Source organism: Pteronotus mesoamericanus, unplaced genomic scaffold (assembly GCF_021234165.1).
Source record: "Pteronotus mesoamericanus isolate MK-2021 breed Mesoamerican mustached bat unplaced genomic scaffold, CSHL_Meso_final contig_163, whole genome shotgun sequence".
Lineage (NCBI taxonomy): Eukaryota > Metazoa > Chordata > Mammalia > Chiroptera > Mormoopidae > Pteronotus > Pteronotus mesoamericanus.
This window is the reverse complement of record NW_026555064.1, coordinates 10,886,372-11,030,550: the sequence shown is the minus strand read 5'-3', so window position 1 is coordinate 11,030,550 and position 144,179 is coordinate 10,886,372. Positions and strand designations below refer to the sequence as shown.

The 144,179-nt window shown below is 40.4% G+C and overlaps 1 protein-coding gene across 1 annotated transcript; it reads right to left on the bottom strand.

Annotated features, from left to right (window-relative positions):
* Nucleotides 1-73,779: 73,779 nt before the first annotated feature.
* On the bottom strand, nt 73,780-139,749 carry SLC7A11 (solute carrier family 7 member 11). Its single transcript, XM_054561834.1, has 12 exons — nt 139,294-139,749; nt 135,589-135,715; nt 131,423-131,538; nt 123,239-123,364; nt 119,665-119,764; nt 113,088-113,132; nt 90,031-90,154; nt 88,084-88,187; nt 86,782-86,878; nt 85,141-85,290; nt 83,756-83,933; nt 73,780-74,626 (listed from the first exon to the last, which is right to left on the bottom strand). The coding sequence occupies exons 1-12, from the start codon at nt 139,568-139,570 to the stop codon at nt 74,559-74,561; spliced, it is 1,512 nt and encodes a 503-aa protein (XP_054417809.1). The 5' UTR covers nt 139,571-139,749; the 3' UTR covers nt 73,780-74,558.
* Between the last annotated feature and the right edge of the window lie 4,430 nt (nt 139,750-144,179).

The window sequence follows — 144,179 nt, the reverse complement described above, 5'->3', positions numbered from 1 at the left end:
TCATGTTTAGAAAGCTCTTCAGCGTAAACAAGAAAAAGGGGTGCTGGCGTTTATATCATTTAGGGTTCAAAGAAATGGGAACACAAGGGTCACATGCCTGGCTAACGATTGTCAGGCAGGAATTTGACGGAAGATAAGTGTGGGAGCAGGTTAAGCCGTCTCTGTTGACTGCTGCCTTCCTGTCTGGTGCTAGAACTTAGAGATGGGTGGGACGGCAAGATGGGTGTCACGTTAGAGACAGCAAGAGAACACTGAACCCCAAAACGCAAGCGGGAGCCCGTGCGGACAAAGGGACACCCAGGACTTGCTGCCTCGGAACCTGGTTGACGTAGAGAAGCTGAGACGTGCGAACCGTGCACGTCCGGCCTGGGGCTCAGAGAAACTGCCGGAGGCTCCAGCGGAAGGTGGAGCGGTCGCAGGCCCGGCTGCTGCCTCCCGGCACGGCGTGAACCAGTAAATAAGGAGCCGTGCGTGAGAGTGCAAAGTGGCTGTGGCTAGAGTTCTCCCCTCCAACACCCCAGAAGGTTCTCTCATGGGGCCCACCCTACCCAGGGACAGACAGGAAAGAGTTCTGGGAACTGTGGTCCAGCCCAGCTGAACTGTCACAATATGAAGCAACCTCCATCACCCCCTTTTCAATTTGACATTCGGACACATCTCCTTAAACCATACTGAATCTCCGCATAAGATCGTGACAAATCCATGTCTCTGCCTCACCGGGTGCAACGTCCCCAGTGTGAGCAAAAGCAAACTAAGCTGGGGACACATGCCCAGAGGGGCAATGTGGCAACTCTGCAGCCTGGCTCCCCAGTGAAGCGACTGTGGTTGGTAAAAATTATTTTTAGAAATTTGAAGTCTCAGGAACTGCCCTAAGGACATACATCAAGCAAACTTGTATTTAAGAAGCTCTATTACCACTTGGTAAGAATAGCAAGAGTCGACGGCAATTGAGCGATGACCTGCTTGCTCAGCCCTGTCCCCTCCACAGCTCCGCTAAGGAAGAGCCACTCCAGGGGGACGGGGCCAAGGAGAGGGAGCTTGCTGGCCCCTCAGTTGCAGAGCTGCTACGGTGCATCCCCCGCTTCCCTGCCCCGGGATGAGACACCAATATGTCCCATCCCCCACGGCCTATGCAGGGCAGGTTTTGCATGGGATTCTGGAGCATGAAGCCCACAGAGAAAGCCGGGACACGGACAGACAGACATCAGGTGGTAGTCAGTTCTTAATGCCTGTCTGACCCCGATGATAGGGGTGTCCTACAGAGGTTGACTCTTCGTCATGATGCTAAGAGCACACACGTGGCCCAGCAGTCAGAGGCATTGAGAAAGACATCTGGCAAGGGCAGGGGGGTGTCGGGGGCCCATGGCAGCCCCACAAGGATGAGACCAGACAGCAGAGGGGTGACCCGCATGCAACAGAGTGCTGGCCGCTTCCCTTCCTGCCTCCAAGTCTCCCGCAAGAAGCGCTCTTGTTCTCACCTTAACCAGAAACAAACAGGAAATAAAATTTTAGGAAACGAATCCAATCTTGCCCAGTTGACACATGACGAAGCCACCACAGGATCCTTAAAACTCCACTCTGAAAAGAGTGACAGAAAACGAGATCGCCCGTGCTGTTGCTAGGGGAGACACCCAAACTGAGGCCCACTAATGCCATGGCAAGGAGCGAAGGATGGAACTGGCAGTTCAGGCAGGGAGACAGAATAAAGCAACAAGAAGGGTTCAGGGGAAGATGCTGCACCACTGACTCAAAGTGGTCTCTGCAGTGACTAAATATGATCCAGGAGGAAGAATCACGAATTGTCTGCACTCTAGACACCAAATACGCTTCTAATCAGCCGAAGACAGGTTCTTACAGGGGATGAGCTCAATTTATATACCTTTTCCAGCCTTCATGGGCTCTAATGGCAAATCTACATTCTGGGCACAAAATGTTCTTCGCTTACCTGCAGGCATACCCTCAGAGGATTTTCTGCAGACTGGCTTGGTGCAAAAACCTTCAACACTTAATCAGAGGACTTCATCCCTGTACTAGTAATCCTGCTAAGGTTAGGGCCCATGAGACAGTGAGGGAACCAAGCTAAAGCAGTCAGTGCACAGAGCCATTAGTGCTGGGGTAACGCTGCCGGATCGCTGCAGGAGGTGCGCCAGGAAGAGAGGGGCCAGCCAGTGCGGGGGGCGGGGGGGGGCGGCGGGGGGGCGGGTCCCAAAACAGCATTTCTGAGCCTGGTGCTTTGACCCACTTTTAATACCTCGTTACCAACTTGGAGGAGACAGCCTGTATGATCAGTGTGGAAGGGGAAGACATTAATGAGTAAATGGTATTCTCCACAAAGTCACAGAAGCAAAAGTCAGTTAGGCATGCCACTTAGAAAATGTGGAGCCCAGGGTCTGAAAGCTTTACAACAGAAGTCCAGTTCCAAGGCTAGAAATATTGACATTCTGCAGGAGGGCTAAAACAGCAAGTCAGAAAATACACATTTTGTCAGAGCGTTTCAATGACCCCCAAAATTTGACTATGGAAATGACATTTTTCACTCACATATAGTTACATATCCTCATGCCTTAGACGTAGGCAGAACAGTGGCAATTTGGTGAGGTACGTTTACGTCCATTTAAGGAGTGAGTTATGGGTCTCATCCCAGTCTTTCATTCTGCATTGAACGTGCAAAAGAAAAACAGGCACTACCAACGGAGAGCCGACCAGTCCAGCCGCTGAACCACGTCACCTTGGTCAACGGCTACCCAACAGACTTTACACTCATCAAGGTGATTTGCAAAGTAAAGACACTGCTTTGGAGGGGTCAATATTCTTCTTGAAACTCATCAAAGTGATTTAAAAGACAGTTTCAAGTCCAGCTTGTCCTTCCCTGTCACCCCACTGGAGCGCCTTGCTAAACAGCCAGTAACAGTAAAAGAGCATTTAATAACCTGCTTCCCGTACACCTCTCTTCCAGCCAAATTGCACCCATAAAGTTAAAAACAGAACCTCTTTGGAGCCTCAACAAACACAAACTGAATATTTTATGATTTGTGCAGTAGTTACAGTGTGTTGCCTTTTCTTAATTAGCATATATATGGATGCCTTTCTTTCCTGGCATGTTGTTATTGTTGCAGTAATTCAATAAAAGTATCTTAAACATTTACATTGTGGAGCATTTTTATGATTTACACCAACAGAACAGCATACATGGTGTTGTACATCTGCTTTCAAAGTCATAACTTTATTTCATATTTCCATATCCCTTTTAAGAATGAGAAATATTGTAGTTTTGAAGCATGTCGTTATTTCTTATCTTTTCTCCTTCTCTATGAATTTCATTCTTTTACGCATACTTCGCCACAATGATCAAATCAATTCATTCAATGGGAGCAATTATTTTTTTCCCCAAAGTCCCTCATGACAGAGTAAAGAATTATTCTCTTAATCCACTCCATTGGATTTTTGTTATTTACAAAAATAAACATTTTCCTCTGTTTGGTCACTAACTAGACTCACACTCAGTCTTTTGAAAGTGAGCCACGTGCAATCAAAAGCACAGCTCCTCCACAGAGAAGCTAAACAAACATACAAAGGGAAACCACCGTAACTTCTCACATCATGTCCTCCTCCAACCTCAAGGGTCAATGGCAAAGGTGTCAGCTGAACAAAATGATTCAGTAAAATATCTCATTAGGTCTCTGAGTTGTTTCCCTGTGTATTAGCACACCTATCGCGTCTGTCTGGCACGAAAGAGTCACAGCCGTCTGCTTTAGTTCCAAACTTAGGGCTCTGAGGCTGCGTCATTGGTAGTAGCTGTTACATGCCTGGGCTTTGAATCTGCCTTCATCTCCCCTTTGTCTCCTTCACATATAGGAGAAGCAAGTAGCAACTTTACAGAAATTAAAAAGAGACCTCTTAAAATTATACTTCGAGCTTATAGCATCAAAATCATGAACTTCAAATAAGAGGTGTGGGAGAGACAGTCTGAAACGTTAAGAAGTGGTCTGAGTGAGCTGCAAACATACCTGAAGGGGAATTCGGTGGACGGTGAGGCTGAGGCCGGCGGGGGACCCTGGGCTGCCAGCCGAGCGAGCGGCGCGGGGGCCACAGCATCACCAGCATCTACACGTGTTGTTTGCCAGTTGATTCCGAGGGCGTTTTGCAGAAATAGCTAGAAAAGAAAAGGAAAAAATCATAAGCATTATTTTAATATCAAGGTATTGTAAGACACTAAGAAAGCATGTGAGAGCTGAGAAAGGCATGGATGAAGGGGAGTGGGAACAGGGACTTCCTTTCCCGCAGCTAGAAATGTCAGAAAGAAAAAACGCCAGGGACCACACAGGGAGTAGAAGAGGGACAGCAGAGCTGGAACCGGGGAACCCCAGTGCGGTTCAGGTCGGCGCAATTGTCCGCGTAGCATGGACGGAGGAGAAGAACCCGAGAGATGCGAGGTGTACACGGCAAACATCAGAAAGGTACTTTTAGAGGCTACACAAGCGTGTGGATGATACATTCAGGATTTCACAGGTGGAATAACAATAACAACAACTGCTGACACTGGACAGTGCTTCAAATTTGTCAAAACCTGTTCTAAGTAGTTTATAAAATTTAGTTCATTTAAGACACAAGCCATCTCTACTTGATAGGGACAATTATTATCCTCTTTTTAAGATGAGAAACCTCAGGGAGGGTAGGCTTGAGTTATTTACCTATGGTTTCCATAGCAAAAAAGTGGCATCCCAAGCTTTGGGGAGGTGGGGGGAGGGGGAGGGATTCTAAGATGCAGCCTGTGTCCTCGATCACTGTGAAGCCTGGCAGGGAAGCAGGGAGGCTTGAGTTCCTACTTCCAGGGCCCCCACCACAAGTGTTCGAACACCGATTTTAATATTATTGCTATTGGTACTTAGATAGTCCTCCACTGCATCTTTCTAGCCTGCTATGAGAACGTATGGTTGGATAACAGAAGACACAACTTGATCCCAGGGGTCAACGGTTGTACTGGCTGTTCTTTCATTTCGTCATTCATTCACTCATTCATTGAGCAAGATGCCCTCCCCTTTGCCCAACGCACCCTGGTCATACCCTGGATGGAGACTATATAACCCACAAGTAAGTTCAGGTCCAAATGCCCAAATCCTTTCACAGAAGCAGCTGTGGTCTCGTCAGCCCGTGACAGCACATGCCTCTGCTTCCCAACCCCCACTCAGTAAGACAGAAAGAAACTGAGGGCAGAACTCTTCTGCCACCATGATATTGCTATATTGTCAGTAGTTCTGTGTGTTCGTAGTGAAAATATTTCAACACAAAAGTAAGTGGCACAGTTCGATTGGAAGGGATATATTACTAACAAGTATTTAAGAAAAAAAAATTCATAACATTGCTGGAGTACCAAATTGATTCACATAAACATACATGCTCAGAAAAATTGAATTTTCATCATATACTTCAAATAAAGTTCAAGGAAATAAATATTAGTGTTTAAAGAGGAAAAATTGTAATTCTCTAAATGAACTGACAATTCCGCAACTGTTAAATGCCATTCACACTTAACTCTATATAAAATGCATTCTCTTAAGAGATAAGAAATACCCCTTCCTTTAGTATATACATATCCTACAAAGCTCCACCTCCTAAAATTTACTGATCAGTGACCAAAATGAATGTAGTTATAAGAATGTGAAATTTTTATGGTGTTTTACCAGCAGGTAACTTGGTTGATCTGAAATGGAAATAAATCTACAATCTACCTCCTCATTTTCTTCACACCACCTAATTGTGAAGATGCAGAGAAAATGAAAGGTTATTCAGTGATTCGTGTGGCAAATCTGCATGGTTAATCCTGAACACCTATCGTCTGATAGATTCAACCAATTTCACTCTGGGCTCCAGGATCATTAAAATGTCCCGGAGCCTTGAATCTATTGAAGGGTTTTAAAATTCAGGCAGTAGAACCCCTGCTGCGAGCGTTCCATGCTTTCCTCCAACGTGTTAGCTCTCTGGGGAGCTGATACAAAGTAGCTGTTCCACATTTCAGAGAGGGAGTACCAGTTGCCAGACTTGAAATTGCTGCTGGGACTCCAACAAATTCCCAAACCACCTCGCAGCAGAAACAAACAGCTCCTCTCATATATTAAGATAGCAAAATGAGGTTGAAGAGATCAAAACTTTTACACTGCAGATTCCTTCGCAACAACTGTTGGGTGATGTTGATAAGACAAAATATTAAAGGGATTTAGCTATAATAGTGACTGGGGAGAATGGTAAGGACCAGTAAGGAGGACAAAGAGAATGAGATGGCTGATAATTTTGGAAACTTCCGTAAAGAGATTTAACTAGAAAGTCATTCTTTATTACAGCACGCATTGCCGACTGCCATATGGTTTAGTTATTTCTGCAATGTTTGTGTTTAAAATAGGCTGTATGTGCACAGAGGCGGCCACTCCCAACTGTTTTGTTCATCTTTGTGTACCTACAGATCCTAATGAAGCGTTTGATACTTAAACTGGTAACAGTGTAAGTCATCATCTTGAGCGTAGTCATGTGTGAAATCAGACAGTGGCCACGTGGCTATTTTAAACATTACAAGTTCATATTTCTGACATTCTATAGGGACTAATCAGTCACAGATAGTATTGGATGAGCCCTTGAAAGGCATTTCCCCATCCTCCGACCTTCGAGTTGGCATTCAGCACCATTGCAAAAAAGGAAAATCTATTCTTTGTCTGCAGTGTGCCAGGGAGGTATATGGCACAGCCCTCCTCTGTAAGCCATGCCATTAATGATATTACCTTGTATTGAACTTGTATGAATGAATGTATTGACTAATTGACAATATGTCAATGGAAGAATTTAATCTTAAATGTATTCAAAATGCAGCAGACTTCGAAGATTTGATCAAAAGCCAGACATCTTTTGGATATGTTAAAAATGCAAACCAAAACTTTACAAAATTAATAGAAAAAGTCCAACCCCCACCCCCGCCGATGGATTATCTGAGGGTTGCTATTACAATACTTGAAAATCAGGAATAGTGTTGAAAAATTAAACTCTGGTTAAGATCCATTAATCATAATGCCATGCCTCAGCCAAACAACAGCTTGGCCTTAAATCAATACTCAATTAAATACTTCCTGCACTTCTTGCCATTAATTGCTCTGCAGCTTAGAAGATAACATTCTAACTGCTCATAGAAAGGTAATCAAAACTGCTGTGTGAAATTTAAGTTTGGTTCCTTTGTGATTATCTTTCCTCAACAAGAAAAATTAACTTCTTCCGTGGATACCTTTTAAATAATCCATTCAAAACTATTGAACGTTGAGTACAACAACAAACAATATATTTTTGCTTGTGAGATAGATGAGGGCTGTCCAGAAAGTACCCATCCATGTGCGATGAAAGAGAGACATTTATTTAAAGAGATACAAGATACAAAAAACATTGTACACAAGACAATGGTGCCTCTATCCCCTTTGAAGTTATGACCTGTTTGAGGAAATCTGGTTCATTGGTGGGGGTTCGAATCAAGTCATTAGCAACTGCAGCCGGATGTTCCTTCTGCCCTGGAGCAGAAGCTGCGTGATGACTTTTGCCACAACACGTTTCATGTCAAGGTCCCATGTCAAAATCTCGGACACAGTAGTTTTCGGAATCCCCAGATCAGCTCCTAGTTCTCGCACTGTCGGTCGCTGATCTGTGTTGATTGCAGCCCGCGCCGCCCGTTCAGCATTCTCAGGTGTATTGCCTGCTGCAGAACGTCCAGAATGTGGGTCGCTTCCAACAGATTCTCAACCATCTTTGAAGTGTTTGAGCCACACTTTTATTTGCACTGGGCTCGTTGCATTGTCCCTGAAAAAGCCTTCTGAATAGTTTCTGTGAAGGAATGTTCAAGCTTAATGCAAAATTCGATGCAAATTCACTACTCTACTCACTCAGTCATTTTGAATGTGACAGTCACACAGTGCACATGCTCACTCAATGGCATCTACTGCCCCCACTGACTAGTACAGTGAAGTGACCATTGTTCACACGTGTGCATTCCAGCCCACTCTCCTTGGTTGCCAGGTTATATCACTGTCCACAAACTGTTCTCCTTACATTAACAATGGCTGGACATTTTCCTGGACAGACCTCATATGCTAAGTTTGTTTTAAAGAACAAATACCACAAAATAGCGTTCTCCATGTTCCTACTGAAAGGTATCATCATTTCTATTAGACCTTTGTGGAGGACATACAAACTGGAAACTTTTGCTGCCTATACACTATTGGATGGAAAATGTTTAAGGGATAACATCTCCTAGCTGCTGCTGGCAAGGGAATGTTTAATGTTGAAATAGGAAATGTTATCTTGCTGTGCAATGAGGAATCACCTTTCAGCTCAACTCTTAAGCACAGCGACTCAGCCTGACAAAGGTGATTTACAATGACCCTGCCATGGATGCATCATCCAGAATGCTGATCGTGTAGCAGGACACACACAGAAATAGAGAAGGGAGAGGTGAGGTTTAGGATGTTTGCTTCAGAACCCAGACGCTCAGAGAAACGGCCACCATGTTGAAACAAGAGGGATGAGAGAGTATAACTGAGGGAACCACCACCAATATAAACATCATGCAGGCAGGCATATCAAAGGTTGGCAGATGTGATGATCAAGGATGTAGAAAGCAAGGTGTGAAATGAAGGGACCAGCTCAGCCCTACACAGTGGAGTGAACTGGGTGGTAGAGACAAACAGATGGAAGAGGCGCCCTGCCCTTCCCCACTCCCGCCCCCCAGGGGCGCCCGTCTTAGTGCGGATGGTTTGCAAGTATGTTGTTCACAGGGCCTGCAATTTTTTTTTTAATAATAATTTTGATATTTATGCATTAAGACTCAGGAGTGCAGAAACATCATTTTCGGTATTTCTCCTCAGTGCTGTCAACTTATTCTCTGAGTTTCCTTTTAAAAATGTAATGTGGGATAGAAAACTAAAAGCAACAAATACACAAGGCAAACAAAAAACCAAAACTCATAGGCACAGGCAACACTGTGGTGGCCACCAGAGGGAAGGGGCCGGGGGAAGTAAGGGATAAAGGGGGTCAAATATACGGTGACAGAAAGAGATTTGACTTTGGGAGGTGAGCACACAGAGCAATGATGATGTATCATAGAATTGTACCCTTGAAATTTATTTAATCTTGTTAACCAATGTCACCTCAAGAAATTTAATAAAAACTTAAAAACAAAAGAAATTATCCTATGACAAGTTTTCATGTAATACCAAAGAAGAATATCCACAATTATCAGAAAAGACTCTTACAGCTTTAAAGGCTTAAATCCCTTTTAAACATGTCTTCTTTTGCATCACCCAAAACAGCAAATCACAGCAAAATAAATGCAGAAAAACATATGACAATCCAACCATTAAGGCAGATGTTAGACAGATTTGAAAAGTGTAAAAACGGTATCATTCTTCTCAAAAAATTTTTTTGTTTTGGAAAAGTTATTTTTTTGTAAACTACATTGTTTATGCTGACATATACTAGGATGGTTATTTTAAAGTAAATGAGCAAATATCCTTTTAAAAATGTAGTGCACGTTTCCAGTTTCACATGTTTGGAAGCCGCAACTCCGCCCTAACAAGAGGTGAAAAGCCGAACGCTCGGGTTGGGGGTGGGGGGATCAGCAGCTGGTCTTCCGTCTCTGAGAGAAGGGGTGTCACAGGGCGAACTGATGACAGGGGAACACAGAGACTCAGGACTCAGGGCGCAGGCACGCGGGAGCGGAGACCTCTGCGGGCGCAGTCCCCGTAGAAGTAGAACCCGTGAGCAGCGAACCGTGAGCTATGCAGCTGGGGACCTGCAGGAGGCCTCGGTGCGGCACGTCTCCCAGAGCGCACCTCCAGGGGGACCCAGTCGCGGCGGGACCCCACACTTGTGCGGGCCTTACCTCCTGGAGCTCTCACAGTGGACATCGGAGAAAAGCCTTCCCGTTTCCTGAGAGGAGAAGCTGTTTGGAAACATGCCAGGGCACTCTGTCCTTACTAAGGCCAGCCCGCAGGGGAAACTGCTTAACCAGATCCTCACCTGCCGGGGCTCCTCGGAGCTTACCTGACCTGGGCAAAGGGAGGTAGCGCAGGCCCGCCCACGCCAGCCATCACGCCCCACCTGGGGGCCTGGAGCGAGGGGGCTGCGGCCAGAAGCACAGGTGAAGCTCGTAGCCCGGAGGCGGAGGCTCGGGAAGAGACTGAGACCTAATCAGAGGACTAGAATGCTTCCCCTCCCCCACTCCTCCCGCCCCTTGCTGAAGGCCTTTTACCTGGTGCGTCGTGCTTAGCTACCCTCAAATAAAAATTAAAAATACAAGATACACGGCAAGGCAAAAGCGCACTTTGAAGAGACAGAGCAAGCATTAGCGGCAGACACAGCAGCGGTAGTGGAATGATCCCAGTACTCGTTTGTGACCACCGTTGTTCCCCATCCTCAGCTGATGTAAGTGGTCCCACCTGGTTCTCGCACACAGTGGAGCAGCCTGGCCCATAGCCAAGCCGGGAGCGTGGCCTTCGTACCTGAGCACAGTCCTCACTTCTCACCCAACCCCAGGCCTCCTGCGACCCACCAGCCTTTGCAATCCCGCCTTACTCTATGGGGACCTGAAGCAACTCCAGTTCTTCTCCACACCTGCTCTTTCAGAGCCCTGGCCACAGCAAGGTGCTCCCCAAGCCCTCCTTCTGCCAGAAAAGGCAAACCCTTCACATAAAATCCTGTGGCCATCCTGTTAGGGGGCACTACGAAGCCCTGCCTTGAAGATGGGAGTGGGGCGATGCCCCCCTCTTCCTGACGGTACTAGGGATAGGAGAGCGGGCTGCCCTTGGGGGCTCAGTGCACCCTTATCTCTCTTGCTCCAATGTGTTCACCTGGTGCAAGTCATCCTTCCTATTTCATACTTTGTAGTAAAAATCTCATGATCCGACCTCCACACTTTTGTTCCTCATGTTTAAAGAGAAGATTTTAGAGTTTAGCAACAGTTTTCAATTGTTTGTTTTTTGTGATTAAAAACCTCGTTTTATAACATATGAGTCGGACTTCCAAAGCCCATTTTAAAGTGCAAAGGGTTGACCTTGATTATTCCACCCCCTGCCGTTCCAGCTACAACAATCCTTAAGTGGTAATGTACCAAGGCTGTAGCAGGTTATCTTGCTAAGTACAGGTGTGTCTTATCCATTTTACACGCATGACATTTAACAAATGACGTTACTGAACCCCCCCAAGACCCCAGTTAGTGATTAAACCAGGAATTGGAGGCAGACAGTTCGCAGCCCGGACACGCACAGCTTTGCCCTCTAAGGTCTACCATCTACAGACAGTAGGAGTGTACTAATAAGGGATCGGCCACATACAAGGAGGTATAAAAAAAGAAACAGTAATCCCAAATCAAAATATCATCTACAGATGGGCAAATACATTTACCAGTGCCAAACTTCATGCGTGTGAAAGTTTACGGTTCTAATCCCGACTGAGGTTTCAATCATTCTCAACAAATGTTTTAGTCATCCTCAGAAAATTCTGCCTTCAAGACCTTTCCTGTACAACTATCTATTATTTGTGGATATGGAGACCTTTCCTACATATAGAATTGTACCAGAACGCACAATACCAGGTAAGTACATAGTATTATATCATGTTGTCTTCACCTGGTATATTTCTCTCTTGGTGGGCCAGGTGTTTCAGTAGAGGTAAGAGTTAAGCTTTTCTTATGGCTAAAGTTGTTTTCACTTTTATATGTATTGTTTTTCTCTGTAATTATCTGAACGACTCATAAGGACACATAATGCATGATCCTTGAAACTCAATGGAGAAATAAGCCATCACAGTCCAAACATAACCTGGAAATACTATACCTGTTAATAGTTCCATTATGACAAGTAATTAAAAAATCCAAAATTTGAAACTTGGATTCTAGCGAACAATATTATAAGAGATTTCTAGTCTAAAAATATGTGCCAAAAAAAAAAACTTTCAGGAAAAAGATGTATTTGCTTATTATATGATTACCATCATGTTATTTATACTTCATGTATTAAATTCCAGAAAGATTTAATATACTTTAAATTGTTAAGTTACATAGTTTAACATTTTCTTGATTTAATATCCTCATCTCTATTTGAGATATATCTTAGTATGTAATTATTCACTTGCATACCGTGCGATAAATCAATGAGAGGATTTAGTATACACGTGTAATATTTTTAAATACATAACACTAAAATTATCTATGTGTAAATGTGGGAGAAAAGACTAAGGGAACACTGGTTTGGGGTCTGCCGGACTGTACTCCCACCACGTACCCAGTATCACTGTCCTCTCTGGAAAACTGAAAATGCAACCGGTATTTCCACGAAAGCAATGTAACACGTGCGGGAAGCTACGCCCGAGGAAAAGGGCCGGAGCACCCCAAGGGCTAAAGAGGACGGTCCTGGGCGGCTGGCGCGGGCTGTGAGCTCGCAGGCCCGGGCTGCAGGAGCAGAAGGGGAAAGGGCGGTGCCTGCAGGCTGAGCGGGCCTGGCCCTCAGGCAGGTGCCGAGGAAGCTCTCACTACCAGGGGTGCCTGTGAATCCAGGCACATCGTGTTGCTGGTGAGGCTGCCCTGGGGCCCCAAATCCCCGGAGGTCTGTCCCCGGGACACACGGAGGAAGAGCATCGTGCTGCCAAGGCCCGCTACCGCAGCTTAATTTATAACCCAGAAGGCTTGTGCTGCTGCTGGAACCCGCCGGCCTCGGCCGGACCCCGGGGGCGTGCCCTCCCCGCTGGGACCCAGCTCAAGGCTTTGCCAAAGCTCTGCTCTCCCTCCACCTAAAGAAGGTGCGGCTGTGGGCTTTCTCCTTCCTCTCGCCTTCCCATCACCTGCTATTGCCTCCCATTGTCAGAGCCTCATAGAAGCCAGCTGCCAAAGAAATCCCAGGAAGCGTTGTTTGCAGGCCTCCAGCCCTCCGCAACACAGGGCCGCGGGCAGAGGATGAGACCTGGCTGAGAGCAAACCTGTAGTGACCCTGTCTGACCGCCAAAGTCATTGCAAGTCTGCAGCCTCCTTTTCCAGACATCAGTCTTTGGTCGTCTTCAAAGATCCGTTACGTTGTTTCCTGTTATTTCTCTCCTGCTCATTTTGAAAGTAGAAAATGTATTTCTATTCTTTCAGTCGTTTCTATAAAATTTAAAAAATTTTTATTATATAAAATTTATAAACGTAAAGTTCTCCTCAGCAATCTTGCTCAGTTCATTTGGCCTAATAATTTATTAATAGATTCTTCTGGATGTCTATATATACAATAAAAATATCCATGAGTAAATGGCAATTTGTTTTCTACTTTCCAACATTAAAAACTTTTATGTAAGTATGTGTTTGTTTCTATATTTACTTTTGCTTTATTGCTCTGGCTTGTATCTCAAGCACAACCATCCTACAGAGTCCAGCAGAAATAAGACCTGCTTGAGTGTGGTTGCTTGGGTAATAATATGGGTGTAATACCTTATAGTTTTAATCTGAACATTTCACCCAAAATGTCATATGGTGTGCTTGATATTGTTATGTTACAGAATTACATGCTTATGATTTTGTAATGAAAGATTTTGGCGGGGGAGGGGGAGGGCGTTATTTGTATTACATCATGTTGTCTTCACCTGGTGTCTTTCTCTCTTAGTAGGTCAGGTGTTTCAGGAGAGTTAATGTTCCTAAAAGCTAAGCTTTTCTCTTATGGCTAAAGTTATGTTTTCATTTTTATATGTATTGTTTCTCTCTGTAATTACCGGAAGAACTCATAAGGACACATAATGAATCACATCATGATCCTTGAAACCCAATGGAGAAATAAGCCACCGTAGTCCAAACATAACCCGGAAATGCTAAACCTGTTAATAGGCTCACTATGACAAGTAATTTAAAAAATTCAAAATTTGAAACTTGGATTCTAGTGAACAATATTAGAAGAGATTTCTTTCTAGTCTAAAAATATAATCCTATTTTCTTCTCTATATGTGCTTCTGTCAAATCTGAACAAAATGAGGGAGGAGAGGAAGTAGCATGTGGCTCAAATGTCACAGATTATCAGTATCTCTCTGTGTCTTAGTGGAATATGTTGAATAAATGTTTCTTTCTTTACTACTTTGCTGTACACTCTTAGGACTATTTCCAGAGACTTTAAATGCGGGGGTTATTTTTTTTATAGTTTTCGCTAGCGTTGCTCATTTCACTGGAGACTAACTTCATAGAGCTCTTCCTGCTGCCACCTTGGAAGAGGAGTTCTTCGGAGCCTCAATCATAAAGGAAGATAATGCAATGATGGTCCAAAACTAGTTAAAGTCTTTACATCAGTGGCTTTTGTTTTTTGTATCCCACTAATTTATTGTCATATTCCTGGTATTGAGGGCAATATGACTAAGAGTACTCATATTTTTCTGCTACCTGTTTAAGGGGAAAAAAAACACTTTCACAAAACTTTTAGCTTTAACCCTCTGCCATACATTTCCAACTTGATGACAACATATATTGGTATCAGAAATGAAAGAGAAACTTCAGATTGCCACAAATGGCCAAAAAAAAGGGACGTTTGTGCTAATAAATAGCTGTATGATATCTTGGGTTTATGATGGGAATTACATAGTTTTAAATAGCATCAATCCAGTTCTCAGCAGCCAAGCAATTATTTTCATTAATTAAAATAATCCCGAGGAAGCTTTGGACAGGGCAGAATTATATAATTCTCAAGTTAGATGTGATCTTACTGTGCATTTGGCCCAACCACTTCATTTATAGCAGCAGATCTAGGAGGTCCTTGTTAGTGTCAGACATGAGACCAAATTCACATTTTTTGATCAAAGATCATTATGATTTCTTCCACTGTGCTGCTTTTTCTAACTATCTGTTATTCTTGATTTAATGGCTGTTTGAGGCAAAATTGACGACAGTTGCCAGGAGGCAAAATTTCAAGGGCTTCGACCAATTTTTTTGAATTCTCATCTATGTGTTGGGAACTGTTCTAATTTTAGGGACAGAGCAATGAACAATAGGCCAAATTACTATTCTGTAATTTACAGGACACAAGAATGGACTTGGGACTCAATGGTTTTCAAAATGGGGTAAATTATTTTGGAAAGAGAGGGAGATAGGACATAGATATAAAGACCATTTAAAAAATTTAAAACTGAAAAACAAGAGTGACATGAGGAAAGAGAGAAGTGGAACTAACAGGGTTTATTCACATGGAAAATCCTGGAAGCTTATATGTCATACCTGTGGGGTTCCCTTTAAAGATCTAGGCCACAATTGTGAACTACAGCAGCTGCTTGGCACATGAGGTCACCAAGCACTTGAAATGTGGCTAATATGGCTTAGCTCTAGGTAGTGAGGGCCAGGAATACTAATATATGAGTCATGTGATCAATAACTCATTCCCATTGGGCACAGGTTTAACACTGAAAGTCAAAACAGCTTCCCAGGATTGCAAAAGCCATTGCTTTTACGAGGGAATGAAATACGACAGTGCCTGGAACACGTGTGGCAACCTCCCTTCTGTCCACCATTGATTACACCATCAAACACATTAAAACTTTAAAAAGTCCAAAACTATGTTGGCCTAATTAAAAGGATGCTATAATCATGCAGGCGTGCACACGGCGACTTCTGGTTTAACGCTTCTCACAATATAAACACGTTCATGTTTGTAGATGAGGAGCCGCCAACACAGGGCCTGAAATAGACAAGTACCCAAGAGCCTCCCTCGTCCAACACCCACCGGCAGCAACAGATCCACTGTCAGCCTGAAATAAGGAAGGGGCAACACAGGGAACTTCTTTCTGTAAAATCCAAGTTGAGCAAATAATATGATTGACAAGTCCTCACCCCGTAACTATGGTCACTTTGTCACCTTATTTCAGAAGATACCCCAAAATACCATCATTTGAAACAGGAGAAAGGAATCCATCAAACTGTTTTAACCTAAACAAAAGCGTCTTAATGGGTGAGTTAGTCAAGTTCCCAACCAAAACAGGGAACTGCCTGTCATTATCCTTAACAGGTGGTTACATGACAGTTCACTGTCAGGCTGCAGAGCTCCGGGTCTCACAAGTCAGACAAATCCACTTTGGAAAATGGCATATTGCTAACATTCGCCTCATGCTGAGCTCCAGTGTCTCAACCTGAAACTTCCACACTTCGCTCCATTTTTTTTCTCTTAGTCCCTTTGAAACTGCATTGAATAAACCTAACTTATCTCTGACAAGAGAGTGCTTCAAATATGTCAAATTATAAACTCTCTCCTTACCCTTTTCCTATCTACAAGAATCATCTTCTCCAAGTTTAATATTCTTTATTCTGCCAATACCTCATCTGACTTTAACTTAGAAGTATTCAGCAAGAAGGTTTGGGTCTATTAGTAGCTTCTGATCAACTCTGAATCTAAAAATATAGATTTGAATTCCTATTGCTTTTACCCCATTTAGGATTTAAAAACCTCTTCCAAATTGTTTAGTATTTCATTTTTGAATAGTTTTTATCACCCAAAATGACAACAGCCAACAGAACAATAACTGTCCAGTGTGAATGAATCAAAATTGTATCTATTTTTTGCCAGATTGGCAAAAAATATATACTTTTTGGTGTACTCCAGGATTTTAATAATTAGCTTATGTGTGCATAACAAGAAAATGGTTAAAAATTGCTGTTCTAAGCTGTTATAACTTGTCAAATAAGTTAATGACTAAAAACTTAAATATATCATATCACTAGAAATCTTTAAAGATTCTGATTAGCAAAGATACATTATTCTCTCCAAATACACTATGAAAACTTAGAAGATAACGCATTTAACAAATATTTGTTGAATGTGTATTACATGTTGGGTACTCATCTAAGAATATGATGCTAAGATGACTAAGAAAGAATAAGGCAAAAAATTCATAAACCTTTCCTATATGGAGTTTATGCATAGGAGAGGTATAAAATTAAATAACCATTGGTCCTATTTTCAGTGTTGTCATCTATAATAGATATGTATAAAAGTACATTTCTTTTAGGATCTTACTAGGCTGCAGGTAACAAAACCCAACCATAATAGCTTAAACAATGAAAGGTTAATTTTTGTTTTGTTTAAGCCATACATTCAGCTTTCAGCTTCCTGACAGATAATATAAAAAGGAAATGCATGCATTTACCTAATTCATATTGTATAACTATACCATTAATATTTCTTGTTCACATAAGCAGCAATAGTTGAATGTGCATCAAAGGACCCCTGTATTCCTATTGTACGAGCACCTGCCTGTTAAGGCCAGAACTCTGGTGAAGTCTGGGCTGGAGCAGATGCTCTAAAATCTCTGAGTAGAACCACATTATTCTATGAATCTCAAGTCTTAAGAACAGTGCACTCATGCATGGCTGAGAAGGGGTGAGGAGAGGCTCAAAGAGAAAGAAACAGAGCCGTGGAAAGTATCATGTCCCAGGAAGAGCCTTCACGCAAATAGACCCACACCACTGTGGGAAACCAGGAAGTGGAAGAGAGATAAGAGGCTAGACTTGGACTTGAACTCGTTTCCTCACACAGTAAGCAACTCCACCCACAGTCACCAGGGCCTGGCTACCTGCTCTGCACCCTGACGGATCCAACCAGTAGCTCTCTCCCCGCTGGAGGCTCTATGAACGGTATTGCCAGACGTGAGTGTGGCCTGAGGGGAGCCCAGCATCCCTGCCTCTCCTTCATGTCCTCACATTTTCATTTATTTTAACCTATACCCAGTAGTAGCTAAGTCAAGCTTCAACCAGGAAAATGGTGCCTCTCTTAGAAGAGTTTTTGTAGCCTCCAAGACCTAATGGATTGGGAAATTAGGATTTTTCCCACTAAGTCTCTGAAGTAGGCCAGAAGAGACATCAGACAAAAACTCTGAGACACAGTTAATACTGGATTCAATTCCCTCCCCATCCTACGGGTTCAGCTACCTGGCTTAACATGGCTCACAAAAAAGAGCTGGACAATGAGCACCATAGAGTAGTCGGAACTCCTCTATTACACATAACAGAATACCACCCCAGACGACCTCTGAGCAAAGAAAGGAATCCGCTGTTTCGCCAAACTGAAGAATCCAGAGGCGGCCCAGCTTCAGACGTGTGTGCAACGTGTGACCTCAGGACGTGATTGTTGTCCATCTCTCACTCCTCCGCCTTTGTGTTGGCTTAATTCCCAGGCAGGTGCTTTCCAGGCCATTGGAAAGAGAAGCCACGCTGTCCCAGCATGTATGTCCTCCCACCCCACTCCTCCTGCGATGAGGTGACCTGAGGCTGCGTCACACGCCTACCCCTGTGACTCCCGCAACCCAGGACTTGAAGCTGCCTCCACCCTGGAGTCGGAGAGGTCAGCCAAGCCTGATCACATGGCCTGGGCATCAGAGACGGGTGATGGTTCCGTAATGCAAAACAGGCATGTTTTGTTAGCAGAGGGGGGACGGATACCCCACAGGACCAAAGTAACAGATGTCTCAGCCACATAACTGGCCGTAATATTCCAAATATAAAAATGGAACACTTTCCCAAATTTGACCATAATGAAAAATATTGTGTTATGGTTTTACCACACAGAAAATAAAGTGCCAAATAAAAATCCTATCTCCTTGTACAGTGAAGTCAAAAAATATTCAAGTGTGATAGTCTACCCTTTGCAATTTTCTTTTGCAACTTAGTTCAGCGCCATGGATTTCACTGAGAAGCCAGGGATAATCAAGGGTTTTTAATCTGGCATTATGAGGCTTGGAAACAACATCCTCCACTGAAATAACTGTGACTCTTTAAACATGTCCCAAAGTTTAACTAATCTATGCAAGTCTCCTGTTTATCAAGAGAGAAGTTAATATATGGTAGTTCCTACTCCTTAAAAATATTTAGAAAGCAGAGACAATTCCTAGCTGACTAGGCACATTGCTGCGTTGAATCAAGTTGGAGATCTGTTACTAGGTAAAAAAGAGAATGGATATTATGGGAAAGTAGCAATCTCTGCCACAGGCCAGTAGGAGAAAAAGAAAACTAGACCCCATTGTCCAGGGTATGCTTCCGACTAACAAGAAAATTTATACAGTTTTTATATTGCTAGGTTAAACAACAGCAAGACCATGAGGTCATAGCCCATGGGTTAATCACCACGAGGTCAGTGAGAAAATTCAATCGCCAATGACAAATACAGTCTATAAATGAAGGGGAAAAATACAATTTCCTAGCATATATATTTTATAAGACTTGCTTGCAATCATAGTTTGCAGGTCAAAGGTCACATCTTAAGGGAGAGCAACAGAACCTTTGCAGCTAACAGCGGAGCCTGCGGGGAGAGTTTCTGCCCTTCTCGGTAAAAGATTTAGGAACGCAAATCCATAATGACAAATTGCAGAATCCATAAGGATCTGATCTGAACCAGGCCTTTCTGCTTCTTGGGCAATTTTCTGACAAATCTGTGGTTGACTTTTGGAAAATATGTACAAATCCACTCTCATTCCCTCTAAGATTATATCATCAATTATTATAACATATATTTTAATTTTAACCAGGCAGGAATTAAAGTTTCTTTATATTATGATTTTTATTTCCATTAGCAGTCAGCTGCACTGTCATTTTCTTTTCTATAAACCTTGAAGCAGCTCCCAGGTATCTTTACTCTCTGTGCCAGTCCCTTGGACACCTCCCAGACCCGAGCAATTAGAGACCCAATGAGAAGGAAGTTTGCTGGCCAGATGCTCTGCCCTGATCTTGTCTTCCTCAGCATTTAATTCCTCAGCTCTTGGATAACCTCCACTACCCTGGTGTCAGCATAAAAGTCCCTTCCCATCTTTGATTGTATGGCTCCAGCAGGACCTGACTTCACCACTCTCCCAGCCAAGGTGAAGAAACTGGATATGTGTAAAAGGTTAACACAATTCTTGTCAATGAGATGAAGATGGGAGGGACTGTTAGCCACCAATCTGGTGCTGCCTGCCAAGGTTCAGCGCTAATGATCCCAATCCCTAAATCTTCCCACAGCAGAAATCGGTCAGCATTTATGCTGTCCTCTGTGGCTTGCAGCTACAGTTGAAGACAAGCTTATTCTGTGATAAAATCTTCCCGTCTCTAGCTAGGGGTTTTCCATGTCCAAGTGGACCTCTGGGCTCTTGGAGCCATGGTCGATGAGAGAGCTGTTCTCTGACCCCCACAGGGAAGCTCTCTAAGATTGGCCTCCTTATTCTGTTTGAATTACCCACCTCGCCTTCCACCACCAATACGCAGGCTATGCTCTCTAGCAACACCGCCATCATGCACGGTAAAAACCACCCACATTAGCCAACTCTGTTAAATCCTCCAGCACACCAATGTCTCCCCCCAGAAACATGGTCCCCAGTGACTGCCTCTCTTCTGAGACCCTCAGGACACCCTGTGGAATGCTATTATCTTAGGGATGATATGCATGCCTTGGGTTAAACCAAAGTGTTACCTAGGCTAGTAGCCTAGAACAAGGAAATGGAAGAGAAAAACATGTTTGCATCTCTTTAGCTGAATAAATCCAACAATTAAATACACTTCTATAACAATGTACCTTCCTTTTAGATTGCTTATCAGAAACAGATTTTTACACTTTCGTGCTATCACTTGCCTATGTGCTTATCTCTTCCACTAGATCCTTTACTTTTAAGGGCAAGAAAAACGCCTGGTTTACTCACCACTGAATTAGCAGGACTTAGTACCATGCTTAGCATATAGAAGGCATTTAATACTTATTTGCTTCATGAATCCATGCATAACAGTCCAGTAATATCTGAGCCTGGACTAGCAAGATAAACAACTCGCTCTTGTTCGTAGGTGAGATGTGTTGAATCTTAAAAAATAACTTGTAAAAGAGGGCCTTTTCTACAAAGAGTATGATCCTTCACATGGCTTTTCAAATAGAGAATACTAAATAGAAAATGTTCCAAAAAAAACCCTGAAGAGAATGCGATATTAAGTTTGATATTAATATTTTAAAGCATCTCTAAATTTAAGGCAGGGCATTATTTATAATCATCTCGATTAGACGATTCTTCTATAAGTCAAGACACTGTGACTCATATACTCAGGTATGTGATGACCCCACTCAGCTAAAAACAAACCGAAAGACAAGCTAAAAACAAAGGAGCAAATGAAACGTAAACCACAACCTGGAATGTCTAAACGAGATCTTAGGATATAAAATTCTGTCCCATATAGACTTTTGACAGGAGTTGGATTCTAAGACAAGGCACTGGATTATGAGCACAGTATTCCGTGGTACAAGAAATGGCAGAGTAAGTTAGTCGATGGTAGTGTGAACATCTTTTTTCAAAAAATCTACAGCCAGATGAATACCTTAATTTTATAAAGCAGGCATAAAAGTTTTCCTTTAGGGAAAAATGAATCTTTCTGAATACATATTACAGATTTGCTATAATATAAGAATAACCTATTGATCAACTCCCCAAAGTTTTACACAATAGACAGTCGCCTCCATCAGTGCCATTCTAAATGTGGTCCATGGTGGTCTACAAACTGCTACTGGTCCACATAAGGACAAAAATTGGGAATAAGCACTAAGAAATGTACGTAATAATTTGATATGGTCATGCCATCCAAGCACACGATCAGTGCATTCTATGAAAGCATTGGTATGTGATTGTGTAAAAGTTAAACAAACTAACAATAATAACCACAACAAAACCATTGTTTAGTACAGATGGTTGAAGAGTCTTTGGCCTAAATGGTTTAGCTTGAAATGTTTTCAAGAAGTTTTAAACAGTTGCTTAAAATAACCTTAGAAGATTCTCATTTATGAAATTATATAATTGTTTTGAATAAGGAGCTTATTTGAGTATCTTCTAGGGTTCATTATTTGCACAACATGTCTAAAAGTAGCCCACAAATAGGTCTAAATAATTCACCTATTTTAGAGATTATCAAATACAATGATGTTAATTCTACAATAGATGAATTCATATTAAGAAATACTTTCTGATAATATAGCAGAAAAACAGGAGAAATTGTCCATTCAAGCCAAGAAAAACAATAACTTAGCATACTATAATGAATAAAATTTATTTGCAGTTGGAAAAATAACATCTTATTTTTACAACTGTAACTATTCTCATATACAAACTACATTCTAAGAAGGGTGAGGGATGTTTTGAGAAATACGGGAGAGAATTTGGGAAGAGATGTCTAAGCATGATTTTTTTAATGAAATTTGGGAGTACGACATCTGTTATGTGATAAAAATCTATACCTTTCAATAATGACTTGTAGAGTGAAAGGTAAAAGAATCGTAGTTGTGGGGAATGCAGGGTAGTACTAAATTTGCTTCCAGGTTGACCAAGGCCAAAAACAGAGAACAGAAGGGAGAAATTCTGAAAATGGGACAAGTTCTATCAAGCTTATGTAGAGGAAGATGGTTGTCAGTCTCTTCTCAAAAATACGCATAAAGTGAGGTCAGAAGTTCACAAAGTCTTCAAATATAATTTAAAATGAGATGGAGTCAGACATCTCAAGAATGTTACTTAATTTGGCCTAAAAGCATTTCTACTGACCTAACTCTTCTCGTGGTTCTGGCTGGTGGTTGACAGAAACAACAGTGACCAGGAGTTCACACTGAGTTCTTAGAAGTTGAGCACCAGAAAGTCCCCATGCACACAGCATTCATTGTAGATAAAGAGGGTCATGCCATGGACTTGTCACAAATTCTCTGTGGACTGATAGATTAATGAGAGTCAATACTGGAATAGATTTAGTAGCCTAAAATTCTTTTCTCTTTGTACAATATAATACTGAAGGTGCCCACACTTGTAATTTATCTGAGGGACTCACAGACTTTACATTCAATGCTTAAACATTTAGTAAAGTTAGGATTCAGCAAAGTTTGCATGAACAGGGCATAAAACATACTGTTTCTCAGGAGAGAAAGTGACTTCAAAGGGGTTTAAATCATATTATTCTCAGGGTTACATTTTTAAAATCTTCAGTAAACAGATAACTGAAGATCCAAATCCTTGAGTTACCTAACTAATTATAATTTTTTTATTCGACTGCATTATTTAAGTAGTTGAAGTGTTCCAAACAAAGATGGACATAAAGTGTACAAAATTTTGACAGTTGGTCTGTCACTATTGAGATGGAAAATTAACTACCAAGTTAAATGTAGCTCAGTGATGATTTGAAAGAAAAAAAACTCAGTCCCTGCCACCTGAGCTTATTGTATTTTTAGTATTTGGAAGCAGTATGGCAAAGGTTAAAATAGGATGAGAACTTGAGTAGCCCATCATGATTGTCTCCCCAATTTTCTATTTTGGGGTTGGTTTTCTTTCCTCCTTTTTATACAGCACCTGTCAAACCAGGAACTTTAAGGCCCACATTTTCCAAAAATAATATAGACTGAACTTTATCTCTGTTGATAAGAGAAGAAGGATCTTCACTTTCAAAGCAGTCAAGGCAGTCTGACTTTCTAAAAAACATAGAATGGAATAAAAATTTCCCTCTTTCTCGCTCTTTTCAAAATTGCCATCTTAATAGTCTACATAAGGATAAGGGGTGACTCAAGAACAACTACATCCATGTGAGATAAGGCAAGATATGTAGTCTAAGTCCAGAACAAAGCAAACAATGAGTTCGCTGCAACACAATCATTAATGTTGTTCCAGGTGTTAAAATACATATATTTGAATATTTCCTAAGTATAAGGGATTTATTTCCCAAATTTGTCCCATAGGCTGCAGTTTAATGATATAATATTTTACGTGTAAATAAATACACTTAGAAATGTTTTCCATTACATCAACGCAGCACTTTGTCAAGAAATGTAGCATCTTGGAATAGTCTTTCCCAGAGAGGCCTTCTCCCCCAACCCTGGCATCCACAAAAGTCTTCACAAATAATTATCTCTGGTATGTACTAATATATAATAATGCATAATATGTAATCAAGTTAAGGGGGTTTCAGAATTTAATTACAAACTTAACAGGCATTGCCTACCTTGGTGGGAGGGATAGATGTTAAAAATAAAGCCTACAGAAAACCAAATCAGAGGGGAAACTTCTGGATCAGAGAGTCCAATAGTTTTATCTTTACCATTCTCCCCACACTTTCCAGTGGAAAAAAATAAAAGCTTAAAACTTGGCACTTGAGGAAACCTATTTTATAAAATTCTAAGTTGCCTCAAGACTGAGAGTATAAAAATCTACAAAAAAAAAAAACCAAAAACAACAACAACAAAAAAAAAAACCCTACACCTGAAGATTGTACATTACTTTTCCTGCCAAGTCACAATTCCAAGCCAAAATCTTGGAATTTGGAAGGTAATCTCTGTAGAACCTGCCAAATATATATATTAAAAAAAAAACCCATAATCCTTATCCTTATGCAGCTTCAAGTTAAATCCGTTGGCACCCACTGGATGATGAAACTCCCTCAAACCAAGGACTTAACGAATCTAGCTGGGCTTCTGAGGCAAGGGAGGATTTCTCTGGAAGAGTCACGTGCGTAGGCCCTGGCCTGGCGGGAAGAAAGCCAGCAAGAGTGACTTCAACTGCCTCTGAGAACTGTGGAGCAGGATGTTGATGGGGGACAGCTAGAGGGCTCAATTACCTATCATGTTATATCATTCTAATTAATTGATGTTGATCAGTTCGTTTTCCAAAACAAAATCCTGTAAACCTCCAAGAGGGTTTTAATTTATCCTTTAAAAAAAATTTCTTTTTCTAAATCGAATCCTCTGCTTAGCATGGTGCTATTTATAGAGCACACCCTGTTGAATGACAGTTGAAGTGAATTGTACGCGTGCTGATCTTTCTCAAAGACCAGGTTTTGCAAATATAAACATCAATCATGCTGAAGACCATTAAATCGAGATCACTTTACACAATAAAGGAGTTTTAAATCAAACTTCTATTTGAGGAACCACCATTAATACTTTTCTACAGCCTCACTTCTACAAAGGTATTCTTCCGTTTATACTGGAGCCCAGTCAGTTTACGGAGCGTATGTTGGAGCCGAGTCAAATTCTTCCACGCTCTTCCTGCATTTCTTTGTATAATGACCCCCATTCCCCAAACTCAATCTCTGTTGTTCATTTCCTGAGGATTGTATAGAATGCTGCCTAAATGAGAAACATCAGTTCTAAGGATGCAGGCAATTCCTTAATTGATCAGATAAACATGGTCCATTTAGTTTTGCTTTAACTCAGACTTCAAAGTACCAAGCTGTATGTTTGCTTGGTTTTGGCAAAAGCAAAAAGCCTGAAACTCTTCAGGAGGGAAGGGAGCAGTGGAAATTAGGCATGTGCCCAAAATCTGGGATGAAGAATAAACACTTAAAGCCCATTTTCATTTCTACTTTGAACTGAAAAGAGAAGGGCTCATGAGGACATCTGAAGACAAGAAAAGGACAATTCTCAAGATCTTGAACTTGAACCCATTGGACAGCAGAGCATGTGGTCCCAGGACCACAAGAGTGTGGGTCCCTGTTTAAGTCCCATCCCATCCAGATAAAAGCCAGGTTCTAAGATCTCCTCCACTCCCCCACCCGCAGTGGGTCGGCCCTGTGGCGTGTTGCCCAGGGAGGATTTAGAAAATGCCCTCCTGACCTTCTAATAGAGTCTCTCTTTTGAGGAACCATTTAAAAGAAGATTAAATTTAATTAGACTGTATCTACTTCCCGTGACACGCTGCCTTCAAAGTCCGCTTTATTACCTTCGTCTACCCCAGCAGCGTACTAATGCTTGTTGGCACGGGGCACCTTCAGAGGCAGGAGGAAGGGAAGGAAGGGCAGGACGTATATTTATAGACTCACCTGATCGACTGGGAGCGTTTTGGGAAAGGCTGACATCTGACAGGCCGGCCTGCCGGGACCAGCTGGAGCCTGTGACCCAGGAGGAGTGTGACCTGAGCCCTCCACCCACCTGCCCCGCGCCGGCTCCGAGCCCCTTGGGTCCTATCATCTCCTTCCACCTTACTTAGATTTATTTCCTTTCTTAAAATATTCTCTTGTTCTCTGAATTTATTGATAACAATTACTACTTGATAGTTATCGGTCCCAACCTACTTATAGAGAAGCATTTATTTTCTCTTGAAACGTAGGCATGATTTCATGCTCACTTCAGCCTAATTTGCTCTTAAAACTATGTTCACACATTGACCATAAATACTATTTATTCAAACAAAATCAGTATCGATGGCATTAATTGGGAAGCAAGCCTCTCAATCTCTGTTCAACACTCAGATCATGGAGGAAAGCCCTGGAGGGCAGAGACGGTCGTTTTTATTTTTATTGGTGGACTTGTGAGAGAAGGAAAAGAAATGTGACAAAAAGAAGGAGACATTAAACAAACAAACGAACAAGAGGAAAAACTCAGCATTTTCAACCTGGAACTGAAGACTCCTTCTTCTCACAGGGGGAAGACACGCAGCTGCTTCTCACAGCCTCCGCTGCCCCAGCGCGGCTGCGGGCCGCGGCCAACCGGGGCCTCCCCGCGTCGCTGTGCGGGTGCCGTCGCCCGCGTGCTATGGCGCTGGCCACCCTCTCCTTTTAGGGTCCCATTTTTTTTTTTTTTACAGAGAGGAAGAAGAAAGAAGGCGAACCATTTTTAAAGCGATTCCTTCTTCACGTTGCTGGGTTGCTCGGCCCCGCAGGAGGGTCCCGGGACCTGGCCGCGCGCTCCCCTGCGCCTGGCGGCCTCCCCGCTGCTGGACAGGGCGAGGCAGGAGGGCTGCTGGCGACTTTTTAGGTTTTGCGTTTTCACTGGCATGATAGCACACAGCATTCTGGTCCCTTTGTGTCTCTCTCTCTCTCTCTCTCTCTCTCTCTTTGTTTTCTTTTTTTTCTTGCTGGTGCGGAAGGACGCCGTCACTTAGCCACAGAAACCGCCGGGGCCTGCAGGGAGCGAGGAGGAGCCACGGAGCAGGGCGGCCTGGTCTTTCTTTGGGGCCCGAAGCTGCCTGAAGTTAATTGCTCGCCTAAGAAGAATAACTGGTGGTGCCGTAATTGAATTTTTATGGAAATAAACAGGTGGCAGATTTACTATAGCTGTGGGGATAGTAGGGGGCGAAATGCTGCGGCCACATTAACCTGTTTAATTTAATAGCTTCGGTACGCGCAGACAAAAAAAGGCAGTGTTGCTCGTTGAGTCAGTTGGATGCCAAATGTAAATAACTACAATTACCCTCGCATGCCCGTGTGGTTGAGCAAAAGAAGGGCACGGTGCCAGCTTCGGCTAGGTTTCATGTTTATTAATTAAGCTCTGGAAAGTTTCAAAATAAAAGTTTTAACTCACAAAGGGCCCTTGAAAAAAAGGGAAAGGAAAGAATTTGACAAAGAGGAAACAGACAGACAAACAGTCACATTATCAGACAGACAAAGGCTGTGCTTACATTAAAAGCAGAGCACAGTCCTTGACAGAGAGGCTTTTGGGAAATTCTGTTTATACCGGGCACTGGAAGGATGAAATAAATGCTAGCTTTGCACGATGCTTCCCCCCAGTGGCCAAGGTTGGGAAATGCATTTTTCTATTAAGGAAGGAAAAATGGGGGACCATTTGGTGAAACATACACAAAACAACGTTAGCTTTATCAATATACCCGATGTTTACTTGTAAGCCAAAGAGTAAAAATGAAAGTCTGTGTTTACATTTTTGCTGGTTTGCTTCAGGCAAAAACAATATGAAATATACATCAGGGACTGAATTCACATTTAAAAGAAAAAAAACTGTTTAGAGACAGAAGCATTTACTTTCTAGGAGGAACCACACCAGCCTTGTGAACACAAGCGTATAAAACGTGGGGTCCTCTGTCTAATTTCACCGACGTGAAGGGTGGACAGATTCCCAGGCAAGTAATGTAGATACAAAGCAGAGTGTGCTGAGTACTGAATAGGGGGCACAAAGAGAAACGGGAATGAGGGGGCCCCCGAGAGTACGAGAAAGTCACTGTATAAAGGGCAACTGTTTTACACCGGATTTGAATCTTCAGAGCAAGTACCTAAGAGCCGGCACCATCTGAACCGGAGGAGTCGAGTTTGGGTGCTGTGCCTGTGTACATTGTTGGAGAGGCATTGTTGGAGCCAGTGAGGGGTGGGAGGGCCTGAGAGGGTGCCATCAGCTTGGGGTTTTGTAAACCCATGAGCCTTTGACAAATTCTTGCTGGGTGTATCGTGCCGGACGGACCACATCCCCGGGGGACGTGGACGCCGTCTGCTGGGGCCCTCCAGTGCACAGCCTCGGGCTCTGCTCACTCTGCCTTTCCTCCTCGTCACTGGCCTCGCCTCCCACCTATGGACCAGTGACCCCATAGCTATTATTTATTTCATAACCAAACGGGTTCTCATCCCTCACCCTTGTGTGTGATTTTCCCCCCCAGCATCTTCACATAAATGTCAGGCCCCTCGATCCCTATAGGTCCAAGAATGAATGTCTGACCGTTGCTGCAATTTTATTCTCATTTAGTGATGTAGGCAAGAACCAGACGCACTCCAGCCAGCTCAGATTATATATATCTATAGCTATATCGATTCCCCTACAGATGCAATGGTACTTTGGATTTAAGCTCTTTGGGAGGTAGGGCCACCTCCAGAAGCTGTAATAGCCCTGTTCATGGGAGAGGCAGCAAGGGAGGATTTTGCCAATTACTTAGGAAACCTATTTGAGTTAGGTACTCAGAAGATTAACCACAAGACTGGACCACCTAGAGGCAGCCGCGAATCAAAACAGTTTATGACCTGAAGTACCATTTGCTCTCCTGAGGATACCACAGTGGTAGCTGAGTCTCTGGGAAGTGGGTAGCTCAGAACCAGTGTTTTACAATATCCCAAACCTCTGGGTCCCTCCCTTTCTGTGTGTAGTTTTGCCATGTGGCATTTTATACTTCCTTTGTATTCTATTCACATATAGATAACACTTGGCATGAAATGTCTGTGTAGCCAGATTCTAGGAAGTGTTGGTATCAGCAGGACCTGAAATGCAAGCAGTCTATTTTTGTCACAAAGTCAAAACAATCTGGCACCTAAAAATGTGTGTGTGAATGTTGACCCCTAAAAGTACATTACCCTTAAAACATAATTGCTGTTCTCGATGCTTGCTACATCATTGGTATAAAAGAGCAATAGTCCTTCAGAATTCCTTCTCCAAAACACCACCATTTCCCAGCCATTCTGAAGAAACCTAGAACACAGGATAGGCTACCCAGGCGAAGGGCTCTGTATCTGCAGTACATAGTAAATGACCCCAGATCCTTGGCAAAGGCCAGGGCAGAGAGTCACTGCACATACAAGTGATATTATTACGTAGTCTGGCATCAAGTAACCCTGGATTACAGAGCCAACTCGCATCTGAGAGTCAGTCTCATGCTTCCCAGCTGTGGCATGTTTTCCATAACACAAATCAGGAAGGACTCATGCGCTATGCCCTGTCTCCATGGAAGGACCGGATGATCGGCCACCACCATCAAAGATCCTGTGATTCATAACATGCTGACCGCTGAGCGTGCCTCGCTGCCGACGACAGTAGCCACGACCACTGTGTCTCTCACCTTCAACGCTCCCCCGTGGCCTCTGCTGCCCTACAATAATCGTTTCCCCCACTTTTCACCCGGGGAAGCTATTTCCATGGAAGCACCTGCCTCCAGCATCCTCCCCCCCACCGCCACGTTTCTTCGGACCTTGGTAATGATCTAGGCGTCCTGGGGGACAAATGAGGTGGGGATGATGTGTGTGTGACAGTATCACCCCTGAGTCGTTGCTGTGCTTCTCTGTGTTATCTAAGGGATTTGGGGAATCTCACCTGCACTATCTAGGCTACAGTCAAGGAGATGAGCCAAGAATCGGACCGACTGCAGCCAGCTCAGGCTGATACAGTTATCACTTTGAAAATTATTCTTATAGAGGATCAATCACTCTTATTAGTCATTATCGTTCTTGCACATAGTTCTGTCATCATAAAAGGAAAAACTTCTCCGCCCAGCTGTTACAATGCATTTGACTCCCTTGGGAGAGGCCAGTATCAGGCCAGTGACTGGAAGTCTGGGCACAAGTGGGGGGCTGTGGGCTTCACGTGGGGATTAGCTCTCCCTTGCAAAGCTAGCCCCTGAGAAAAAAAGAGTAGTCTCCAAACAAGAAGAGACCACCCCAAATAAGGAAGGTAGTGCTTCTCCAAGCCCAAGACAGGAAGGTGCTGATGAGTGTTTAACAACCCACTGTCCAGCAAGAGGGGGAGGGGGAAACCTGCTTTGTAGCACTTAAAATACTTCTGCACTGGCTGACTTCAAGTTGTCAGCACGCCTCACTGAGCAGAGCTGGGAAAAGATAAATGCAGTTGCCCCTTACAAGGCATCAAGAGGCAGCGCACCCTGCAGGGTGGGGGGACTTGGGGTGAGGGCGGAGCATGAGGTTAGCAGGTCAGGGTGTTGCAAGTCCTTGGAACCCACTCACATGTTCAAATTCTAGTGCTTAGGCCCCTACATCTTTCTGATCAGTACTCTCACTTACACATAAAAAGATCAGCAAGACTTTAAAGTTCATTGATATTATAATTCAGCAACCATATCAAACCCTGAGTTTCATTTTAAGTACATGAAAGTTGAAAGAAACTGAGAGAATTAAGAGACTCTTGCAGCATTGTTAGAGTTCCTGAAATTCAATCTATGCCATAATCAAGAATTTAAGGAGAGAAACTTATCATTTCACTTTGTCAGCTATTCAATGCTCTCAAAACATTCCTGCATCCCTATAGTATTTTATTTTATCTGTTTAATGACAGTGGCAACTTGGTTCCCCCAAAGCCTTACCTTGAATAGGCATTCCATTCCAAGGGAGTCTTTCATGCCAGAGATCAGAGGCTGTGTTTAATTAGCTCTCTCACCGCTGCATGTGATGGCCTGTCCCCTAGAGAAACAGGATTTCACTGTTGCAGCCCCGTCCAGAACGCAGCCCACGTCCTCTCTCCCTGCCCTGCCTTCTCAGACGCCACCACCTTAGACCATCCCCAAGTACCATTTTCTGTATCCACATGGTCCTTAATTCAAAGGGACGTAAACCAAATATATTTCAATCAAGGGATGAAAGACACGTATGGCAAAAATGTCAGCTCACAGAATAACTTGAAACTTGGAAAACCAGTGTCAGAAAGTAGGAAGGAACCAAAAGGGATTAGTCATCCGGCAACACTGCAGAGAAGACGTTGAGTTGGAGACACCACAGACGCACTAGCTGCCACCGTCCCCTATTCTGGGCTCTACTGCTGACCCTGAGAGTGACCTCTCCTCTGTCCCTAGGAAGGACGGCAAAGGCTCGAGGCCGGCCCCGGGCAGCCCGGTGCAGACGGACAGAGCATCTGACCTCTTCGCCCTTACACCTCCCTCCTGCCAATGTGGAAACTGGGGGATTCAGCCCCCGCAGAACGAGTGCTCAGCTGCTGAGTGGTCTAAAACTGTGACAGTTGCCCTCAGTGGGTCAGAATGGGGCACATTCAGAGACCAGTTCCAGGGAACGGGGGGCAGAAGATGAGAGGGCAACAAAGGGAAGAGGGAATGACGGTAGCCAGGGGCAGGCGCTATGGTCTGCCGGGGCGTCCAGCCTGCGGCCCGCAGCCCGGGCTTAAGATCTCTTTTGCTCATTCGTTCATGTTTGTGTATTTAACACGTGGCCCAAGACAACTCTTCTTTTTCCAATGTGGCCCAGGGATGCCAAAATTTGGATGCAACCTTTCAAGAAATTTTGTGGAAATAGAAGGGACAGCAGTGTTGGGAGCAATGCTTTGTTTCTTTTCCTCTGTAAGGGGGTAAATGCAGGTCAGTTGGAGGAGGCACTGGAGAGAAAAAGGCTGACTGTTTCGGTGAGTAATGAAACAATGGGAGGATGAATGAAATAGGGCAAAATGAGGAACACACATGTCCGAGTTAGCTTTATGAAGGAGGAAGTCACTTTGTCCCTGAAATCGGAGAAAAGGAGAGGGTTAATGAAGCAGCGACTTTGGGAGTTGGAGGGGCAGGTGGCGGTGGCTTATTAAAGGTGTTCTCTCAGGCACCCTCGTTCTTTTAAATAGGAGTAAAGAGGCTTTTCAATATTGAAGGAATGAGGGAGAGGGGTGAGTGGGAAGTTTTAGAAAAGCGACTATGAAGAGTAATTGTGAACTAGGCATGACCCAATGGTGTGCTAGTGGAATTGGGAACCACTTCCTGTCTGAGCGCCTAAAATGCTGTTCCATTATGGTCACTGAAGTTGGGCTGATAGTTTTTTCCATTAGGAAAAAAAAAGTATATGCTAAATCCAGCTCTCCAGCCCCAGAAGAGCCTTCAATGTGATTATACAAACAACAGATGCAGATTTTAGCCACACACCCCCACACATAAAATGCACAACTACGTACTTATAGTAAGTAGAATAAAATACTGCGAGAGGATGAAATGATTGTGACAGATGGTAAACGAGGACCCAATTTCCGTGTCTGCGAAGCTTTATCTTTGGCTTTGTGGTGTCTTTGATGACTATTTAAAGGAACTAGAATTTAACCACCCATTAAGAGTACAGATCAGGCCTCAGATGCACCTTAATCTTCTGAGGTTTGTCCCTTTTCCACAGAATGTTCCAGATGCATTCTGTAATGACACTCTATCAAGCCACTAAGATCAGCTGCCAAAGCCCAATCTGCTCTCGAATCTTCCAAGAAGAAGGGGACATTTCATCAGAGCAGGCGTTCATCCTAACCCACACTTCGCCTCCTTCTGATCTTCCACCGTTAAAAACGTACCGCACTGAGGGAAGATTGCGTTATATTTCACGAGCGCTCTGGGCCGCCACCAAGGGACAGTTCCATCTGTTATTTGCTCTCGGCTTTGCTTACTGATAAAACAGGAAGGACAGCTTGCTGATGGGCTCTGGGAAGCACACGGCTCCTCTCTTTCCTGCAATTAATGTTCATAAATTATTTCTACCGTAGACAGTAGATAGGGTGCCATGATTTCACAATTAGTTTCAATAAATGAAAGGCCTGCATTCATTACTGAAGGAGATCAATTCACAAGGCAATGCTCAGAGGTTAGCCTGGCGAGCTACCCTGTATGAAAACTGCCGCATGAAATCAAATGTTGTCATTAGTTCGGTCGCTCATAAGATCTTAAGATGGTATGTTCCGTTGTTGAAATTTCATTTTATGTATAGTATATGGGAGAATTTTAGTTGTTCACAGGAAACAGGGTTCGGGGCACCTCAGAATTTCCAAGACTAGGTTAAATAACCTTCTGGCTGTAGGAAAGGAAAATGGATGATGTCAACAAGTCACAAAAATCACAAAAGTGATTTGTTTTCCCCCCAAATTATTCTGTTGTTCCAATCATATGACATTCTTAGGATAGAGAAATCGCTGTATTTTCTGGCCTGTGCACTGGTTTAAGAGGGATTTCCACAAACCTAGAATATGAATTGCTTTTTCTAAATTGGAAAACATTCTTTTACCTCAACTTGTCATGTTTTCTTTATTTTCTTGGCTCAATACCTATGACCACATTTGTCTGTTTCCTTTATAAATGAAATATATCCATGTTCTATACAAGCATATCTTCTAGGAAATAGTGGCTAGGACATTTATCTGAAGCTTGACACTCTTAGTTTTACACTAGGAATTTTGACTTTCCAAGCAACACCTATGAGTTCAAAGTACAAACAGCAACAGCAAAATGGAATCATAATTTCTTAAAACTACAGGTTAGGGAGAGAAGGCTTTGAGCAACGTAGGAATCATGAAAGGGCTCCTAGAAGCCCAGGCAAGCTGACCTCTCTCCTTCCTAGCATGAGGCCATCCAAGAGACGGAGCCCCCGCAAGGACGGGAGGCCCACGGGGAGGTGGGAATACAAGGCGGCTGGCGAAATGAAACAACACAGCCTGGGCCAATAACCGAAAAAGGAAGGAAGCAATTACTGGGATGTGAAGAAAGAAAAAGGTATGAAGCACCACCCCCCACCATTAATTAATAGGATGTATTCATAGAAGAAGCAATTTTATAAAACTAGAAGCCAGTGGTATTGCACACTCTGTGATCATTTCATTTCATGTCATTATTTTCTTGTACGTCTTAATCCCTTCAGCTTTTTCACCCGGCTCCCGAACCCCCTCCCTGTCAACTGATGACGCAGCTTGTTCTCTATATCTATAGACCATTTCATTTTATGTCATAATAACCATAGAAGACATGCTCTGTGTTGCCTGTGTTCAAGGCCCCATGAAAGTAAGTTAGGGAGCATGGCAGGTATTTGAAAACTAAAACCAATTGCACAAAACATACTTTGAATCACATTTTTTTTTTTTGGCCAATTCCACCATTCATTGAGAGAGAAGATTATGCCCCTTTAAGATGGGACCACACATGTTAATAAAGAAGAGAAAGAATGAAATGTTCGGGCTGGTTTTAGTTATCATCAAATCTGTTTCATTCATTTTTCTTCTCTAACCCTCCAACCACCCAACTATTTTTAGTAGATTGAAGTGATATGCAAAACAACATTGATTAAATGGAAAAGTGATCAGAAACCAACAGTACACAGGTATGAAAAGACTAGGTAGGGTATAATTAGTTTTTTACAATGCCTTTTGGTAGAATAAAAAGAAATAATTACCAACAAGGTAACACTCTTATTAAAAAGAACAAGAACGTTATTGGCCTATGTGTAATGAATAAGAGCAATTAAATAATTTTCCTATGGAATAGTTATATGTTTGGATATTTGGATAATCCAGAAGCCATTGGAATCATTAGACATTTCACAAAACACTACAGTTTATAGTCCTCGAGTCATCAGGGAGCTAGATAGAGGTTAGAGGAGAGAATAGACTAAGGTATGCAGTACATGAAGTCTTTCCGGAAAGAGTCCAGCCATTGTTATTACAATGAGAACAGTTTGCATGACACTGATGTAACCTGGCAGCCCAGGAGAGTGGACTGCAATGCACATACATGAACAATGACAACTTCACTGTACTAGTCAGTGGGGGCGGTAGATGTCATTGAGTGAGCATGTGTACTGTGTGGCTGTTGCATTCAAAATAACTAAGCAAGTAGAGCAATGAACGTGCATCAAATTTTGCGATAAGTTTGAACCTTCCTCCACGGAAACTACTCAGATGATTCAGGAGGCCACAGCTAGGGGCACCTGGTGATTGGCAGCTTCATCAGACAACGTGCCCATTCACGCATCATGTCTCATGCAGAGTCTTTCGGTGAAACATCAGATCACCCAGGTGACTCAGCTGCCCTACAGCCCAGATTTGGGGCCCTGTGACTTCTGGCTTTTCCCAAAACTTGAAATCATCTTTGAAAGGGAAGTGATTTCAGACCATCGATGAGATTCTGGAAGATACAATGGGGCAGTTGATGGCAATTGGGAGAACTGTGTGAGGTCCCAAGGTGCCTACTCTGGAGGGAACTGAGGTGTCATTGTCCTATGTACAATATTTCTTGTATCTTGTATCTTCTTCAATAAATGTCTCTATTTTCCCTATTACATGGCCGGATAGCTTCTGGACAGACCTTGTATTACAAAAGGGAATAGCATGCATTGAACCCAGAGAACAGTCTACCATGTAACACACTTGGGCAAGAAATGATAACTCTGTGTTTCTCATAATTACTGAGAACATAAAAAATATACTGAAAATGAAATATGAACAATTGAAGTTAAATCTAAGGAAATATACATAGAACCTGAAAGCAGCCAGCCTTTCTCCTGAGGCTTTATGAACATAGGCATTGTCACATTTCACAGTCTAACACCATCCTTCTTGTAGGCCTGCTCAGGAGGCTCAGTCTGAATATTATCCCCTATGACACAGTTTAGAAAAATAGATTTGTGTACTAAGTAAATGGGCCAAACCATACGCGACTGCCTTTTGTTCCCGAGCTGGCTGCTTTGATTACAAGGGCACACTTAGCCAGTCAGCTTTAGAGAGTAAAAAATATTTGTTTTCCTTGAAAGAAAATTAATTGCCTACTTTTTGAAAACTAAAAACAAGGTGTTTACTATGTTATTTTCCTGTGAAAACTGGCTGATGTTTAGGGGTGTCTAGGACGGCACAATGGCCAGCTACTAGTGACAACTCGTTTTGACATGGAATTTGAAAGTGTTTTTAATTCTTTATTCCATAATTTTCAGTTTTCCAATGAAGTGACATAGGAAACATGGGCAACGCCAGGCTGGTATTCAGGAGAAAGACTAAATTCTTCATTAAAAGCAACATGATATGTGACTGCAAAGGAATAAAATTGTTTAAGCATTTAAACTACCTGTCATTCAAATGGCGAATTTTCTTTCTAAGGAACCTTCACAAGAAGCTATTGTGCCGATGGTAACTGCGGTCCAAGTATTTGAAAACACCACCGTTAGAACTGACTTGCCAGTCATGTGAGAAATCAGCTACCATAGCTTTGTCACATCCTCTGTCACAGCTCAAATTCTGCTGCTTCTCTAAATATATAAAAACTAATATTGTCTACACAGAATACTTGATACCTCCTCATTTTGTTGACAAATCTATACACTGAAGAATTAAAACTTTTGAAAACCATTAACTATTCATTGATATACAGATTCATGGTCCTTCAATTTTGGGGTCATAGTGTACTAAATAGACTATGTGAGTCTTCATCACCCAACTCACTCATCCTCTACTATTTTACCTTGATTTGGGTACATGAGGCGACAATGTATCACTGGGTAAGCATTTAGGAAGAAAAGCTGCCTACCTGGCTGAAACTAGTTAATACAGTTTGGTCCTCAACTGCCACCGTAAGCCAGCTCAGTTCTCATGCAAACTCTGCAGCCCGTCCAGACTGTCCCCGACCCCGGACGCAGTCATTTACAATCCAAGTGACGGTCCATAGGTATCGTTGCATTACTGTCATTATTGCCTTTGATAAAAGTTCTTGCCTGGGAAAGGATAATGGCAATTGTGTCTAAAAAGTTTTGTAGGTTAGTTGCATACATTATGTGTCTACTGTGCACTCTATTAATATAAAAAATAGTTAAAATTCCTAGAGAATTTACTATGATCCAAACACTCGCTTAGAGGTTGTGTAATCCTCACTTCAGACTATAAAGGAGGCATCGCCAACCCTGTCTGAAGAACAAGTAGACTGAAGTTCAGAGAGGTTAATTAATAACTTGCCCTTGGTTGCATCTCTAAGAAGTGGTAGAGAGAAAATTTAAACCCAGGTCTAACTAACTCCAAAGTTTGCATTATTACTGGCTATTTCTGAGAGTTTATATTTAATTCATTTTAGCCATTGAAGTTTTAGTAGGGAAAAATCTCAGTCTCTAGGAGCTGGAATATATAAACTGTTGTATATGATAATATCTGTCAGCTAAAGAAACAATTTAAACCTGAGACTAAAGTCCATGTCCTAGTTCTCATTTCAAAAATGATTAAACATATTTCTTTCCCTGCTGGATTATCAGCGGAGTGGCATATGATATGTTTGGAATCTACCATCCAATCCCAAATGGCCAGGGGGAAAAAACTACTTTCATGTCATTCATTTCTAAGCAAAAGCTGAACGGCCAAAAATCCCTGGAGAAATTTGCTCTGGCAAGATTTGTCAGTTCAATTTCATTCTCCCTTGAGGTTCAAATAAACTTCAGATAATCATCTTGAACTTGGTGATGAACCAAACTCGTGAACCGACTATGGCTTCTCAGAGGGTCAGCCCTTCCATTTAGAATAAGGCAGAGCTTAAAGTGACAAGCCAAATGGGGTCAGATGTTCAATACTTGGCAAAAGCCTCAGCTGTCGTCCTGAAACAATGCTGACAAGATGGCAGGCTTTACAATAAATCCCCCGTGGAGGCTACTGATATCATTCTCACTTTCCCTTCTGCCTGCCGTCCAGCCTGGCCGCTTCCTGGAGCACGTGCCAATCACGGACAGCCCGCACTAGGAGCGGCAAGGACGGCACGGCATGCTCTGCCTATTCCAGCAACAGGAGTCAGGGGGGGCATATAAGGGGACTTGCTGCTGACACACCTGCCCGAGCAATCAGAAGGCAGCCCAAGCCACCACTGGTCCTCCTTCACCAGAAATTAACCCTTTCCAGTCACCTTTATTGAATGAAGTGGGCACAGAGCACCATGACTTCTTCACCTAAAAAATCCATTTCAGCTACAACTTTGACAATGTTGATTGATTTCAGTTAGGCTGCGTCAATCCATCTTTCTGATAAGCTAGGAGCTCGCTTCCCAATGTTGAGTAAAACACCATGTAAGGGGTAGAAATAAAAATCAATGAGCTATTTGCATAGTGCCAGTTCTCTATAATAAGCTAACTTGGACTGCATCAAGTATATCCTAAAAGTTTAGTCCAAATCATCACATCATTTAAGCGTTGAAATTCATGAACTTTCATGTGCATGTGCCATAATCAAGTACAGACAGAAAGCTAGCCACACTGTGAGGAAAATTAACTTTTTTATATATTATTCTTCTGTTCAGAAATAATTGACCATCCTGAAGATATAAGAGCATAGTGGGAGAATAATATAGGAGAAAAATATAATGCCAATTAATATGATTTGATATTAAGGTGAGGTTGCTTCAAATGGCTCACAGTGTCTTTGCCTTTACTGTCTATATAGTAAGTAATCGTCAGCCTGTGCACACCACTGTTTTGTCATGCAATATTCTTCCCATCATTTGATGTTTGTGTTTCCAAAGATATTTATACATAAATAAGCAGAGACAAGCATAATTTTCCTCTGGTTTTACACAAGTGATAACATATTATAGAGTATGTCCTGTACATTGCTTTTTTTAACTTGATGATGAGTTTTGGAGAGAGGTACTTTTATATTAATATACAGAGTACAAGCATATACTTATAGCTGTATAGTATTTACTATAGCATTACAAGGCAGTGTATTTAATCAACAGCCTATTGATGAACTTGAAGTTGTAACTTTTGTTATTCTGAGCAATGATGCAATTAATAACCTCATCATACATCATTTTGCAAATATGTACTATTATACCTACAAAATAAATTGAAATGGTTTTATCAGAAAGTCATTTTAATCAACATTTTCAATTGTCCTGCATATATGCATTGTAGCAACTTACACTTTCTCAAGCAATATGTAAAGTGTTTATTTGCCCCGCATTCTTGACAATATAGTATTATCAAACTTACGTATAGGTCAACGTCAATAGGTAAGAGATGTTATTTCAGTGTAATGTAAATTTGTATTTTTTGTATTATAATTAAGGTTGAGTAGCTTTTCATAGTTTTAAGGCTTATGTGTATCTCCTTTAATGATTAATTTGTTTATATCATTTCTACATTTTTCTACTGGGTAATCTTATTCATTTGTAGATACTCTTTACACATTGGTGAAGTTAGACCTTTTCTTCTGTTAATATGGGCTGCGATTTTTTTTCTAACCTGTACTATTTGGTTTTGACTCTGTTTATAGTAACTCTCCTCATTTTCTAGCCACCTATTAACTGTTAATTTATTATTAAACTCATATGTCTTAAGGGTTTTTTCTTTGCTATTATAAAGAAATAAATATTGTTAATATTAGGCTTTGAGGATCTCAAGAGAAGGTATCATTTGTCATTTAACTTTCCATGCCTTTTGTACATTAGCAAATGCCATGAACCTAACTGTCACCAATAAATTTTCTGTGAATGAACCATTTGGGTTTGTTTGTATTATTTTTTTCTTTTGGGCCAAAATTCATACTAAATTAGGGTGATTAAACTGTTGCTATCTGCATACAACAGCATTTACAGCCGTGCTTGGTTGTGGCTCTACTTCTCCTTTTCCTATTCAACTGACACTTAACCTAACAATAACAGGCAGGCATTATGCATCTGATTGGTTCTCATTTGGGGCACAATTCAAACAACGCTGTGTGTGTGTGCACTGTGTAAGCCGGGGGGGGGGGACGCGGAGGAGGCAAGCTCACAGAACCTCGTAAGGGCCTCAATTTCTTTTTTAGTCTGTAAAATAAATTAAGTGCCAGAGTTAAGCCTCTGTCAACCCACTGAAGATTTTTGTGTCAAGATCCCTAGTCCCCCCCAGAAAATCTATTTAGAAATGATAGCTTTGAAGTAAATCAATAGAAAATTCAAGAAAATAAGATACCCGCTCTTCAACGAATTCAACAGCAATCAGTACTATGTTTGTCTGCTTTGTATTTCCCTCTTTGCATAGCCTAGATACAAATTTCAGGCTATCTTTTTTTTGTAGAAAAAATAAAAACTTAATTTTCTAGAGTCAGCCACTTATTCTCACGTGATAGCTTCTCAAGTGTTTCGGTAGTTGAATGAGAACACAGTGCCTCCTCAGACTGTCTTTAAAACAAACATTTGACACACTTGGTCAGAAGGTGCAGAAGGAAGGTGTGGAATTCTGCATTCATGCTCATCCATAATTTTCTCCATGGTCCAGATCTTGAGGAGGCACGCGGCCTTGTTTGGTTTTATAGTCCCTGTGCTGGAATGCAATTGCCTACAAGCAATTCACTCTGACTCACCTCCCCTTTTCTTTTCTTTTTTCTTTTCGTTTCTTTTCTTTTCTTTTCTTTTCTTTCATTCTTTATTTACTTATTTTTTTTGCCACCGATGAATGCACCAAAAAAAAAAGTTTTCCCATGGTGCTTAATAGCACTCAAAAGTGCCAGGGCAAAGCCCACTTTTCTAGAAAATGAAATAAACATATGGATGGAAACTAAGGACTCCTGTCAAAAATAGTCCACTGTGAAATTAGTTACATTACACAAGAAAATATAATCATGCCAAGCATTTCTTTCTTCAGTGACTCTTACATAAACTACAGTGGAAAAAAAAATACTGGTGTTCCGCTTCAGAAGCTCTCAGTGCCATTGGCTACCTAAACCCTTTCATATTTGATAATTTTCAGTCCACTGCGATGTCTCTACAGTCCCAGTGGAAGTTTCTTTCGTTCACTGAATAAAACATTCACCTCAGTGTATAATTGTGTTGGCCTGTTGTTCCTATAATTAACACAACAACAGATTCAAAAATACTACTTAAAATAACTGCTATACAATACATTTCCAAACAGAAGACACATAACAAAGATGATCCCACAGAGAGCTGCCAAATGTACTGTAGTCTGGAAGGGTTTCAATATCCCTTATACACGTTGCTAGGAGCTAACTGAACCACATCTCTGCTGTCAGCAGAGCATGAAACTCCTGAGATTTGTCTCAGTTTCTATCCAGTCTCTGCCGGTTAAAACTAGTCTTCCACAAGGGCTAATGCAGATTTCCATTTTTACTGGTGCTGTCTACTTGCTCTTCTAAAAAACTGACACACGATACTATAATAGTTTCAGGCGTACAGCCCCATAATTAGACATTTGTATAACATACGAAGTGATCACCCCATTAAATCCAGTACCTATCTGACACCATAAGTAGTTGTCACCGTATTATTGACTGTATTTCCTATGCTGTACCCCCATCCCCATGACTGTTCTGTAACTGCCAGTGTGTACCTCTCAGTCCCTCCGCCTTTGTCACCATCCCCTAATATGCCGCCCATCTGGCAATCGTCAAAATGTTCTCTGTATCTAGGAGTTTGTTTCTGCTTTGTTTGTTCATTTACTCTGGTTTTTAGATTCCACATGGAAGTGAAATCATCTCGCACGTGTCCTTCTCTGCCTGACCTTTGAGTCAGTAAAATACCCTCTGGGTCCATCCATGCCGTTATAGATATCAAAATTTCATTCCTTTTTATGGTTGGGTCATATTCCACTGTACATATGTACCACTCCCTCTTTATCCACTCATTTACTGGTGGGCACTTACGTTGCTTCCATATCTTACCACTGTAAATAACACTGCAATAAGCTTAGGGATGTACGAGGTCTGTCCAGAAAGTATCCAGCTATGTACTTTGAAATATGGAGTCATTTATTGGAGAGGGTACACTGTACATAGGGCAGTAACACCTCAGCCCCCTCCAAAGTAGGCACCTTGGGACCTCACCCAGGTCTCCCAATCACCATCGGCTGCCCTCTCATATTTTCCTGAGTCTCGTCCACAGTCTGAAATCTCTGCCCTTTCAAAGGTGATTTTAAGTTTTGGGAAAAGCCAGAAGTCTCAGGGTGCCAAACCTGGGCTGTGGCGGGTGTGGAGCCACCTGGGTGATTTGATGTTTTGCCAAAAAACTCTGCACGAGATATGATGCATGAGCAGGCACATTATCGTGATGAAGCTGCCAGTCACCAGTTGCCCACGGCTGCAGCCTTCTGAATCATCAGAGTAGTTTCCGTGGAGGAATGTTCAAGCTAAACGCAAAATCTGATGCAGATTTGTTGCTCTGCTCACTCAGTCATTTTGAATATGATGGGCACACAATGCACATGCTCACGCAATGGCGTCTGCCATCCCCAGTGACTGGTACAGTGGAGTTGTCATTGTTCACAGATGTGCATTCCAGTCCACTCTCCTTGGCTGCCAGGCTCCATCAATGCCACACAAACCATTCTTGTTATATCAACAATGACTGGACTTTTTCCGAACAAACCTCATATATATCTTTTGATTTAGTGTTCTGGGTTTCTTTGGAAGAGTACCCAAAATACTTTATCTTTTACAAACAACCCATTTCTTCCTCCAGGATGCTGGAGCCTTTTATGAATGTGACATTGTGAAAAGCGCTATGTTCTAACATTGTTTCCAGCTTTCACCCTCATTCTCATCCACAGAAAGCCTTTCTCAGGTGATGGCAGTTGTGAATGGCACTGCGAAGGTCATCTAATAGTCCCCACCCTTTTCTTTACAAAATGTGTCTTGGAAAACACACACGCACACACTGAGTATCTAGAGAAATGAATGTAAACAGTAAACCCTGCTCAAAATCCTCCTTTTGATTCATGTCTTATCAAATCAAATACAATTTTCCAAGCCTGTTATTTAGAGATTTCCACCTTAGGAGACTGTGGGAGTGGGGGGTGGGGGTGGGATGGGGGGAGGGGGATAAAAGGGTAAAAACTGAGACAACTGTGATAGAATAAACATGTTTATAAATTTTTAAAAAATTAAATTAAAAAAATAAAATAAATTAAAAAGTCTTTTCACAGATTTACTGAGGAAAAACACAAAACAACAGGAGCATAAATGATCTTTCCAGCCCATGTCTCCCAATCTCCTATGATACCTCCTACTGCTAGTAAACGGGATTACTCCAAATTCCTGTGTTACGGAGCCTTCAGTTACCTGATCCTGCCTCCTAGATAAGCAGAGAACCCGGGCCCTGGAGGCAACCTGGAGTCAGCAGGATGAGGTGTGAGATGCCTGTCTAAGGGGCCAGAGAGGGAGGGCCCTGTGCAGGCGGAGGTGTGTCTTGTCATCAGTAGGCAGCTGGCTGCAACTAACAGAATGATCTGGGTCAGAGCGTCTCTCAGAGTTGCTGATGAGAAAAGTCATGCAGACCATGCAAAGAAATTGTCTTGTTAACGGGGCGCTGCAGAAATGAGGTTTCTGCAGGAACGCAGAGGCGGGGCTGGCGGTGTGCTTTCCAGGTGGAGGGGCCGAGATGCAATGGAAAGCTGCGTCAAGGAGAGGAGAGATGAAAGGGCTTCCTATGGTGGCTGCTTCTCTGGGCGGCTGTTAGAGATGTGAATGGGACTGAATGCCACCTCAGTGCCTTTACTCAAGGCATTCTTTCTGCAAGGAACATCCTCCCCCACTGGTTCAAAACATGCCCATTATTCAAATCCCATCTTAAATGTCACCTTTTCCATGAAACCGTTCTCCATCCCTTCAAAAGAGGCCGCCCTTCTGTCCTCTGCCCTCCCTCGGCTGTGGCTGGTTCTTCTTGAGGGCTTTCCTTAGGAAGCTTGCGCTGTGCAGTATTTGACTTATCTGTTCCATAACTTCTTATGTCATACACACTGTACATTGTGGACTTCTTTCTTAATATCAGCTGTAGCAACTATAAAACCCTGATGCATAATTGTTACTCAATAAATATTGTTAACACTATTTTAACTAACATGTGAATGGGGAACAAACACATGCCTGATCTATGAAATAAGGAAAAGGATATTAAGGTCCAAATATATCTCTGGATGGGCTCCCGGCTGGCCAGTTATCACTGGCATTTCTCCAATTTGTTTTATAGAGATAACTCAATAGCTTCCGCTTGTATTAAATATACTTACAATTCCTCACAGGCCTAGTCGATCAATTTGTTAACTTGTCAGAATAAAATTATTCACTATAATCTCAAGGCATACAGAGGATGCAAGTAAACATTACCATGAAGACATAGAAATGTCCACTTTATTCTTTTCTTCAGTTTTGTTCTTGTTGTTTTCTGACATAGCCAGGAAACCATTTCACCCCACCGAAAAGTCTGATACCAAGACTAATTTAGGTTGCATTTTGATTAAAACCGAGTTTGCTTTCTCAATTTAACAATCCTTTCCCACTATTTTTATCCCTTTATTGAGCTTCTTATTTTGGAAATATGCCCTTGAAGTATATATTTCATATAAAAAATGGCGGGGCACACAGGAAACAGCTCACAGTGTCAGGGACTAAACGCTCCTTGAATGTTCTCTTCTGGTGCAGGGAAGACCGATGGCAAACTGCCGGCCAACCCACAGTCGAGTCTACTGGACATTATGAAAGGCGGGATATGATTAAATGTTATCCCCTGATTTATCCTATTTTTCATTCACTAATTTTTTTTATTTAAAAAATTGTTTTCTTCTAAGCTCTTTAAATACTTTTTTATTTTAACAATGAAGGGTATAAATAATAAACACAAAATTAAAGTGATCCAGTCTTACTTACACTTCAATATCCTGGAGTATACTATTACCACATTTTTAAAATTGCCATTTTTAGGTACATTTCTGTAGGTTTTGTACACGTTTTAAGAGTGGAACGATTTCAAAACTAGCTGGAGCATTCAGAAAAAAATCTATTGAGCTCCTAATTTGCTCCTAACATTGAGGGAAGCCATTTAGTCACTGTATCTCTTACTTTCTCCTCCAAAGGGTAAGGTAAACAAAACTCATCTGTCCACCTACCTCACATTTATAATTCTATCATAAAGCAGAAAGGTGTGAAATCTTGGCTTTCAACACACCTTGCAAGATTTACAGAGCTGGAAAATTAGAAGAAATAGAGAGAGGTCACATTCATTAAGGACCTTTCTTCCCAAGGCTACAGAAATGCATCAAGAAAATGCTCCATAAATACGACATGTTGCTGGCTGCTCAACATTCAAGAGACCGTCCTGGAGGACTGCACTTTTAAAATATGCAGTTCTTTCATTTAAATATATAAGAGGGAAACTTAGAATTTGAAGCTGATTAACATCAAAATCATTGCAAGTATAATGAAATTTTTGTCCTAACTTCCTGTTTCAACAACCCTCACATTCTTAGTAATTTTGTGTATTTTCACTTCCAGTGAAAATGTTCCAAAAAAAATATTTTTGACAGAAAACAAGCATAGAAGGGCCAGTGCTAAATGTGAAGTTTTACAAACACAAAGTCTATCCTTTTTTAAACGCGTGTAAACAAACTCTCTGCAAGGCTTTTTATGCACTGGTTATTTAAATGTGGGGAAGAGAGCAAGTGTTCGATTACTGCGGACTCCAAAGCAGACACTTGCTGTCTGGGCAGAGAACGTCGAAGCTGCTCGTGAAGGGAAGAGCGTGCCACCTAAATTAATGCAGAGAAGTCGCCTCATAAGTCATCTCCGCCATTCTGCCCAACCACTCTGCTGGAAAGAGCCAAGGTCAATATTCCACTCATTTAGAACATACAGAGCCTATTTATCTCTATGGGGTTCATATCTCTTCGTGCAGTCCAGATACAATAAGACTCAGATTAAGAACTTCCTTAAGAAACCAATTTTTCAGAGGAATGAATCAGCCAATAAACTTAAACAAATACTTCAAAACCCTGCTCGCTGTTCCTGTCGGTGAAGCCCGGGCCAGCCTGCCCTTCCGGAGCATCGGGTCACCTACAGACTCAGCTGTTAGCGACACTGGGTGAACTCCTCACCCAACGCACTAAGTACTCTCTGCTCTCTTCTTCATGTGTTTGCGGAAGCCCCAATTTATTTCATTTCCCTCCAAAATATTTTTAAAAGGAACATGACTTTTTTTTTTTTTTTTTTTTTTTTTTGCTCAGTTAGACTTAAGAATCCAACTCCTTTAGGCAGAAGGAGTGCTGTATTAAGTATGGCAGCCGCCCTCGCAAAAAAGCAGAAAGTGAGGTGAATAGTGAAGGATATCAGAGACAGGGAGACACTGAAAGTGTCAAAAACCAACTTTAAGTGGCCACTGTTTTGTTTCTCGTTCATTTTTTGCTGAAGGTAATAACATATTACATGTACCTAGGATAAGGATTACAGAACTATTTCTAAATATTATTTATTATTTTTCACAGCAACATTTGATACATAGGGTGAGGGACGATCAGGTGGGATATTGACACAACATTAGCAGGAGGCGCGCACTGCACAGAGGCTACTAGGGCTCTCTCCTCCCGCTCCCTCCCTCAAACCCTTCCCTTCTTTTCCCTCTGCTCCCACCCCTTGTTCCCGGAGCGGAGCGTTTCCTCTCCTGTGCATTTTCTAAGTCTCCCTCTGAGCTCATTCTATTTCTGCATATTTAGATTGGCAGTTGCTACTTACAGGCCATAATTATTACTGGTCAGAAAAATAAATGAATATTGAAGAAGTGGATACTTCCTGGCCCTGTAGGCCAATTTCCCACAGTAAACGTATTCTTGGTGCTATTCTGTTTCCACAGACGCACAAAGAAGTGCCGCTTCAGTTTTCTTACGCAGGGAATCAGCTCATTCAACGCATCCATATGGTGCCCTAGATTCTAGTGAAAAGTCAATGAATTGTGGCGGGGAGTGGCTGTGGACCACTTTGATGTCCTCATTTCCCCCCATTCTTTGGGGTTTTAAATCTTTGGCTTAAGTTCATTCGGGTTGCTAACTCTTAAGTTTCCATGGCTAGTTAGAACTGCTGAGAAGGGGCCAAGAGGTTGGTGGGGAAAGGCGAGAAGCTGGGAAGAGACTCCAGGCTGGTGCGGGGATGTGACCACGTGGGGCGCCCTTCCCTAACGCTCCACCGAGACCTATGGACCTTGAACGTTTGCTGCTGAAGTCTTTGTTCCAAAATCAAACACCTTCTCAAACAATTTTTTTCAGATCACTTTTTTTGTAAAGAGTCGTGGAGCACCAAGGTGCAGCTGAGAGTGTGCGGCGTCAGGGAGCGGAAGCGACCATAGCCATCCCGAGCTGCGCTGCCACCGCGTGGTCAGCATCCGCTCACTGCCGTTCTTCTCGCCCACCAGACCTCCCAACACCTGTGCTCCAAAGTTCGGTGCTGCCCCACTGCCGTTCATTATATTGTCGTTTGCCCAAATGCACTTTTGCTCTCAACCCTCTCTTGGCATAAGAAACAGGATGGTAAAGTATTCACCATTCTCCTGAGAAGTGGGTTCCATCTTTATCGTAGCTTATCAAAAAGCTGACAATAATTTACTTCTACCAATCACTTCCAGAAAGTCAGAGAAGGAACAGCCCACCACCCTGTAGGAGAAAGAAAGGCAATGTGTCTGTGATTTTTAAATGTGTGAACAAAAGATCTCTCTTGTGGCATTGGCTATAAACGGCACAAGCAATAAATTGCTTTGAAGATTGATTAAGCTCCCAAGTGTTGCTATGACTACTAATCAATGGCACTAGCAACTGACTACTTTACATCTCATAAACAGAGCAACAATGAGAAATCAACAAGCACAACTAAATTTGGCTCTAATTTGTTCAGATAATCCTAGACATCTCCTGAGAAATAGAAGGCGAAAGGGGTATTCAATGGTACAGAAGTCCACGCGTTCCCATTTTCATTATTCCTGCACCAGCATAGCTCGGTGTCAAGGTGTAAACATTTTAGGGTAGGCTTTGGTTCATAGTGTGCTCCAGTTTCCAGGGACTTGAAATTGTCCTATGCCAAAACATAACCTGCATTTACTTTAAGGTGTTTCTTATCTTTATGTATCTTTGTGGGGGAAAGCCCAAAATCTTTCATCCCTTCCCACATCCTTTATTTTTTCTTTCTCCTGGAATACACTGGAGCTGACTGTCTAATACATCCACTTTAGCGGGCATTTTCAAATTTAAATAGCTGATGTGGAAGTAGTTGGATGGGACACAAGGAAACAATGGACCAGGAGAATTACGTAGTGACGCGGAAGCAGAAGGGCATCTCTGGTTCTTTTGCACCTTTTCAAACTGCCAAACTGCCATTGCAGAAGTTTCCTTCTTCCATGATCTCCCAGGTGTGGAATGACAGTTCTACGGTTTTTTTTTCTCTGATTTTGCCAGAATTTCTGGGTGAAATTGGTTAAAGATGAATATTCTTATGTTGTCAGGATACAGAAAGCTCTTTTTTGTCACCCATCTCTTTCATTGTAGTTTCTAGGGAAGCAAGAGAACATCCCGCCTCTCAGGAATGAGTCTTGAAAAGTGGACAAGGCCACAAACAGGATCAACAAGTTTTAGGGTGTGAGACCTGGACAGCAATTTGAGTCAAAATGTCTCATCAAAGTGGAATATGGTTTAGTAAAAAAAGCACTGAGGTCAGAGTTGGCGAACAGAACACTATCTTGACGAATTGTGTTACACTGAATGGATCTTTTAAACTTACTAGATCTCAATTTACTCATCTTTAGCATGAAGCAAGCTGAACGCAGAAAATCTTCTATGTATCTTAGTTTAAAAAAATCTTTTAACTAACCTATTGTCCTTCATCTAGTAAACCAACAAACATGAGAAATGGCATAACAGAGATCTTTAAAATTTACCTGAATTAATTATTTAATGATAATTGAAATACCAAGATGGTGAAAATGGACATCATCGTTCACTCCTTGCCCAGGACCTCACCTTCCCGCACCACCTTTTCCTCCCCTTTTCTCTCTGTTATAACCTGTGGGAGGGTCATTGCTTCCACTTGGTCACTGGCCCGATTTGTCTGCTTGCCCCTGTACTTTCATGATTTTTCATAACTAATTCCCTAGTCATCCAACATCCCCCCTCCACACAACACTTCCTCAGCAACCTCCTACATTTGTCAACAGTCTAATTTCTTCCACAAATTCTAATCTTTTATTCCCACAGAACTTAGTAGTAGCTCAGTTCTCCTGAAAAGCGATGGGTAGAAGGGCATTATATAACATGTGGACCACCAATTACACACTGACATTTTTGCCTTGTGTTTACTCTCTACCTTCAAACCTCATTGTCCTCAGTTTACTTGGAACTTGACAATGTGATGCATGCAGAGTCACTGCATACCTACACACCTATTCTTTACCAGGTGGAAGACGAGTCCTTGAAGGCTGCTTGCTGCTAAAGGAGTTCCTCAACTATTCTACAAATAAGAGAAGAGAATTGGGTAGGAAAAGGAAATGTTTCTGGGCCATTCTCTTTATAGAGCCACTTCTAAAACTGTCCCTGAAGGGAGGAAGGAGACAGAAAAAAAGCTTGTCAGGCGGAACTCTGGTAATTGTCCCCTAAATCTCCACACATTTTAAAATCCATTCTTTCTCTCCTAAGAAAAGTTAGGGGGACATGTAGAACATAATAGAAAACTGAAAAATGGGCAGAAAGAAATAGTTAGTGAAGTCAGTATAAGTAGATCTAAAACATATTTAAGAATAAAACTAAAACTATATTTTGATTGAAAATTGTCAAATGACATAGGAAACGTAATTGCTAGTGGAAGTGAGGGAGAGCAGGGCTGCTGATCCCTCTGAAAGGCGCTCTGACTCCTGTGTCCTGTTGTTTTTCTAGTCCATTTCTAAGTGCGATGCCCTGTCACATGCTCAGATGCTCAAATGGAAAAACTTGAGTTCAAATAATTGTCAACACTCATCTGGACTCTTTTCTTATTCCATCTTACATTTCTAAATCACATTTATTTCATAACGTTAACTCAAGCCAGATGAAATCCCTTGACAAAGGAATCAAACAAGTCCAAATTGATCTCTTAAGTGGATCAATAGAAACTTAACTGAAATGGATTGGGGATTTTATCAAAGCTGATGTAGAAGAACACTAATAAGATCACTTGCAATTCACACATATAGAACTAAATTTCAGCACAAATTGATCTGATTACTAAGGATGAATGGTCACCTTTAATAATGGATTAAGGTGGTAAAGAATTCTCTTTTTATATGAAAATGCTATTTTTTTTTCTTTTAAACTCTTGGGTATTGCTTTAACTTTTCTTTTTATGCTGAATTTCACCCACTTCTTACATGGTCAAAGCTGACTTAAGGATTGTTTTAATTTTCACATTTTGACCTGAATTCTATTTTTACATCAGAAATATCTTCTAAAGTGTTTTCAAAAGGAAGTTTTGTAACAGTGAGAGAAGCCTTGATGATACAAACACATCACTCCAGTCATCCATAACGTCCCCAAAAGCTCTTTGTACCGTAATGCAAATAATAGTAAAACTGTCAACAACACAGAGGATAAGTTTGAAGGGTTAGTTTTGTCCATTTTGTGACTGGTAATTTGATAATTCAGATACATTTTTCTTAGATCTATTACATGTTAGAATTTATTAATATTCATAACATTTATGCATGATAACTTGATGATAAATCTTCTACTTGGTTGAAATAAAGACTTAACACAGCAATGAATAAAAGCCAAAAAGATTACATCTGAAAACAAATACCCTAATCCACCTCCAACTCATTTGAAATAGTAGAAGGGTCATTCTTCCTAACATCCTTCTCATTTCCATACCCAGTGACCAGCTTCTGCAGTTGTCTCAGGTGTTAGCTCCAAACAAGCTTCGCTTTTCTCCAACAGAGAGAAAGAGTGTTTCTATAAAGTGCTCAGATCCTAGGCTATTTTATGGGTCACTTTACTAGTGAATGCTTGTGGGTGTACCTTTTCTATAGCTTTGCTTCCTATATCCATGGACTAATGGCCCATGACTCAAAGCCCTTGAGAAAATTAATTTTTCTTTCTCCTTCTCTTCTTTCTCCCTTCCTCCCCCACCCCTTCCTCCCTAGGTGCTTCTCTTTGGATCTTTGACATCATTGATTCCATTTTCCCTATCTTACCCCTGTGGGGTAAATATATCCAAAAACAAAAAGCTTTTCTATGCCTAAGAAAATGTTCAAATGGGCAGCGAAATCCTGGCATCTGTTCCCGTACTCTCTTCTGCTTACTGGTGGGTGTGCTCTGAATTAGAAATTCTCAAACATATTTGCACTTCAGTGAGGACATAACAGGATAGGACATGTGGTCTACTTCTAGGCTCTTAGAACATAAATGGTTGAGATGGAGAAACTCCATCTAAAATGCTCTCCATTATTTTGGTTTAGGGGAAGTCACAGGAGTTCTGTACCTGGAGGGCAGGTCTGAGGCCCTGGGAACTCCTGCAGTGTCCTCTTCCCTTGTCTCACCTGCTCTGTACACCTTCACCCGGAAGCACAAAATGAGGGCTCACTCATCTAATGCAGACTTGGATGCTTGTGTGTCCCAAGGACAAACACCACAAGGTCATGTGAATATCCTTCAACACTGGGAACTAGGAGGACTATAAGAATGAATGAGATATTATACTCAAATAACCTGGAATTATTTCTGATTTCCCTGATGCCAGTGTTCCCTAGTAATTCTCTTTATTTTTTCTTATGTTGTTTTTGAAAATAATTTTATCATATATTTTTATAAATGTAGAGGTAATGGTGAGCTTTCTAGAAAATAAAAATTCAGAAAATTTGTATACACTCACATGTATTTACAGGAAGGCTAACCCTGGCCTGTCAGCTGAGTTTCATTCTACATTTGATATAGATGTCCAGGCTCTCATCAGTGCTCTTTAGAAGACAATTTAAGAAAAATAGCAAAACCAATATTTGAATATATCCAAATCTCCATTTCCTTTTCTATTCAATAATTGAAAGCTATTAAATACATGTAGATTTTAGAAAGTCAAGATCATGGCTGATCCAATTTTGAAACAGAAAATTACTGTGAATAAAAGAAAAACTAGTCTATATAATGAATCACCTATAAATGATACACATTCATGCAGACAATCTAGATAATTCTAAAAGGGGGTGAAGGACAAAAAATTAGTTTCACTCAAATTAACTTGTTCCTCCTACAGTTATATCCTATATTTACCAAATGTAATAAATATGAGACAGGGTGGAGGAGATAGTTGAAAATAAGAGCCAATTGTTTTACTTAAACAAAAATGTAAATGGTAGTGCCATTCTCTAAAAGAAGGGAACCCAAGCTGGGCAGATTTGAAGAGGAAAAGTCTCATGTAGGTATAGACATGTGGGAAAATGTGAGGCCAGCGTGTCTGATGTACATATATGCATTTATCATTTGCCGGTGTGGTGGTGATTTCCTATGCTTATCAACCTGGTTGGTGCAGTATCTAATCCTGTTTATTAGCTAATTACATCCTATAATTAAAACTTACAAGGGAAGAGAAACACAGTGGAGGAATAGGGAAATTTTTAACAGGGCAGTAAGTAGTAAAAAATTAGTGCTTACACAGTAATATGCTTTAACTCATTTGGAGTAACTGCTGGCCATTAAGTATAGTCAAAACAGACACTGTGCTGTGAATGACAAGGTCTTAAACACCCTATAACTGATGTTTGACTTGTTAGAGTGTAACGGTGGTAGAGAGACGACTGTCACAATAAATAACAGAAGATAAACTCTAGGCCTTTCAGCAATGATTTCTTATATGTTATTCTCACTTAAAGATTAACATTGAAGGAAATGACAAAGGCATAAATACAATGAACACTAACTTAATGAAGCCTTGTTTATATAGTTCAGTTACACAGCATCTAAACCAGTTTCCAGACAAGGCAGTTTCAGCCCTTAAGTCAGTCCTCAGGACTGGTGTGCTGAGATCCAGCTGAGCTGCCCTTCCAGAACTGCCTTTAGTACAATGAGTCCTAAAGGTCAACATCTTCGTGTCATCTCCTTTTTGCATTTTTTTTTTCAACGTAATGGTGTCTGTAAAATTCTTTTCAACTTACAAGACTTGTTCTGTAGTTGAAGAAGATGTGCGGCAGATTTTTGCATATTTAGTTACTTCAGAGTTTTTAGTGTAGTGATAAATTTAACATAAAGAAGTGCTGTAGAGTTCCAAAGGTTAAAGAGAAGCTAGTCTACCTTTTGGCTTCTAACAGTACTTCTTTCTGAATTGATCTAAATTTACATTGTCATTGCAAAATCAAAGCAAGTCAAAAATTGTGCTGCGTTAACCTTCCATACACCAGTGATTTTCAACCAGTGTGCCTTAAGATTTCTTTTTAAATGTAATATCTGACTATTGAGTCAGGGGCACTGACCTCTTTTCCCTTAGAGTGTCAAATTTAAAAAAAAAATGACAGCAGCCAATACAGCAGGCTTTTGGTATGAATGAATCAAAAGTATTTAGATAAACAAGAAATATATTTTTCTGGTGTGCCTCAAAATTTTAGTAATTAGTTTTGTGTGCTATGAGATGAAAAAGGTAGAAAATTGCAGCAATACACTAGTTGTCTATGAACAAAAGTTGCTTCAAGAAAATCAACTGGTTACTGTATTAAGCCATTCATTGGAACATCTTATTGAGAATTAAATCAGACATCATGTCATGTACTAACATAATCAAAATATTAAGGTCATCATCCCTGCTTCTCTTAGTGACCTCGATATATGGCTAGAATCATAAATTCTAAAATACTAGAAAAGCTGAAGTCTTTTTCACAATTGTTGCAATTCCAGAGCCCTGCCTGATCTTGGGGCTATTTGCTTCCAAACCTGTCCCTACATGAAACTTAGTGCCTTTGTACTCCTGCTTATTCTCCAGCTCAGAAAGAATACAGTACTCACAAATACAGAATTACATGGCAGAATACACAGCCTTTGCCCATGTCTTATGTTCCCTGCCTCTCTTCCCCTTCTCACCCTTCTCCTTCATCCCTCAGCGTCAAAACAAAATATTTTCTGAGTTGCATGCCTGACAATTCTGCCTCATTTTATTGACATGTCTTAAGTAAAAGCAAAGCTTCTTTCTAGTTTGTGACACTTTATTTCCCAATAATATCTCTAATTTATAGAACAGGGTTGTTCAACAGAACTTTCTGCCATGACAGGAATGTCCATAGAATAACTAACAGCCATATGTGGCTATTGAGCCTTTGAAATGTGGCAAGTGCAAGTGAGGAATGAAATTTTTAATTTTATTTAATTTTCATTAATTTAAAATAGCCACATGTGACTGGTGCCTACCATATAGGACAACAACCACTCTAGATAAAGTAACCCCTGGCGGGCATTCAAGTACTTGCTTAACAATCAGAGCTGTATTAGCAACTAAGTTATTAAGCACGTCTTCATAGACTTTATTTTCTTCATATTAAATATTCTAATCTCTAAATGAAAAAAAAAGACTAAATTATCAAACCAGACTTACATGAATCAGCGTTTCGAGCTCCATCAATAACTGTGACTTTAAGAAGAATCCGCAGCTCAGGCAAAGCATGTGAGAAGTCTAGGCTCCCTAGGGCAGCTCATCTGGCACTTGCCCACCCTGTCAGAGCACTTTCTGGCCCTGATTAACATATGAGATCACTAATGATGTATGCAACTACACTACTTACACAGAAGACACCTATTTTAAGCATAAAATAGCTCCACTTTATACCCAAAACAGCTTTCATGACATTTCCTAAAAGTCCAAGCACACACATCCCTAGATGCCATCCCCTCAAAGTCCAGGCTGCCGTATGCAATTGTTGACAGACCAGAGGTGTCTGCTGGAGGCATTCCTTAGATAAAGATGCTCCCACCACCAAATACCTCCGTGTGTTTCCCAGTTCTGTAATTAGAATGTCCACAGGAAGACTTGACTGGGTGACCTTTATTCCTTCTTGGAGGCATTTTCAGGTAAAGGGAGAGAATGCATTGAAGCCCTGATGATTAACCATTCCCTTTGTACTCAAGAAATTGTGTGTTCATTGATGCTGGTGAGTCCTAGTTTACAGGTACCCGACAAGTTAGGCAGCTGTGGTGAGAACATGTTACTGGGTAAGCATCAGCCCGGATGCAGGTCCATATTTGGTCCAAGTTCAACAATCCCAGAGGAGCACTGAAAACAAAATGTTAATAGTGGCTGTAGGTTACCTATACTGTGGAGATCTAGATTGTTTCTTTGTTTGTTTTTAATGTTCAGCATGGGAGCTACTCTAGCTGCATGCAACTACTGAGCACTTGAAATCTAGCCAGTTCAAACTGCAATCTATTCTAAGTATAAAATGCACACCAGATTTTAAAGATTTGGTTAAAAAAAAGGAATGTAATATATTTTATTAATACTTTTTATACTGATTACAGGTTTAAATATTTTGCATATTTTATTAAATAAAATATAGTATTAAAATTAATTCTATTTATTTATTTTTACTTTTTTACTGTGACTTCAATAACATTTAAAATTTCATATCTGACTTGCCTTTTATGACTCATTGTATTTCTATTGGGCAGCACTGATCTAAGATATACTAGAAGATTAAAATTCAAAGCCTCTTCACAATCTTTTCAAATTCCCAGATATTCCATTTTCACAGAACTTTTCATCCAGTACTTCTTCCAAACACACTCTGTTTTGCTCCACATTAATTCAGCTAAAATTCATAACCTTTATTAGTTATTAATTTAAAGTAAAGGATTTATAAGTGTGAAAACATTATTGACAATTTATGGGCCCAAGTTACATCTTCATCTCCTGCTCTCTCTTTGCCATCTTTCTTTTCCCCTTACTTTTTGTTCATTCTTCCTTTTCCCCATCAGGAACAAAACAATTTATCTCTTTTTCTCCTGGCACAGCAGTTTAGCAAGCATCATACTTTTGAGGTCTGTCTCTACCCAAAGATAGTCAGGCTTTTCCCTAAGAGAAGGTCTAGGGAATCAATTGTTCTTCATTTTTTTACACTTGCAATACAAAGATAAAAGTCACTGGAGAACTTTTTAGTGTGTGCACAGTCTTGAGGGGAACACAGACAAGTGAAAACAAAAATGAAAACAGACCTGGAGCAGTGCCATGACGCAGCTGCACACACGACACTGAGAACACAGGGACCCAGTGACGCTCACCATTAATTACACAGATCAGGGGAAGCAATCAGTATGTAGCTGCCTCGTTTTGGCTACATTCACACCATGCTCCAGCCAAGTGACCATGTGATATTCATTATTCACTCTACCTCAAATTCTCTATGGTAGAGGTTTTCTAATTTTAAATGCCATTTTGTCCCAAAGCCCTTCATTCAAATAAAAACCCAATGAAACAATGTATTGGGTTGGCCAAAAAGTTCATTTAGTTTTTTTCCATAAGAAGCCTCTAGTAGTGCTTCGTTGTGTCTAATTTCATTCGAAATACTTTTATTTTGCATCGTGACAGCTGTCATAGCAGCGCTTATTTTAAAAAAACATCAAATTGGTGAATTTTTGTGCAGCCATTTTAATATTGAAGATGGAAGAAAATTTACAACATTTTTGGTATATTATGCTTTATTATTTCAAGAAAGGTAAAAATGCAACTGAAACGCAAAATAAAAAGATTTGTGCAGTGTATGGAGAAGGTGCTGTGACTGATCGAACCTGTCAAAAGCGGTTTGCAAAGTTTCTTGGTACGACTGACATTTTGACCAAATAATTCTTTGCTGTGGGGCTGCCTTATGCATTGGAAGATGGTTAGCAGCACCCCTCGCCTCTACCCACTAGAAGCGGGAGAGAGCCGACATACTCAAAATGTCCAAATCAATAAAGTTATAGGTGAAAATGAAAAAAAGTCTTTTATTTTACAGAAAAAAATGTAACAGACTTTTTGCCCAACCCAATAAATTGGCAATTCAAAAGCACAGTTCCTCTGATTTTGATGAGAGGTGTGGAGTCCCATCAAGTCACCCCCTCTCTGCTCTGGTGACACAGCAGTAACCCCTCGTGGGACTTCAGTGGGGACAGTGTAAACACCATACCTCTGTTCCCTTGGCCCCGAGGTACTCTCTCCTGATATTCTGTTTCAGACAAATCCTCCTCCATCAGCAATGAGGGCTGCTCGGGTTCCAAACCCTCCCAGTGCTGGCTTCTTCTGTCTCTCCCTCTCAAACCCTCCCTCTGTTTTCATCCAACATGGCTTCAACTCTTCTCCTAGAGCCTGAGAACATCCAAGGCTAAACCTCCAACATAACCATCCTCCAGCTTCGGGTTTAGACAGCAACATACCTGCGAGACACCACCGCCTGCCGCCTTCCAGCTCCCCAGGCACCTCAGCCTCCATGGGCTGCACGCCTCCCACCTGAACGAGCTTCCTCTAAAGTACAGACAGACCCGTGAGAGCCCGCGGGGTCCATGCCAGACCACTGTTAATAAAGCAAGTATCCTGATAAAACGAGTCGTAATGTTTTTGCTGATGAAGGGTCTTGCCTTGATTTTGTAAAAAAACACAACACCTGTGAAGCGCAATACAGCCAGATATGCCAGTACTTCGTTTCAATTGATATCTCTTTCCTTAATGTCAGTAAGTTAAACACTTATGAGGGTTTTTTGGTTTGTTTGTTTCCCTTTTTTACTTTCTCTTTCATTCATCCCACACCAGCTTCCTAAATTACCAAGTCCTTCCAAATATGTTTTCACTTTGTCCTTGGTGGAAAAATAGCCATCAGAAATACTTAGGGCTTAATCCCTCAAACCTGCGACTATGTGGCCTCCATCACCTTACCTGGCAATAGGAACTTGGCCTGGTTGGCCTTTAAATCCCAGTTTACGAATCACATTGTCTAGCATCTCATCTCCAGCCTCCGTCAGGGGGATTAGATGTTACCATTACATGCTCCCATATGCCCCCATACCTGCCCCTATCCGTTCCATAAATACCATCTTATATGGGCTGGCGGGTCTCTTTTTCATCAGAGTGTTAATCGCTTGAGAACAACTGTGCTTTGTGGTTGAGAGCACAACACTCAACTTGGCATACAGTCCTTGCTTATTATTTGTTGAATGAAATTATTGAATTAAACAATATAATATTGTACATGAATAAAAGATCAGTTTCTAGCAAAAGGAAGGGACTTACTTAACAGTTACTGGCATGAGGATGAGGGACTTTGGTAGAGCCATATGTCACCAGTGAAAAATTTTAAAGCATGTTATAAAACATTAGCACTCATTCAGTTATTTATAACCTGGAAAATCCGTCTAAGATAGGAGATGCACAAAGCAAATCAGGGTTGCAATGGTAAATTTCCCATTTAAAAGAATAAATTACCTTTTCATTTGTATGATGCAGATAAGACTCATGTTTGGTAAATGAAGGAAAAAGGCTTTATAGGGAGACACTGTAATTTAAAATCCATATTCATATTGGAACTCCAAGGAAACTCTCCGGAATGATCTTTCATTGCCACATTTATCTTATTATATAGCTAAAAGGTAATTAACCTGTCTCACGTCTTCTTTTTGTTGCTTCATTACTAGAGCATTAAAGGTAAATTGTGGAGAATATCTTATGATTCATGGCTATTAGTGTTTGAAAATTGCACTGTCTGGGAACTTCAGATTATTAGGTCAGAAATTCTAGAGGAAAGGAGATAAGTGAAAAAGCTTGCCCTATGCTTGGTTCCCTCTGAAATCTAGAAAAAGCAGTGAATTCCTTTGATAGGGAGGTGAGGGATTGCTGTAATCCGCAGGAGACGAAGTAACCATCCTTCCTCTTTTTCTTTTTTCCTTTCTCTTGTATGGATCTCAGAGGTAGAGAGAGCCACTGAAAAAGTGGTGGTAGTTTACACCCTACATTGATCAGGATTTCTTTGGTACATTCATTTCTATGACAGCTCCTCACTGTCATTTTAATTTTGTAGTTCCTCTTCCTTTCTAAAAACTGGTCTTAATGGGACACGTTATCCTTGTATTATTTAATTCACTGGAAACTATTATCTTTTAAAAATATGATCCTTCCTCTTGGTCCCTCTCATGTTCTGGTTGAGGTGGTGGTGCTGTTTGGAGTGTTATGTCCCCCTAGATCCACAGTTCCATGCCCCTTACCCTCTAAATTTCTCTTTCAACATGCGTTGGCTGTAACCTAAAAATGCTGGATCGCTGTTTTCTTCATTATCATCTACGTTGTTTGTTTGTTTTTCTTTTTGTTTTTTTACCCAAGGATCTCTTAGCAGTCTTTTTTGAAGATTACAGATACATAGACTTTTTAAAGCTATCCTTTTATTATTGACTTTTAATTTTACTACATTATCATCATAGTCACTACGGTATTACAGGGTGTTGCTTCCTTGAGATTTAGTTGTTTGTCATTGAACCCACTAGAGACTCAATTGTTTGTGAATGGTCCGTGGGTGCTCAAAAATAATATTTGCTTATTGGGTAGCAAATATATGTATAATTTTGCTTTGGCACAAATAATACCCCTTTTATTACAAAATCATAAGCAGGTAATTCTTTAACATAATAATATCACACTCAAGCACACCATATGACATTTTAGGTGAAATGTTCAAATTAAAACTATAAATTATTATACCTATATTATTACACCCTACCAGCCATGCTCAAGCAGGCGTTACTTCTGCTGGACCCTGTACTTACATGTAATTATATATAGAGTGTAATTTAATGTAAAAATATACACATGATTATATGTGATTGTGATTTTTCACACATTCTTTAACTTCTTGTCTTGTCAGTTCAATCTAAACAATTTCTGAGGAAGTTTTAAAAGCTCCAACTAAAATTGATCATTCATCCAAATCTCCCTATTATTCTGTTAACCTCTACCAAAACAAAAAGTTCTAGAAGCAATAAACTAAGGGGAAGGTGGAATTATTAATTAGAAGTAAAATTATACTTACAAGCTCTGGCCTCATGGCAGGATTGTAGAAATGAGGCCTGTAATTTGACCTGAGTTGTTTTACAATTTGCAGGATTTTCCAGTTGTGAGAGAAACTCCCAAATTATACTTCCACTCCTAACCTCTCCCCAAGCCAGGAAAGGAATTGTCCAGAGAAGCTCCAGTATGCCCTGTGACCTATGGATTTCCTTAACAACCAGCAATATCCATCATCAGTCCTTTATTGATCACAGTTTCTTCTGCTTTTGCCCAGTAAGCAAAAAAAATTCCATACTATGAACAGACTGAAAGTAAAATATTTGGTGGTCAGAGTAGGAATAACTTTAAGGTGCATTTATTTAAAAATACCTAACATGTGCCGGACACTGACTGTGTGACTTTGGACATACTACTTAATTAACTTCAACTTGTCTCAGTTTCATCATAATAATGTGGACTTCATTAAGTCATGAGGATTAAATTAGTATATAGTTAGTGCTGAGAATAGCACTAAAGGCACAAAATATGTATTTGATAAATATTAGTTATTTTAGTCCTGGCTGGTGTGGCTCATTGGTTTGAGGGCTGGCCTGTGAACTGAAAGGTCACCAGTTCAATTCCGACTCAAGGCACACGCCTGGGTTGCTGGCCAGGTCCCCACTGTGGGTGTGCAAGGGGCAACCAGTCACTGTGTCTGTCACACATCCATGTCTCTCTCCCTCTCTTTCTCCCTCCCTTTCCTTCTCTCTACAAATAAATAAAACCTTTAAAAAATATATTAGTTATTTTAGCACTGACTGTATTTCATTCTTTCTAATCTTTTTAATTTGTTGATTTATTCACGTTTTGTATGCATGTGTGTCTATGGGACAGGGAGGAATGGAGGGAACGAGGGAGGGGGAGAGAGAGAAACATCAATGTGAGAGGGAAACATCGATCAATTGCCTCCCGTATGGGCCCCTACCAGGGATCAAACCCACAACATAGGTATGTGCCCTGACCAGGGATCGAACCAGCAACCTTTCCGGTGTACAGGACGACACTCCAACCAACTGAGCCACACCAGCCAGGATAAAAGAGAAGAAACCTTTAATAGTTAGTGTAGTCTCTGGGAATTCCACCTCCTCAAAAGCAGTCAACTATTCACTGGTGCAGGGACCTGAGGGCCGAGAGCCATAATTGTGTTCTGCTTGGGGTCAATGTACTCCCTATAATTGTGACTAAAATTTTTGAGTCTTCATCTGAGTTTTTCTTCTGATTGGTGGAGATGCCTTATATTTACAGAGCAGTTGGTACATGGAGGATAGAAATATAACGGAGTCACACAGAGACACAGAGAATGAAGAGAGCATGATGCCTGGGTCCCTCTAGCTTTTCGGTCCTAGATTTGGGGTCTGAGGCCAGACTGTGCTCTGACAAATGGCTCTTCAAGACATGGCTTTAGCCTTATCAGACTCATTTTTTTTTCAGATACTTGAATTGGTTTCTGTTAGTTGCATCCAAAAGAATCTTAAATAACATTATACACCATAACAAGCTTGTTAAGGCTGACAATTGTGACTTTGCTTCCGGGATCTGAAGATAATAGAGTAATCATCAGCATCTTTTCACTTACCACACACCTGAAATCACAAAGCCCAGGATGGCTGCCAACTTGAATAAAATAAGAGAAATAGAGAATGACATCAGTGGAAGTATTCCAAAACTACAATTGTATCAGCATCCAAAACAGACACCCAGCTTGAATCCAAAGAGTCTTAGTAGGTGCCCACTGCTCACTTCCCATTTAACTCCCTTCTCATTCCTCTGCCCACCCAGCTCATGCCAGCTTACTCCATGGACCACACTCTTCTCTTTTCACATTCTCTCAAGTGGCAAGCCATCACTTCATATCATCTTCAACTGCAGTTTTATTTACTCATTTAATCAAAAAGTATTTGTTGAATAACTGACATTTTCCCCAGCACCATACTTGAGTTAAATTGGGGATACAAAGTGCACCAGATACATTTTTCTGAACCTAAGCTGCATTTCTACACAGAGCGCTCCTACATGTGGTGCATGAAGGTGATGAGAGATGGTCCTTTCCCAACCCTAATACTTACTTCCATGTGGAAAGAGCCATGTAAGGGAAATACTCAGCCTCATTCGAGAATATTACGTGTCTTTATCTTATCAGTGAGTTGGAAAATACATTGATTCTGTGTCTTTTCTCTCTTGGGAGTCATCCTGGCCTCAGAGGATATTCATTCTACTGTGCTTCCCCAGGGCTGCAGTTTTACAGGATCAGAGATCAATGGGAAGAGGCCTCAACTGGCATAAGGCTTCCTGCAGTGAGATGAGCAAATCCTGAAGAGTTCAATATTAGAAAGCCTACTTGTCCACAGCTACGAATCACACTCTTCTATATAATCTGTTGTCAGCAATGAAGATGATATTTTGTTCCCCTGCCTGCCTTACAATTTTGACTTATGTCTTAATGTATTTATAATTCAAGTGGGGAAGAGAAGTGATGTTTACAAGCCTTCCCAAGAATATTAATACTGTGTGTCTCAAATCCTCTGCTCTCATTTGAACTCTTGCCCGAAATCTAACGCTCTGGGGATGTATCCAGGTGGAATTTTCACACCCTCAAACTCAACACTTCATACATGAAAATGTGCTTCAATCTCCTCATAGAATGGAATCATAAGTTTACCACAAAATGTGCCTCTTTCAATCACAAGATCCTTTATTCATCAGCTCATTCACCTTTGACTCCTCTTCCTCCTTAGTATGTCAGGCACAAAGTCACGTTGGGTTTTTCTCCAGAATTTCTCATTCATTTGCTCTTTTAGCTCCAATCCTAATCTAGGCTCCATGACTACTTGTTGTGGAAGCTCATTAGCTAGATTTGGCTGATCCCAGATTTTCCCTCATCAATTTTTCTCTCCAGCAGGGCTGATGACATAACCTTCCTCAGCTGCCACTTTGACCACAGTATTCCCTTCACAAATGTTTGCGGTGGCTTCCATCTTCAGATCAAACTCAATCTCAGGATTTAAAGGCCCTGCCATAGGCAGACATGATACAGTCAACATTTCTCTATTTATTATCCTTGACTCTACTCACACTAAAGTCTTTTATGAACCAAAATCATGGTATGGTTTGCATTCATGCCTTTTCTCAAATTATAAACCACTCACACATCCAGAACAAACTTCCACCCTCCTGATCGTCTCCTTCAAATGTTTAAGGTCTAATGCAAAGCCCAATGCTTTTATCTTTTCATTCATTCACAGTCGTACTACTCAGTTCCCCAGCTAATTACACACTGTATTAATTGGTGTGTCCTGTGGCTTATTACTCTTCTTTATGTGAGCTGACTTACTGTGAGTTCCTAGAGCTGAGGAATCAGGGTACACTTCCTATACCATAACACTTAGTGCTAACTGTATAGGAGAGACAAAGTAAATATTTAATGACTGATTGACTTATAAATAAAAGTAATTGTCTTCACCTAAGACATGGTTAAATTAAATAGTCTGAAATTTAAGAGTGATTTGATAATTAGAATTTCTAACCTGACCTCTTTGACTTTTTCTGTTGCTCTAAGCAAGCCATTTAAGCTATTTTGGACTCATTCTTTTAATCCAAAAATGGAAGCAAGACTTGTCATTTGTCTTATTCACAGACAATGGTGAGGAGTATCTGAGTCAATGCAAAGCACATGGCTAATACAAAGTTTAATAAAAATGATAAATAACATCTATTACAAAATTGAACCATTGTTCAATTTCTTCTGCCCTTTCAGTCCTTTGATTCAATATTCTCTCACTGAAATCTGAGAGCTTTAATTTGAGAAAGTGTTTAACTAATAATCATAGACTTTCTACATTAACCTTTTCTTATCATTAGGCACACCTGGATGATATCAAATTATTCTTTTAAGGAAATCAATATGTCACTATAAGTGCATAGAGAAACACCTGGTAATGGAACGTCAGGTAAGGGGAACCTGGGTATAAAAAACTGTTCAGAGCAAGAAGGCAAAAGAGATGCTGCCTGACTTTAGTTTCCCTACAAGAAAGAGCAACAACCAACTACTCATAGGCAAGATGATTTTGCGAAGATCCCAGAACCTGGGGGTGAGGCCAAAGCACCCACCTTGGAACTCAAAAACCATGGGAAACTGCATCAGCACGGTAAGAGGAATGGCTTCCCTTTGACCGTATCCCCCCTCTTTAGGCCAGCAACGTTGGCTACAAACTCTCCAGTGGGTAGAGGAGAGCCAGGAATAGACACCCAGCTTCCCCATGTTCCAGGAAGCTCCCTGGGAAACACACTTTGGTATTGACTCACAGAGGACGCGGGGGCGGGTCACTTAGAGGGGGAAGAGGGAGGGGTTCACAGTAGCAGGTGTGCAATCTCAGCAAATGGCATCCCTGCTGGCCGTGGTGTCTGACCTCAGAACCAGACAGCAGCTCTGCCCGTCTGCAGGCCCAAGCCGGTAGCTCTGTCAGACCAGGGAGATTCGCTGGCGGTCCTGCCCATTTTGGGTGCACAGCCGGTGGGTCCCAGTGGCACAGCCCATTCTACGATCCCACCCAGACTGATAATGAAGGAAGTCAGCAGCTCTACTCGACCGCTGGACACGGCCAGGTTCTCTGGCCAGAGAACCTGGACATCTGTGGAGCCCCTCCCACAGCCCTGCTCAGCCAAGCCAGCAGCCCTGTCCAACTGCAGAGCAGAACCTCTACCCCTCTCTGCCAGTGAGCCCGAACAGTGCCCTCAGGCAGCCTTGGGGCCTGAACCTACAGTACGTCCCAACTGCTGAGCATAGCAAGTGGCCTCTTCCAGGTAGAGAGCCCAGCTAGCCATCTTGCCCAATCATGGAGCATAGGTTGTAGCCCCACCCATCCAGGGAGCTTGGACAGCAAGCCCGCCTGACCATGTAGCACAGCCTCCAGCCACACCTAAATGCAGAGTACAGCTGGCAGCCCCGCCTCACCAGGGATTCCAGCCAGAGAACTGGCCCAAGAGTGGAGCCCAGCCAGCTGCCTGTCCAATCGTGGAGCCCAGCCTGTGGCCCAGACTGAACAGAGACCAGCCAGTGACACCATCTGGCTGGGGAGCTCAGCCCGATGAATATGGATTCATAAATTCTCAACAAAACACTGGTGAACCAAATTTAACAGCACATTGAAAGAGTCATACACAATGACTAAGTGGGATTTATTCCTGGGATGCAAAGATGGGACAATGTATGCAAATCAATGTACATGAGAGCACATTAATAGAATGAATCCTAAAGATCATGTGATCTTATCAATAGGTGCAGAAAAAGCATCTGACAAAATAGAACATCCTTTTATAATATCTAACAAACACTTCAATTTGGTATAAAAGGGACATATTTCAACATAATAAAAATGTCTGAAAGCTCTTCCTCTAAGATCAGGGATAATCAAGGATGCCCACTCTCACTACTCCTATTCAACATAGTGCTAGAAATCCTAACCAGAGCAATTAGGCAAGAAACACAATTAAAATGAATCCAAATCAGGAAAGAAGTAAAACTGTCTTTGTTGGCAGGTGACATGATCATGTATTTAGTAAACTTTAAACATTCTACAAAAAAAACTATTAGATCTAATAAATGAATTCAGTAAAGTTGCAGAATATACAATCAATACAAAAATACAAAAGAATATACAAAAATCTAATGTGTTTCTGTATACTAACAACAAACTGACAAAGATAAAGAAAACAATCCAATTCACAATAGCATCAAAAACAATGAAGCACTTCGGAATAAATTTAACCAAGGAGATGAAAGATCTGTACACTTCAAACTATAAGACGATGATAAAAGAAATTGAAGAAGACACAAATAAATGGAAATTTTTCTCATCTTCATGGGTCAGAAGAATTAACATTGTTAAAATGTCCATACGGTCCCAAGTGATCTATAGATTCAATGTAATACATATTAAAATTTCAATGATATTTTTCACAGAAATAAAGAAAACAATGATCCTTAAATTTATGGAACCATAAAACACCCCAAATGGCCAAAGCAACCTTGAGAAAGAAGAACAGGGTTGGAGGCCTCATACTTCCTGGTTTTATACTGTATTACAAAGCTCCAGTAACCAAGCAGTATGGTACTGGCATAAAACAGACACATGAACCAATGGAATTGAAACAAGTATCGAGAAATAAATGCACACAGAAATAAATGTACGACCAACTAGTATTTGACAAGGAAATCTAGAATACTCACTGGAGAAAAAGAATAGTCTTCAATAAATGGTGACGGGAAAACTGGATATCCATATGCAAAGGATGAAATTGAACCCCTGTCTTATACAACTTACCAAAAAATAATTTAATATAGATAAAAGATGTAAATGTAAAACTTGAAACAATAATACTCCTAGAAGAAAACAGAGAAAAACCTCCTTGACATGGGTCCCGGCAATGATTTTTTGTAGATGACACTAAGAGCAAAAGCAACAAAAGAAAAAAGCAAAAAAGTGGACATTAAACTGAAAATCTTCTGCACAGTAAAAGAAACAATCAACAAAATGAAAAGGTAACCTGTGGAATAGGAGAAAAGATTTGCAAGCCATATATCTGATAAGGGGTTAATATCTAAAACATAGAAAAAACTCATGTAACTCAATAGCATAAAAAAATCCACTAAAAATTTATTTTAACAGCAGACAGAGATCTGAATAGACATTTTTCAAAAAGTTATACTAATGGCCAACAGATATATAAAACGGTGTGCTCCCGATAATGAAGGTGTTCGGGGGTCAGGTCCTAAGCCAGCTTCAGGAAAGTTTCTGGAAGAAACTTTTTTGAATTCGGTCTCAAATGTTGGCTATAAGTTTCCTATGTGGGGAGTAGGAGATAGAACTGGGAGAGGAAAGTATAATTCTTGTAAGAACCTGCAGTGGGTCAAATGAAATAATGGCATCTTTTCTTTGTTAAACCACCAAAAAAGACATTTAATATGGCTGCAGAAAATATAGAAGTGGTCATTCGTAGCTGGAGAAAGACAGGTGGGGGATTGTGGAAAGCTCTGTGTGCTATACGGAGGAGTTTGGATTTTATCTACCAGCAAAAAGAAAAAGTGAAACCATTAGTGATCATTCTAGTATTTCTGTTTCAGAAAGAACATTCTGGGGAAACATGTGAAGACAATGAGAGAGAGACAAGAGATGAGGCTTTTGTTAAGAGGAAGAAATCAGAAGACTTGTCCTGTACTAGGACAAGTGAAAACAGAAGAAAGAAGTTGCTAGAATTGTGGACCAGAGTATGGATGTATACAGGCCAAGAGGAAGAAGAATTTCTACCGTGTTAACTGAATCTGCCACCCCTTTAAGTTTTTAGTACAGAAAATGGATGATGAGTGGGAGACACCGACAAATTCACAGAATCAGCGGAAGATCCAGCTAAGCCTTAATACCCACACCTCCAATTTGATGAGATGTACTGCACTTAAAAAAAGAACATGACTTTTATTATGTAAACTATCAAACATTTATTTAATTTCCATTTCAAATATTTTCAAGTAAAAATATGTACAAAAACATATATACAAAAACTGAAGCAGCTAGAAGCATGACAAGTATACATATACATAAACACAATTGAAATTAAATTCAATGCAAAATTGAGTGACATCATATTGCACCAAAATTCATTCCATTCAAAAAACATATGCATCAAGAGTTTCCACCAGATGAAATCACACTTATTTCATAGTATCTTACCACTTACACAAATAGCCCATAAACACCATCTGGCAGTGTGATTTCTGCACCAGAGCTCTCCCCAGAAGGAAATCATTAAGCTGTAGAAAAATCCATTTTATTTCATGTATCACATGCTAGTATAGGCACCAGTGCCAGAGAACCCTAAGAAACACAACACAATCCCCAAATGAAGGTCCCTCTGCACCATTTACATTTTCACAGTTACATATCTTAGTACTCCAGATTCAACTGGAATTTAGGCGCAGAAAGGAGGTTTGCTCTTTGAGAATGTATCAACACAAGACGTTGTGTAACATTTGTATAAAATACCCACGACGCCCTTTACCACGTTTCACTCTCCCAATGCCAAGGCGAAGGAACCCGCCACGGATGAGGCTCACTCTTCCTCAGCGAGATGTCTCTGCCCTGTACCTTGGATCGCCAGGCCAGATCCAGTGTTCCCCTGCCCCCACCCCAATTAAGGGAATGGTACAGAGTCCTAACAAGTGTATTCCAGATCCAGGTGGAGGGGTGTACCTGGCCCATAAAGTACAGTTTAAGCACAGATCAAAGAGACGGCTGCCAGCGCTCCCACTGAACCTCGAGACTCCGCCCCCAGCTTCCCACTGGGCTAAATTGACTGTGTTGGTGCAAATTAGTGATGCTTGACACAGAATATAAATGACATTTAAATACATTCAAATATAGTACTTAATACGATGTAATGTGAACATACCAAAACACATACAAATGTTTCTACCCCTTGATAATTGAAAAAGAAGTTACTAAGTCAAATTTTAAAACAAAGCTCATTAACCCATTTTTATAAAGTAAATACAGATATACTTACTATAAAAAGACATGAAAGATTCATCATGAGATGAATTCTGAGTCAGTAACTAAAAACCACCTCTACCAGTGCATCACTACCATCTAATCCACTCTGATAAGCAAAACCCGAGCTCTGAGAAATCTTGAGTCAAATCTTTATCAGAAAACTAGGGCAAATTAAGTTCTCCAAGCGTTCAGTCCAGGCAGCCATGTGGCTTGCATTTCTCTGACTTGTGCTTATTATAAAGCCACAGGGAGCCAGCATTTAAGATCAGTAAAACACAACCACATGGCTGTTCCCCAGTTTCACCAGAGACACTCTATTTTATGGTATGAAGCAATGCACTTACAGCACATCTGATGGTTATGTTTGCAAAACGTCAAAACATTTGGAAGGTACCACTGCAAACTCATCACCATTGTGCTGCAATCGGTTTAAGAAGAGAAAGAAATGTGGGCATACCTGACAGGCATTTGCCCCAAATAGCCTAAAAGAGTAAAGAGAGATGTCATTCTCTAAACATGGATAATGTAAAAAGAAGACCCCACTTTTCAAAATGTTGAGTATTGTTAAGTATTAAGAATTCAGTTCCAGATTTATAGCGGTAGCAATAACATTCACAAAGTTAAACCCTTAGGTAAAACATTTCTCCAAGGAAAGGATCAAAATAATCCCAGGCTACTAAAAATTTTGGGAGGATTCCTGTGGTTTGTGTGATAACCATTACTATATGTATTGATTTTTGCTTCCAGAGCAATTAAAAAGTGCTATGTGGTAGTGTCCAAAATTATCAATTTACACAGTAGTTTAATATAGGTCAATTCTGTTCTTTACAAGCATACACTCATTTGAAACAATCTGTTTTATTTCTCCAAACTATTTTTCTACTTAAATATAATATTTTTATATTCCATTAGTCAGTAAATGGAAATTTGGAACAAAGGAGAAATGCTAGGGAAAAACTACTAAGAAATCTTTTGAAACCAGACAGTTCCCATGTAGAACCAGGGAACCGCATTGCATTGCTTCCCCGTGTGAGACAAACAGGCTTCCCAGCTCGCGCCGCAGCACGGGCAGGAAGGAGGGCGGCCGAACCTCACAGCCCAACCGTTACAGCCGTAGCATCCAAAGGCCGGCTGCTTTCCCGCAAGGTGCTGTGCAAGATGCCCTGTCACACAAGGTGCTCAAAATACAGTCACTGATGCAAAAGAGATAACTGTGCATTAGTTTGTATCTTCCCTCTAGCTTTCAGTGTAGCCTTTGGAGGCGTCCACAAGAGGTAATAAGGATCCAGCAGGCAAGTCTTCTAACCAATAAATTAATTCACTTGAAAGTCATACTTTAAACAAAATCAGTAGTGTATATGGTGAGGGAAAGAAGTATGTTCACTTTCAAACCAGTGCATCCATTTCTGTCTGGCGCTTACATGCCTAATTCTCCACAGTTTCTTGATAGGACGGATACCTATAAAACTAGTAAGGCAGTTATTGATACTTTAAATGCACCCTTGATCTACACAGCTGAAAAACACTCATGTAACAGATAGGTATTTGGAGACTGTTATTGTCTTCCAGTGATATTTTAAAGCCAGTGGTAACAGAGAAGGGTGAGGTGGGGCTACCAAGGAGGGAAACCTAAGTGGTAATTTCCCACTAAGAGTATCGGTAATTGTGTAAACTCACTCCTATCGTGAGGATATAATGCGAAAAAATAACAGCAAGGGAATCATTGATTCATTCCAAAAATGAGAGAAGTGGTTCAAAGAGATCAAGTTAATTTTCTTCAGGGATATAAAGAAGAGCAATATCTCACACCATACAGAAAACTGGCGAACTTTCTGAGATACCACACTTTATGCCTTTGTGTATTTGTATCAAACCTAAAACTAGACTGAACATTTATTTTTTTCACACCAACTAATATGAAAAATACAACAAAGAGAAGAAAGGATTATTTCTTAAAAATGGATATTAAAATACCTTTTAAGTACAGTAAGAATACTACCTAGAGGTTACCCTTTTAGGCATTACTTATATTGAGAAAGATTAAAAATGCCATTTATGGGAAGTTATCCTAAAAAACATTTATGAGTAGTAATTCTTTTACCTGTATATTACCAATGTAAACAAAAGCTGTCAAAATGACTCATTACCTACTCTAACTTATATCCACCATGAGCTTACAGCCAGTTACACAATGACATCCCTCAATTCCTGACTTTGGTCGTAAAGTCAAATGTAACTGTAAACATCATCAGCACCAACATACAACACTTAACACATCATACAGAGTAAAGTGAAGCAAGGTTATATTTAAGTAAAATTAAATTTCATCTGCATTCAAATCCCAAATCTCTCTACATTTCTTTCCAACCTAAAAAACAAAGACCTACAATTAGAATCCCATTTATCGTTTTTCTATCATTCAGAACTGACAAAAAAAAATGCCAAAGGCGAAACTCTCTCCTTATATATTACATAATGTATATTATTAAAAAGCCACTTATAGATAGATAGTTCAACTAACTCTCAACTTTATTTAAAAATATGTCTTGGCCTGGCTGGGTGGCTCAGGTGGTTGGAGGGTCATTCTGATATGCCAAGAGAGCCAGTTAGATCCCTGGTCAGGGCACACACAAGAAGCAACAAAGGAACGTATAAATAAGTGGAACAAGTCATTCTCTCTTTCTTTCTCTCTCGCCTTCCCTTTCTTTTTCTCTCTCCCTCTTTTAAATCAATAAAAATATAAAATACAGGGTCCAGCAGAAGTAACGCCACTGACCGTGGTTGGTAGGGAAAGTGAAAGTTTCGCATGAGATGGACAGCAATTTGAACATTTCACCTAAAACATCATATGCTGTGCTTGAGTGTGATGTTATGTTACAGAATTATATGCTTATGATCTTGTAAAGATTTGTTATAGATTACCAGCTCGTAAAAAAGGGGCATCATTTGTCCTGGACCGTGTGTGTGTGTGTGTGTATACACACACATACCACAAGCTTATTTCTAATAGAAAAACTAATGGAAATATTTCACCTTCTTACTCAAAGAGGTATATGATTATATAGGGTCAGAAGTATATACAATTTTGCTGATTTTCTTCAGGGAAATTAATACGTAATTCCTTGTGTAAAATCAGGTCCAGGACATTGGAAGGGGCATGTCTGTGTGAATGACACTGAAGCTTTTGTTTCATTAGCGTCTCAGGACAGCCACCTATGCGTAGCAGGCACTTAATTTTTGATTTTTCTCTGACTATACTGCATAACAAATTATACCAAAATGTTGTTACCCCCAATCATATACTACTTTCATTTCCTGCTACTCTGAGCTCTGGTTTTCTATCCTTTCCTAACCTACCTCAGTTATAAGAAACTAACTACAGGTCAAAGATGCTCCCTTTCTTAGTCTCATACGCTTATCTTCAGGTAGAGATAAAATAATAAGTTTCCTGAAGACTAGTTATCATTCATGAAGAATTCTGTTGAGTGATGTACCTATACTCATGTTAACCTTCTGTTAATGTATCAAATAGCAAATGGGGAAACAATTTTACCAGATACATAACACAATCTGGAAACTTATTTCAATATAGTTATTTTAGTGTTAGATAAACTGTCATGCATTTCTAACATATCCTAATAATGTGTCCTAAGTTTGTGCCAGCGGCACTGAGGGACATACGGTATGAGCAAAGCACACCTGTGCATGCACATGCCTAACATGCATGTTTGGTCTGGAGTCAGAGGTCTTTTCTACATGACACCATCCTGAATAGCAATGATGAATATTGATTCTTCGACTACAGAAATGCCGTGTCTTGTCATGATGTAACCTAAAAATGAATTAAAGTATAACTTAATCGCCATTACTTTCTTAAAAAATTACTGATTTTCTGTCTGGTTAAAATGGTATTACAATACCATTTTAATAACAATTTTTCAATAATGAAAAATCATTTTGATAATAATGGGAAAAATAATGAATATGTATGCTACTTAGCCGGCACAGTGATATGTTTAAGGAGAACTTAGAATGGAAAATAAGGAAATAAATGAAATGTGGAGACATCTGTTGATATCAGCACATTAACCTCAGGGACCATCCACACCACACGAAACTCTCCATGAGATTTCACTTTTTTTTTCATTACACACAAAAAAAAAATTCAAGAAGAGTTTCCTGGTTTAGATTAAAAAATAAGAATATAAAGGAAATTTATTTTTATCTCCAGCAACAAAATAGTGGGAAGATATATGGATAAATGGATATAGGAAGTAGAGACTCTGGATCAAATTTTGAAACCCTATGGTAAGAGAGAAAGGAAAAACTTTTATGAATTTACTTAGAGACCCAAACGCTAGGTTTGGCTGAAAAATGTCAGTCTTGGATCTATTTAAACTGTTACTAAGAGCAAAAATTGAAATTTGTGATTTGGAATTGCCTCAAGTTATGAATTATCATTGCTATTTTGGCCAATTATCTGTGAACTCTACATCTTCTTTTGATTATTTTAATCAGTGCAATTCTTTCAAAAATTCTTATTTTCAAATGGACAAAGAAATTAAAGGATGGAACATACTCTGGCTATAATGAATTCCTTAACTTTAGATGTGTGTAAATAACAGCTAAGAAATTTCATCATGATATCACTTTCAGTAGAAAATTGCACAGTATTTTCTAAGCCTAGCAGAACACCTGTCTGGATATACATATGCATACACAGTTTCTACTTCTTTTAGTGAATTTTTTATCAGTTATCTCTTTTGCAAGTAGAATGATAATTAAGGTGAGGAAATTAATGGCAAATCCTAGATACAGAGGTGGAAAATTTTTAGAAACATCGGTTGTGAATCTTATTTAGCAGTGACATTTCTTCCTCAATTTTTATGTAAATATATATCTTTCCCTAATGGATCTGGACAGTTTTATCCAAAGAGATATTTTAACAGAATATAAAATATGTAAAGGAAACGTACAACCTGTCAAAATTCATCACCATGTAAAAATAACTATGAAATAAAAAAATGTTCAGAATCACCAGCACTGCACTCAGACACGATCGTAGAATTGGGCATAATATTGTGGGCACTTCTTTCTTATGCCGACGTTGTAATTTGACGACTTGAAAAGGCACGTATTTCGATGTATTTATCAAAAGTAAGTTATTCATCAAGCGGTGACCGTGCTTACCAACCTGATTGTTGCTTTGCTGCAGGAAAGGGTCGCATCCTTTCCTGCCCAAACGGGCTGCTCTGAAACACAAAATGCCACCCAACCACGGAGCCTGCTGCTGACAAGCGAAAAACATCCTAACATAATAAACCCTCAAGGGTTTTTACTTACACATAATTCTTGGGTTTGTCCCATAAACAATAGCTCCTAAAAGCTCTTCTTTAAAGTGTTCATTAAACATGAGGCATATCCCCTCTGCCCTTTGTTCAAAATGCTTTGAGTATCACCCCTTAAAAGATGAATGATACCTAAGTCGGTATCTATAGGGAAGCAATGCAATGCCAACGTGAAACAAATTTCTTTCTTTCCTTGGTCCATAATGTTGATGTATGCTTTTTTCCCCCCTTTCTTTTGATTAATAGAAAACACTTTTCACAGTATGGTCATCTCTACAATGTAAAAATTGTTTTTACAAATCCCATATATACAGAAAACAACTCAGTCTTCCTTGTGAAGGTTTTCACCATGATATGTTGTAGAGACAGACCACTGAAGCAACTGTCCGTTCCATAGTATTTTCCCCTCACCTCAACAGGTTAGGCATCAGGACGCAAGAATCGTGGGAACTCAGGGTATAAGTTGCCTATCAGCTTTCTCCAACTACATGGAGTTATAACTACATTTCTTAGAAACCAGTTTGAATATGCTAAACGATATGAATAGAAATAACTGATTCCTTTAGTCCATCACCAGAGCTGGAATCTTCTGGGTTTTCATAAAATGAAGTGAACGTCCATATTTTGTTTCAGCCCTTTGGGCAGAAACAAGGCCAAGGAGAGACTGCCACGATTTCCAATGCATTAATTCATACTTTATGACAAGCTTCTTCTGGTACAACTTCCAGTATTATTTGTAATGTTCTGGTTATTCTGCCTACAAAGAAATAATGAAGAAAAATTAAAAATGCACAGAAATCAGAAATGCATAGAAAACAGTAAAATCTGAATTATTTTGGGTCAGATACTGAAAACACACAACCGCTATTTCATAGAGTACTTTCAAGAATTATTTACTTCTTTGGAATCCTATCATGCTCAATTAATGTGTCACTTCTCTAATTTCCCTAAGAATATATTAATATTTTATATTAAAATAAGGCATTTTACTATGAATTGGAAAGCTGAAATATTTTGAGACAATAGAATCAAGATATAAATAAATGTTCAAAACCACATTTCATATTCAGTTTAAAATGGCTTTGTTGTTTTTGCACCTAAGAGATTATAATCAATTCCTCAGCAAAATCAGGAGAAGATTCAGAATAAAATTTTCAGTCACAAACTTATAGTCTATTACTGAGCAAAACAGTTAATCTCCCGGGACCTCAGTTGCCTCATCAACAGGAAGGAGGGACTCGGGAACGAGCTCAGCAAGGCGAAGGGCCAGAAGGTCCCAACGCTCATCACCCCCTTAAAAAGCAAAAACAACGAAAAGCGACAAACTGAAGAAAACAACTCAGGAAAAGCTCTAGACAACAAAGAAGCAGCAGCCTGGCAGAGCTCAAAACTCGAGGGTGGTGGCACAGGTGAGAAAGCATTTTGCCTGCATCACCCTGTCCCCCAGCCGGAGACCCGAGGAAGGTCCCCGACAGGGAGAACCGGAGGACCCCAGCCAGCCTCACGGCTGCGGACATCGGCCATCGGCAGCTTTTGCTGGGGAGGCCTCCCTGGGTCTTCGGCATGCTGCTCCCCCCACCCCCCGAGGGGAGCCTGGAGGCCCCCACCTCTGCATCTGTTCCCACAGGCTGGAGCTGTTGCTGAGGGGAGAGTTGGCCTCAGGCTTCCTAGCTGGTGCTGTGCCCCGCTCACAGGGATGGGAGCCACAGCACCTCAACACCCGGGAGACCTGAGCAGCCTCTGCTCTTTGCCCAGCTCAGCCCGCGGTGGGGCTTTTTCCCACCACCACGACTAGGGTCCCGAAGTCACATGTTGGCTGCCCCCCCAGGTCTGCGCTGCCGCCGCCTAGCCTTCCCCTCCCCCGTCCCTGGTCAAGACTCTGAACTGTCATTGCTGAGATGGCTCTTGCTGCCCCAAGCCCTGCCCCTGGGTCCCAGGTCCTGGCTCCGACCCATCACTGCCAGGGGCACTGTCACTACCGTGAGTCCCACTCCCCAGGCAGCTCAAGGGTCAGACCCATCAACACCTCCCAACCCAGAAAAGCCAGGAGCGGGGGCTTTCACCAACAAATTGTACCAAACACGAAGAATAAACATCAAGACTTCTCAAACTGTTCAAAGAAGCTGAAGAAGTGGGAAGACTCCCAAACTCATTTTATAAGGCAACGTTACCCTGATATCAGAGTCAAACAAAGGCACTATAAGAAAGGGAAATTACAGACCAATATCTCTGATGAATATGGATGCAAAAATTCTCAGCAAAATATTAGCAAACCAGATTCAAGAACACATTAAAGGATCATTCACCATGATGAAGTGCAATTTATCTCAGAAATGCAAGGGTGACTCATCATAGCACTAGAAGTCCTAGCTAGAGCAATTAGGCAGAAAAAGAAATAAAGGGCATCCATATCAGAAAGAAAGAAGTAAAATTATCTCTGTTCACAGAAGACATCTTAAATAAAAATAGAAAGATGTCTCGTGTTCCAAGATTGGGAGAATTAGTATTGCGAAAATGTCCATATGATCAAAAGTGACCTTTGATTCAGTGAAATTTTGATCAAAATCCTAATGGCATTTCTAACATATATAGAAAAACCATCATAAAATTTGTTTGGAACCACAAAAGATGCCTTTTGTATTCAGCATCTGCTCCTCCATCTTCAAAACAGAAGCCTCTTCTGAAGTGTGATTCTTTATTCTAGGACCACCAGCCTTTTGTTTCCTTAGACATCTTGCTTACCTGGTTCACAAATAACCAAATAACCAAAGTTATACTGAGCAAGAACAAAGCTGTAAGCATCACAACACTTGACTTCAGGCTATATTAAAAAGCTGTAGTAATCAAAATAGTATGGCATGAAAAGAGACACATAAATTAGTAGAACAAAAGAGAACTGATACATAACTCCCATATATAGATAATTAACTTATTTTTTACAAGGATACCAAGAACACGCAATAGGGAATGGACAGAAAACTGGATATCTACATGCAAAAGAAAGAAACTGGACCCCTGTTATGCCACTCACAAAAAATTAACTTGAACTAGAGCAAAGATTTAAATGAAAGGCCCGAAACCACAAAACTTCTAGAAGAAAACAGGAAAAAAAAGATCCCTGACAATCGTCTAGGTAATGATTTCTTGGTTCAGTCACCAAAGCACAGACAATAAAAAAAAATTAAAACAAGCATGATTAAACTAAAGAGCTTCTGCACAGCAAAGAAAACAATCAGTAAGTTTAAAAGACAACATCCAGAATGGGAGAAAATATTAGCAAAGCATACATCCAAAATAAATGAAGAACTCAGATAACTCAATAAAACAAAAAGAAAATAGGCCAATTTAAAAAATATGCAAAGAGTCTGACTAGACACTTTCCAAAAAAGACATTCAGGGCCAACATATACATGAACAGTTGTTCAACATCACTAATCATCAGAAAATGCAAAACAAAACCACAATGAGATGTCACATATACATGTTAGGACATTATGACTCATCTCGTGGTACCATTACCAAGCAGCTCATGGACTAAACTTGTCTACAGTCTACACTTGAAGTAGCAGACACAAGGTGGAAGGTACCAGGCTTCCCAATGACTGTGTGGAGCATAGTGGCTTGCTGGCCTGGGACATATAAATCAGACACATAAGACAGGCAATTAAAAAACCATATTCAAAAAAAAAAAAAAAAGACAAGAGATAGCAAATGCTGGCAAGGATGTGAAGGAAAGGGAACCCTTATAAGTATACATTTTGGTAGGAATGTAAATTGGAACAGCCATTAGGGAAAACAGTATGGAGGGGTCCTCAAAATATTAAAAGTAGAACTACCATATGACCCAGCAATCCTACTATGAAGGATGCAGCCAAACAAATTGAAATCAGTATCTCGAAGGGACAGCTGCCCACTCATGTTCACTGAAGCCTTGCTCACAAGCCAAGATGTAAAACAGCTCATGTGTCCATCAACAAATGAATGGATAAAGAAAATGTGATACACACACGCACAGACAATGGAATATTATTTAACCATGAGAGAAAGAAATCCTGCCATTCGCAATAACATGGGTAGACCTTGAAGACGTTATGCTAAGTGAGAAAAGTCAGGCAGAGATAGACAAATACTACTGTGTGAAATAACTTATATGTGGAATCTAAAAATACTGAACTTATAAAAACAGAGTAGAATGGTAATAATGAGGGGTTGAAGGAGGGAGAACTGGGAAGATGCTGTTTAAAGGTGCAAACTTACAACTAGTAATTAAGTGAGTTCTGGATATCTCATGCACAACATAGTGATTATAGTCAATGTACTATATTGTAAAAGTTGCCCAGAGACCAAATCTTAACTGTTCTCAACACAAAAAAAGAAATGACAAATACATGACATAATAGAGATGTTAGTTAATACTCTTGTAGTAATTATACTGCAATATATAAATGTATTGTATCAAACCAGCATATTGTATCCTTTAGCTTACACAATGTTATATGTCAATTACATCTCAATAAAAATAAATTAATTTAAAAAAGGAGAACAAGAGACTTGGACGAGGTCAGTGGTTCTTAAAGTGTTCTCCGCAAACCAGCCGAGACATTACAAAGGCATCTCATGCCCCATTCTAGACCTACTAAATCAGAAATTGAAGGTAGGGTCCAGAAATCAGTGATTCTGGTAGAGATTAAAATGTAGGAGCCACGGAGCTAGATCAGTTCATATCGGCAGTCCTAGAACCCTGTGACTCTAGTTTCCTGGGTTGTTAGTTGTTGTTCACCTCTTATCATTGTCATAAGTCTCTATAAAAACTCTTCAAACTGCTTCTGGACCTGGAGCCTCTCTCCCTTTTTGATGGTTTCAGACCCAGACCATCTCTCAACAAGACAGTCTTTTCTGACTTGTTCCCTGTCACAAGGCCCTTCCAAGCACTATTTAATACCACTAAAAAAGTTTGTCTTTTCAACCTTCACTTTATAACAGTTGTTTTCCCCCAAGTTGTTTTCCTCAGCACACTCGTTTTATAATATCCATCAATTATACAGGGTCTGGCACAGTTCTGGCAAATGGTAAACTCTATGCACATGTTTCTTAAATAAATTATACTTTGTCACAGCCCATTCTACATGGAGATGTCCATGAAGCACAAGGGAACACTCAAGAGCAATAAAAGTCCGTGCTTGCAGGAAAGAAAAACGGTAGAATTACCCTAGAAAAACAAACTGTAGAAGAGCGTCAATCAATAGTAGGAAGATGTGGCTTTGCAGGCAGAGAAGAAGCTGCAGGCAGACGAAGGGTGAAGCGAGAGGCCTCAGGCGCCTGCTGTGGTCAAGAGCAAAGCCGTGGGGTTAAACTGACATCCTCCCAGCCCTTCCTTCCCCCCTGGAGAAGTGTGCTGGAGCTCCCTGAACTCTCTCCACACCGGTCGTGTGTGTGTGTCTATGCATGCATTTATCTCCTGAGATTTTTCGTTTTCTTCTTTTAATAACTGTCTTTCGTAATCAGCATCTGCTCCTCCATCTTCAAAACAGAAGCCTCTTCTGAAGTGTGATTCTGTATTCTAGGACCACCAGCCTTTTGTTTCCTTAGACATCTTGCTTACCTGGTTCACAACGCTGCATCGGGTCCTGACAAAGGGACAGCAACTTAGAGATCGTACTGTTTTCCTAAAAGTGCGACATTTTCCTTCCTGAATGTTCATCCAGTCTGGGTCTTCTGTTCCATTGCACGTCTGGGGCCAACGAATCTCCCTTTTGGTTCCTCATACCCAGTCATTTCTCTTCCTCCACATCCACTTGGTCCTGGGTCTCCCACGACTTTCTTATGCTCTCTCGGAGCGTCAGGATTTGGATGATCCTCAACACTGTGGAGGTTTGGGCGGAGTGACTGATTTTGCCTCTGAGTTGCTGTTATTTCCACACCATTTTCTTCTAGGTTATCTACAGCCATGGGCTCAGACCGGTGCCCGAGAAAGCCTCCAAGGATGCTTCCCGCTTGCCCGGGAAAGCCCAGGGGTGCGGCATCCATGCTCACATAAGTCCTTTGGCTTTGGGGATGATCAACACCATGGTACTATTTCTTGAAATAAAGTGGAGCCAGTGAGTATACACTGGGTGTTTTCAGCAACCACAAGCTACAAGACCAAATGGCAACGGTCACAGCTTCAGTTTCACCGTTCGTATTCAGCAGGTGTTCCTGAAACCAGTGGGGGTCACCACCAACCTCACAGAATCTGACTTGCCAACCATGTTTGGTGCAAGCCCAGGACCTACAGCCAGAACTCGTGAAACAGTAGCACAAAATCTTCCCCAGGAGTCAGGATAAGAATATTAGTATCTACTTTAAAAAAAAAAAAAAACACCTCAGAATCTTTTCACGTGGATGGTCTCATTTGGCCCCTTGGGAAATGCATTCCAGCTTGACGAACTGCAATGCGCGCGGTCCTCGGGCAGCGTCTGTCCGGTGCATTAGGCTGCTCCCAGGGAGGTCTCGGAAATGAAGTCACAGCAGCATACTGTCAGCAGCTTGTGATTTTAGGGCTCTGGACTTGCCTGGCCCCAATCCACAGAAATGGATACGTTTTGCTGGGGCTGCCCAGTATGAGTCTTCGCCACCGAAGGTTTTGTTTAAGCGTGGCTGTCCTCCGTATCTTGCCCTGAGCGAGAGGGACCAACTGCCAGTCACCCCGCTCCCTCCCAGCAGGAACAGAGTCTGGCTCATGAATCCGGGCAATCAAGGGAAGCGGCTGCCCGGAGCCTGGCCAGGGTTTGCCAGGGCTAGGTACCCCCAGGTGGGCATGTCAGTGGGGTATCTGCCCTGCTTTCCTTGGGTGAGGAGCTTGTGTTTCTATAAATAAATAAAAATAAACAGCCAGAAGAAGGAAGCACTCTGTCACAGACAGCAACAAAAAGCTTTCTGGGTGCCTGACTGTTCCCTGAAGAGCCCATTTTCTTTTCACTCTAGGGATGCTATCAAACAAAACGTGGTTCAATACTGGCATCCTGTGGCCAGAAAATTCATCGGATCTCTGGAAACCTCACATCCTCAGGTTCAGAGCATTCCCTGGCTGTCTGGACAGAGCGGCCATTCACATTTCCTGACAGCTGTTCGGTGGCCTTGCGTGTTTTATAGATGCACCCTCAGGGACATGTGTTCTGATAAACCATCATTTCACCAGGCTAATGGGTTCATGGCTGTTAGGGTAAGAATCAAGGCTAATACATAGGCTAAAGAATGTTACCCAACAAGACAATCTGATATGAAATTACTGAGCGAACTGCTCCAAGCAGAGGCTCTCTGGCCTCCAAGTTCACACGGGGTTTGCCTCTAACAGCACGGAGGCGGCCGGGGGAGAGGTGGCGTTCTGGTTCAAGACTCTGCTGTTCCGTCTGCCTGTATGCGCACCTTTTGTTTTGGCCAAAGGCTAGGAAAATACTTGCTATTGCAGCAATAAATACCATGAATTTTTTTTTTTATTTTGTTACAAGAACGCCGCCTAAGAGGAAAATCAAAGAAAATTGAGGGAGGACTTCCAAGGCAGCTATAAAGATAAAGGGTGACAATGAGCGCAGTTCCAAGGCAGGACCGCCACGCTCCTTGGTGAGACTTAACAGTGTTTTTGAGAACCAAATAACCATTACGAGACTACTACATCGCTGTCACTTTCACAAACGGCTACCACTAAATCTGCAGTCCTTGGAGATGTTCAAGACATCATTAGAGACAGTAAAATAACCCAAAACTTGAAAAGCACAATGGCAGGGAAACACATCAAAGAAAGAGCAGGCGCAGAACGTATTAGTAGGCACACACTGAGCAAAACAATGGTGCAAACTACGTACACGTTAGCGAAAGGAGCGAAGTGTTACAGCTGGCTTACTACGGGCAGGAGGAAGACAATGCCTGCTGAGTGCGAGGAAATAAGGAGTCGTCTCCGACTCCAGGGCCACCAGCTCTTTCCTCCTACATACGCTTGGTTTTGCGTGGGGCTCCGGGGTCTCACTTGTGTCCGGCCAGGACCTGAGACAGACCCAGATCTCACAGTCATGAGTATTAATCTGCCCTGGACGTTCGTAATGAGGGAAGCAACCCTAATGGTAAACGCTGTTGAACAAGACTTTCTTTCTCTTTCAGAATCGTGTTGCCTACAACTGAGAAGACATAACTAAAAATATTCTACAGAAAACTAATGTAATCTAATGAGAAACAGAGATTAAATACTCTGCTAGGCAATCAGTGTGCCTGTGTTAGCCTTACAGAGCCTAACTTTTAGAGTAACGCTTCTTTGGGGAATAGTGTTGCCAACTAGGAAACAAACTTCAGTATAAACAGTACAAATAAGGTCTAAAGATACCATATACCAATTAAAAGCTAATAAAAAGGAATAGTAGCAAAACTCTATTTTAAATGACTGGCTTCTAAATGAGTTCAGGAGCACACTAGAGATGCAATACATACACCTGGTTGTTTTTTATTTTATTTTTAGTAGCACCGACATTATTTATTGATATTTTTACCAGAAATCTCTCTGAACTATTTGCTGAACATTTAAAAATTAATTATGGTAAAGTAAGTAAATTAAAACAAATGAGAACAAAGATTCTTTTCTAAACTCACCAACAAGAACACATCTGCTTCTCTGGCTGTATTTTTTACTCCCTCTCTCTTTCCCCAGGCACCTGATCTAGAAAAACCATGGAGTTTGCAGCCCAGCAGATGTGGATTCAAATCCTAGCTCAATGGTTTACATTCCGTACATTCAAAATAAAATCTCCCCCCGCCCCCGAGGCCTGGTTTCCCCATCTGGGTATAGGAATGGCCTCACGCACAGACCATGTGGAGGACTAGAAGAGATGATGACACAAGGAAAACATGTCCCTTGGCAGAGTCCGGGACAGAGGGTGGGGCTTTCAACAGAGGCTGTTCCTCAGCACCTTCCCCACTACCCATCTGCTACTTTCTCCTCCTCCAACTTGCCTGGTCTCCAAGCTCTACGGGCGCTTCCTCTTGAATTTCTTTCCCTTTCTCTTGGATCTGCGGTCCCGGCCTGTGCTCAGACCCTCCCCAGCTCACCTCAGGGTTACTGCAGTCACCAACAACCCCTGCTCTCTGTCTTCACCCTCCAATCCCTCCAATCCATCCTCACTGTCTCCCGGATGATTTTTCTAAAATACAAACCTGCCTGAGTATGAACTAGCTCTGCTACCTAACATCTGTGACTTGTTACAAGGTACATGAATTCTCCCATGCTATAACTCAAAGTCCATAAAATAGGAAAAATAGTTTTCCCAACTCAGAAGGTTTTTGAAGATTAATTAAGGTTGTGTCTGTGCTAATACATGGAATCATATAATAAATGAGAGCTGTGAGTCTTCTCTTCCTTGTTCTTACTGGTCTTTGATGCTTGTGTGGCTTATCGTGCCTATTACAAAGCGCGGTGCTATAATCATGTACCTAGGACCTTTGTAGTCCTCTGCCTAACTCCCTACCAAATCTGATATCACTCATCAAGGAGGCTGTTATGATATAGAATCTCTAAACTGCATTCCACCCAGAATAAAAATAATTAGGCTAGTAAAGCACTCAGAAGAGCAATTAGGCCATTTTCAGAAGTGCTGGTAAACTTTCCCCTAAGAAAGCTATTCTCCTAAGAAGTGACCAAGCAACCCAACAAAATACTGCCCTGAGAGGGTTCAGTGGCTGCTCCCTAAACACGCTTCCTGCTTTTCCTTCTTCTGGTTCTAGTTAAAATGCAATAATATATTCAAACAAGCAGTTGTCCTGCTGACATTTTTAAACGTTAAGATGTGTGTGCTGTACACATACACAAAGATGAGCTTTCTACAACAGTCTGTGAAAAGGTTCTGGAACTGCTGAAAAGACTTACCTGACATTCTTCTAAACCACTTGGGTTTCTTGTCCCATATGATAAAAAGGTAGTAAGCAGGGACCCCTGTCAGCGTGATGATGAAGCCAATCCCCGTGCTAAACGGGTCCGAATAAAGGGAGAGGGCCACCATGAAGAAGCATGTGAAGGAAAACAGCGCTGGGATAAACAGCGGCACCTGGAACACAGTGGAGACACAAATCACTCCCAGCAGGTGCGGGGAACAGCAGTGCTTCATGGCAGGAACATCAGCCATATAACTGGGCCATATGTTGCTCACGTGACCAAGTGACAAGCACCATCCTACCTTCCCTCAGTAGCAAAATCTCTTTAAAGAGGCACAAAGAATGTATTACTCATACCCCCTTAATTAAAAAAAAAAAAAAAATCCTTGGATAGAATGAAATCTAAAGGACAAAAAAATGTGTATCATTTCAGGAGTTCTATTTGAATTACTTTACTAGTTAAGTACCACTCTAATCTCTGTTTTTGATATTAAAAGATGGGCTCTTTGGTAATTATGATTAGAATCCACTTCAATGTGGCGCCAGGACCATGGGCTGCCACTTACATGTTAAATCCATTCAGGGGATATTGATTTTCTGCTGGAGATTCACAATAAGAAACGACAAGAACAAACAGGCCAACTCCTATTCAACCGCTAATGAAGATGTTGCCGGGATTAGGCAGTGAATATAATTAGCAACAAATTCTAACAACATAACTGACAACCTTATCTGTTATAAACAGTGAGGACAAATCAATCTATGAAGGCTCAAGGCTGAGGGGGATGAGCAGCGTGTTCTTCGGCCCTCTCTAAAGGATGCTGACTTATGGTTAACATGCCTTCTGTTAAGCGGTAGGTTCATACACCTTCATTTTCCCTTTATATTTTACATCTTTATTCGTTCTAGAGTGTAAAACATAGAAAAAGAGTGCAATAAGTCGTAACACTTAAAAATCCTTAAAATGCCTAGTTAGCATCATGGTTAGAGTTTTAATGAGTGATATGATGCCATACGTATCTGCCTCACCCTCTCTCAGTCTGACCATCCAGAAATATTCAGCGTAAAGACAGATCAAAGTATCCCATACTTTGAATTTATCAGGTCATTGGCACTCATGAAAAATCAGCACGACAAACATCCTCTACTAATACCACCTCTTTTCAAAAGTATGACATACAAAGCTCAGTACATCACATTAGGGGAAAAAAAGCGACGATCTCTTTTTCTGAGCTGGAATCAATCCACTCTGAAGGCACTACCTGCAAGCGTTAGACACTCTACAGCAGAGCATGGCCCCCCATCACCAGCGTATGACGAAGGCAGGACCAGGCATCAGGGGAAACACTGAGGGGAGCCCACCAAGATGGCCGAGCTTACCTTGAAAGGACGATGCATATCTGGGCGCTTGTAGCGAAGGTAGATCAGCCCAGCAACCGCCAGCCCGATAAAAAGCCACCTGGCAAAACTGAGGAAATTCAAGAGACTGTAGAGGTCCGCAGAGAAGAGCATCACCACCGTCAGAGGGTACTGGGGGCAGGGACAGAAAATGAGCGGGGTGACTCGGGGGAACATAGGCAACGGCCACACAGTAGTAAACCTTGCTATTCTCTTTTTCAAATGGTCCCTTACACCCACAAATGACCATGAGGATTAAAACCTAACCTCCTGCCTGTGTCCTGCCCTGAGCGTCTCTGTGCACACCAGTAACAGCAGGAGGGGACCATCGTCATGGCCCAGTGTTCAGAAGGAGCTTCATATGGATATTTGGTTTTTTAGTTGCTTTTCCATTTTGACAGGAGAGGCTGTGTTTTCAAAGTCATTCTCAATGGCTCAAAATGGGAAGACCCAGAGACTGAGACGATTGATAAATAACTAGTAACAAAAATCAGAAGTGCACCCTCTTGGAAGGTTGGCCACAAGCTCAGCCAGCAAGGTCGGAGGGGCACTTGGCTCCGCAAAGATGAGACACAGCCACTCCTGAGTGCCGCTGTCGGTCCTGAATGCAGAACAGCGACCTTTCCTTCCTCCCCTCTCCTGCCCTCACAAGCCTGCCACGGGTGACCCCCCAGACCACAGGGGACAACGCAGCGCAGACCTCACACAGCCAGTGCCTGCAGCTGCACAGGCCAAGGATGGAATGACTGATAGCGGAGGCTGAGGACAAAAGGCCTCTTCATGGAATAGGACATTCTGTTCCCACAAGTGACCATTACCTTCCAGATTCCTCCCGCAGTCTACTGTGTACTTTACAAAGAAATTTCAAGGAAACATTTTGAAACAAATTAAATGCATGAAAAAAAAAATATGCTCCGTGCATTCTGTGGTGCTCCTGACAGCAGATTCCATCTGAGAAAAATGCTACAAAATGGTAGGTAAAAGCGACTATCCCAAGGCCGGTGGGTTTTGAGGACTTTTAACTTCACACAGGCTTCTGTATCCCACACTTCACAAATACTCTTCTCTGAGTGAAGAATTCTGCAACTCAGATTTCAGAGTTGGCTGGTGCTTTTAGTTCTTCCCTTGTAGAGTTGCTCTCAAACGTCTCCCTTTTAATCACAGAATCACTGCGCTGCCTAGGATTTCATGGTTTTTCCCTCTATAATTTTGTGTGCGTTTCATTATAAGGAGCCTATGAGGAGACATCTGTACCATTTTGGACTGTGGTTTTCAGCTCCATGCTCAGTACTTAGAATTGGGACTTATTACTCTGCACCCCTTTCTGCGAGATCCCATGTCAATGACAGGAGCCAAGCTGAATCCTTTCCCCGAGACCTCTACACATATGAAAAAAAAAAGGTGATGGTGGTTATTGCCCCATGGCATCAAATGTGCATCAGAAACACTGAGTCAAGGGAGGCAGCGGAAAACATCGCGCCTGCCAACCTCCTCCAAGACACACATAGAGCCGCTCTTGCAATGAATGAGGAAGGAAAGTACCCTTCGAAGCCTGGTGTGACAGCCTCTTTGCTAACCTGTTATTCGAGGTTACACCTAGAGATAGTTGTTAATATGCATTACCAAAACAATAACAGCTGGCAGAGGAGTGTGCTTGCGGACATGAATCATGGAGAGGATTTCTGGAAGGTGACCCTCTCGCGACGCAACATAGAATAACCTGATGGGAGAAAAACGGGGGGGCGGTGGAGTTAACTGTATAATTGATCACTGCAGAGGGAGAAAAAGCCCAGAAATCTAGGAGAAAATGTGCCCCTTTTTCATACCACCTGGTCTGAACATTTCTTAGGTGATTACTTAGACCTCACTTTTCAGATAAGGCAGAGAACATCATGAGAAATCTGACTTAGGATTTAATAAAATCTGCCAACGTATGCTCTAGTCTTCTTTGAGGAGAATGAAACAAAGCAGCAACTGACTCAGCAGAGCTCTCCCTACATATCCACAGCTGATGAGGAATTTAGTTCTAGGTCCCAGCATTGTACATGTGCTGCCTATCCAATTCAGTCCAACACACGCATGCACACACGCACACACACACACACACACACACACACACACTGTGAACAGGACTAAAGGGAACCTCATTTAAAAGGACTTGGGAAGCTCTGAAAAGGGAGCTCAACAGGAAGATGCTTTCTTCACTACCTCAGCAGGAGAAAAGACATTTTTCTCCTTGCCCAGCAATAACCCAGCTGGTGAGAAGCCAGGGCAACCCTCAACTCTCACTCCCTTCCCCTGGCCTTTCAACCAAAACCGCCCCCTCAGCTCCCTCCTTCCCTCTATAAAAGCAAGCCCCTCTCCTTTGTTCTCTCTCCTCGCCTACGATTTCACCACAGTTTGCACGTTCCAAATTGCAATTCCTCTGCTACTCCCGCATGAGCTCATTTTCCTGGTAAACAACTGGCTATTTCGTTTTTAAGGATGACATCTCACGCTCATATTTATCTGATTGGGTTTGAATCTTATGTTACTAAAGCAAAGGGGTCTTTCGCATCAAAGAAAGCAACAGGGATACAGACGGGGAGGGGTGGTGATTTCTGGTGTCTCTTACTTTACTCTTTCTCTTGTCACCTTTAGAGAAACAACAGATTTTATCACCAGAAATAAAAGAGCTGTTGCTAGACTCTGTAGACATTCTATTAAAAACATGCCGCACGCCCAGCCTCTGGCTGGCGGTGAGCAGGGGAGCAGTGCCCTCTAATGGGCAGAATAAGCAATGGAGTTGGGATCTGGGCAGATTTCATCCTGCATGTTCCTTTAAAAACAACAGATGTGGAGGCACTGTTTCTTTATAAAGTTATCCTTATCCCATTCAATCTCAAACACAGAAATACATTTCGGGAAATGCTTGAACTCACTCACCTGGAGACAGCAAATACACCACCATTCATGGAGCCAAAGCAGGTGAGGGCAACAAAGATCGGAACTGCTAATGAGAAATTTCCCAGTAGCCGCTCAGCAAAGGTCTGGTGAACGACAGAATGACGCAAATTAATGCTTTGCCAGAAAGTGGAATAAAATGAAGCAATTTATACCAGACTCGCTCGATGACTTTCTATTAGCCTGGTGATATGTCTGTGTTTTATAACCCTTCTCTTTGTTTAGGGTCAGACTAACTCTGTAGACAACAATTAAAATCAGGTACTTTGGCATTGTTTGTTGCAAAAATGTGGGCAAAGGCCTAAACAAGCACCTGTTCTCTACTTTCAAAAAACCATGATCCATTTACTGAATCTTTACCAGCTCTGGCCAAAATTTTCTATCATTTCAGTAAATCTAAAAAGCTCCTCCAGAAGTTCTGCTCCTGGAGATAGAAATCCTTTTGCACAGCACCTTCTCTTTAGCCAAGAAAGCCGCATTTTGATAGAAAAGCACAAATGTACGCTGAGAAGTATGACAGAATCTTGTTTCGTACACCAATCCCACTGTTATAACATAAAAGTGTGGTAGAAAAGGCCTGATGACTTAACCATTTACATCATATCTATGCTGTGCTCTGAAAACCTTTCCCCCGAGTAAAGTAAGCACAGGAGCCGAATCTCTGTTTATCGAACAGTCCCTCCGTCTCAATTATCTGGCAATTTCTTCCGTGGTTTCCTATAAAACGGCTAGCATACATGTCCAAGTCCAAGGAAATCAACCCATAGAAAATATAAGGGATAAACAAGAACTTTCCTTTTATGCCACGGCATAAAGGATGTCCTTTCCAAAGTAAAAACTAAAAAATAAACTGCGACTCTTTACTTGTCCCTGATGCAGCTGGGGCTGTGTGCAATGAAAAGACGACTTTCGGCTCAGAGCAAGTGCCGCCCCCTGTCCCGTGTGGTGAGACGTCCGGCCCCGCATCAGGAAGCTCTGTCTGTCGGGGTGTCTTCTAGAACTTACATCAGTGGCGGAGTCTTTGGTTTTTTAATACAGTCACTCGTACACAGGTTCACAGGAAATGAGATAATTTGTTCCCTGACTGACATTGCTGACATGAGGTGATAGCGACTATTTCTAAAGGAACTGACACCTAATCATGGAAAGTCATTTTCTCCCCCTTCATTGTTATGAGGTTATGCATACAGGCTCTCTTACCACCTAAATTTTTATATGAAATAAAAGTCCGGGTCACAGAATAACAGTCCCATAACATGACCTTTGGGAGCATGGCTGGCGTGAACTCTAATAAATTTTGGAAAATGTAAAATTCTGGATATCCATCCTTAAGGAGTTAAAATGCACATTAGTGTCTTCAGTATTCTGAGAAGCACCATAGCAATGATATCCGTTTAACTTTGAATAACTCAGTATTCCCCCAAGTTAATAATATCCCAAGACTAGTATTCAAAAGGATATACTAGAAGAAACAAACATATATGGTCAACCAGGAAATCCTTACAGGGTACTTTGGGAAAAATGTTTGAAAAGTTTACAAGCAGGAAAGAGTACAATATAAATTGCAATTTGCATACCAGAACTGCACTTTTTAAAAAAAATTCAGGAACTGCCCACCTGTCCTTAAAGACATGTTAGAAAAATAATGCCTCGATTCGATGTATATATGTGGAAATGTGTTGTCAAGCATGCGTATGCAGAAATATTTTACATGAAATTAACACTACAGAGAAACCATATGGGATTTTAGCTGTGTCAGTTAAACGGAATGTGCTAAGATGTGTTCTAAAATTTTAAATACTCATTATCATTCAGGTCAGGGAAAGATTACTGCATTTCAAAACCTTTTTTTGCTGGAAGGAACTGCTATAAAATTGCATCAACTCATTAACCTAAATTCCAGCCGGCCCCTCCCCCGCTTGGACTCACCACAGCCACGGCATCGGACTGCAGGAGCTCCTCAGCGCTGATGGTCGTGAAGTAGGCCACGTTGGTCAGCACGTAGCCGACGGTGACGATGGCCATGGATATACAGATGGCAAGGGGGACAGTTCTGAAATGCACAAAGGAATCGCTTATTAGTCATCCTTCATGAGTCATTTCCTGAAACTAAAGAAGGTAACAGGCGAATTCAAACAAAAAAATTAAATGGTGCATATGATAATCACAGGCTGCGTTGGATATGCATACACAGTGCCCCAGGGTGAGTACCACGTGTTCCTTGGTAATGTGACAAGGGCCATGGGGGCAGACACTGCAGCTGTCTCCTGCTCTACCCCCAGAGCAGGGGGGTCTATCGCATTCTTGTACCCCATAAATGAGCAGGCGTCCCCTGGAAGCCTTGTTAAAACACAGATTGCTGAGCTCCTCTCAGGGTTTCTGACTCATGAGGCTTTGCCTCTCTAACCAGTTCCTAGGTGATGCTGAGGCTGCTGGTCAGGGGACCACACCTTGAGAACCATTGTCCTCCATCCCTCCTCTCGTACTAATTCATGGCTTCAACCCCTCTGTGATACTGGTCCCCCAAAAGGTCTTTCACATTCAGGGCATTTTCCCCTCCAGTAGCTTCCCTAACCAGGAACTAATACCTCCAAAGTACTTTTGGAAGTGTGAGAGCAGGATGTTGCTATCAATACCTTTCTAAATGATGGGAATCATCATTTTTTTACAAACAAAAAGCACAGAAGTGCTCACAATAATGCCTTTGCACCACCCTGCTGCAAGTTCAAAGAAAGCTTAATATGATGAGTGTATTAAAGCAACAGCACAGATAATCCCGTGAAGTTAGAGGTGACGTGCTGTGAAGAACATAGGACCAGACAGCGCCGACATCAAGAAACACCCCGCACAAAGGCAATGTTATGTCTTCATTTAATGCACTGGGAAAGCCAGGAAGTTACTGACCCTATTAATTTGATTCCATGTTACTGAAACACATTACTTGCTTAACATAATCACCTCTTCAGACTCTTTCCAGTCCAGGCAACTGAAACCTTCAGCTCCCTGCTTAAAGGCTGATGGGTTTTGTTTTTGTTTTGGGGGGGTATTTTGTTTATTTTAGGCCATAGAGCTTATCAACCCTCATGGAGCCTTAACCCACTGGAGTGCCACTAACAGACACTTCAATATAACTTCTTCCAAGAGGAAAAACACAGTTTAGCACCAGGAAAAGGGCCCCAGCCTGGCTCACTCTGCATGCTGGGCGTGCTTTCGCACACGAAGTGCCCGCTCATTGTGCCGAACAGGCAAACCCAGCCAGTCGGCAGCCGCCATCCATCACGCCGCGTGGAGCCCAGCACTCCCCTGATCCCCAAAGCCTTAAGCGTTGGTGGGGAAACACGCTGACCTCTAAATCCTGGCATCCTGATGGGAAAGGAGCAGGCGTTGCCCTTCCCCAGGGCGAGGAGCGGCCTGAGGAATTTCCTCTTAACGCCATAACGTGCGTTGCTAGTTGTGATTGACAAATGCTAAATTGAAGCAATGGAAATCACTGGACCCATTAAATACAAAAGAGGGAATAGCACAAGGCAAATTAAAGATGAATTCTGTGTCTTTGAAAGAAAGGTTTCATGGAAATGCATGGAAATGTTCGCCGGATGAAGACGAACATGAAGGTCGATGGGCAGCTTTTCACTCACTCTCTGTGTTATTTTAAACTTGAATCCTTTCAGCTTTACAATTTCCCCAAATGGGATGTTAAGTTCTTTCCACGGAGGAGAAAACTGGAGAGAGGGAGAGAGACTTTCTATCCCTTGCAAAAATAGTATCAAGGAGTGAAGTTAAGAAAAGAAAAGGTTCTGCTAACAAAAAGTGAAGTGCAGTGAAGCGCCCTAACCCGACCAGGACAGGCAGCTCCTCCCATCGTACGATGCCGCGAAGCAGCGGCGAGGAGTCAGTCTCACATTTGGGCCTGGGCTCGCGGCAGCGAATCCAGACCACCCCCAGCGCGGAGATTCCGGTCCTTCTGAGGGAGGTTCTCAAAACTGATCTTAGCAGAAGAGAGGAACAAAAAACAAAAACAAAAAATAAAAACAAAACCAAAAAAAGCCCTAGCCTTCCAGGTCACATTTGCCCTTTTATTTGTCTATCTCAGCTTGTCAATAACAACAAGCCAACACTGGCAGCTGCTGCCATCTCTGTGGTGTCTGCTCTGGGCCCAACATTTTATTAGGCTCTTTACATGTTTGCCTCCTTTCATCCTTGGAGAATCCTATAGGTCGGAAGCATCACCATTTTCTATGTGAGGAAATGAAGGCTTCAAGAATTTCAGTCACTGTTCAAGGATGCACAGCGGGGAAGTGGGAAGTGGGCTTCCGCCGCCCATCTGGCCTACCTTGAAGTCAAAGCATTTTAACCGCCAGCGTGTACGCTCTCCCCCCCGCACGTGGGTCCTCAAACGCTATCACTTTCGGAGAAATTGTAATTGCTGGATATCATGTGTAGTGGAGAGCCCTTATCAAGCCTGTGTTTCTCCTGCAGTCACTGAAAATGCACCTTCATCAACTAGGAAGGAGGGAAAATCCTTATTTCATGATTTGTACAGTTTTTCTGTGTAACATGAACTGTAACGTATAGTTCCACTGTTTAGGAGGTAGGTTTTCTTTTTTCTTCTTTTTAATTTAAAAGACAACAGAAGCTAACTTAATGAATTCCCCTAGACAACCTCAGTAGAAAAGAAAGAAAAGTAAGCATGCTTGTCAGATAAACTGAACTAGATTAACAATTTTACTATCAGCTACATATACTAAACAGATATTAGAGGGGGAAATCAAAGGCACTTAAAATATAGGAGAAGAGAGTCCGCCTGACCTTGCTGCAATCATAACATGCCCAGCAATTCCTCTCTAGGTCAAATGGAGGCTTGGGAATTGGAGGGGTCGTGGCAGAATAGGCACTCTCTTCTGTCCTGAGGTTCTATTTCACTTGGACAAAGGGAAGGAGGAGAGGGGTCCCGGCTGCCTTGCGATAAAGAGCAATCAGCCGAGGAGGAAAGCAGTGGCGTGTTCAGGAGGCCTCGGCGCCAGTGGTTAGCTCCTGGGTTTCCAGCTCACAGCGGAAGAGCTGCTGGGCAAGCCGATAAAAGCTGTTAGGCCGAGCCACGGCAGCCTTCAGAAGGTCTTAGATGCAGAGGGCAGATAAGCATGGTTAGTAACCCAGGATTAAAGCAAACGGCACCCAATAATACAAGGAATTAAAGGAACTGTCGGGCCACTGACACTTGCGGCCTCTGTGTGACGGCGAGGCAGCCACGGATTCTAAGCACCACAAACCCAGTGTCTTCAGGCTGGATAGCAGTGACTCACACCTACACCTGAGTGGCCTACTCTTCCTCAAGGATTTGTGAATGTTTGTTATGATTAACAAAATACAAATGTATTGAAGAGTCACGGAGTCCCTAAGAGCTTTTTGTCGTTACGTCCTTTCAAATAAGATGCATTAGGTATGGGAAAATCTGATATTTTCACTAGTTGCAAATGGTTTTCAGTCAAAAGGTATTGGGTAGTCTTCCTATAGGTTTACTGTACATTGGCACCTATAACTAGTCTATGTCAACAGACGTCTATGGATAAATACTTGTTCCATTTGAAATTGTCACATGGAAGTCTGGACATCTGCTTGGGGGCACCTTCATTCTAAGGGACAGCTCTCCCCTGAAATCCAAATGGTCCCACCAGTACTAGCCCATGGTTTACTTTAGTATAATCTCCAAAGCACTAACAAATATATTCTATCTTCAAATATACACATATTTCAAATCCTGTGTGGAATGAGCTAGAGTATGAACCATTAATAAACACAATTCACGACAACCCATTGCAATAGGAGGTCATGAATACCCCTATTTTCAAACAAGGGATCCAGGGCTCAGACATGGCCTTTGTCATGGCCTTTGTGACATGGCCAAAGTCACGAAGTTGCCAACGGAAGGGCTGGAACTTGAACTCAGCTCCTCTAGCTCTGAGCTCCACATCCATGACACCTCCTATCATACCACGGCTGTGCTGTGCCAACTTTAACTCGATCTACAAGGTCCCTACGACTCTTTCAAGCTGATAAACATGTATTGTATTTAACATCAGTGACACAAATGTCAGATTGTTACAACGTGACACATTTTTAAGCCAAGTAGAGTTTTCTAGGTAGCTAATGGTCCTCACAAACACACATGCAGCATAGGTTGCATTTTTTAAATATGGTTTGTGACTGTAATACATCAGAAAATGACCATTGTTTCCAGGGCTCCAGGCTGGCTAAAAAGACTCTCGCTATGAAAACACAATGAGCAAACCTCGCCTGAGCCTCCAGAGAGTTGAACCCATCTCAAGGTTACAGGGATTTCTGAAAGTCAAACCGTATGAGTAATTCCATATTACTTGAATTTAGGATATTATTAGAGTTGTTTTATAACTGAACAAAATCTTCTCAGAGTTGTGTGAACCAAAGTAAGTTCCACACAATCCCCCATGTTGGATACACACAGTGGGGACCATGGAACTCACTGACCCTGGGCATCTGAAATCATCTTGGAGCCGCGGGCAGGGCATGATGGCAGTTCTACTAAAACCTACTCTTGGGTGTTTGGGTATTTCGGCATCTCTGAAGACAAGTGGTTGATGCTTCGCATGTTCTATTTAAAAATCATCAGTATTCGTAACACATGTATTTGGCATTCAGAAAAAAAGGAGAGAGGAATAAAAAGAGGAATTCAGGAGGGCAAGAATATTGCAACCTCCCCAATATGTGAAATACAAAAAAAAAAAAAAAAAAGGAAAACAGGGTTTTTGAAAGCATTTTTAATTCTGTTAGTAAACTAGGGAATTTTTGTTTATGTGATTGAAATGTAACTGTGATCCATCCCAACATAAGGTATTTAAAATTACCTTAAGTATCTTTGTATTCCAAGTATTCATTTTAGAATCATCCTTACTTCACCTTTTCTTTATAATGACCCAAAAGAGGCCTTGAAAGCTTTTCTTTAGAACTGACCCAGAAATTACTCAAGCATCCCTCTTTTTGCTTTACAGTCTTTTTTGGCAAAATCACTGTTAATTTTATTACCACTGCGGTTAATTTTATCTTACCCCTCCAACTTCAGCCATGTGTTACCAACAAAAAGATACAATATATCACCAAGAAAATGAATCTACATTTTTCATTTATATGATTTTCCTTCCATACATTTTTGCATACCTCCCCTAACTCTTGCTCATTCCAACCTCCCCAGAGACCCCTAGACAAGGAGCTACGCTACCCAGCTATGTGAATTTTGGTGTTTTTAGCAGGGATTGAATTACAAATAAGTGTTCTTATAGTGAACAAGTCTGAAGTGTTTCCAGACTTGAACCTATTAGACTGCAGATGACTGGAATTATACAAATCCTTTATATGTTTTCAGTGATTTTGCTTCATTGTCACTTAGTGCTATCGCTGCATGTGTAGTCCCGCACCATGTGTGGGAATCGGGCTGTTAATGACATTTTAAAAGAAATGCACTTGAGGAGACACAGCAAGTTATTGAGGAGGTGGGGTGGATTGTAGTGAATGGAAAAAAAAATGTAGTGTGAGAGGAAGAATACATTTGATAAACCTATTTACGACCATCCTTAAAGGTTCGTGGTACATGTTCCAACTTAACGACAATTTCTGGGCCAAGGCTGAACACAATGATATGGCAAATAGATTGTCACAGAAAGGTACAGAGTGACCCCTCTGACTTCAAGCACTGCATGCCTGCCCTCGGCTTCTTACGGAATCATGGCAAGGCTAGGCCTGTTTCCACTGAGACATTTTACATTTCAGGACCACCGGGGTCTAATCTAAATCTCACCATTCTCCATTGTCCACAGACGAAGAGCTCCAGAAACAAAAAGAGAAGACAGAGAGACCTGTAGGGAGATGTAGGAAATGAACAGACACAGATTAAAAGACAGCCGGGAGGAAGGAGGTTCCTGGAAAAATGTGCACAGACACATAATGGAGGGAGAAATGTGCAGCAAAACCACAGGGAGAAATGAACTGAAACCTGCAATCCAGAAAGAGGGGAAGAGGCAGTCAGGAGCGTTACTATGAGCATTTTTATTCCTTAAATACTTTATTTTTTCTCCTACTATTTGAATACATTCACGCCTAAATAAAATTATTCAGCAAAGTGTAGCTTGAGAGTAAATTTCCATTGGCTTGCATTTCATACAAGTAAAAAATTTGCATTGTCTGCACCTCATTTTTTCTCATATTCTAAAGATTTAGAGTATGTCTTCCAGGTGTATTAGAGTTACCTGTATTTATCATGGGTAAACACGAAGATATTAGTGGGAAAGTCTGAGTACACAGAAGCAAAATTGGTTTCCAATAAAATGGTAGCAATTAAATAACTGAGATAAAATATTTTAATAACACTCATGGCCAATACCTATTTTTGTTACATTGTTTTAAAAATACACCTTTTAAATTTTCATGATTTTCCTCCAGATCTGGTCTAAAGCACACTGCGGTAATGCAGCATCTCAGTGAACCATTTTTATTATGTAGTTCCTGAGATTCAGCTGTATGGCTGAGGCTGTTAATTACCTGCCGCAAATTGGCGTTCCTCATTCCGGAGTAGAAAGCATTTCTGAGAAGTAGCTTAGATAGACCACATTTCCCAACCTCTCTTGTTTCTAGGTGGGAATGTGCCTCATTCTTGTGTGTTAATTATTGTGGCAATGGAAGGCCAGCATGTTTAAGAAGTGGGCTGTCTTGCCACCCCGTTTTGCAACCTGACAATTACGGAGTAGCAAAGCCACATCCTGGAAGGAGTCTGGGTCACAGAATCAACTTGGGGAAGGAAACGCACCAGTCAGCCAAGGATTCCAACAGTGGATGACTGTTACTTAATTTAAAAAGTAAATTTTCGATTCTTTAAAGCCATTGAAAGTCTGTAGTTTGTTAGAGCAACTGGCATTACCCGAACTAATAAAAGAATGCAGGACTTCATTATATTGAAACTTGTTGTAAATCTCAGTTAATTGTTTTATGTAAGATTTAAAATGGGTCCTATACTATTTGTTTTATGAGAGACCTGTATGTGATGTAAAATTCTGCCCCACATGACAAAGTCTAATAAAAACATTTACATGTGAAAAAGCTAGGATGGTGAAAAATTTATTACTCAGACTTCCCAGAAACAGAGTGAAGATAGAGCCCATCGTCCATTATTTGGAAACATAAGCTCTCCTGCATGTCTGACAACTGCCATCAACCCAACAAGGTCCAAGCACAGTTGGCCCTTGTTTTGCCCAAGGATAAATAATAAGACAGTGGAATGTTAAATTAATATACTAAAAACAAGGCAACATAAAATAAATATACGTACTTTGACACAGTAAATGAAAATTAGCGTCAAAAATTCCCTCAGACCATACACACTTCTTAGGAGGAACTGATAACCCTTCTAGACACAAATAGTCAGGGCCAGCCGCATTGTAGGAAATGGAACAGGTAAACTTGGGGACAGTCAACCATGACAAATGAACTACTGCTTCTGCCACCAAGAACTGAGTCAACGTTTCTGACCAACAATGATTAGTCTAATTATTAGTAGTTATTCACTTCAATATCTGGTGGTCAAGTACATAACTGGCTTTCCAATTGGGTGCTCTGGGAATCGAAATAGAAAATGGACAATAGACAGGATCACAGGCTCCACTGTTTTCACTTCAACCAGATCAGTCCTCTTCACTTGTTTTATGGATGAATATTCTGCCAGACAACTAAAGTATTCCAGTGCTTTGAAATAGTTTTAAAATGACTGTTCTATATTCTTCAATAGGTCAAATTATGTTTTTAGATCACCTTTTGGACCCAATGGCGGCTTCCTATAGAATTAAAAATATGCAACTTGGTTTTATAAAATGTCTATCTATGAATTATTAAGTAAGTATATATGTACATATTTGACTCAATGAAGTTGGAAATAATTTTTCAATGCAACAAATTCCCATTATACTCTTAGGGTAATTGAGGAGAAAAGTCTTAGCAGGAAAGCTGTGAGGGGATGGGAGGGCCAACAGCTATGGCCTGGCTTTAATCAAAAAGGTAAATCCACAGGGCAGGGCCACAGAGAAAATGGCCAGTTGCTCAATGGAGCAGCAGAGAAAAGCGAAGATGAGAAGAAAGAGAGTCGATGGGCCAAGCACCCTGCAGGTTTAGAGAGATGATATGTCATTGTCAAGGAAGCGGTGATGAAGACTCGTGATTGGGACCGTTGACGGCTCCCTGTAAAGGTCACGAAGGCCCACAGAATGGAAGATCTTCCTGCATGTCCTCCCTCTCCTCCCCTCGGGCTGTCCACTTACAAAGATTCATATTCCCAGCAGAAATGGAAATGTTGTGATCTTTTATCTTTTATCTCAAATGCTCAGTCTTTTGGAAAAAAAAAAAAAGCTTTTGTGCCTTCACTTTATATTTACTGTGCCTTTTCTTAGGCTACAAAGAGGCCTAAGCAAACCTCTCTTCAGGGATAATTTCCTCAAGCTCAGGCTCCATGCGTGAAGGCTGAGGGACTGCCTGTCCTGGAGAAACAGAGGCCTTCCTTACACCCACCTACGGCTTGACTTCATTTCTATTCCATTTTCCCCCTCAGCCCCGTTACCCAATTACAACCTTATAACCAAGAAAAAAATAATATATACCACCTAAAATGGAAATTGTCTTTTTGTGACATCTTATCTCTGGAGTTTTGCCTTTCATATTTGCTTTAACTGGATTTCAGAGAACTATGAAAAACCCCAAAACTCTCTGGCCTGCACTCTGAAGTCTGGGTCAAGTCATGCCCAGCCACTAACAGGAACTTGGGAGATCGCTGGATCTCTCTGGGCTTACACTTCTTGTCCATGGAAGAAAGCATTGAATTAATGAAATCTAAAGTCCATTTTACTTAAAAGTTCATTGTCCAATCCCTTCAGCAAATAAAGCTAATCCATAAAGACTGTTGAACAGAATACTCTGAAAACTCAACTGAACACTTAATCATATATCAGAACATCCTAAAGAAGTTTCTGCCATTGCCTTGTTCTGTCAATCAGAGGAGAGAATATGTGCCGACTTCACAATCTCCTCTCCTGTGTTCTGAAGATTATGATTCTATCCTCAACCGGGAAACCAGCACATTAAATCACCTTCTATCACTACAATGTCCAAGTGTCATCTTGGCTGAAAAAAAAATGGATCATTACAAAAGGTCATTTAAAGTATAAGTGGCCTGTCCACTCTTTCAGGTTCTCAAATGGGGCCTGTGGATCAGGTCAGGCCTCCCAAAGGCCACATACGTGGAGCATTGTATCATAGACACTCATGGACTGCCTTTCTAAGTTGCTGTAATTTATACCTTCAGGTTTATCAAAACAGTACTGCAAACAAATTTTTAAAATTCACCTGAATTTCAGGAGAGTGTTTGTAGTAATATTATTAAGGATGCTGTCATACACATTCTATCAAAGTCCTTTATATAGACTTCACTCATTTAACCAGTGTTTATCAAATATCTTCTTTATGCAAGACATTGTTATCAGGCAAGGGATAAAGATATCAACCACCACAAAAAATATTCATTCTCTCATGCAACCTAAAATTCACACATAGTAAGACATGGAGGGCCTCTCCCCGGAGCACAGCCCTCCCTCACCCCCAGGCCTTCACGAGGTTGCCTTAGTCTTGCCAGTCACTCTCAGGTCAGTCTCCCCCTCAGAGAAGTCTTCCTTCCTTTTTCTAAGTACACTCCCCAGCCCAGTATTTCCCCTTCCCTCCTATTTTTTAATAAGAGAAAAAGACATCCAAGTCCTGTCTTTTCAAATATCTTTATTTACGTATTCCTACTCACCGAATTCTACAAAGGAAGTAAGGCTATTCACTGGGCATTATAAAGTGCCCTCAGAGTATTTGTTCTAAATCTCTAGGGCAAACATTTTCGAAAGGTGGTTACCAGGATTGCTTGTCACCCTCGAAGATAACAGTGCTTTCTATGTAGCTTGCAACCATGTGTGTGGCAAGAGGTCCCAGCCTCCTTGACCTCTGTTATTTTTTCTTTTGTTTGTTTTACCAACCTCTTATTTCTAAGACATGTCTTAAAAGAATGGTTCACTAAAACAGAGAGATAAGATAATTACTTTGGAAGATGTAACTTGGGATTAAAAAAAAATAAAAGCTTGTTTCCAATAATGATAGGAAGCCTTGTAAAGCTTAGTCATATTTAAATGATTTCAAACAACTAAGCTATCATTTTGACTCTTCCTCTTACATTATTTTCACAGCCATGAAATAAATCTGGACAGACCTCCCCAAAGAAGACTTAAAAAAATAGATGGAAGCAATGAAGGGGATAAATAAAAAATAAATAAAAAAGCAAAGTTAAGAGGCAGCTTTAACAGAGAAATGTTTATTCCACACAATGCTCATGTGAATTGTAAATTATTAAATCCCTAAGAACGCTTGATTTATGAACAGGATAACACAGCCCCCAGCCAAAATCATTTTTAATAAAAAGCAGGGAACCTCGTGAAGTTCATCTCAGATTTAATATCAAACACAGCAGCCACACAAGAACACTTCCCCATAAAACAGGAACACAGCATGGCGCTGCCCGTGGGCAGCCGTCCACGAGGAGCAGGCGGGACAAACACACAGGGAGTCAGAACCACGGCCTGGAGGGAACAGCCAATGGGAATGGGCCCCAGGCTGAAATGACGTCACCAAGGACCGGTAGAGGCGTGAGAAAGACTCACTTCTAAATATACTACAGCAGGCGGCTCTCACGCTTAGTCAAAATATTGAGCTTTCTGAATGGCCACTGAATTTGAAAGAGCAACACAATTGTGCTTTACGTTGATTTTTATACATAAATTTAGCATATACCAAGTGAATTGGAACCACCATGAGAAAACGAAGGCTACTAATGAAATAACCTAACATTGCCTTTCTCATTTCATAAGAATAGGAAATGTCTAAGAGATGCGTAAAAATATGATTAAAATATTTTCCAAGAAATATTTAGTTCAAAGATAAGAAGAATGTCAAGGGAAAAAAAGTTCTTCTCCTCTCTAATATGTTGTTTAGTAACTGTGTGTATTACCCTGTTTACAGCCTATGTAGTAAAGGATTATTTCTTAGGAATATAAATTGACCTAGTTAGATAAATACATAATAACTAAATTAATTCATGTTTAATTCCTTACAGGACAGTTTCAACAATAATAAGGGCCATAAATAATTTTTGTTTGTTTATATTGATATTTCCATTAATATTTTGGCATTTTGTTAAAAAAATCCTGGAAAATAGAAAATCATTACAAAATGTGCTCTATTAGTATAGTTCAGGGGTTTTTAAAAAATGCCAATAGGGGAAAAGAGTAAGCTTAATATTATTGGCAGCTACCTTGTAGGTTACTTTAATTAGCTACTATTTTCAAAATCTGAAAGAAGAAAAAGAAGAAACCAAATTAATAACTAAGCATAGTACTTAAAAGAAATTTCTGGACTATAAAGGATTTATCCTTACATATAGAATATATATTTATATAACACAGATTATATTATGAGATAATACAACCAAAATAACTTAAAAACTACGAACTTTATTTTATATTTCAAAGCACTGTATTGATTCTCTTCCCATTCATGAAAAGCTAAAAGTAGAAACTGCCTTCATACAAGCATAAGTCATATTCAATATGGACTTATTTGGAGAAAGAGAGTAATAATTAATGCCATCTTTCTCCCCAGATAAGAAAAGAGCATTAAAACTTCTAATAAGGAAAATGTACAATAATTGGCTGATACATCAATAGAAAAGATAAGTGAAGCAGAATGGATTACCTTGAAATACAACTTAGTTTAAAACATAAACACTTAATATAATGATAAATATCATAATTTATAATGTGAGTATTATAAACTAAGTAAGTAAAAAATATCATAAACTAAGGGATTATATGAGTTTTCAAAAAATGCTGGGATACTGGAAAATTTTGGGAAAAAATCAAGAGCCTACACTGAATTGCACTAAAAGAAATCCATTCCAGATAAGTTTAAAAAATTGGACATAAAAAGAAATCAGGAAAAAATTAAATAAAAACAAAATCTGAGTGAGATTTAAATGATCTAGGGATGCAAAAAGACTTATAAAAGCAATATACAGAATTTTAAAACACATGATCATATTTACATGTAGTTAAATTTAAATATTTAGCTTATCAAATTACTAAAATTCAAAACTTAAGTTCTACTTCGAATTTTTCTACTAGGGTACAGAATACATTTAAAAAATTTTTTTTCCTTTCTATCACTTAACTAAATGGATCACGTGACCAAAACTCTCAGGTGGAGGTTTGTGTTATAGCCATTTAAGAGTGGAATAAACAAGCTGTGTTCGTTAGGAGAACCAGAGAACAAAGATAATCAGGAAATCTTGCTTGTCCTGGGCCCTGGATTGGAGGTGTGGCCTTGGGGAAGCCGGGCTGACAAGGGGCGGGGCACGGGGCGAGAGGCCCAGGAGTCGCTGTAGAAGTGGTGAGAGCAGGCAAGGCCTGCGCGCTGTCTTTGCGGGAACAGGAACCTTCCGCTCTGCCTAGTCCCAGGCTTGCTTCCTAAACAGGACGGTGTGAAAAGTCCCTTCAGTCCCAAACTGAAGCTTCCGCCCCACTGCCGTTCAGAGCTTGGGTTGGGACTCGGAGCAGAAGTCCCAAGGCCCAGAGAGGGACTTCAGCTTGATCACCTCCCTCTGGCAAGTGTGAAGGCTTTATGAGGATCAAAGAGCCAAATGCTACATGCATTTTAAAGACATTTAACCTTTCATCCACCAGGCTCTGGGCAGCTACAAAACAGTATTTTAAAACCATGACCTCCTCTTGCTATCTATCCCACTCATTTCTTTTGTCATTTTCTGGCTTCAAACAAAGCTAATCATGTCTTCTATATTAATTTCTCTTTTGCTTGCCTCAGGCCAGAATATAGGAAGTGAAATTTTATTTGTCTGACAAGACCCATAGAGAAAGAATAAATATTGCCCCCCAAAGAGGTATCAGAACTATTTTAAGTACCAGTACATCTGTAAAGATGTTAAATAAAAAGCAACTATTTCCTGATAATATTCTATTATTTCAGCATTTCCTAATCATAAAATTTCTGTTTTAATCTTGTAACCAATGACCTTCAATAAACGGCCTGGAATAAATTACTTAATTCTGCTAGCCAAGGACCTCTTCCATTATGTGTTTGAGTAACAGCTTTAGACAGTGGAATGTAGGCAAATGTTAATGCTTTTATGCATTTTTTAAAAAGCAGTTTTGTTTTTACACAACACGGCAGTGGAATGGAAGAAGGAAAATGTGTGGAGAACTATTTAAATACAGGTCACATAAAGCTGAAACAATTTAAAATTGAGAGACAGTATCATATCCTTCGCTGTCTATCCCTGCGAGAATGACTATGACAGGAGACTGTCGAGGAGGAAGAAGAAGTGGCATCATGAAAGGCCAAGAGGGCAGACATTTTGGAAGAAGTGAGATGTAAGATGCCTATAAAAAGCATCGTACGGTGGGCAGCCTACCAGGATCAAGAAATGACTGCCAATAAAATCACGCATTATAATTTTTAGTCTCTTTCTCATTTTGTGTTATCTATTATAAACTTGAGTTTTTCACTTATTATAAAATAGCTATGCCAAGGGCTTCATTTCATAAAGTATTTTCCATATAATATATCCCACTATAAAATAGTGGCCTTGGTATTTGACCACTGAATGCTCAACTAATATTCATAGCATTGAATATTGTTAAGCTTTTGCCACAGATAGCTATCTATCTCTGTTCCATCCAAATTTTAAGAAAGAGAGAATATGAAAAAAAGGGAAGAATAAGAATATGGTGCAGTAGTAAATAGTAAGCTGGGAAAACCATCTGATTGCTAAAAGCTATGAGCTTGTCTCCTTAGAAAACCAATGAAATACTATATGTTTTTGAAAAACAACATATCAGTGTCAGAGATTAGAAATGCCTAAATCTGAGACTGAGACAGTTTCTGCTTCCCACGGCAAGGTGTTTCAAATAAGGGTATTTACTTTGTCATAATGGGTTTCAGGCTCAACATAGAGGCAGCGCAGAAGAAAAGAAACGGCGTGCTTGCCCACATTCACGAATCCTGGCCTGAGAATCCCTATTAGATTACAAATGAGCCAATGACATGGTATTTGATAACACTAATAAAAAGTAAGTGGTCTACCATTAAATATGCATCTACTATAAGCAAGGTATTATCAGATACATCAATCTATATATTTTTTCTAATTCTCACAAAAACTCTGCAAAATAAGCATTAGAAGAATGTTTATTTAATAAGCATTAGAAGAACAGTTAAATTGGGTAAAGGAATAAATAAACATTTTTGCAAGTTATTACAAAACTCCCTCTCTCCCCAAACACAACCCAGTAGGCAGCATAAAATAATAAATAAATAATGCAATCCTAACTGGATTATTGGAAATGTATAAGGCATAAAGCAGATCAGAGAAAATACCTCTCTTTATAGGCAAGTCCCTTAATATATGTCTAGACTCAAAAGAAAAATAAATACATAATAAAAGGCCAGTATGGACATCCTGTACCATAAAGGTTCATACACCCTTTTACACCTTTGGTAGGTTTATATGATAAAAATAGTGAGTAGAGTCCAGGACTGATCATCACACACATTACTGACTAACCCTAAGAACTATATTAATGTCTACATTCTTCCTCGCACACCCCACCTATTGAAGATCCTTAAGGTGACCCACTGATATGATCCCACAGCTTGGATCTAACCCTAGATCTTCAGCTCTAATAATTAAGTTCCCATGTACTGGGGGACCAGTTATGCTTCATTCCTCCCCCCAAGTGTCCATTCACACTTGTCACCACGTCTGAAATAATTCAAAAATCTTTAGTCCCATCTAATCTCCTAGTCATTGTGAGATCTAGAAATTGGCCTCAGAATCCCTTCTGTGTGTCTGTGTTTGTGACACTTTTTCTTCCTGAGACAGATCTCCTGCCTAAGTTTCTATCCCCTTGGCCACACTCCCAAAATAATATCATCTGCTTGTCAAACCAGGTACTTGTGTGTCATCTACAAGAATTATAGCTCATACTAGAGTTGAAAGGAAACTCAGAGTTTGGTACTCCATCGTGTCTTTTCTGTGGCTGAGAGATCACAGGTAGTGAGAGGGTGAAGGATGGAGCTAAGGTCACAAAATTAAGTATTTCCAGAACCAGCATTAGAACTTAGTCACTTGCCTCCAAGTTCAGAGCTCTTTTCACAACACCAGTGTGAATCTCACGGGGCCTGGTAGGGACAGTTGCCTCCCAGGCCGACCTTTGTCCTGTACTGGTATTGCTGTTTCCCTCTCCTCCTTAACCTACCCTTCCCCTAGAGTACAAAACATTTAAAAGCCAGCTCTTTAACACATCTTATTTGAAATATTTCCAAACTCTAACTACAATTTCTATTTGACCTTAAAATCTAACTGGATGTTTCCTTTATCTTACTGGTGCGTGACCACCCTCCCCAACAACAGAAACCTGTGGTGCAGTGCATGCTTCCCCACGCTAATTCCTGTACATTCACAAGCCCAAAAAGAGACCCATAATATTGTAGAACTGGAAGCAAACTCACAATGGCCTGTTATGTTTTTCAACCAGCATATCTAAAGAATTGTGGCTAAACAATAAGCCCTTTTACTATATTTTGAGAATTCCAGGGCCCATCCAAATTCCCTTTTTCTCAACACTGTCTCCTAAAATGAATTCTCTTCTCATTTCATATCATTTTCTCTTCCGTTGGCATGGAAAATGATAAATGATAGCATCCTTTTCATCACAAACAAGACAAGTTTATATTTTTTAAGAGAGTATGTGAACTCCATGTTGACATCTCTTTTCTCTATGCACCACCGTCTGCAGCTATGGCCTGGGACAGTGCGGTGCTATTTGCCACATGATTTGTTATCTTGTTTGATTCTAGCAATGGTTCAACTCTACAAAGGAATTAACTTTTCAATGACATTTGCTTTTATTAAAATTAAACATATAAAAGAAGATTGAAACATGACTTTTCAGACATCAACTCTTTTTAACCTGTATACATGAAACAAACAAACAAAAAAATCCACTGACCCTACCATCAGGTTCGGCTTCCTCAATCACTATTTCGTAGACACTAAAAACGCAACATCCTCCCCCGCACACGCACACACCCTGTCCCATTGGCCAATAGATTAGGTCCAAAACTCTTGTAACGGAGATTAAGGTTCAGCGTATCCCAGCATTCACACTTTATTACCATCTTGTCTTCTACTCTTCACAATCCTTTGCTTTACCTAGAGCAGTTTACACATTGTTCCTTCAAACCATTAAACAGTTCCATGGCTTCATGTACACACTTCCCCTGTCTGAGATGCCTTCACTTCTCTATTCTACCTTTCCAAGTTCTACTGTTCTTCCAACTTCCTCTTCCATAGCAAAGTCGCTTCCTTAATCAGCCATTACACCACCTTGCACAACCGTGGCTCACTTCTGCTTTGCCTCCCAAAGAGACCAACTGGCACGCTGGAAAGTGTATGATCTTTGGAAACAGTGCATGCGCTATACCAAACATGGACTTTACTGCTAGTGTTCTCATGGACTAATTACATAACCATGAGAGTTATTCACTTCTATGAACTTCAATGTTCTCAACCAAAGAATGGAAATAATACACCACATTATTAAAAAATAATCTAGCATGCTACCCTGTAATCCACCTAGTACTCAGGTCGAAAAATACTGTTTATAGTTTTAATAAAGGTTACACATTTTTTTAATTAAGCAAAAATTCATTAAAACCACTTGGGGTAAAGTAACAACTTGCATTCTGTTTTGTATCAACTCGATAGGTTCTTTTTTAGAAATAAAAATAGTAGCTTAAATGCATGATGCCAGCCACTCAGATCAAGGCCTTTTTTGTCAGGTTTCACAAAGAAGTTTATTGGCATCTTGGTAAGACAGTAAACCTCGAAATAGATATCTGCAGGGAAAAGACAAATAGTGCGTCCACTGGGTCTCTGCCATCAGCCAAGAGTGTGACACCGACAGTTTGGGTTGCGGGCACATTAAATACTTGGTTCGGAAGGAAAAAAATCTGCCAAGAAATTCATTCCGATTATGATGCATGAGCGCATTGCCACCTGAGGGAGGTTAGAGATAAATAAAAAGCAGTGTTCCTCAGCTTCTGAGCATTTAACTACCAATAATCGGAAATTTGCTGATGATGCAGAATGACTTTTCAAGCTGATTTATAGGTCATGAGTGTAGAAAAGGCACCCACGTTCATCAAACAATTATGCTGATCCTCCAGTTTTTTCCAAAGATTATGAAATATTCTAATCTTTGAGAATATAGGTTTTGGTTGCAGATATTGTTTGTATATTGTCAAGTCATTAACATTTTGAATTTCACATAGTTTATCCTCACAATCTCATGAGAACTATTATATAGGGATTATTACCCTCTATTTAAAAATGGTAAACAAAGATTCAAAAGCAATTTAGAGGTCTGTCCAAGGTCAAACAGCTGGTTGAAAGGAGACAGGATTCAAATTTTGATTCCCTGAACCAGCACTATTTTCAAAGACTCAGAAAGTAAATATTTTTACAGTTCGTAAAAGTGATGGAAATCCTTCTTTACTGGAAAGCCCCAACCCCACTTGGTGCACTTTAGATGTTTACATTGGTAATACAGTTTTCACGCCTATTTATACAGATTCAAAAGTTGCTCATTTTCCTGAGCAGATCAATAAGCCTAGTCAATGTTTGACTATGACTAGAACAAAACTATCAAAATCATTTCTGTGCATGGCAAGTGAGAATATAATGGGCTGGATGCATCTCATCTCTGCTTATAACAAGCAACATGGGATATTATTCTATTTTTATGAGAATCTTAAAACAACACTAGATCGTACTGAAAGCCACGCAGCAGGTCACAGACCAAGAGATCAGTGGTCTAAGGTTTTCACCAGGTATAAAATTTATGAATGAGTCACCTATTGGGTTCAGTCATTAACTTTTAAATCCAGGCACAGAGAAGGATAGCTGATTTGCATTAATGAGAATATGAATGAGGAGCGTTACTAAAGTATAAGCTCAAAAACAGGAGACCTACAAATGGCTGACACTACTTCTGACCGTGGAAGGTATTTCCTTACAGGTAAAAGGGCACTAACTCTGTTACCTCTGGTGTGTGTCACTTGATTTCTCATTTGTGTTGTGCCTATTACAGTCATGACATTTGGCCAACTTTGCTTGTGCCACCAAGCTCACAATTTCTCAAAGCTTGAAATGGTCAAAGATATTAGCAGGTTGCTAATCAACATATGCAAGTGAAAATACTGGTCACCTAGTTCAAGGACATTTTGGTCAGTTTCTCATTTTCTTTTGAATGGATTATATCCATTCAAAGATATGATAGAGGAGATCCATGCATGTGGCAAAAAAACTGTACTAGAGGGTATCCAAGGTCCTCTCTAATTCTGAAATTTTTTGAATATTTTACAGATAATTAAAGGGAACAGAAACATAGAGTAAAATTAAATCAGTTGCTATCATTGCTTCTAAAGCATGAGTTCATGAGTCTACACTCAGAATATAAACTTCAATGATATTAAAATTAAAATTTAGAAACAACTACTCTGAAAGGATGTAGAACAGTTAGGAGCATTGACCTTCATATTTTTGTCTCAAAATGGGGTTAGAATCCTTAAAATTTAAAAAAAAAATCTAAATGGCTTTCACAAAGCACTTGAAGGATTAATACGTGTCTTCCTTGATTATAGCCTGATAAAATATTATAATATAACCCTATAATTTCTGTACCACTTATTTGACATGTTAGCCTTACATGAACAAACTGTTTGAGCCAAATGTATTTTTTATGCATATGTGAAGCTGAGAAATGCAAGAATTTTGATCCCAGGGTACATCAACCGCATGCTCCGTTAGTGAGAAATTTTTAGACTGAGCAAAGACAAGCATGAGTCATGTGACGACCTTGTTCTCTGAATGGGGAGTCATGTAGTCTCTGGAACATGTGGCTAAATGCTGGCCTTTTGCCTGCCTCAGTGACTCAACCAGTATAATTATGCCCCTATTGTAAAACATATTTAAAAATGGATTTGTAAAACTTTTTATGTACGTTTCCACAAAAAATGCACCAAATATAATAAATTTAGTAATTGAAGAGGGACACTGACACATACTAAGATTAATTCTAACAATGCCTTACTGTCATTAATAAAGAGATGTCCCATTTGGCCAAGAAATCTTTGTAAACTTGGGTATAAATTCAATTTCAAAAATCAACTTCATTAGGAGACATCATTTTTGAGAGATTTGTTTGGCAATTCATTTACACATTAATTTTACTTCATAATCTAGAGTTTTCTATATACACTTATTTACAGTGAGGCAATTTTCTGTGACAATTAGTTTGCATGTCTTAAGAACGTATTTATTTGTAAAGAAAACTTTGGAAGTTTTCTTAAAATGAAGATATCACTTTGTGACTAAAAAATCACAAAATATCATGTTGCTATAATATGCATATATAAATTTGGATATTATATGCTATTTTCTAGCAACTGTTAAGTCAGGTACAAAACATATAAAGAGAAAGACTTGTCTCTCATAAAAACTGCCCCCTTAAAATGCCCAAAAGCATGACTCAAATTTCAAAACAACCTTTAATGTTCTATCATGCATCTTTCCTATAGCACATTTGGGCAAGATCTTTACATTGTTTTGTTTTGCTGTATTTTTGATCAGGTTAACAGTTTTATATGTCCTATAAGCCTTATAAAACTATAATATTATTAATAAATCCCTTTACTCTAACCTAATATAAGTCAATAAGGCTTAAAAACACATATACTAAGAATTTATGCACCATCTGAACTGAATGAGAATAGCATGATTGTGGACCATTTATGAACTAGGCTGATCCATCTCTCTGCCTTCAAGGTCTTTAGGGCATTTTTCCCAATCCAAGTTTCTCTTCTTTTAAATTATCATTGGTACAAGGTGTGACGACTTTCAGGCATCAATTAATATAAATTGGCAGCAGGCACAGTATTAATTAAACATGACACTCTGATTATTTAAACCTTCTATTAAAGTTGATTATTCAGAGCATGTTGATAGCCTGCTCTTCAAAAATGACTGATGATATCAAGCTTTACTGACTTCCTTCAAGTCTACTATTTCCAACTCTTCAGAACAGAAGGAATAAATGAAGTGAGAAGAACACTGAGACAAGTCTTACAGGCAAACAGACTAATCTCAGACTCCCAAGGTCAAAGTAAAGCAATTCATTTCTTGGCTTTCATCAACACCAGACATGATTTATCAATCTGAGAGCAGGATTACAAACATTATACATCTCAATGATATGTTCTTTGCACTGTGTAACTTTTTAAACAATGATAGATTGCAGTCGCCGTAAAAGTAATCTCATAGGCAAAACCTATTAGATTTGAAAATAAAAACATTTTGATTTTAAAAAACAAATATACTCATTAGCAATCATTACCACTACACATTTCATTAGGGGGAGGGGAAATGGCATTTTAAAATTCAGATATTCTTTGGGACTGTATCACCACATGATCCAAGCTTTGGACTTTCATGCACCACAAAATACTCTTCTTACTTAATATATTCATTTGTGGAGCCAGTCACCATGCTCTAGGTAATTATTAAATGCACTATTTTTATATTATCACAACATTTCAGTGATAATTACTGTATTTTTACATAAAAATGTTAAATGCCTCCCAAAGTATCACTACGTCCATAGATCCAAAGCTGTTCTTAGAGAAGGAAACATTATAAGAACGATGATGGGAACATTTTTTAACATTATAAATGGAATCATAGAGCAGAAATTTTGCCTCAAATTTTAGGAGTAGTGCTTTTCAAGCTTTTAAGAGCAGGTGAGACGTAACAGAGGAAACAAGTCACGAGCTAGTAAATTTTGATCCTATTAATCTCCCAGTTTATCTCTCACTTGCTATAACATTTACAGAACTGTTCCATAAGTCATGCTCATAACAGAAGTTCAGAAATTATTCTGTAGAATAATGTTAGGTAATTTGAAAGGTGTCCATTGAAATTAAATTATATATAAAGGGTTGCCAATTGTAATCATGATATCTTATTCTACATTCTCTAAATTTTAAATCACATTTTCAGTGATCAAAATTAATGACCACTTTTTCTATTTGACCACAGTTTTAGGAAAAATGTGTGGCCTAGGTGGAGGAGGATAGTAAAGGTGTTGTACCTGCAGCTGATGATTCACTTCACCAGCTGCCAGAAAGTTGCATGCTGCCTCACACCTGCACACATGCACCCGCCACTGATGGGGAAAGGCATTTATCTTGGCACGTCACGAAGGAGAAGAAATTATGATTATTCTCCCTTGTAACGAAAGGTATTTTGGAGCTGTGTCTACCTACAAAATAATACAAATTACACATCTGGACTAGGGCCACATAATTATACCATCTGTTCTCTATAGTCAACCATAAATATTTCCCGAAGCATTCTTTGCATTAAAAAAAATAAGATTTATTTTTAAAAGACCTGGACTGATTGTCAACATTGCAGAAGAATGTTATTTTTTAAATTAATACATTGAATAAATTGCTCAAAATCCTGAACTTCTTTGGTTGATAACTACATGGTACAAATTTAACCATTAGTTTCCACCAAGGGGATTTTGTGGATTTCTGGTATTCAGATTTTGAGAAAATAAATGTGTTGGATACGTTTTACACAAAATCTCCCATGCAAAAACTATTCGAATATCTAGTATGAAAAAAAGAAAGGTAACAGATGTGTCTTTCTTCAACTTAAGTTTTAACAGTTACTCATTATCTTGGCCTGACATCCAGAGATTCTAACTTAATCTCTCCTGAGAAGTGCCTTAGTTTAAGACCTTAAAATTAAATATCAAATTAAAAGGATTCTAGAAATATTTAATGAAGTTTGCAGAATCATGATTTCCAGAAAATTAAAATATTTCACCCAACGTAATCAGCGATAATAATCTCAGTCTACATGAGTTTTGATAGTTACTTTTAAGTTATTATAAAACTTCTACATCTTATGTTTCTCCTTTGAAATACAAGTTTATTTTCTCTGTATACAAAGATTCAATGAATTCTGTACACAAAAACAAGAGGGATCATAAAATGCATATTCAATTTTAGTACTGAAAGTATAGAGGCTTCAGTATGGGTTGGAATAATTTTCCATACTTCTTTCAAGAACACTGAAGAAAGAAATGCTTAGGACCTTGAAATATAGAAAACACTCTTATATGAGTAATATTTAACTTGTTCCTAAGATAAGAATAAATAATAGTAACAATAAGCAGAGAATAAAAATTGACAGTCACTAACCTAAGTACTTTATAAATATTAACTCATATACACAACTCATTGATGTAGGTGTTATTATTATTCTCACTTTTTTGAGATGAGAGAAAATTCTTTGCAATAAAAAAACTGATTTAATACATCACTGTTCTTTAGTATTTATATATATTGAAACATTGATATTATCAACGTGTGAAACTAAGGTCCTGTTAAGTCCACAGTAAGTTGTATATATAATTTTATAAAATAGGTTATCTAAAATATAACTTTATTCTTTTATGCCTTCAGGTTATATAATTTAGTATTGAATGTAGACTATACAAAAAAGTTATATCCATATCTAATTCATGACAAAATCAAATAAATTTTATCCACCTAAGTGAATGACAATGATGATAAGTATAAAGTTGATTAGCCCACACTCAATTTCTTCTTTAAGTGTATTTTTTCAGCTATATAACTTTACATTTATTCCTCATAAATATTTCAGAGTAAATATGGCCACTTACTTTTCAGGATTTTCTACTTCCTCAGTAACAAAGTTGAGATAAAACCTAAAAAGATATAAATAAATTACAAGCAATTAATATCTTTTATGATCATACTTCCAAAGTTTTAAATTTTAAATTATTTAAAATCAACCTGAGAATTATGAAAACTTTATAAACAAACACTTAAGTAAGATGAAAATGTTCCACAACCAAAAGCTGCCACAAATCATTTTCCTATTAAACGATATTGACAGAGTTACTTTTCATTTAACATTTTTATAGAACTACAATATACTAACAGCAGAGTGCACACACCTTAATGCACGATGATGAATTTTTACACACTTATGCACCTGCATAACCCACAGCAAGACCAAGAGAGCAAGCGTTCCTGCCACCCTGCACAGTCCCCCAAGCCTTTCCGGTGTGCATCTCCTCCCCTCTTCCGCGAAGGCAACCGCTAACTCTCTTAGCATCATGGATTCAATGTTTCAGTTGTTTCATATCACAATAGACTGATATTGGCTTGCATAACTATTACATAATATTTGTTCTTTTGTGTCTGGCTTTTTTGCTGGCCTTTGTGTTTGTGCTTGTGATTTTCATCCCTGTGATTCATTATTTTCCATTGTTTCCTTTCAACACAGGAATGTGACACTATACAGTCTACTGTGGATGCACATATAGATTACTTCTAATTCATAGCTATTATGAGTATAGGTGCTATAAATAAGTTTCCACCTGTTCTTTTGGGAACCATGCATTCATTTCTCTTGGTTATACACTCAGACCACGATCACTGGGTCAGAGGGTAGATGTATGTCAACCACCAACTATTTTCTACCATGTTTTGCAACCCACCCACCCACCCCTCCCCGGCAAAAGATGAGACTATCATGGGTCAGTCACTGAGGAAATCAAAGTGGAAAATACATAGCTTCTGTCCTCAAGGAGCTCACGGTTTATAGAATGGTCCGTAAAATAACGTGATACACGCAGAAGACAATGCTGCGGCACACCCAGGGCACCACGGGAGCCGGGCGAGGCCGCTCCCAGAGGGGCAGGTAAGGGAGGGCGTTCCAGAGAGGCGTGCCCAGCCGAGCCCACAAAGCTGCTGGACATTTACTGAGGTGCAGCGGTGTAAGGACATCCCAGAGTGAGCAGAGCCCATGAGCATGGGGTGTGGCGAGGTACTGCGCACAGGGCTCAGAGTGACAGCTGAGCGCTCTCCAGTGCGGCACAGGGAGAGAGCGCAGGACTTAAGTACACATGGCCTTTGGCTTCTGAGAATCCAGGTTTCAGTAGCGGTAACGAGTCCATCAAAATGTGTAGGACAAGAGAAGTATGACAGTAGCATCACTCAGTTTTAGGGAACCAGCTTTCTAGATATAAACACACAGGGCAGGAAGGAACAGGAAATGGGATGAAAGATAAATTCTCAAGTTCTCACCTCTCCCTTTCAATTCACTGATTTCCAGTATGCATCCCATCAAATAACCTCACGTCACAACGCTCTGAGGTTACTGTTTTTGTGTGTGTGTATTTAGGCAGCTAATTTTAGGCACTGTGAGTCATTACACTACAAGTTGATAACGGAAGAGAAGAGCTTTTTGAAAATTTTCCAAGTTCTGAAGACTTTTCTGGGTCTATCCCATGACAAGAAGCATCCTGGGCATGCAATATTACACTTTCAAATTCTACAGGACTGCAAATATTACCCTAAAGTTACAGTCCTAGAGAAATTCGGGTTCCTTTTCTTCACTTTGCTACCCTACTTTTCCTAGTCAGGAATGTCTACTGCCTTGCCTTGCATCCTTGACTTCTTTTTCCAACCCAAAGACCTTCTGAAGCCCTGTAGTTCTCTCCCTGGGTTCCAAGAAATAAGACTGAAGTGGACATCATACTCAAATATGCACACTTAGATCAATGGATTGTGAAGATGGGAAAACAAAAAACCTCATACAGGGGAAACCTGAACATATAAAGACCAAGACCTTTCTACTTCTTCACTTCATAGGTGTGGGAAATTTCCACAAAATAAAAAAGTGATATTTTCAATATACTCCTTTGTTTTCTTAGTATTCCACAGATGGTAACATGCCAATTATATATGTACACAAAAGTGTGGGTCTATAGGTACAAATTCTCCATAATCTAAAACCAAATAGCTGGAATATTAGCCCATGAGCCTTTAACACACTTAAACTTTCTCATGACTTAGAACAAAGATGAGAAAACCTGTCATATTCCATCTCTATAAGAAAAACTTATCTAAATTAACAAGTAGGCAATTGATGGTCATGGTCATTCAAAACAACAGACCCAAAATGGAGTCGCTTATGCTAAGCCTTATGTCCCCAAACCAAGAATTATTTAAAGTTTCAGCTCTCCCAGAAATGGAATCTGAAATCACTCTATCAGGACTCACCTGACCAGAACTAGTTAGGTCACCTGTCTGACGGACAGGAAACTAGCCTTGCAATCACCAACTTGCTTTTTTGTCCAGTATAATGACTTCCTGTTCCCTCTTTCTTCAGCCTATGAAAGCCTTTCATTCTATACCTCTCCTCGGAGCTCCTTTCCATCTACTAGATGGGACGCTGCCCGATTGGAATTGATTTTTTGCTCAAATAAACTCTTAAAATTGTTAATTTTATCAATTTATCATTTAACGAGGTTAAGGTGTAAAATATTTTAAAGATGTGTTTTAAGTAGAAACATGAATAGCTGAAAAAAACCCAGTAGCAATAAAATTGATTTAAAAAATTAGCAGCTAAAAATATTTTCTTTTTGTCTGGGCAGGGGGGGGGGAAGCAGTGAGCTTTTTTTCAAAGATATTTTCTAATGACCAGAGTGTAGGTTTCTAAAAATTGGGGTTGAGTTGCATCAGGAAGGCAAGCCGCAATCAATATTTACACCTGGAATATGTAACTCTGAGGGACTTGATGGGTTTGTTATAAGCCCGAGTCAGGGGGAAGTGCCGGAAGAAAAATGCAAACAGCAAAACAACAGACAAACAAACAAAAAAAAGCACACAAACTAAAAAAAATATTTCCAGGCTTCCGATGTCAAAAATAACCAGTTCCTTCTTAACATTTGTTTTAGAAACATACTTCCCAACAATGTTAAGCAAGAAAGGCCATATTCAGGAAAAAAGAACACAATTTCAAATATCTGCCATAGCTCCAGAGAATAGAGAAAAGGCAAGGGCTTGGGGCGGGTGTGGGTGAGGAGGGGGCTGCTGACTGTGCTCCAAACATCCGCCCCATGGGAAGCACACCTTAATGGTTGCTCGCCTCTGGCAGTGAATCCGGAGCCTCCTCCTGGCTTTACATCTCCTCCAAGCCCCCAGAGAATGTTCACAAGACCTATTGTTCCAGCTCTTCCACGGCTGCGTATTAAAGTGCTGTCAGTGCGTTCCAGTCCCCAACTATGTGAATTATTTTAAAAAGCTTATTCTTTAGATTAGATTTGACACAATGGTACAAAATAATCCCAGTAGGTGCTTTAGAAAGACCAAATTCACTGAGGATAGGGTTTAAAAGGAAGAAAAAAGACACCGAAAGCCTATTTTCTATCACACAGTTTAAAAAAAATATATGTTCCCACCCACCAATATTTAGCTTTGGATCAGGAATGGGGCCGAAATTGGCGGAGCTCCCTTGGACCACAAGGGAAGGGGCAGGCATATTTCTCTGAATACAGACATTGGCAAGAATATAAAACTTGTTCTGACCCAACTCTCTGACCTGGCTGGGTTAATGATTTCCTTCCCCCAATCATGTTTCTGTGAAGGGGCTTTTATCATTCTAAAAAGGTTCTGCACTCCTCACAGCCAAAACCCCACGGTATGCACAGCCAGGGTTTGGCAGTGCCTCGCTCCTCTTCAGCCCACGGGTGGGAGCGAGGCCCCCAGGACAGCGGGGTCGGCTGCTCTGAGGGCAATCGCTGCCTGGCATGTTTCTGGGCTAGGCCTCCCCGACTTTTTCCTTCATCAACCACTGTCACAGCTGCAGCAGAGGGGGCGCAGGCTCATTTACGGAGCCCCGTTTCTAATTCCGCACCCCAGTCTTGTGAATTTATCATGAAAGTCAGAGAGAGGTCAGAGAGGCAGGATCCCATTTGGAAAGTGACTAAACCACCCCCCATCCCTGGGAACTCTTTTAACCTCACTCTTGTTCCGTTTATATCCAGATAGGAACTGTTCCTTGGGAACTCCAAACCAACAGACTCCATCTCCCAAAGAAAGCTTCGATTTTCTGAGACCGATGGCCATGGATTAACAACCCGGCCATCCCTACCTATCCACAAAGCGGCATTCAGTCAGGTAGTGTAACAACCTGTTATCAAAATATAGTTACCAATCTGTCTCCTACATAAGCCTCCTGTCTCAGATAACATTTCATTCAAAATCCTGGCCTTAATTTCCAGTATTATGATTGAATCCTCAAGAATATAAGAAAATCAAGTTTCCTGTCCTTAAAAATAGGGAGTAGGCATGAGGGTTATATGGGTAAAAGTACAAATAAAGGTTCCCATAAACACCATGTACCCTATAAACAGCAGTAGGATAAACGTTGAGGCCCAACATGGAGCTACTCAATTCCCCCAAACCAAGACAACTCTGGGCTCTATATTTCCTTGTTCCTTACTCAATTTCTACTTTTTCTCTTCCTTGTTCCTTATTCTTTATTTGATGAAAGCTGCCTGTCTTCCACCCCACTGTTCAGGTCTGTGGACCGTTGAGAGTGGAGACTGTGCACTTCATGAAGTGGTAGGAGGTTGTTTGTATCACCTACATTCTCTTTTCAAGTCATTTTAACAAGAGTAACATTTTGGGTTCAATATCAATAAAACTAAATAGTAAGGTAATAAGATCATTCAAAATGAAAAGAGCCTTCATCCATAAAGAATCTATCAGCCCTCCAAAGCCCATAGAAGTGGAGATTTGCTCCACATAAAGTGGGTGACTTGAATATTCAGTAGCTGGTAGTGGGGGCATGGGTGAGGTAGAAGAATATTTTAATATTCCGTGGGAACAGATGCATGGTGCTCACAAGCAAAAGAAACTTCACTCAACAGAATTAATCAAGTCTCCCTGGTGACAATCTCCACATTCCGCATCCCTGATTGAATATTGCCGGGCTCCCAGCTCTTGGCTCCAGCTAAAAGCTTCTGCCACCTCCCCACTCCACTCTTGTGTCTCCTGGTGACCTTCCCAGCAGCTTGGCTGATGCCCCGGGGCTCCCAAGTTCTCATCCCAGCTGAACAGTCACAGAATAGTTGATTCTGCTGCTCACCCTGTGATCACAGCTCCGTTCTTTTCTCTGCCCAACATCACATTGTGCTTTGGGCAAAAATTTAAAAAGACTTCAAAATACTGAGGGATTCAAGACTAATGCTTACACACAATGGCTGTAAAAATAATCTGGTAATATACAAATATTTTATGCTAGACTCCTTAGAGCTACAATTTTCTAACAACCTTCAACAATTTTGATGTTTAAATAATACTTTTCTACCTAGCGGGCTTTCTAGCTAAAGTCACTTCAACTAAATCTTAACTAGACCAGTGATTTTCAACCAGTGCGCTGCAAGAATTTTTAAAGCATGCAACACCTGCTTATTTAGTTAGTGGCATGGACCTTTATTTCCTTTTGATTGCCAAATAAAAATATGACAACAGCCAGCACAATAGTCACCCAGTGTGAATGAATTAAAATTATATCTGTTTTTTGTCAGACTGGCAAAAAATACATATTTTGCTATGCTACAGAATTTTAGTAATTAGTTTATATGAGCCAGGAGATGAAAAAGATTGAAAGTCACTGTACTAGATCAATAAAATTTAATGAGGAAAACCCCACTTTTATCCACGATCATTGTTAGTTAAGTTTCTGAACAAACCAAGGCATAAACACAAAGTTCTAATGCTTCGACCAGAATGGTATCACAGTTGGCATGCCTCAAAGGCAACGTAGCCCCATGGTGTGGTGGTTTTAATGAACTTCGCTGTATTGTTTCCCAATGTTGAGTACATTTTAAGAAATTTCGTAAGGTCTTTCAAAATGGAACAGATTATCTAGCACAACTGATTTCATTATCCTGGTTTCTCCTTTCCTGCCTTTAGAGTACCATTTTACCTCCCAGGAACATCTTACTCATTTCTATATCTGAATTATTTCTTTCTCATGGAAAGGTGGAGGAAAAAAATCAATCCCTATTTGTAAACACCCTTGAAGCTTCAGCTGAAAGGCCTTTTGACAAGCAAAGTAATAATCTTCAATATCTCATGGCACCATTATGTCCTTACCGATCCACCCTGACAAGTGATTTTTATTGGTTCTTAAGACCCAGCATTTGTTTTTTATAACATTAGGCTAAACCTGGCGCTCACTTTGACTGGAAACCTCCACTACGTTTGCATTGTTACAGGCACAGGAACTGGCCTGTTGGCGGGAGCCACACCATCTTCTTCGCTTTGAGTTGAGGAAACTGCACTGGATCACAACTGCTCACACTTGCCTAGCACTTTGCTTGGCGATAAATGAAAGCACTCAGAGTTCATGAACTAGACTAAGAGAGATCAACTTACCAGCCAGCGTATGCATACATCCCATAATAAAAAGCCAGTGGCAGGCCCATAATACTTGCGTCTCTTCCTGAAAAGGCATCTTTGAAGTGTTGTGTTTGTCCTGCAATGAGAAGAGAAAGATTTGAAGAGTTTCCAAAGAATTAGTTATTATTTATTCTTCAACCATACGCACAAGGAAAGGGCAAGGCGGGGAGGGATGGATATAAACTACTGTTTCAGCTCAAGATTTCTTACGCTCTGCTCATTGCCATTCTTGTCTTTTAATACTTTATCCATTCTAGCGATGGAATCCCAGAAGTAGACTGATCACCACTAACATTCCTTCACACTTCTCTTTTAATAAAATTACAGCAAAGAAGAAAATGGTATTTTAAAAAAAAATCCCTTGTTTGAGCACGTCTTCATTCTCGACAGAGTTTGACCATGAATGGAGACTAAAGAATCTTTGGTAACCCATAGTTTAACGGGTGCATGACAGAATTCTTCAAAATGAAGATAATACAATAGAATGCTTGGGAAAAAATATCCAAGCGTCTGTTCTCAAGGAGGAGGCATCAAGAAAGCCCAGAATCGCCTTCTCACATCATTTAACTTTTTGCTTCTCAACCCTTATAGTTCGTTAGACACCAGCAGGAGGGGTTGGAAAACCTTGTACCTTGTACCTAAATCTGCTCCACCACCCTCCCCCAGCTTCTTTGGTAAAGAGTTTTTATTGGAGTGTAGCCAGGCCCGTAGTTCAGGTGTTATGACTGACACTATCAGTCTATGGCTGATGTCACTCTAAAACAGTAGGGTAGGTTAGTCGTGACAGAGGCCACAAGGCACGCAGTTATAAAGATTCGCCACCTTCCCCTCTGCAGTGAAAGCCTGTGAAGGCTGTTCTAGAGAACGGCTCCGGTTCCTTCTAGAAACACTGAAAGGAAATTATACTGAACTCTAAAATAGATACATTGTAACAAACTTTGCATTAATATCTGGCTTGAACACTCTCATTGATCACATTTTTCTCTACTTTGTGAATCATAATGGGCCCCTTTCTTGTATATCTTTTGGATAATTACCAAAAAAAAATAATTCAGATTTAGTCAGCCAATATTCAGAATTAAGCGTAAAATTTCTTCCCTAAAGAAAACAGCAAATGAGATTACCCAAATAGAAACTGTGATATTGTTTCAAAATTGGTCTTCACATAAGTAAGTTAGGGGAGGTGGCTGATATATGAGACCTTCTCTCTTCACTCAAACCTCAGTTGCTGCTGGGGTTGCCCAGCAACGACATGCATATCAATATAATATGTGTGAGTTTTGAGACCAAAAGTAGAGAATGTTAAGTTACACACTAAATGATTTTTCCCTCGAAGCACCCAATTCCCTAATGTAGCTCAATTTTAAAAATGATACAGTGAATTCGGAAATGGCTGCATCACTAAAACATCTCTGTGTCCTCGTAAAAGGGAACTAACAATGCTGGAACTCAAATAAAAACATCTGGTGTATGTTTTTATCATGATCTGTGGTCTACTTGACCTAAAGAGGCAATATTCTTAATAGTGCAGCACTGATAATCAATAAGACAAACCAGACTTTATAAAGATCAGGTCCCAAGCAAATATCCTGCAAAGTGCCATTTTGAGATTATTACAAAGAAAGGCATTCTGAACTTCAGGGATATTTTGGCTGTGTAACAGAAGTCACAGGAAGATGAAGGTCATGATACTCAAAGGAAAGTTTCACAAATTCTCATAAGTGACCACAGAGCATAGAACTATATTTAGGATCTGAGATCTGATTAGGGTAGAAATAAATGCACAATCTATGTTAGTAAAGCTGTTTTTCTTCCTTGCGTTTCAAATATGAGAAATATTTGATTGTTAGAAATCAAGAAAAATCACCATTTTATAGTAACAGGGTAATATACCTGCTAAGAATGCTCTCCAAAATATTAAAACTAACTTTAAACGTGGTAATACTCTCAAGGCATTTCTCGGATTAGATACATGAGGAAGCCTGGTCACACTAAGCATTGATATCATAAGATTGAATTAAAGGGTCATTCTAGTGTAAAGTGCAGAAAAAGATCCAGAAGGTATCCCACGGCATCTGCTCTCAAGCGGTTTGCAGGATAGCAACATCCGGGCAACTTCCTCTCATCTCACTCACATATGTAAGTAAGTGATAACAACCAAAAAGATAAAGATAGAAAAATACCTTGGTTTCCAAGGACAGCATCGCACTGTTTGGAACCTAAGCTAGAACTCCAGGAGGGTCAACGACTCAGGGTTTCTGCACTTTGCAAAAATGGAGGAAACCCCGTACAACAGACTAAAGAGTTAGCCCAGAAAAAAGAAAGCACTCACAAAACAGATTGTTTTCCCTACATTTCTCATGGATTGGATAAAATATGAACCGGCTGGCTCTGTAGAGGCCACGGGAGCAAGGAGGACCAGCTCATGGCTTCTCTTTGTTGTGTTTATTCCGAGCTGGCGGACGTTGCCGGATCTGATGAAAACATGTAGCCAGGGGAGCTCCAAGGTCTCCCATTGGGCTTATGCAATGGACAACAGCAACTCTCTTTCCCTGCTACCGGGGAATGGATCTTTCCTCATTTGTTCTTGTTTAATTCTTCTACCATTTTGTGGAATTTTGGCATTCCCCTTTGCCCTGTGTAATTCTCCTGAAACTTTATTAAATTTCTCAATAAATTCCCTTTCCTGGAACCGACAATGTCCACGTAAACATTAAACAATTAACATGCCCGAGTTATGCGTCATTCCTTTACAATTGTATCTCACTTTCCTATTTATTTCCCGCTATCATGCTCATGGCTAATTGAGTAACTCACCTGGACCTGCTTCTTTTCCAACAGTTTCCACTGAATCCAAGCTACTACATGTGACTTCTCCTTCCAAAAACCACAAAAATTCTAAATGATGTCGCCCCTTCAACCATCTCATTTTTCTTACTGAACAGTCAACTCTATTATGCAAGTACTCCCAGAAAATGGTGTACCATTTCCAGAGAAATGCAGATCTTACATTAAAAATAATGTAACAATAAAAATTAAGTTACACAATGATTTTTGTCCCATGATATTTGGCTTTTAGGAATGCTATGGCCATAGCTGACTCCCCTCCCATCCAGTTTCCATGCTCAAGGTAAAAGGCATAATAACCATAAAGGACAAGAATTGTTGATCATCTTTCATTGTTTTTCCATATATCTTTAATCTTCATTATTATCATTGAATTATTTTAAAGTAAAAATAGGACATATGCATCAGTAGTTTAACGGTAGATTCTTTTTTTCACTTTGAGTTTTCATTTCTTATACTGACACAGAATTCACTGATGCCATATTTTGTTGTTTGGCCCAGTCTCAATGCTCTTGATGCCATTTAGCTCTAAATACCAACTCATCCTCGCTGTAGCAGCCTTTCACATCAATTAGACAACAGTATAGAGTCTAAGTTCTACAAGCAGGGACTAATTAAGGGATTCTGCTAGTACAAGCGAAAGTGTTAGAGGAGACCAAAAGCAGACACGTACTTTAAAAAGCATTTATTTTTTGGTCCATACCTTTAATTAGCTGCATAACTCCAGGGACTATAATTATCAGAATTGCTATGAGCTTGCAAAAGGTTAGGAAAATCTGAATCCGGGCACTCCAGCTGACACTCATGCTATTGAGGACCATCACTACAGCTGGAAAAAAAAAGGGAAAACAAAACCAGATGAAGTTACAAAAGGAGGATCCTCATTGACATGAAGACATCATAGGCCCCAACCACTCCAAGCGCTGACCCACGAACCAGGTATGTTGGTGTGACCTGGAAGCATTTCGGAAATGCAGAAACTCAGGCACCACCCGCACCTCAAGAATACAATTCTGCATTTCAGCAAGATCTCTAGGTGATTTTTATGCCCATTAAAGTTTGAGAAGCTTTTAGGTCAAAAACCCCAGACAGTAAGAAGTCCTCTCTTATTCTTTTTTGACATAGGAGTGACTGTATATTGCACTGCCTTAATGATTCTATAAAAATATCTTCCAAGCACACCCTGAAGCCAGCGGAGCACGCAGCCAGGTCGCTGAACGTGACTTGGGCGTGCTCCGGCAGCCGCGACTTCCTCCCTCGGCGGCTGTCGGTAGGTGTATTCACCTCCCCGCGCCGGTCACACTCCGGAAGCAGGGAGATGTCAAGAACTTGGCCGGGGCCCTATTCTTTACTCACAGGACTAGCCTCAGCCAGCACCTTTGGTTTTCCTCTCCACTTTCCAATTAGCACATCAACGAGTGACTTGCAGCCTACCCTAAACGAAGAGGCTTCCAAGACTTGTTTTGGGACTTGGGGAAAAAACATTAAGTGATGAGTCCAAAAGAGTGCGCGGGCTTGGATGAGCACTGGGGTGAAGCCCGCGGGATTTCCCTGCCTTACGGACGCTGTCTGCAGTTTCCTGCGCAGCGTTTGACTACCCGCTCTCTCTGGAGCCAGGCTGTGGACCATGGGAAACTCGAGGCCAGAACAGGTGGCGTTCTTCTCTGTATTGCTAGAATCCAGCCTCTGGCCTGGCCCAGGAAGATAATCAACCCGGTTTTGTTGAAAGAATGAATGAGATGCATACGCAGTTTAAAAAACAAACAAAACAAAACAAAATACTACCTTCAGCCAATAAGACAGGAAATGAATGGCGACACTTTAAGACGCTGCCTTCTCTGCTCCTCAGGAATGACTGAGTCTACTCTAGACAGCGAATTTCAGCTTTATGCTCCTTACAAAACCTCGTACATGGTGTTACCCACGCCCCTCCCCCACCAACTTAGAAAGCGACTTGGTATCTGACGTTTGCAGTTATTATCTATAAGCTTTATTTTTAAAAGGTACATTCCCCCTTCTTCAGATATAAAAACAAAACATAGAATCATTATATTTGAAATGCAACAGAAAGTTTTTCTTACACACAGCAATAAGTTGTCTTTACACTTTTCATTGTTTGACATATTCATTAACTGATTTCGGAATTTAAGATTCAGTACAAATATTACTGGCTTAATAACCTAGATCTGCAAAGGAAGGTTGATTAAGGTACATCTTTTTAATGATTTACTATGCAGCCCTCTAAAATCGTGATGCAGGTAAATATTTATTACATGAAAGAGCATTCATGATATTATACTGACCAGTGCAGCCAAGTGACAGAGACAGATAAATAGACAGGTAGTCACACACAAGACAGAAAGAAAATTTTAAACATCTAAAAATTATTTACCAAAACATTAACAAAAGTTACCTATCGATAATGGAACACTAAGTAATTTTCAATTTTTCTTATTTGTTTTTCTGCATCATTTTAACAGTTTTTATCACAAACATGCAGCATTGTAAGCACAAAATTATAAAACAATTTTCATTTTTCAAAAAATTCAAAGATGGAAAAAAATAAGGGCTCTGTAGATCCCACAGAGTGATCTAGGGGTTTGCTAATGAAGAAAGGCTTCAAAGGAGAGACGATGAGAATGAACAGAAAGACTGGGGCCCCAAATAAGCTACACAGGAGGTTAAGGGAACATTTTTATGTACATTTGAGGCTGAAAACATGAAGAAACAGATAGGCCCACTCTGAATAGCACAGGGCATTATTTCATCAGAGAAAGAATAAAAAATTAAATTATTTTTCTCTCCCCAGTATAAAGCACTTACAGGTTGAAAATAATACAATGCAACTGTGCTCCTGTCTTCATCATCCAATGATATCTTTTCCTATTTCTATGCAAAGGACTCTGGGATAAATGAGTCATCATAGGAAGAGGATTAATTTTTCAGTTCAAGAGATTTGGCATTGGCCTGAAAGAAATTGAACTTATATTCCTACTGCCAACAAAAGAGCACTGTTTTCTTCTAAGGAGAACTCCTAAAACCAAAAGCACTCTCTGCCTGAAAGTACGCCACACTAGAAGAGAACTGTTGCATGGAGAGGAAAGGTGAAAAAGGAGAAGAAAAAGAAAGAGGAAAAAAAAGGGAGAGAAGGAGGAAGGGAGGGAAGGAGGAAGGAAGGAAGGGAGGGAGGGAGGGAAGGAGGAAAGGGGGAGAAGAAACAGAAAGAGGCATTCTTATGTTTGGAACCTTTAACTATGTTTAAGAAGAGGAAGAGGGTTTGTTACTTTCATAAAGAGTGTGAGTACTTAGTGCCTATGGAAAAAGAGGAAAGGCATTCAGGATTTTCTTTGATATTTTGTTAAGTCTTTTTAGAAAAATGGAAGGCAAAATTAAACAACTGTTATGAATCGATCACCTCACCTTGCTTTGCTCTCAGATGGGTAGAATAAAAACTCCGGTTGAGAGGGATCTCTCTCAAAGATTTCTCAAGACTGCTCTGTCGCAGCACCCAGACAGTGCTCATTATGTGGCACATCGAATTCCATCTGAGAGGCACTTCTGAGACCCTGACAGGTACAGCTAACAAGGAACAAGGCACCAGTGCCGAGGTGACGTGAAGGTCCTCAAATGGCAGAAATGGCTGTGGTGTCATGCATCTTTACGGAGAAATTTAAGCCTATGGATGTTGCTTATCCAACAATATTTGAAAAGGCATTTGGGAACCACTAAAAGCAAGAGTCTTCTGAGTCTCTGAAACAAATAATATCTACTTTGTTTTTTATACACTATCTCTCCATAATGTAATAATTAAAGAAATGTGAACAAGCTCTCTGGTCCTAGTGTGACTTTCTTTGAATAATAATTGCTACTTTCACATATTAGAGACTTTTTATATCAACCTGGGATGATGATGACAGCAATGACGACAGCAACGATGATGACGATTTTTATTTTGCTTTATCTTAAATGTTACCAAAATGAAAATACAGGAACATAGAGTTTTTGTCACTTATTTATGATGCAGTTTCCTAAGAAACAAAGAGCATCCAGGAAAGCCATATATACAAGTCCTGGAGACAAGAAACACATATTTGTTGAAGAGAGCTGTATCTGAAGAGGAGTTTAGAGGGATGTGAAGGACTGACTCTCTGATTTAAGGACTGGCAAGTATGTCTGGCTGCAATTCTGTAATTCAAGTCTGTTTTTGCTTTTGCAGAGTGAGATCACTGAGCCTGGATATGTTGGGTTTTCTCCCAGGTTCATGTTCTCCCTTACTTCTGACTGCTTCGTGCTATACCGAATGCCGCACGAATGCTCCAAGGTCGAGCTAACGTGGGTTGTTTTCACTGTCTTTGGTAACAGCTGCCTAGGCTGCCTTTAGCTCTTCCTTAAGATTTATTTTCTGGAGGCGCTAATTTCAGAGAAGATGTGTAGCAATAAAGAGAGCCTGTATTTAGGATCTCACTATTGAGAATAAAAATTGAAAGCATTAAATGAATGTATAGCTGCGTAGAAGCTTCATTTCTTTAATATGACCTTTTATTCTCTATTTCCTTTTGATCCAAACTGGCCCCATCCAGCACCCTGACCCACCTGCCTCCCTCTCCTGGGCATAACGACTCCTTTAAGCGTTGAGCCCTCAGGACAATGAGGTTCTGATCTGCATCCAATAACCTTAGGAACAAAGCTTCTGGCCTGCTGACCACAAAGACAGAGTTTTGGTCAAACTAGGGGAAACATCTAGGCCTCAGTTGTGTTTCAGCTCCAGGCCCAGAAAAGCAGCAAAACCAGAAGAAGCCTTTTCATGGCTGACATCAGGGCCAGATGCAATGACCAAGAACCCCCTACCCTAGTGCCGACCAATCAATACAATGACCCTGATCATGACCCTAACTCCCTTAGTCACCACAGTTAATGATCTTTCCCCTATATAACCCACCCCCTGAAAGCCCAGTCTTTGAGCATTAGCTCACCTGTGATTCCAGGCATGGGCCACTTCCTGAAAAATAAACCTTCCTTTCTCTGCTGCTAACTCCTATTTGTGTCTTATTGGGCTTTGATGTACGCAGGCAAATGAACCCTTTTAGTCTGGTAACAAATGCAAACTATTATTATAGGGCAAGCATTGTGCAAAGATTTTCCATGGACACTTATCTAACGTTCATATCTCTATGATGCGGTTACCATCATTAGCCTTATTTTTCAACGTAGACTCAGGACATGAATTACCACACCCACGTTCACACAGATAAGTGTGAAGATAGGGCTGGGGTCCAGGTAGGCCGGCCCCAGAGTCCACACTTCTGCCGCCAGTTCTCAGGTAACAAGGAGGAAGTAGCTCAGAAGAGACCTGATCTCACACACCTGGTCTCCCAGACTCCTGGTGGCCCCTCCTCTCTGCTAAGGTTCATGTTTGTCTTAGCTGGGTTTTCGGGGCACTTCGATGCCACGTTTTAGTTGTCATTCTCCTAAAGAAAATGGTTGTTGTCTTGTTGTCTGCAGGACTTGTGTATTTCAATACTATGAGTATCTGCCTAAGAAAGCTGGCTCTCCCGGTAATTTGGTTATGGTGGAAAAGGAATCAGTCTAGCTAGACTTCAGAAGAAGCAGTAAAGCCACTCCACATGCTGTATTTGAAATGCCAGCACAGAACGAGAGTTTCTTTCATGAAAGTTACTGATGCCAGGAAATACAGTTTTAAAGAAAATACAGTCACACACTTGTAGAACTGGCTGATTTTTCTTTTCCCACTATGCAATCATATGTTATTTTGTTTGCTCCCTCTAATTATTCCCGCAGGTACAAGGAGCTGGGCAGGGCTGTCTGCTCGCCCACACAAACTGTACTCCTAGAGCCTCAGAGAGGTCGTTAGGGATGGATCTGGGACTAGATCTCACATTTTGAGAAAATATTTTTATTAGGGCTTAGTGTCAGGAGACCAGAACAACAGACAAAATGTCATTTTAAACACTCAGCCTATGTACGTCAATGCTTCATGAAACTACAAAAACAGTAAAATTTCAGGGGGATCCATAGCAGGTGAAAGGAGTGAAGTCAGCGGTGGGCCCGAAGGGAGCGCCGAAAGTGAATGTGAGATTTCCCAGTTACACGTCCGTGGGCCTGAGACGCCTCCCACGATGGAGACGTCTTTGGACAAGCACAGCTCCTCATCTTTATTAACTAAACAGGAATGAAGCAGAGTCCAGTACTCACGATCCGGTACTTACCATGGGGTTATGTTTCAATAAACCAATTTTTAAGATGAAAATACTCTAAGTTGGAAATGCATGTAATACGCCTAACCTACCAAACACCATAGCTCAGCCAAGCCTACCAGAAATGTGCTCAGAATACAATTTTAAAAAGCAAACAAACAAACAAACAAACAAACAACCCTGGCAACACAGTCTGCTAGTGGAGCGAGGGGCTTGGCCCCAGGAGATCAGGTGTCTGGTTGCTGCGCTCAGTGCTGCCATCCGGCACCACGAGGAAGATGCCGACCCATGGTCACTAGCCCAGGAAAAATAAAATCGACTTCAAAGTATGGTTTATACTGGATGCATATTGCTACAGTATCATCATAAAGTCCAAAAATCCTTTTCAAACTGCCGTTAAGTTGGGGACCTCTGTACTTTTTAAAGGGGGGCGGTGTGACAAGCAGGAAATCAGCGTCTAGGACGTCTCCAGCCCACCCCCACCCTCCTTTCTCCAATGGTTGGCTCACGTTTCAAAAACACTTGAAATGCCTTTTTTCAGTGATTTGATTATAACACAGCTCTTCTGTACTTTTACTTTAACTAGAGATTTCAAACTACCACACACTAGTTCCCTCTCTGGGAAACACAAAGAATGAAGTTCACATGATTCAACTCTGCTTGCTACACACTTCTCAAGGAACCCCACCCCGGCAGGGAGAAAGTCACCTGTCCTCGCTTTGAATAATGCAGACTGGGAGGGGTCTGCCCCGGGGCAAATGCCTCCTGCTCTCTCCTATCTCCACTTCCTGTTGCGCATTAAAGCTAAGACTGTTTCACTCTCCCAATCAGACCGTTGATTTACATTACCTCCCACTGAGTCATAAGAACATCCGGTTTTCTCGTTTAGTGCTTCGGATTATAGGAACAAATTTCCTCACAATTTCCAGCTTGCAGAAGGAACATGAGAATTTGTAAACAAATGTTATAACTCGTGGCAGAAATAGAGAGAAATGTCTAGCTTCATCCAAGGTTTATTCAGCCTCTGTTAAATAACTATTCTATCACCAATCTCTACTACAGAAAGAAGATTTGTAAGCCGCAATGTACTTAGTTATCCTTGCATGTAACTGCTTTAAAATTTTGGTTTGAATGGTTACCCTTTATGCCCCTAAAATTCAAATTTTCCCTTAAAAAAGTTTAATAAAATTTGAATATTTATGAAAATAATCATCTAGCCTTACTAAAATAGTAATGTGTTATCATTACCCAGCTCATTTCAAGGCCAAAGTGGGAAATATTTGTGGGAGTGTAGATGTTCACATAAAACCTACTTGAAGTTTGCTCGTTATGGCTTTTAATTAGTAACTTCTACTGGCAATTTACAGAGCTCTCAAAAACACTCTCCCTACTTTTCTCTTTTCAGATATTTTACTTGTGATATGATTTTGCCTCAGTCAATATAATGGGTACAATATTGGCTGTCAGATCATATTTATCAAGAATTTTCTATGGGCAATTCTGCTAAAGCCCTTAAAACTCTGACATAATTTCATCTTTCTACAGCCATTCAAGATAAATTATCTTTGCCCAGGTATTTTACCAATAAATAAAACTGACAGTTAAAGTGGTTTAATATGTAGGCCTCAATCACATAACTAAAATTACTGTGACACGAAGTTTCAGTCCCAGGTTGCCTGCCCCCAGAGCCGGAGCTGGACCCGCTACCGTATTTGTGTGTGTAATTCCCAGTAGCCACTCACCTTCCTGCTCTCAGGTGTGAGTCACTGCCCTCACTGGCCTGTTACAAAGCCTTATCTACATGTAACTGAAAATTTTAAGAGTACAGAATTCAGTTATTTCTGGGTAGCTTTCTATTTCTGAGTAATTTAAACTTAATCAAATGTTGATTCTTCAACCAGTCATTCAGTTAGCATCTAGAATTACATTATCATTTCCAGTAATTGTCAAGCATTTGAAAGCCACACTCTTCTAAAAAGTTAGCCATATTTGGCTTTATATGGCTTATGTGGTGTTGTGTATAAACCTCTTTTGTTTCTTTTAAAATTTTTTTCTATTATCTGTGCCCACTGATAAAAATGAGCAACTTACGAATTTGGAGACCATAAAGAAAGCTCCTAGTTGAGAAATGCTCCTAATACTCAAATATAGACAAGAGAATCATCATGGCCACCAATGGGCAACTAAACCGGTAACACTGAGAGTGACAGCTGCTAACCCTGTAAAATGCATGAACACAATGTATACACCCAACACGTAAACTTCACTCCCTGAGGCTAAGTGAGTTCTAATTCAGCATGTTATCACTGAGGAGGGAGAACTTCTAATATTAAAAATGCATCAAATGATTGGGTTTTCATCTATAATTGTCTCTTTTACACATAATCCAATTTCTATTTTACTGACAAGTTGGGGTCTGTTTGCCTATTTTAAAAGATTAGCCATCATGGCTATTGACCCAATGGAATGAAAACTGGCATGAAATGCAATATCAGGGATCACTCCAAATATTTATTTTTCTCATTATTTTCCAACACAAATTTGGCAAGAAACTATAAGCAAAAAGAACACAAGGTGGGAAGCAGGTCCCACCATAGGAACGGTCTGAGGGAACTTTGTCTCCAGTCCCTTTTGTGGGTTTTTAAAAAAATATTTATAGCTCTCATACTCACTTATGCCCACAGCAGTAATGAGCTTGATTGCCAGTTCAGGAATCTCACACTGAATAAAAAATGGTTCCAGAATGTAGCGTCCAAAGGCCAGAGATATCACCGCAGTGGCTGCAGGGCTAGAAAACACACATGTTTAGGTTCCTAACAAAAATAGTATCTTCACTAAACTTTTTCTACTGGGAAGGAATATTATTCAGTATATGGACCATGTTAAATAGGAGAGTCTATAATTTTCAGAACTTCATATTTCATTAGATCAATGACATATTGTCTATAACTTTGGTGGATAGTTTTTAAATGTCACAGTTGCTTGGGAGCAAGACTGGGCACCATCAATTTTGCCTCTGGTCTCCATGTTTGCCTTTTCTGCCCTTAACAGTCTAGTTTATTACTTGACATCCTGACTGAGATGAGCTTCAGAAGAAGCAGTCTTCGTTCTCAGGAAGTCAACACTTAAACCCCAGCCCCAGTAAGCATGTGTTCACAGTCCAGATGTAATGGCTTGGGGTATGGTGAGGGAAATGAATGCAAAACGCAACAAAAAATTAGTATTTATTGCAAATATATGCTTACACCCCTACCCTGTATTATTATTATTTTTCCAGTATAGATGAACAAGTGAAGAGACAAGGATTACTCTTAATTGCACAGAAACATTTAGATGCAAAGCATAAGCTGAAAAATAGAAGCACCTGTGTAATTTAACACAAGTGAGAAAATAGGTGTGAAATCACAAAAGGAAATAAGTTCAGGTATAGAGCAAAACAGGTAACAAACCATTCTACTTTAATTCTTCAAATATTTCTGAGCACATTATACATGTCTCTTTAGCTTCAATATCGGTATATATGAATGCATATTCTTTGGATACACACACCAGCCCCTGGGATTGTCTAATTTCTCCAATAATCCTCCTTTCCAGCTTCCCGTCCTTCTCACAGCTGCCCCACAGCCATGCCCAAACCCTAGACTGTCAGAAGACCAGCTGCCTGCGTGTGTTCCAGCGTTGGCCTGCTGGTATCGGACAGCACTATAAACTTCTTGACATTCTCCTCTTCCTGGAGACCCCCTCCTCTTCCAAAACAGGACTTTTTTTCCTGTTCCCCATCATTTATACATCTTTTGATGTGTAAATTAAAATCTGGTCATGTCATTTTAGTGCTTTTAAAAACGAGATCATAATATGCAAAAACCCTTCCGTTGGAGGCTCCCGCTGGTCTAAACTCTCCCTTCCTCTTTGGTTTGCTTCTCCTCCCTAGGAAGATCTGAATACCCTTTGCCTGGAGCCCCTGCAACTCATGGACAGCTTTTCGTCTCTCAGAGCTGAATGCAATCTTCCTTTGCCTGAGAAAGCTGCTCCTGCCCTCCGACTGTGTGAGGTCTCCCAGGGAAGTCTTTCCCAGTGAACCTGGGCCTTCCTTCTCACAGTGCTTATCATAGTGGTGACTTCCTATGCAGGATGCGATTTCTTTATTGGTAACTATCGCCCTCACTTGACCCTGAGCTCCATGCGTTCAAGACTGTGTCCATCTTAATCACTGTGCTTATTCCCAATGTTCAGTATGTCTATCATGTAGCAGAAACCCTATAAATATTAACTATATGGCAAATGTGTGAATTCAATCTAATGGCCCCTGTTTTGCACTGATGTGTGCTATTTCTTTCCTTGAAATCTTTATAGATGATTTTATAGATGATTTCTGGCAAGAGTGAATTTATCTGAAGTACCGTTTTAATATTAAATATTTAGGTACCATGTGTATTGTCAACAGAAATGTTCATAAAGTATCTAGATATTTTGCCACTGCTCAAGTCATTCTTTACTCTGTTTAAAAGACCACTGAGCAATGTGAGTCCACTATTATAAAGGAATACATAAACCCACTGAAAAAGTTTCTAAAGAACAAACTGACAGTGCCCAGAGGAGAGGGGGAGGAGAATAACAGGGGAAAGAAGAGGAAGGGTCAAGTCAAGGAACATGGATGAAGGACCCATGGGCAGACAACAGGGTGAGGGAGGATTGAATGCGGGAGGGGAGAGTGGGAAGGACCAGGGAGAGTAATGGGGGGAAAATAGGGGCAACTGTAACTGAAAAATAATTTAAAAAAAGCTTCTAGGGTATATCTAGGCAATTTCTCCACTAATATGCACCCATGCACACCATAAATTAGCTCTCATAATTAAAGTAACATTTGATTATGAGCTACTTGGGAAGAGGAATTATGACTTATTCCACTTCAGATCTCTTTAACTTGCCTATCACTGCCCAGGAGCAGTGTGAGGAATGAATACACTAATGAATGAGCACTATATCTGTGCTACTGGATATAAATGACCATGCTTATCATAATGCCAAGCAATGAGCCAAGGCCACTCAACCAATACATGGATTCAAGTCCAGCTCTACCAAGTTCCAACACCCACCGTCCTGACAACCCCGCACTCTAGGTAGTGTGCTTATTTGAATGCTGAGTATGTTGAGTCAAAATATGATAACCTTAAACTTTCATTCACATTCTAAATAATCTAATATCTGTGGTACTCAGTGCACTGAACTAAGAAGTATGAGGGTTACAAAAAGTATGAGACCTGGTCTTCAGTGCCTGAAATGACTGCGGTTTTAACAGGGAACCAGGATACAAACGCCTAAAATGTTAGGTAAGAATACAAGATAGCATGTTCAATGTCAACTGAGAAGCAGAGACTGCATGTTTCAGAAGAAATAGAGAGGAAAGAAATACCTTAAAATAAGGCAAACAGGAAACTAACTGTGTAAAAGATAGAATTTCAGTTGACCTTTGAAGATTAAGATTCAGATCATCAGAAAAGAGTGGAAGGCACATCCTAGAAAATCCCAGATTTTAGAAAAGAAACAGAATACTTCTTTATCATTATTTCATCAAGACAAGTTTTAAATAATATCGAATTGTTTAAAATGAGAACAGACTTAACAAAGATGTAAATACTACTCTGAAGATCTTTGTTAAAAAAGAGAACCCTAGGACTATAAAAATCAAGATGAGTGTTTATTTGATGCTTAGTAGCTCTGTCTTTGCCACTTAGCCGCAAATGACAGGATAAAAGCTCACATGAGCTCTCAGCTGTGTATTTCTGGTACGTTTACATGAAGAACAAGTTTTCCTAGTTACCTTTGTTAAACTCTGTAATCACAGTGTGCAAGTCATGTTTTTGAAAGCAGTTAAACCCCAGGCATTGCAGTACTCTAAATGTCTCACATATGACATCATAGGTTTCCCACGAAGTTGAAGGGAACTTGCTATTCACAGTGACTTAGCACAATGCAGCTTGATTCTAAACCAAGAGTATCAGGCAGAGTAATACATTGCTGTAATAATAAAATCAAAAAAGATTTTTGCAGCTGATTAGTGTAGTGATTTGTTTAACATTAGGAAGTGGGTCATTTACGTCAAGTAAAGTCTTTTTATTTTTTAAATATTAAACTTGTCGACACACTAAGTTGTGAAGCACCAAAGTCTCCTAGTCACAAAAACTGAGTAAAGTTAAATGTCTTAGTAATGCGATCTACAAGAATAAAAACCTAAGTTCTTAGCATAGCACTTCACTTTGGCCAGTCAAAGAATGTGCTTTATCAAGCTGGATTTTGACGCTTCATGTCCTTTCAGGTTAACATTCCTAGAAATGTCATCAGGAATAATTGAAAATTAAAGGGAAGCAGCTACTAAAACATTTGGCATGGCTGGCAAACTACTGGCCATGGCAAAACTGAATTGAAAACATTAATTGAGAAAGGTGTTTCATCACAGGCTCTGTGTCCTGAAGTGGACATAGTCACAACGCAGTCACGTGGCATGCATATTTTAATTAGGTTTCTTTTTAAGTCTCTCAAATTTTTTTAAGATTTTATTTATTTACTTTTAGAGAGAGGGGAAGAGAGTGAGGAAGAATGGGAGAGAAACCTCAGTGTGTGAGAGATACTCGCACATCCCCAACAGGGGACTGGGCCTGCCGCCCAGATACGCGTCCTGACTGCGAATCAAACCATCAACTTTTTGGTTTGCAGGCTGGCGCTTAGTCTACTGAGCCATACCAGCCAGGGTAACTAGTTTAAAATAATCATGGTAATTCAAAGAAGGGCATAACAAATAGGTTCAGTTTTCTTAATTTTGTCCTATTAATGCACTTACCGGATTATGAGCAGTTCTACCCAGACTCTTACAAAAGCTGGTAATGGGCCGAAGACTTCCAGGATATATGTATAATGACCACCAGATTTCTTTATACTTGTTCCCAGTTCAGCATAGGACATGGCTCCTGTGAAATATTTATAATAAAAAGATACAAAGATAAATACCACCAAGTCACCTAGCAGTCCACTGATACAACAATGTTTGTGTTACACAGGATAGTACCACACCCTTTGGCCTAAATGACATCCATATTTCAAGACAAATGATGGTCATCGAATTGCTAAAGACCCACCAAATTCTTCTTTTAATTTCCTTAAGTCTGAGCTCTTGTCCATTCTATTTAAACTATGTAAGTTTACTTAAAATGGTAACGACAAACTCCTAAAGCAGTATCATATTTTTAAGAATTTTAAATGTCAAACCTAGGAACAAGGGAAAAAGAGGAGCTAGATGCTAATAACACTAACCTATTTTTCTGTTCTTTTTTTCTTTTTCCTTGAATTTATTAGGGTGACGTTGGTTAATAAAATTATATAGGTTTCAGGTGTACAGTTCGATGATACTGTATATTGTATTGTATGTTTACCACCTCAAGTCTCCTTCTGTCACCATCTTAAAAGACAACTTCACACCAAGATAAGAAATTATCCCAAATTGACCTCATTGTAATGAGAATCCTTTTAATAAATATTTCTGTAGTGGATCAAAATAAAGAAGATTTATCTGTTTTTCAGAAAAGTCTAGGTCTCGAAAGGCTTCACTTATTTATTGTAGAATATGTTTTGAACAAAATGAATCTTAACTCATATATTTTATTTCTAGAAAACATTTTCTTGGATGTTTTTAAAGTATAAACTTCTGGGTGGTTGAAATAACGTACTTTAAAAAAAAAAGAGGTGCTGTAAGTTGCATTTATTACATTAGGTAGAATTAATTATACACCAAATTTTAACATTTAGCAATACATTCGGACGGACTTGACTGAGTTATGTACCCTCCCAAAACCTCAGTTTCACTTTTTGTGTGTCGGTGTGATAACGGGTGCCAAGGACGCCCGGGGCCTGACTCGTGGGATGAGCCCCTCGTGAAACACAGCTACACCTGTTGATTTGAACAATTACTTATCAAGATAGTGGAAAATATACCTTGATATTATGTGAAAATGTCTACCATACTGAAACACAATTTTCACTTGAGCTACTTCAGAGACTAAACGTATGGGAAATTACCCCTAGTCAGTAACGTGAATAGAACGTGGATATTCAGTAAAGCCTGGGCATTACTTACCCTATTCCTGAACCTAGCATTTTATCAGAGTCACCAGGGAAGAATTTTTTTATTTAAAATCAAACAAAAATCAGATTCAAAAAATCATACCCCAGACCTGCTCTCTAACCAAGAGAGTCTAGAGTAACTAATCTGCAGATTGATATTTGAGGATCATTGATATAGTTGGTGTATTGATAAATAATTATGACTATTTGCACTTCACAGTCTGTTGGAAACCAGTCGCCATGTTGGTAGGCTGTACAAAAAAGCATCCACTATAAAATGTTATTGGAAACAGTCTTAAATAGCTCAGAATTTATTGCCAGAGAATCAATACCTAGACCTGTGCATGCTTTGCAGGAACTCCAGGATAGTTGCCCTGAGTTTAAATTGAGTTCTGGAGGATTGAGAATTTCATTTAAAATTCTCAAGTTCCATAATCATTTTACCCAGATGAAAAAAGTTCAAAACAGGATATAAAAATCCATGTATTGATCTTAGCTTTACAAAAAAAAAAATTGTAAACCAAATACATAGATTCTTTAAAGTTCCAGACTTTCAGAGTTTTAAAAGAAAGACTTTTTCCCTTACATTTGCTTCGCTTCCTGTTCGGAAGGCCCACCTGTCAAAAACCTTCCAGTAACTTAAGAGACAAACACAATGTAAATCCTGATATGTAGATTCACGCAGGAGTACACTCCCTGCAATTAATAATTGAAGAATACCAACTCAGGTGTAACTTTAGTTAGTCCCTTTAGCATTTTTCTCCCCTGAGCTTGAGATGATATACTTTTGCAGAAGCATATTTTCATAGTGCAAGTCAACATCACTTTAACCAGTTCAATGCTCAGAGCAACCCGTTTTATAGTATGTGAATGTGTTATTGTGTACAAAAAGGGAATCACATAGTAGGAGCAGCATGTACATAGTATGCGAAGTCCAGGAAAGAGGTTATGGTTTTTCCTATTAAAACACTGATTTATTCAGAATATATCCAGTGTTGCAGAAGACAGGCCGAAGGTGCACAAAGTCATTTAGGTCCATCAACAACTAGGTTTCTTTGGCTATAAATGTACATGCAAGACCATTATGAATACCACAAACTCTTAAAAATCTAAAAGTTACTCCTCCCTGGGTCTTTTTATACTAAAGCTTTGGTTTAATAAGTCTTATTTAAAATAACTTCTTCCTTTAAAAAAGTAATAAGTAAATAAAATGGTTTGTTACTAATAATAGAAATTGGAGCTCTCTTAAGCTCAAACCAATGAATTAAAACACCACAAGGCCTTCAGAATGAAAGGACTGATAGGTGTAGAACCAAGTTAGTACTTGGTCCTAGTGTTACAACAAAGAGTTAGTACCATTAAAGAGTAGTGTCTTTTGGAATCAAAGCACACAATTTGCCAGAGAAAAACAAATACATATTAAACATTTACCGCCACAGCAAAAATGAAATTTTTTTTTAACTATTCACCAGTTTTTGTCACCTTTGCAACTAACTCATGTAGCTTTCTAGTAATTTGTTCCCCTCATGAGTGGACATTTATTAACTCTTTACTATTAATCATCAAATCAATAGAAGAAATCTCGATCTTGAAGGAAAATTAATAACATTTCTTCTAGCAGTTCCATTCAGTGAACAGGTGGACAAATGATCTGTGTCAGAGGACCGTAAGTGAAGAAAACAGATCTAGGCAAACACAGCAAAACTAACACCCAGTCCCAGTTTTACAATTTAGACTGCAGAAGTTTACAGGCACTGGGGAGAGAGGAAAGGTTAAAAAAAATCTGAAGTAGGCTCCGACGCTTACAATATATATACCCACTCATGAAAGTGACTGCGTTATGTGTAGTCACACCCTCTTTCCTCATCAAGGACTTTTGAAATGAGTTCCAGGAACTGACAAACACATGAAGTTCGAAGATTAAAAAAGGAAACACTGCCACCCTTTTTTTTGCCAATTAAAAAAAAGAAAACAAAAGCCGGTAAAACTTCTGCTGAACACTCAGTTCTGCGTCTAACTAGGCCACACCGGGCTCCCCCTCACAGGTGTTTCATTCAGGGTACCACCTGGCACCGATGCCCCACACACACAACTAAGCACAACCGCCCGGTCCGGAAAGCTCGCGTGCGTTTCACCAGGTCATCAAAGTCAGCCTTTGCTCTGGTCGCCACAGGGAAAAGTCAGGAAACAGCCTGTCTGAGTCAGGAAAAGTGAGTACAGCCTGCAGGAAGCCCCGTGAAGGAACTCAGGGTCCTGCCAGCAGCGGACACGGTGCTCGGGCAGCTCACATACCCCTACAAAAATCAGCACGTTCAGTGTAGCCTTTGCCGTGTCATTGGCTCCTTAAAAAGGACCCTTTGCCTTCCCGGAGAGCCAGCTGCCCGGCTCCTCAGACACACCCCCCTTCCCGAGACGCAGCTGCACTCACCAAACAGGGACAGGACCCCACAGACTGTCCAGACAATCAGAGACATGCCCACGCTGCCCGTGTTCTGGAGCACGCCCTTGGGAGAGATGAAGATTCCCGATCCGATGATGGTGCCCGTGATGATGGAGATGCCCCTCAGCAAGGTGATTTTCTTCCTCAGCACCACCGTCTCCTGCGCGGGGGGCTCCTTGCCCCCCGGGGCAGGCAGCCTCCCCTGCACATTCCCCTGCAGGTACCCTCCACTGGAGATGGTGGACACGACAGGCTTTCTGACCATTGTAGTGACACACGGTGGGGAAAATGAAACAGGGGGGAAAAAAAGAAAAAACTGAAACTTTCAACTTTGGTGTCTCTTGGTGTGACTGGCCAATCTCCTCCTCTTTGCTCTCTGATTGTCTCTCAGTGCTATTGTGTTCACAGGTAAAAACTCAAGAGGTGTATTTTCTCCTTCACAGCTATCTGATTACTCCTCAGAAACACCTGTGTGCTCTTGGGGCTCCGGCTCCTCCACCTCCTCCGACTACCCCGGAGCTGTGGCTGCCGCGGCAGCCCTATCATTACAAACCAGATCAGCTTCCTTTTGGGCTGGTATTTAAGCTCCTGCCTGTCACACCAACTTACTCCGGCTAAATGATGATGCAAATTCTCCAGGTTTGCATCAGCCGCATGAGAAGGCTCCAGCATGACTCAGCTCTTTTTTTTTTTTTTTTAACAGTAGCAGCATGTTGCCCAACTGACCTAAGCTTTTCAGAGAACAAAGCATGCCCTTTAAAGGGATCTTAACCAATCCAGAAGTAGTAAACTCAGAACAGACCTTCCCAGAGATTTAAAGCAACTCCTAGCGAGGGACAAAAACTTTTGACCCAAGAAAGAAAATGAAAAATGAAACAGGAAATGATCCGAGCATTGTGGAGTTCCTTTTTTCTTTTACATATAACTATTTTGATAATAGAATGAAAACCAGGACGGCAATGTTTATAACAACAAAATTTGGATTTTATAATCTGTTTCCTGCTTTTTTTCTTTTATGTTTTGGGGTTTCCTAGCAACCCAGTCAAACCTAATATTTACAAAGCTAGAATGATTCTGTATAGCTGCTGTCATGAACGTAACAATTGTGAGCCTTACTCAACATTAAAAAATAAAAACTATTTCTTACTGCCAACAATATGCCAGTATTTAAAAATCGCCATCTGAGTGTGACAAGTTTTAAAATCACAGTGATTCTAGAAAATACTCATTATCTGATTCTCATTAGCACTAACTGATCTCCTAAACTAAGTAAAAGATACACATTCTTCATTTGCATGTTAGTCCATTGAATTACTTAACAACTAATTTAAAAATTAAATAATAATTGCAATGACATAAAAACATGCATTGGGCAAAAGCTTGAAAAGAAAGGCAGAATAACAGTTTGAAAGGTAATGATATCCTGCATGACTTTTTTTCCTAAAGTGTCTTACCCATTGTTATATTATGATTATCAACTTACAATGAATTAGAAACATTAGATAAGACTACATTGTTTACTTTGAAACAGTGAGAAAGGCAAAACATTTTAAAACCCTACTAACTTTCTTAAGTGTCCATAAATACCAAAAGAAAAGAAATCCTAGATACCACATTTGGCTGTGGTTTAGAGGTTTTGGATTCAGTGAGAATTGCATGTTATCATCACCCTGCAACTCCCTTTACACACACTATTCCACATGCTTCTGAATGTCTGAACAAAAACAACAAACAGAAAACGTGTGTGAGAAGCAGGGATGGGGCGAGGTTCAGGATGACACTTGTAAGAAACAGACACTTAGAAAGCAGCAGGGAAAAGGTCAGAACTATTTTGCTATAGTGGCCCCTGAGAAAATGACACCACATCAATGCTCTAGCATCTAAATAATTGAGGCTACATTATTTCCTTTTTATGTTGTCTCTCTGACCCTACGTAATTTCTTTGGGTAGACCAAGTCAGGGTTTTTCTATAGCCAAAATAAATACGTTTACCCAGCTGTCATGTCTTTTAAAAAACAGAAATGTGTTTTTTCTCCTTCAATCTTGTTGGAAGTATCTCAAAAAGAAAACTAAAGAAAGATTCTTCTTCTATTTCTCTTCTACCTCCTCCGAGTCCATCCACTCACAAAATTCTCCTGATGTGTGAACATAATGGAGAGAGGAGAGGCCTCTGTTTCCCCAAAGGGGTGACATATTAGCTCTGAAGAAATACAAGTTGAAAGTAGACCATTCAGCATCCCAGGGAACAACGTTCTGTCTGAAACTGGTACAGAGCCATACTGCAATTTTATGTTTTGTGCTAAATGACTGAACTTATAAATTGAGACCGAGACCTCACTCTGGAAGTTAGATAAATTCTTTTAAAAAAGGGGGGGAAAAAAGTTCTTTCTATATCAAATAACATTCTCCTCCTTCACTCTATTCTTAAAAAATTAATGACAAAAAAATCACTCGAGTTAGACTAATGGCCAAAAGATTTGTACCAAAAGATAAGTTAGTCACACTCAAAAATTCTGCAAAGCTGCATGTAGTTACTGAAGACACGAGTGCCCCTCTTCTGATCACCAAGAAGTTGGGAGAAAATGCAGGTTACAAAGAAAATGCGGAATTATTTTGAGTGTTAATGAACTCTTAAAATCAATAGTTCTAAACATATCAGCTAAGAATTTGGATAGTCTTTAACTATATGTGTATTATAAAAATGAGTTCCAGGCAAATGCATTTCTATTCCTCCCCCTGCTTTAAGCCTTATTTTAAATACTCCTGTCAAATTAGGAAACTATTCTACTGCTATTTACAAATTATTTATTTAGCGCTTACTGTGCACAAGGAAAAAGCTCCTTAAATGCATCTTATGAAAGAAATAGATGTGATCTGCTACGGTAGCTTCCCCTGTGTGGTAAATTATTTCTGCCCCATGATTATAAATATGGGCATATAATAACCTGACCAAAAATAATCATCTTCCTGGCTGCAAGGCATATGAATGCGACCTAAGCTGGGATATTTCTAAGCAGAATTAGATTTATCTTTTCTCACCTGTTGGAAGTTGTAGAGATGTGACTCCAGAACAACTGGGGGCCTTGCCCCCTGTCATGTTGAAAAATGCTCATGAAATAAATTGAGACTATGTATAGATGAGAGACTTAGAATGTGCCAGCATCATCAAGCCTTGTTTCAGTTCCTATGGGATCCAGGTTGGCTGTGGGTATTGAAGATCCTCCTTTATTTCTATAAGCTACCTCATGCCCACACAAAACAACTACACGTGGAGGTGGAGTTCAATGTAAGTGGGACGTCATTTAAAGCTCCTAAACTGGGTCAATATGACACATGACAGCCATTACACACACGTGGCGACCAGCACTTGAAATGTGGCTTGTTCGCATTGGGATGTGCTGTAAGTGGACAACGTCTGCTGGCACTAGAAATCTTATTTTTAAAGAAAGAAGAATAATTGTCTCCTTAATAATTTTATTATTTGTATTCATTCTACCCATTTCATTGTTTTTTAGTGGCTATTTAAAAACAAAATTATATACCATGTTCAGACTCATGGCTCACATTATGTTTCTACAGATGGCGCTGATCTAGAAGAAAACAGGACATATTCCTCAACTTAGGGAAAGCAGGGATTTCTCCTTCTGTATCTTTATTATATTTTTTCCCATTACCATTTAGCCCCCTTACAGCATATCCCCCCTCACCCCCGCCCCCGCCCCCGCCGCCAGCAATCCCCACACTGTTGTCCATGTCCATGAGTCCTTTTCTCTTTTTGCAGGGATTTCTTAAAAAGGACAGACAAATCACTAACCATAAACAAGGATACATTAGAATATATTAAAATTAAGAATTTCCACTCATCAGAAGACATGAGTAAGAGACTGTAAAAGTGAACCGTGAGATGGGAGGAAGTATTTGTAGCTGGCAAATATCTCATATCCAGAGTAAATTCCTACAAATCGAGAGGAAAAAGACAGTACAATAAAAAACATGCAGTAAATTCTAACAAACACTTTGATAAAATGGCCAAAACATTTGTAAAAAAACTGCTCACCAGTATTAGTCACGAGGGCAATTAAAACTAAAACGACCACCACGGGACATTCACCCCCACCATCACGGTGGCTCACTTGAGAAAGCTTGGCAAGACGCGAAGTGATGCAAATGGGGAGCAACTGGAACTCATATTCAGCTTCCGGGAGTGTTAGTTGCTGCACCTTTATGCAAAGTTGTTTAGCTGTATTTACTAAGGTAAACATACACATGCCCTTTGACCAATAAATCCCATTCCTAGGAATATGCCCAATAAAAAAGAAGGACATCCACATACCAAAAGATGTGCATGAGAATATTAATATTGGGCATTACTTATAATAACCAATATTGAAAATAATACAAGTGTCCATAGACAGCAGAATGAATACATGTATCATTGGCCTAAATAATAAAGAGGAAATTTTAAAAAACACTAAAGAATGTATAAAAGTAAGTTTTATGTCATCAGATAATGCAGTATTTCTTAAACGAAACATATACCTACACAGCTTGCTTCATTACCTAATAAGTTCTCTGCTGTAATGTCACCTAATAATAATGGTGTTCTTTGACTGCCAGATATAAAATACTAACCCCCACAGTAAATGCTTGACATCCTCAACATTATTACCCTGTTTTATTTTTCATCACAGCAATTATTACCACTGCTGAGATGGGAGCAGGGAATTTATTGGACTCACTCTTCTATCCCCAAGAGCCAGTACCTAGCACATAGTATTCCCTCAGTAACATCTGTAGAATAATAAAAATACAAAAACAACTAAGAGAACTATTTACAAATTTACCAGAACAATAATTCTTCTGTTCATTAAAAA

Coding starts and splice junctions, on each gene's coding strand:
- SLC7A11 (XM_054561834.1), bottom strand. CDS start 139,570: ATGGTCAGAAAGCCTGTCGTGTCCACCATCTCCAGTGGAGGGTACCTG. Junction 135,716..139,293: donor TGGGGTCCTGTCCCTGTTTG/GTGAGTGCAGCT, acceptor AATATTTCACAG/GAGCCATGTCCTATGCTGAA. Junction 85,291..86,781: donor TGCCAGCTGTTATTGTTTTG/GTAATGCATATT, acceptor CCCTGCCCCCAG/TACCCTCTGACGGTGGTGAT.